Raw genomic sequence first — 144,179 nt, 5'->3', positions numbered from 1 at the left:
GGATGCCCATTACCTCGTTCTTGAAGGTAAAGCCTTTAATCCAGAATCTTTTCCTAATTCCTTGTTGGATATGCTTAGATTCCAAGGTTTGTTGGATGGGTTTCTCGCCATAAGGGTCGAGACTTACCCGAGCCTGGTCAAAGAGTTTTATCGTCACATGGTGGTGACAAGGGAAGGTGATAAGCTTGAGATCACTTCTAAGGTGAGAGGTGTAAAGTTGGTGCTTTCTGAGAAGAGGTTGGCTCAGCTTTTGAGTTTGTCTGCTACTGGAATGGCTCAGTACAGTGGTCATGCTTGGATTAGTACGGATACCATGGGTGTAACACCCCGTGTTACGACCCCTGAAACCAATTAATCATTTAATCATTTACCCAAAAGAAAGAATTAAATTCCAGTAATTAATTAGGAAAAGGCCCATGATAGGCATATTTTACACTCATATTTTAGGTACAGTTTTATAATAATTTTGCATTAATTATTTACTATTATATAATAATTATTTCATTTTAGAGTTTAATAATTAATTAGTTAAATAAACATTTTCTGATAATATTTAGCTAATAATATGTTTAAGCTAAGCCTAATCCCTTAATTCCATTTATTTCCTACCCAACCGTCCCATTTCTTAGAAAAAAGACAAAACAAATCAACATTAATTATGTTCTTTCTTTCCTAGCAGAAATCGGCACTCAAGCAGTAAGAGGAGAGATTTTGTCAAAGTTCATTGTTCCACTCACCATGCAGCATCATCCACGTACCACGTAGCAACGGCCGCAAGACACGTTCTTCTCCTTCACGCTGCATTAACCTCTCTATTCTGATTAGTATAAATAGCTTAATATGTTGCTTTGTAAGGACGGACTGATTTAGCATCAATTCATCTTCTCTTTGTCTTTTTCCTCACATATATATAGATATTCTTCTTGTATTAATGGCTCATTGTGGCTAATTTCATTAGCTTGGTTTAGTAAATTGAAGCCCCGGATTCATTACGCTGTAAGGTTATTTATTTATTTTTATTATATATATTTTTATGCATTTGAGTATTAAATATTCTTCTAAGTTATTTGAATAATTGTGTCATTTAATTGCTAGGGAGGCCTACTAGTTATTTATTTGATATAATTATTTGCTATATTAGATAATGTTGTGCTACAAATTATTCTAATATTCAGTAGCAACTGAGGTTAGTTATTGACGGCTTAGTGATAATTAGTCTCGGGTAGAATATTTTCCTAAGTTAAATGCAACCGCTTGTGCTTGTGTTATTTAGTTTGTCGGTTTTCCTAGTTCCTATTGCTACTATTAAATTAAATCTATAGCGCTTGTCTTAGGTTATTTAGTAGTTAGGGGTGATTAAACCGCGTGTGCTTTAGTTACCTACAACTAAGGGAAAACGGAAATGAAATAATTTCACGACAAATATTCAATTGCATATTAATTACTTTATTAATCAATGATCAGTGTTGAATTCCGGTGGTGGATCTTTACTAACCAAGGTTTCTTATTATAAGTGTTTTCGATATATTATTTTCATTGCTTTATTCGTTCAATTAAATTTCTTGTCTATTTAAATTCTCTTTTATTTTATCTTTACTCTCGATATATTCCAAACCCCCTACCTTTAATTTGAGCACAAAAGTTAAACTAGTTACTCCTCGTGGGATCGATCCTTACTCCCGCTACTACGTTTGTAAGGTTTTAATTTGGAAGCCTACGACAGCTCACCAAATTTTGGCGCCGTTGCCGGGGAGATTTTCTAGCTTATTTTGTGTTTGTTTATTTATTTAATTATTTATTTTGTTATTTGTTTATTTGTTTTTCAATTTGTCCCAAACGAAAATAAAAAAAAAAAAAATTTCTTTTCTTTCATTACTTTTACATAATTGCAAATCAAAATATATTTTCTTTTTGTTTATGCCTATAACTCGATCTGCTAATCAAGAACACTTGCCGTACTATCCGGAAATTGAAAGAACTATACGCAGGTGGAAGAAACAAGCTTTGAGAAAATTGGAGTTTAGTGATTTGGCTACCGATTCTACCGATTCTACCAATTCTGATTTAGAAGAGGAACCCATGGCTCAAAATCGGACATTAAAAGAGCTTGGAGCTCCAAATTTGGATCAGCAACCTTTATGCATTACTTTTCCCGCTCTGGATGCTAATATACAATTTGAACTAAAATCTGGGTTAATTCATCTTTTGCCTTCTTTTCATGGACTTGCAGGTGAAGATCCGCACAAACACTTAAAGGAATTTCATGTAGTGTGTTCGAGTATGAAACCCACAGGGGTTACTGAAGAACAAATCAAGTTAAGAGCCTTCCCATTTTCTTTGAAAGATTCAGCAAAGGATTGGCTATATTATTTACCTTCCGGAAGCATCACCACATGGAATAACTTAAAGACACTATTCCTTGAAAAATATTTCCCAGCTTCAAGGGCAGCCAACATTAGAAAGGAAATCTGTGGTATAAGGCAAAACAATGGAGAGTCATTGTATGACTATTGGGAGCGTTTCAAAAAGCTTTGTGCAAGCTGCCCACACCATCAAATTAGTGAGCAATTACTCATTCAGTACTTTTATGAAGGACTTTTTCCAATGGATAGAAGCATGATTGATGCTGCAAGCGGTGGTGCTTTAGTTGACAAAACACCAGACGCTGCAAGAAATTTAATTGCAAACATGGCTGCAAATTCTCAACAGTTCGGCAATAGACTTGCCCAACCGTCTAAGCAAGTGAATGAGGTAAATATTTCTGCTCTTGAACAACAAATTTCTGGTTTAACTACTCTTGTTCGTCAATTAGCAGTAGGCAATATGCAAACCGTAAAAGCATGTGGAATTTGCTCGGTAGTTGGGCACCAAACTGATGCCTGCCCAACTCTTCAAGAAGAACCTATTGAACAAGTCAACATGGCTGGAGGTTTTCCTGGACAACCTCAAGGTAAGTATGATCCATTTTCTAATAAATATAATCCTGGATGGAGGGATCACCCGAACCTTAACTATGGGAACTCACAAGGGAACCAGTTTGTTCCGAATCGTTCCAACTTTCAAACATATAGACAACAATTTCCTTCCAGCCACCAACCAGCCCAAAGCTCTAGCTCAGGTATGAATCTAGAAGATATTGTTAAATCTCTTGCTACTAACACTTTGCAGTTTCAACAAGAAACACAACTATTCCAACAAGAGACAAGAGCTAGTATTCAAGAAACAAAGGCTAGTATTCAAAACTTGGAAAGACAAATGGGTCAACTAGCAACTACGGTAAGTCGGTTGGAAGCACAGAGTTCTGGCAAATTACCCTCTCAAACGATCGTTAATCCTAAAGAGAATGTAAGTGCAATTAATGTTGAAAGTATGTCGCTGGAAAAGAATGTTGCTTCAAATAAGGAAATAAGTGCAGGAATCATTGCGAACAATAAAGAGAAGTCCCAAGGTAAGCTTTCTTCTTTTTCTGATTATGAACCAGTACCCCCATTTCCTCAAGCTCTTTTAGAACCAATAAGGGAAAACTCAAATAATGATCTGTATGAGACCTTTCGTGAATGTGATGCTAATAAACCACTTTTAGATTCTATGGAAAAAGTACCTCGCTATGCAAATTTTCTAAAAGATGTACGCACTATGAAAAAGAAACGAAATGATGAAAGAATTGAGGAAGTGAAAGTGCAAGAGAATGTCTCTATGGCTAGTCAAAGCAATCTTCCTGAAAAGTGCAAAGACCCAGGTATGTTTACTATTCCATGCATGATAAGTGGGGTGAAATTTGAAAATGCTATGTTAGATTTAGGAGCTTCTATTAATGTCATGCCATATTCTGTTTATGCTTCTTTAAATCTTGGACCCCTGAATAAATCTAGTATAATAATTCAATTGGCTGATGGATCTACTACATATCCTAGGGGTGTGATTGAGGATTTGATTGTTGAAGTTAATAACTTGGTTTTTCCTGCTGATTTTTATGTGCTTGATATGGAAAATAATAATCATATTTTGTTAGGAAGGCCATTCTTAAAAACTGCAAAAACAAAAATTGATATTCATAGTGGTATGCTTACTATGGAGTCTAATGGTAAACTTGTGACTTTTAATATTTATGATACCATGAAATCTCCTAGTGATGATAATTTTGCAATTTTTGTTGATTCTTTGAACTTTGTTACATTTGATGAAATTGCTTCGAATGAAAAAGAAAGAAATAATGAATCATCTTTGAGTACTAATCTGCATGAAGGGATCATTTCTTTGAATACTCATAATCATCGAAGGTACTCAAAAAGACGATGGAAATTTAAAGAAATATCATAAGTCGAGCCAACGACGATAAACAAAGGCGCTGCTTGGGAGGCAACCTAAGGTGTGTTTGTTCCATTTTTTTTTCTTTTATTCCATATTCTCATGCAATAACCCTTTTTCTGTGCTTTTTTATTCAACATTGAGGACACTGTTGATAATAAGTGTGGGGGGAGGGAATTTAGTTTTATTATTTGTTTGCATATGTCAAAATTTTCAAAAATTTTCACAAATATTTTACTAGTGTTTTATGCAAAATAAGTATTATTTTGAAAAAAAAAATATTTTATTTTTCCTTTCTTGGAATTCATAACATGATTGAATAAATAGTTTGGCAAGTTGTGATTAATTTGTTAGCATTTCCTGTTCGATGTGTAGTGGCTAGATTAAGTAAGCAATAAACCTGTGAGATTTTGAGCCATTGACTGACACTTCGGTCTTATTTTCTTTCTATTGTGTGATTTCTTCCATAATTTTGTTTCTCTAGAACTTGCCTTGATTCTCTTTTAAAGCTAATTAGACCATGCATGATTCAAGTGTGATTAAGGCCATTATTTGATTTTGAGCCTCACTAGCCAAATAACTGGTTTGTCCCATGATTTATTTTCCTTCGTTAACCCACTTTGAGCTTTACGACCATTCTTTTCTTTATCTTGAACCACATTACAAGCCTTTTATATCTAAAAATAATGCCTTCACCCAGCTGAATAACTAGTGGAGCAAATTATGGATTATTCTTGTAATCTACGTGAGTTTGTGAAGGATAAGTGTGGGGGAGATCACCTACTCTTATTAATTTGTTTTGAGACTGAGGCGGGTTGCACCTTTATTGCCAATTTGTCGTTGGTCTTCTAAGAGAAAATGAAGGCAGTTCATCATTTAAAAAAAAGTATGGAAAATTGAAAAAAAAATGAAATGGAAAAATGGAGAATATACGTTTGAAAAAGAAAAATATTGCTGAAAATTTATGAGAAAATGAAAAAGAATCAGCAATTGATTTTGAGTTGAAGTTACTTCTAAATAAATGAAGTAAGGGGAAATTCTGGTAATACTGAGGAAGCATTCTGTACCTCAATGGGATGTGTTTTTGATTGGAAATTGAGGGTGTTGGATTATTTGTATTTATTTGCTCCTCTAGTTTGAAGTTTTTGCTTAAGTTACCTTCCGAAAAAAATTCTCTACCTTAACCCTAGCCCCATTACAACTTGTGAAAAGTCCTTATGATTTGTGTCATGCATGACTCTTGTAGTGGTGGTTGAGAAGATATGCAAGCCTATGGTAGATCAATTTTATAGGAATGAACTTGAGTGAAATTTATACCCATCAAACACTTGAGTGATGAGTGATATTCCTGTGAGGGCTTACTTATTTAGTTTTCTTCATTTTCAAATAGGAATGCTAACTTATTAATTGCAGGGTGCTTCAGATTGTTGTTCATGATATGTTATGAGTTTTGGGGATTTTATTTATTTACTTCACAAATAATAATTTTGCTTGGGGACAAGCAAATGTTTTAGTGTGGGGGAATTTGATAGGCATATTTTACACTCATATTTTAGGTACAGTTTTATAATAATTTTGCATTAATTATTTACTATTATATAATAATTATTTCATTTTAGAGTTTAATAATTAATTAGTTAAATAAACATTTTCTGATAATATTTAGCTAATAATATGTTTAAGCTAAGCATAATCCCTTAATTCCATTTATTTCCTACCCAACCGTCCCATTTCTTAGAAAAAAGACAAAACAAATCAACATTAATTATGTTCTTTCTTTCCTAGCAGAAATCGGCACTCAAGCAGTAAGAGGAGAGATTTTGTCAAAGTTCATTGTTCCACTCACCATGCAGCATCATCCACGTACCACGTAGCAACGGCCGCAAGACACGTTCTTCTCTTTCACGCCGCATTAACCTCTCTATTCTGATTAGTATAAATAGCTTAATATGTTGCTTTGTAAGGACGGACTGATTTAGCATCAATTCATCTTCTCTTTGTCTTTTTCCTCACATATATATAGATATTCTTCTTGTATTAATGGCTCATTGTGGCTAATTTCATTAGCTTGGTTTAGTAAATTGAAGCCCCGGATTCATTACGCTGTAAGGTTATTTATTTATTTTTATTATATATATTTTTATGCATTTGAGTATTAAATATTCTTCTAAGTTATTTGAATAATTGTGTCATTTAATTGCTAGGGAGGCCTACTAGTTATTTATTTGATATAATTATTTGCTATATTAGATAATGTTGTGCTACAAATTATTCTAATATTCAGTAGCAACTGAGGTTAGTTATTGACGGCTTAGTGATAATTAGTCTCGGGTAGAATATTTTCCTAAGTTAAATGCAACCGCTTGTGCTTGTGTTATTTAGTTTGTCGGTTTTCCTAGTTCCTATTGCTACTATTAAATTAAATCTATAGCGCTTGTCTTAGGTTATTTAGTAGTTAGGGGTGATTAAACCGCGTGTGCTTTAGTTACCTACAACTAAGGGAAAACGGAAATGAAATAATTTCACGACAAATATTCAATTGCATATTAATTACTTTATTAATCAATGATCAGTGTTGAATTCCGGTGGTGGATCTTTACTAACCAAGGTTTCTTATTATAAGTGTTTTCGATATATTATTTTCATTGCTTTATTCGTTCAATTAAATTTCTTGTCTATTTAAATTCTCTTTTATTTTATCTTTACTCTCGATATATTCCAAACCCCCTACCTTTAATTTGAGCACAAAAGTTAAACTAGTTACTCCTCGTGGGATCGATCCTTACTCCCGCTACTACGTTTGTAAGGTTTTAATTTGGAAGCCTACGACAGCTCACCAGCCCACCATAGTCCATGGGCCCTTATCTCTAAAACCAATTCCCTAGTTCTATAAGGAATAGAATTAGCAAGCCCATAGTATTTGGACCCTAATTGGGACTCGTAGGTATATAAATAGGGGGCATAGTGGAGGGGGGGGGGGGGGGGGGCACCTAGAACCCACACCACAATAATCTCTCACCACACAAGAAGTTCCAAGAATTCCCCTAGGAGAAATCAAGAAAGGAGGAATCTTAAAGAAAGATCCTTCATAGCCAAGGAAATTAATTAAGGCTAAGAGGTAACCCATGTCTCAACAAAACCTATTTTCTTCGCTATAATCTCCTACCTTGACCTCCTTCTATATGCGTGTGTCTTGTTTAATTCCTCTATGGTTAATTGTGACATATTCTTGATGTTTGATAAGATGATTTGTGTGTATTCTTGATAATCTTGATGATCTTGATGATGAAAAGAGGTTCTTGATGTTGATATAATGATTCTTGACAAATCTGGATATTTCTTGATAAATTGTGATTTTGATGATTTGGGAGGGATTAGAGCCCTAAGATGAATTGGGAATTTGTGTTGTAATGTTCTTGATTTATATTTGGGTGGGAATTCACATGTTCGGGTGTTGTTTATATTTAGAAGTCGTGATAGGACGAGTTATATGTGATTCTTGCTTTTGATCCGTTAATTGACTGCGTGGTGTCGTTAATCGTGTTTAATAGTGTCTAAGCATGGTTTCGGGTTCCACAAAGGATCCCGAGGCGAAATATTGATGAATGAGTCAGTGGGGGGTAGGTGGGGGTAGGGGTACCCGCCACCTACCCGCTGCCCGAAGATCACAGCCGGGCAGCGCGTAGGCGCCAGGCAGGCGCCGGGCAGGCGTCCGCCCGCTGCCGGGCAGTGATCTCCGGCGGGCAGCAGGCGGGTGATCCCTCACCCACCGGCTACCCGCTGGTTCGTGACCCCTCCCGAGTCCCCGGCTTCCCCGTTTGATGTCCCCCATTCCCTGTGGCGTCCCAACGGACCCCGTTCGTCATACCTAAGTCTAGTTTGATGTTTCGGGTACCGTTCGTAGGATAGGTGAATCTTAGGAATTGTATGCTAGTTGAATTGGTAGCCCGTTGACCTAGGTGGAAGTCGTATAAACCCCTTAGGACGATTCTTAGTATGTGAATGATCACACGTAAGTTTAATTATATGCCTCCCCTTCCCGATGTGCTATTATGTGCTATAACGTGTTATGTGATGCATGATTCCCCAATTTGGTTGCGATCAAATTGGCTATACGAGCAGTTGGATGGGTTGAGAACCATACCAACTGTTAACCAGGACGGTTGCGATCGGTCAGGTATATAAATATTATATAGGGCTGCGGTCCACTGTTTGGCTACTTATGAGCTGCGGTTCATTCTCCTGGCTGTGGTCAGTGATTCACTTCTTGGGTTGCGGTCCACATGGGCCTCGGTGCTATGACCCACCGGACCTGAACGCGCCAGGACGGTGTGTAGGGCCAATAAGCCGAGGAAGGCTGTAGTCCACCGATCCGAGTAATCGGGGCGGTGTGTAGGGCTACGGCTGGCTGCGACCCACCGAGTGATGGGATGACGGTGTGTAGGGCCATAGTCTTCGAGGATCTTCGCCCACAGACTGAGTATAGCTCCGCGGTGTGTCGGGCTTGATCCGCTATGGTCCACCGGCGTACCCATCGGCGGTGTGTAGGGTCGTAAGTCCCCCCTTGAAAAGGGGATCGCGATCCACCGACTGGGTGCGTCAGCGGTGTGTAGGATAGTGGTCCGACGTTGAGTTCGTCAGCGGTTCCCAAAGGGTTGGTTGCGATCAACTCCCCTCATACCGCGGTACTGAGGTAGGGTGCTGCGGGGCCGTGTTAATGCTATAAGCATTAACCCTCATGTTCGGGGCATGCGATTGGTCCCGTGGCGCCATCAACGATTATGTGATATGTATGGTGATTGAATGATGATGTGATTTGGAAATTGGGAAAATGTTTTGTGACCTTAGATGCGTATACCTTATGACATTATTTCTACTTAACTGTTTATTGTTGATTGATGAGCTTGTCCCTATTTGCTGAGTCTATTTCTAGTTTTAAAACTAGTGTCTCTTAAGTACATATCTTCCTGCTTCGAAATGATTTTCGTATATCTATATATATCTATCTATAATGTATTTCAACGCGTTAGAGTGGGTTACCACTTACCAGCATCTCTCGCTGAACAGATATATTTGGCTTTCAGGCACAGACGAGTAGACACTGGAGCGCGCTATAGATTTGGAGCGTAGAATAGATTAGTTTCCCTTTCGGCCTGCGTGCCATGCTTATGTATTGACATTATTGACGATTTTAGTTAGTTAGCTTGTGCACCTGAGTTCTCTAGCTCAGGTGTGGCATAGCACCCCGTACTCTTATGTTATATTTTCGGGACTTAATGAGAAATTACCTTTATTATATAAGTCTTAAAAGTTGAAAAATTTCGGGGTGTTACAATGGGGTACCGTGACTACTTGAGCTATTTGTTGGGCCGTACGAGTGGTTTCACTCAAGCTTCAAGGCCGGAGAAAAAGTGGTTGTCTGCGGAACAGAGGATCTTGGTTATGTTGGTATCGGATTGTTTGTTGCCTAATAACAACAAAAGCAGTTTGTTGGGGAAGTTGGAGTGCACCTTTGCCTTTTGTCTCAAGAATATGGTTAAGTTCAACTTGCCAGCTTTGATGTTGCAACACATGGTGTTTTGCCGTGATCACAATCGGAAGAGCTTACCGTACGGGATGGTGTTGAGTTGGATCTTGGTTAGGAAGGGTGTGGGAAAGATGGTGTTGGATGTCTCCAACCTTCGGAGTTGTAATCTGTTTCAGATGGATGATGGTGAGTACATCACGCTGGAGGAAGTTGCAAGAAAAGCACCCGAAGAAAGGGCCGAGTTGGCAGCTGAGCTTGGAATCCATGACGGGAAGTTGAGCCTCGCCGTTCAGAGCTTGGGAAGTGATGAGGAAGCCGAGGATGAAGCCGATCGTGAGGATGTGGTGGGAGCACCAGAAGTTGTTGAAGCTGAAGAAAGTGATTCGGATAGTGAAGAGAACCGACGAAAAAGGGAAGCTCGCACGAAGATGGAGCATGATGCCATGGCACACGAGGAGCGTGTTATCGCGTTGCTTCGCCAGCAGAACCGCTTGATCGAGGAGGGTTTCGCCTTTATGAAGACGTAGTTCGTTGCCGTGCACCAGAGGCTAGACCAGGTTGAGGCCAGTTCGAGCCGCAGAGACGAAGATGAGGAGGAGTCTGAGGAGGTCGAGGAATCTGAAGAGGCCGAGGAGTCGGAGAGTGAGGAGTTCTAGTTTGTGTTGTGGTAATCCCGTTTGCCTTTTTCTTTGTTGTTTCCTTTTAGCCGTTGTTAGTTTGGTGGTAGTTGTTGCTTGCCTTGTGTGTTTACTTGCTTTGCTTGTTACCTTGTTGTTAGCTAGCTTAGTAGTTGGTGTTTGGAGTTATCGGTCTAGTTCTTGATTGTTGTCTAGAAGTCGGTGTTGGTGTTAAATCTAGAGTTCGTGATGCTCAATCCAACCCTTTGTTAAACTCTTGCCAATTCTTGATTTGATATAAGCCTTCCTTTTTGTTTGGAATTCTTGTGAAACCTTTTGAGTTTTGACCAAAAGAGCTTATTCTTGAACCTCTTGTCAAAATGTTGTTTCCTATCACCATTTGTTCTAATTCGTCGTACCCAAGCTTCGGGGACGAAGCTTCTTTGAAGGGGGAGAGGATGTGACACCCCAAAAATCCAAATTCAATTCACGGATTAATTGAGTAATTAATCCTATTTCAATTGAGGAATTAATTTCTAAAATCCTGAAATTTAATAGTTGGGGACTAGTATTTGACTAGTCAACTCCAAAGTCAAGTTGTACCTTGAGCTTTGAAGGGAGTTCCCTTGTTCCTTACACTTTCTAAAGTTAGTAAGGGTATTCTTGACCTTTCACCAAGTGTTAGTATTGTAACCTAACCTAGAATACATCTTCATTCTATCCCTTACAATTTCTAAAATTTAGCTCTACTTTCTCTCTAGAAAGGTGAGTAGTTTTTCCTCCATGCTAAGTTGAGACCTTGTCAAGACTTCAAGATTTGCTTCCAAGATTCAACCTTTCACCTATTTGGGCATCTAGGAGGGTAAGATCTAAGCCTATCTTGTGCTTTTGGTTCCATCTTAGGTTTCTTTTTCTTAAAAGTAGGATCTTTATGATCTTTTGGTTTGTTCTTGAAGTGGGTTTGGAAAGTGAGCCTTGTGGAGAGCTTGTTGAGGTGTAAAGTGAAGTCTTTAGTCTACAAGAGGTAACCCATGCTCTACAAAACCTATTTTGCTTACCTATATGTGATTTCTTGGATTCTACATGTGTTTTGCTATGAAATGTGAGTGTTTATGCATTGTCTTGTGAAAATGCATATCTAGAGCTTGTGTTTAGGGTTCATTTGTGCCATTGCTTGGAATTTCCTTTGATTCAAGTCATTTTGTTGTATTGGTGAGATTTGACATGTTTTGGACTTGAATTTGAGCTTGGAGTTGAAATCCCCGAAGGGATTATTTTGGTGCACAGGGATGTACCCGCGGGCGGAACAGCGGGCAAAGCCCTACCCGCCGCCCCACCCGCCGCTCCACCCGCGGGAACGTGGCTTGTGGGAGTTGGTACCCGCGGGCAGGACCACGGGTAGGGGCCTACCCGTGAGTCCACCCGCGGGGAACATGTTGGTTTTGTTGGGGGATTTGTTCCCCGTGATTCTTTTGACTCGGTATTTGATCTTTTGACTTTCCGATGTTCTTTTGTGGAACTATTTGAGTGTCTTCTTGATGTTTCGTATGTCTAGAACTATATGGTAGGTATCCATATAGGTCTTTTGTGTCTTGAATCGTGCTAATTGTTCAACATTGTGTTTCGTTGAACCGTGATGAGTCTTGTGTGTTCTTCGGAACTACCTTTGGTTTACCCGTTTGAGAAGCATGCTAGTTCGGTGTTTAAATGCTAGCGTGTTGGTTGTTTGTACCTTCCGTTTGGTTGATGATAACTTGTGTTATTCATCGTTGTTGTTGGGCTGTGACCCATTCCTTAATTGAGTATGGTTTCATATCTTCGTTGTGATCCGTTGATTGATTCCTGTTGTGGTGTGATGCGTGTGTGGCTTTACCTGGATTGCACGATTAGTGGTATGAGACACTAGTCACCAAGGTATTGCAGCGGTCCTCGTGGTGGCCGTGACGTGATTATGGAGTTGTGGCCTTTGTGTAAGGTTCACGTGTTTATGGGGGATAACATGTGTTATCCGGGGCATGTGTTGCCATGTGTGAACGGTACCTCGTGTACTATGAAATCGGTGGTTTTGTTGGAGGAACAGTTGGAGGGGGAACGACGGTTCCCGGGGGAATAAGGTTGGACTTGGTGTACAGGGGGTCCTGGAGGTAAAGGTTGGAACTAGATATAAGATTGGGGGTAGCTATAAGGTTGGAACAGGGCATAAGGAAGGCATATCAACTCGTGATGAGTGATGTCACGAGGGCTTGTGTAGCCGTGGTTGTGTGTTCTCTTCTTGTGACGTGTGTAGTCACAAAGGCATGTGTTGCCTAGACATGTGTTGCCTAGGCATGTGTTGCCAATGGTCTTGTCGTTACCTTTTGTGTTGTGGTTAACCTTTGTGGTTTGGGATGTGTTCCCGTATCCTTGTTGAGAGTGTTGAGTCTTGTGTTGACTATTGATCTTGGTTTTTGACTTATATATAAGTATTCCGTTTCGAAAATGGTTTTGCAACTTATATCTTACCTATGTATGTTATTTCACATGTATTGGTGGGTTACCAGCATTATTCGCTGACCGGGCGTCGTCCCATGTTTATCTTTGTGTTCTTTCAGGTGATGTCTAGACGAGCGCGATGTCTAGTGCCCGATAGTTTAGTACCTTTCCTTTGCTTTTGGCATGTGAGCCGATGTAGTGATAGATATATAGCTTTGGGATAGTTGTGTACACAATGCAGATTTGACCGCCGTAGCGTTTATCATTGTTGGTAAACGTGGCATAACACCCCTATTTGGATTTGCTTTTATCCAGTTACCTTTTTATCTTCCGCTGTGCTAGTGTTTTGTTGTGTTATCTGCATGTGTTATCTGCTAGTGGGTTGCATGTGCTTGCTATGTGTTATGTGTGCATGATACCCCAATTTGGTTGCGATCAGATTGGCTATACGAGCAGTTGGATGGGTTGAGAACCATACTGACTGTTAACTAGACCGGTTGCGATCGGTCAGCTATATAAATATTATATAGGGCTGCGGTCCACCGTTTGGTTGCGATCAAATGAATTATACGGGCAGTCGGATGGGTTGAGAACCATACTGGCTGTTAACCAGGCCGGTTGCGATCGGTCAGGTATATAGGGCCGGTTCGCAAGATATATCTTCATGTTCAAAATGACTTTTCGTATATCTATATATATATATATATATATATATATATATATATATATATATATATATATATATATATATATATATATATATATATATATATATATATATATATATATATATATATATGTATTATATTTCAACGCGTTGGAGTGGGTTACCAGCATCTCTCGCTGAACAGATATATTTGGCTTTCAGGCACAGAGGAGTAGACACTGGAGCGCGCTAGAGTCTTGAAGCGTAGAAATAGATAGCCTTCCCTTCGGCCTGCGTGCCATGCTTATATATTTACATTATTGAGGATATTAGTTAGTTAGCCTGTGCACCTGAGTTCTCTAGCTCAGGTGTGGCATAGCACCCCGTACTCTTTATATTACTTTTTGGGATTTAATAAGAATTTACCTTTATTATATTGTTTTCAAAAGTTTTTAAATTTCGGGGTGTTACAGTTGGTATCAGAGCCTATGTTTGACCCTAGGATAAGACTCTTAAGACCGGACTTTAGGACACTAGGCTTGAACTCTAGGTATTTAGGAACATAGGACCCAGGAATCTTAGGACGCGTGTTGAGATTGTGAAACCTACACATAACCCCATCACTTTATTCCGCTCTAACTTAAAGAAACTCCCCCCCCCTCCCCCGCGCTTATTGCATCAAGGTAAGAATGCAAAATAACATCGACCTATGAACACCAGGATGGCACCGAAAAGAAGACAGGTAGGAACACCGGAACTCCCCACGCAGGAATTCTTGACTCAGAATCTGCAACGCTTGGCCCGAATTGCCCAGACACTGAGTACTACCGTTCCCCAACCTTTATCAACAAACGAGAACTTGGAAATTCACCACCAGGTCTCAGCGCACCAACCACCCACCTTCTCGGGGAACGAAGACCCCACGACCCTCGAGGAATGGATCGGGACTTTCGACAAGATATTCAGGGCAACCAAATGTCCAGAAAACCACCAAGTGGGAATAGCCTCCTTCTACTTCAGGCACGAGGCCGATGCCTGGTGGGCCCACGAGGGACCCGCATGTGAACAAGACCACGAATTTAACTGGGAAACCCTAAAAACACGACTACGAGAACAATTCTACCCCAATCATCTAAGAGCCACCATATATGAAGAGTTCCTCCACATAAAACAAGGTGCAGCCCCAATTACGGAATACTACCAACAATTCCACCGGCTGGCTCGCCTCATCCCCGAGCTAGTACCCACTGAGAGGATCAAGATCAAGAAGTTCATAACAGGCCTTGATCCCGAACACCAAAAAGCCCTGGCCACACAAGAGCCAGGAACCCTCGGGGAAGCCTATGCCAAGGCACCCCAACTGCAACAAGTATCAAACCAACCCCGGGAGACACGCCTGGGGTACAAAAGGAAACCGGAAGGGGATCACACAAACCCCACCCGAGGGCCTAAGAACCCCAGGGCCGTCTCACCTCACAAGGTCACCACGCCAACCATTCAGGGAAGGATCCTTACTCTAAGCAAAGCCAGGATCGGAGACAGCAACATAGTCTCCGGAACCTTCCTGGTACACGCCACCCCCGCCACTATATTATTTGACTCGGGAGCTACCAACTCGTTTATAGCAACCGAGTTTGCCACTCGGCTAGGCCTCAACACCAGCACTAAGGTCCGACTTCAGGTCAAGGTGGCCTCCGGCGAAATTATAAAATGCGACCGCATGTACGAGAACGTAATGATTACCATCCAAGGGGTGGAATTTCCCAGCAACTTAATACAATTCAAACTGGATGGGGTACAAGTGATCTTGGGCATGGACTGGCTAGGGAAGTTCCAAGCACAAACCCTATGCGGAGAACAAAAAGTGGTCCTACGGGGACCAAACGGTAAAAGGTATCACACTGCGGGACCCACCAGGAATCAGGGATCAAATTGGTGAACATGATGAAAATGAAGAAATACCTAAACAAGGGAAGCGAAGCCTTCCTATGCTCGGTCGAGGACCTCAACACCAAAACCCCCGAACCACAAACCATTCCAGTGGTAAACGAATTCATCGACGTCTTTCCGGACGAAATCCCCGGGGCACCCCCAGCCAGAGAAGTCGAGTTCACCATAGACCTCATACCTGGCGCTGCCCCGATCTCTAAACCACCCTACAGGTTGGCACCAAAAGAAATGAAGGAACTGAAAACGCAACTACAGGAATTGCTGGATAAAGGGTACATCCGCCCCAGCACCTCCCCATGGGGGGCCCAATACTCTTTGTTAAAAAGAAGGATGGAAGCATGCGCCTGTGCATCGACTACCGGGAACTTAACCAAGTCACAATAAAGAATAGGTACCCCCTTCCCCGGATCGATGACTTGTTCGACCAACTAAAAGGGGCAGGGGTATTCTCAAAAATTGACCTAAGGTCCGGATATCACCAAATACAAGTGGCCAAACCGGACATTCAGAAAACGGCCTTCCGGACACGTTACGGCCACTATGAATTCACAGTAATGCCCTTCGGACTCACCAACGCACCCGCCATATTCATGAACCTCATGAACTGAGTATTCCGACCCCACTTGGATAACTTCGTCATTGTATTCATTGACGACATCCTAGTCTACTCCCGAAACAAGAAAGAACATGAAAGACACCTCCGCATAACCCTGCAAACTCTAAGAGAACACCAACTATATGCCAAGTTCTCTAAATGCGAATTCTGGAAAGACAATGTGGCCTTCCTAGGCCACGTGATAGCCAAGGAAGGAATTAAGGTGGACCCCGCCAAAATTCGTGCCGTTAAGGAACGGACCACACCGAGCTCACTCTCAGAAGTCCGAAGTTTCCTAGGCTTGGCTGGCTACTACAGGAGGTTTGTACCCGACTTCACCAGGATAGCCCAACCCCTCAACAAACTCATGAAAAAGGAAACCCCCTTCCGATGGGACAACGACTGCATCTCGGCCTTTCAAGAATTGAAGGATAAGCTTACCACGACACCCGTGTTCGCCATCCCCTCCGGGGAGGAAGGGTTCGAGGTCTTCAGTGACGCGTCCAAAAAGGGATTGGGGTGCGTGCTAATGCAAAAAGGCAGGGTAATATCATACGCATCCAGGCAACTCAAAACACACGAAGAGAATTACCCCACCCACGACCTCGAACTAGCCGCTATCGTGTTCGCACTAAAAATTTGGAGGCATTACTTATATGGGGTGCAATGCAAGATTTACACGGACCATAAGAGCCTAAAGTACATCTTCACCCAGAAAGACCTGAACATGAGACAACGAAGGTGGCTAGAACTCATAAAGGACTACGATCTAGACATCCAATACCACGAGGGGAAAGCTAACATTGTGGCAGACGCCCTAAGCAGAAAGACTAACCACTCCCTCAACACCACCTGGATCCTACCGGACCAGCTCTACAAGGACTTCCAGAGACTGAATTTGGAAATAATAGAGCAAGATCAAATCCACCCCGACGCCCACTTATTCAACACGCAAATCATACCTACACTCTTCGAGGAAATCAAAATAGCACAACGGCAGGATCCAGAACTAGATAAAATCCGTCTCGACCTAACCCAGGGGAAGGAAGGGCCCTTCGAAATACACGAAGACGGCAGTCTCCGTTACCAAGGTAGGTGGTGCGTGCCCTCAACACACCCCCACTTGAAACAACAGATCTTGGAGGAAGGGCACAACTCTCCATACTCAGTTCACCCAGGGGGTGACAAACTATACCAAGATGTGAAAAGGTCGTTTTGGTGGCCCAACATGAAAAAGGAAATCGCAGATTTCGTGGCCAAATGCCTGAATTGCCAAAGGGTGAAGGCCGAACGATGCAAACCCAAGGGACTCGTACAACCCCTTGAGATACCACAAGGAAAGTGGGATTCCATATCCATGGACTTCATCGGAGGGTTACCCCTAACAAAAACCGGCAAGGATAAAATTTGGGTCATAGTGGACCGACTAACCAAAACGGCGCGATTCATTGCCATGAAGGAAACATGGACAATGACACAACTGGCCCAAGCCTACTTGAGCCGAGTAGTGAAGTACCACGGAGTCCCCCGGAACATCGTGTCCGATAGAGACTCCCGGTTTCTCTCAAAATTCTGGAAATCGCTGCAATTAGCCTTGGGGACACAACTAAAACTGAGCACCGCCTTCCACCCCACCACTGACGGCCAAACCGAGAGAACCATTCAGACTCTCGAAGACATATTAAGAGCCTGTGTGTTAGACTTTCAAGGGACATGGGAGGAACACCTAGACCTTATTGAATTCTTATACAACAACAGCTACCACGCAAGCATTCGTATGGTGCACTACGAAGCGTTATACGGACAAAAGTGTAGAACCCCCTTATGTTGGGAAGACATGGTCGACCCAGTAGCACTCGGGCCCCAATACCTACAAGATACCATAACCAAGGTCAAACACATCCAGGAAAGGATGAAGGCTGCCCAGGACCGCCAGAAGTCCTACGCCGACCTAAGGAGGAAACAAGCCGAATTCAACACCGGGGACAAGGTCTGGTTGAGAATCTCGTCCACCCGGGGGGTGATGAGATTCGGAAGAAAAGGGAAACTCAGCCCACGATTTATCGGCCCCTATGAAATCATAGAAAGAGTTGGGAACCTAGCCTATCGCCTCACTCTACCCGTTGAACTAGAACGAGTACACAACGTATTCCACATATCCCAGCTAAAGAAATACGTGCACGACCCAAGCCACGTGCTTCAACCCGAGGTCGTGGACCTCGACGAGTCACTAGTATACGAAGAAAAACCCGTGAGAATCCTGGACACCAAGACAAGAACCACCCGACGTCGAGCCATAGAAATGGTGAAAGTTCTCTGGACCAACCATGGGACCGAGGAAGCGACATGGGAACTCAAGGACACAATGAGGGAACGCTACCCCAAACTTTTCACACCAGGTAACTAAGAAGAAGTCACTCGACAAGGACCAAGCTTCGGGGACGAAGCTTCTTGGTAAGGGGGGGGGGGGGGGGGGGAGAGTGTAACACCCTGTGTTACGATCCCAAAAACCAGTTAATCATTTAACCAATTACCCAAAAGAAAGAATTAAAACACAATAATTAATTAGGAGAGGCCCACCATAGTCCATGGGCCCTTATCCCTAAACCCAATCCTTAGTCCTAAAAGGAATAGAGTTAGCAAACCCATAGTAATTAGGCCCTAAGTAAGACTCTTAGATATATAAATAGGGAATATAAGGAGGCACCTAGAACTCCCACCACAATAATCTCTCACCACATCAAGAATTCCAAGAATTCCCCTAGGAGAAATCAAGAAAGAAGAAAGCTCAAAGAAAGACCCTTCATAGCCAAGGAATTAATTAAGGGTAAGAGGTAACCCATGTCTCAACAAAACCTATTTTCATAGCTATGATTCCCCTCCTAGGATTTCCCCCATATTCTTGTGTGTTGATGATTCGTTATAATGATCTTGATAATTGGTGCCATGATTCCATGGGTAATCTTGGTGATAAAGAGGTTCTTGATGATTATATGGTGTTCTTGATGTTCTTAATGATTATATGATGTTCTTGATATTTATATGATATTCCTACCGAATCTTGATTTTAGAAGATGAATTGTGTTCTTGTTGATTTAAAAATAATTAGAACCCTAGGTTATATCGTGGAATTCGTATGGTATTATTCTTGGTATATTGGGTGGGGATTCGCATGATTGGGTGTTGATTATGTTAGAAAAGCATGATATGTTATGTGCCGTATGTTTCTTGATTTTGATCCGTTAATTGTCTACGTGTGTTATCAATTGCGTTTGAAAGTGTCTAAGCATGGTTTCGGGTTCCACAAAGGTTCCCGGGGCGTTTTTGGTGAAAAAGAGTCAGTGGGGGGTAGGGGACCCGCCACCTACCCACGGCCAAAAGAGGTCTCGCCGGCAGCGGGTAGCTGCCCGCCGGGCACCCGCTACCCGGAACAGTGCCGCCGGCGGGCAGCCGGCGGGTGACCCCTCACCCACTGGCTACCCGCTGGTTTGTACCCCACCTTGGGGTTTTGTCTTCCCCGTTTGATGTTCCCCCGACCCCCGTGGTGTCCCAACGGACTCCGTCTATCGTGCCTATGTCTAAGTTTGATATTTCGGGTACCGTTCGTAGGTTATATGAGTCTTATATATTGCATGCTAGTTGAATTGGTATCCCGTTGACCTAGGTGAAAGAAGTATGAACCCCTTAGGATTATTCTTAGTATGTGAAGGATCACGCATAGGTTTTGTTATACGTTTTCTCCCCCTTCCCAATGTGTTAATGTGGGTTGCATGTGCTTGCTATGTGTTATGTGTGCATGATACCCCAATTTGGTTGCGATCAGATTGGCTATACGGGCAGTTGGATGGGTTGAGAACCATACTGACTGTTAACCAGGCCGGTTGCGATCGGTCAGGTATATAAATATTATATAGGGCTGCGGTCCACCGTTTGGTTGCGATCAAATGGATTATACGGGCAGTCGGATGGGTTGAGAACCATACTGACTGTTAACCAGGCCGGTTGCGATCAGTCAGGTATATAAATATTATATAGGGCTGCGGTCCACCATGAGCTGCGGTTCATCTTCCTGGCTGCGGTCAGATGACATACTCTTGGGCTGCGGTCCACTGTTTGGTTGCGATCAAACTATGATGAGCTGCGGTTCATCGGTCGGTTGCGATTGACCCCTCCGTATTGTGAGACGGGGCAAGGTGCTGCGGGGCCGTGTCAGAGCTATATGCGCTGACCCTCATGTATGGGCATGCGATTGGTCCTGTGGCGCCAACAAAGTGTGCTTATGTGATGAGATATGGATGAGTTGTGATTATGAGTATCTTGGGGTTGTGACTACGGGATTTACGTTGGGAATTGTCTATGTTGGGTTATGATTAGTGATTATGCTCAGTCTTATCTGCCTTGCCTGTTGCGAACTATATATGCTTGCTATAACTGCCGTTTGTGCTTAGCTCTATGTGTCGAGTCTATCCCTGTTTTAAAAGTTAGAGTTCGCAGGATATATCTTCATGTTCAAAATGACTTTTCGTATCTCTCTCTCTCTCTCTCTATATATATATATATATATATATATATATATATATATATATATATATATATATATATATATATATATATATATATATATATGTATTATATTTCAACGCGTTAGAGCGGGTTACCAGCATCTCTTGCTGAACAGATATATTTGGCTTTCAGGCACAGATGAGTAGACACTGGAGCGCGCTAGAGTCTTGAAGCGTAGAAGTAGATAGCCTTCCCTTCGGCCTGCGTGCCATGCTTATATATTTACATTATTGAGGATAATAGTTAGTTAGCCTGTGCACCTGAGTTCTCTAGCTCAGGTGTGGCATAGCACCCCGTACTCTTTATATTACGTTTTGGGATTTAATAAGAATTTACCTTTATTATATTGTTTTCAAAAGTTTTTAAATTTCGGGGTGTTACAATTGACTTCTTGGTTGTGCTCCAATCAATGATATACATATTCTTTATTCTTGCTCTTGCGAGTATCACTTTCTTTGTAGACTCATCTTTGAATTTACATTTATCTTTGAAAAACTCTACGAGGTGGCCTTTGACACAAAATTGGCTTGTACTTAATAAATTGAACTTCAATCATTCAATGTAGGAAACGTCTTCGATTCTCAACCCATTTTGATATTTGTTCCTACCCTTTGGTTATTCCATAATTTCCATTCCTACCAAAAGTGAATTTTTGTCATTCGACTTCTTTGAATTATACTAAGTTTGACTTATTTGCAGTCATGTGTCGTGAACATCCACTATCAAAGTACCAAGTATCCTACAAAAAAGAATTAGTTTCTTTTATGTACCCATACTTGTTTGGGTCCTTTACACTGTTAGTAATTTTTGGTAGCCAAATTCACCTAGATCTCATTAATCCAAGAGTAGGTGGCTTGTAACCATTAAATACTTTATAATTTGGCACCTGGAAGTAGATTGTTGTTTGAGCCTATGATAGACATTAAACCTAGAGTTGGTCCATGGTTTAACTTCGACCAACTAATGCTTGGGCAGAGACTTTCCTAATAAAATAGGCCCAGGTCCCATGTTGCCATCAATAATAATAATAATAAATTGCTCATCTACTTTCGTGTTCATACATAATTACTATATCGCGCATGATGAGAACTGTATAAACTGTATTAGATGAACAGTAATTACAACTCTACAGGCTAATGGAATATATACAAGAGAGAATCCTATGGAGGCTAGGATAGGGAGTCATAATTTGACTCAAATACATAGAGTCCTAATACTCCCCCTCGAGCACATGGTATACTAGTAACCTGTAGCTTGTCTCTAAGAAAAGAAAATCTAGGACTAGGTAAAGCTTTGGTAAATATGTCTGCAATAGTTGATTTTTTGTAGAAATGAAATTAACTTAAATGTCTCCAGAAGCAAATTTATCTCGAACGAAGTGATAATCAATATCCACGTACTTGGTACGAGCATGGAAGATGGGGTTTGCACACATATAAGTAGCACCAATATTATCACACCATAACTTTGGAACAGATATACCTGACACATTAATCTCACGTAGCAAAGAGACTATGCACGTTACTTCAGCACAGACATCTACTAGAAATTTGTATTCTGCCGTAGTAGAAAATCTAGCAACATTTCTTTGTTTCTTACAAACCCAAGAGACGAGATTAGATTCAAGAAACACAGCAAAACCACTAGTGGACTTGCGGTACTCAGGGCATCCAGCCCAGTCAGAATCAGAAAATGCATGGAGTTCTTTTGACACTGACTTTCTTATACGCAAGCCAAAGTTAATTGTTCCCTTAACATACCTCAAAACTCGTTTTAGGTGCTACCAATGTGATATTGTGGGAGCATGCATGTGTTGACATAACTGATTGACTACAAATGATAGATCTGGGCGTGTGATAGTTAGATACTGTAGTGATCCTGCCAGACTTTTGTACTGTGTAGGATCTTCATATAAATCTGCACTGAAGGGGATAGATTTTGAAACAGAGATAAGAGTAGACAATGCTTTACATTATGCCATTCTAGCACGTTTCAAAATGTCATTCATATGTCTCTGTTGCGAAAGTAAAATTTCATCATCACATTTAATTGTCTCAATCCCAAGAAAGAAATCAAGTTCACTAAGATCTCTAATTTTAAATGCAGTAGATAATTCTGTTATTAAACGAGTCACAAGATCCTGATTACTCCCCATCACAAGTATATCATCAACATAGACCAAGAGATACACATTAGCAGAGTCCTGTGAGTAGTAGAATAAAGACACATCCGTTTTTTATGCTTGAAATCCAATAGAAAGAAAAAACTATGTAGACGATTAAACCAAGCTTTAGGTGTCTGTTTTAAGCCATACAAGAACGTTTAAGTAAGCATACATGATTGGGATACTGAGCATCAATATAACTAGGTGGTTGTTTCATATACACAACATCAGACATATTTCCATTTAGAAAAGCATTGTTGAAATCAAGCTGCCTAATCACCCAACCAGAAGATAAAGCCAAGGAAAGAAGCAACCTGAGAGTAATGGGTTTTACCACTAGACTGAACGTGTCAAAGAAATCATGTCACAGTACCTTATTGAATCCCTTTGCTACTAATCTTGCCTTGTGTCTCTCAATAGAACCATCAGCCTTTCGTTTAGTGCGGAAGACCCACTTACACCCAATAAAATTCATACCTGTCTAAGAGGGTATGTAACACCCCCGATATCACAATTTTTAAAACTTAAATTCAAAGATAAAGACTAATCATCAAAGCAGTCAAAAGCGGAAGCTAATTAAAATCGGAAAGCGTTATGCCACACCCATAAACCATGGGTGCACATGCTAATTCTACAACTATCCATCAAAATAATATCAAGTCTAAGGCACACAGGCCGTGTCTAACAAAGGCTCACAGGCCCAACACAAAGAAACTAAAAGAGGGAACTACACTAGTTACCACAACGACTAGCGCCCTCGTCATCTACTCAAGACCTGTAAAACATAAGGATAAGACCCGGTCAACGAATAATGCTGGTAACCCATCACGACGCGTTAAATAACATAGTATAGATAGATATAATCAAAGCCATTTGGAACTGAGGAATACAATATATATATATATATATATATATATATATATATATATATATATATATATATATATATATATATATATATATATATATCATTTTAAAACCAAGGAAGGAAGTCAACATCAAAGACTCATCACACTCTCAATAAGAACGAGGATCATCAACCTCACAACAACAACAAGACCACAAACATCATAGACAACACAACTCAGGATGCAACCTACCATTCACAAGGTAGAGTACATCAAGACATGCATAAGCAAGGAAGTACAACAAGTCACAAAATGACACATTCATGTTTCACGTTTCATAGTTCCAACCTTATGCCCGGTTCCAACCTTATGGCTACCCCCGACTTTATACCAGTTCCAACCTTTATCTCCTAATGCCACCCTGTACTTCTGAGTCTAACCTTATTCCGCCTGGGACCGTCATCCCCCACCAATCTTTACCACCAATTAGAACCGTATTATCACCGATCTCAAGTACACGAGGGTACTGTAAAGTCACAATATTACCACCGATCCCGTGAAAAGCTCAATAATATTACCACCAATCTCAATCATAATCACACACAGTCATCATCATCATCAAGAAGATTGAGGCTCATCAATAGCCCAATCAAGTATCAACAAAGGGTACAACGACTTGTACAAGATCACATCATAAGGATCAATCAAGATATCACAACAAAGACATGAGACAATACTCAACAACAAAGGATACAATCCAACATCAAATGATTGACAACACAAGTTGCCAACCCTAATAAGACGGAACAAACCACACATACTAGCATATCAACATCAAACTAGCATGCTCAACAAGCGGGTAAACCAAAATGGCTCAAACGAACCTTCAAGACTCATATTAGCCCAACGAATCACAAGGTTGGACCCTTAGCACGATTTAAGACACCAAATCTTAACATGGATTCCTAACACATCGTTCTAGACATACGAAACATCAAGAAGACTCACAAATAGCCCAATAATCAAGCAACGGGAGGTCAAAACATCAACACCAAGAAGAAAAGAGTCACGGGGAACAAATCCCCGCAACCATCTCATGTGTTCCCCGCGGGAGGGGCCACGGGTAGGCCCCCACCCATGGGCCTGCCTGCGGGTGGGGCGGCGGGTAGGCCACTGCCCACCGTTCCGCCCGCGAGGTACACTTCGTGTACACCAATTTTCCCTTCGGGGAAATTCATCAACAAGGTCAAGCTAAAGTCCAAAACACCCAAAATCTCACCCACAACAAAGATATGACTTGAACCCAAGAAATAGCCAAGCAATGGCATACAAGAAATCTAAAAACAAGCTCTAAACATGCATTATCACAAGATCATGCATCAAATGCCACAAATCACAACAAGAACATCAAGTAGAAGCAAATAATCATCATTTAGATAAGAAAATAAGTTTTGTATAGCATGGGTTACCTTTTTAGCCTAACAACTTCTCCTTTTCACCCTCTTAAGCCTTTGCTTAGAGATCTTCTTCCACACCAACTTCTTACACAAACCAAAACACAAGAAAGATTCTAACTTTAGATAAAGACACCCAAAAGATAGCTAAAAACACCAAAAAGCTAAGAACCTTACCCTTTCCTATGCTCAAGAAGAAGAAAGTAGGAATCTTGGTGAAGGATCTTGCAAGGCTTGGAGGTTCACTTTCTTGCTTGAAGAATAAGCTAGGTTATTTTAGAGAGAGGCTAGAGTGTTTGAGACTTATGCTTGAATGATGAATGAATGAAATGAAATGTCTTGCTAGGGTAGCTTGAACAACAATTCATGGGTGAAAAGCCAATTTTACCTTTACTAAGGTTGGAAAGACAAGGGGACAAGGGCACAACTTATGAAGCACAAGGTACACTCAATTGACTAAAGTGACTAGTCAAAATCTAGTCCCTGGACTATTAAATTTCAGGATTTTTAAAAATGGATTAGCAAAGAAAGCTTGGATTAATTCTTCAATTAATCCTCAATTAGTATTTAGATTTATGGGGTGTCACAAGGTACGAGACCCCACGTTTGATTCTGTATAAGGGCATTGAATTCCTGGTCCATAGCCTCATGCCATTCTGGATGTTTTATTGTTTGAGTCTAACAAGTGGGATCTGGGGGGACAACCCTGAGCACTCAAAGTTGTGGGTGGTGCCTGAGACCTTCTGCGAGTCTCCATTATGTGGGTCCGAGTGGTAGATTTTACTGACTTTCCTCGCGGACGCCCCATAAGTCGAGTGGTAGCAGAAGCTGGCGCCGCATCCTGCTGGTCAGCGGGCTGCCCCTGCCCGTGAGTAGAACCTGTGGGATACAAAGATCCGTAAGGGTCTCCCCGTGGGTTGGTCCGGCGGGACCTCTCCTCCCGCCAGTTCTTCTTGCGGTGCCGACGTCACGTCAGTGTGCTGTAGAATTGATTATGCCCATGGAGTGATTTGAGAAGCCTGTGGTGTCTGTAAACCATTCTTAGTAGCAAAGGGAAAAATAACCTCATCAAACCGCACATGTCTGCACACATAAACCTTTTTAGTCTGCAAGTCCATGCACCTATAACCCTGGAATGACTCAGGATAACCTAGAAAAACACACAGAGAAGACATGTAGGACATTTTATGACGGTTATATGGAAGTAAATAAGAATAACATAGATACCCGAAGACACGAAGGAAAAGAGTAGGATGGAGGGGATTTATGCAGGACTAAGTGAGGACTGGAGTTATTTAACACAGTAGATGACATTCTATTGATTAAATACACAGCAGTTTCAAAAGCAAAACCCCAGAATTTATACGGAACGGAGGCGCGAGCCATGAAAGTTAAACCTGTTTCAACTATATGTCTATGTTTTATTTCGACACGACCATTTTGTTCATGAGTGTATGCACAAGACTGTCTATGATTAATTCCTAACTGAACAAAAGAATGATGTAGTTTCTTATATTCAGCCCCTAGATCAGATTGAATGGATTTAATTGTTCTCTTGAAGGAACGCTTGACCATAGTACGAAACTTATCAAAGGTGGCATAAAGATCAGATTTTAATTTCATGGGATAATACCAAGTATAGCATGAGTGATCATCCACGAAAATAACAAAGTAACGATAACCATTAGTAGATAACAAAGGAGTTGGACCCCAAATATCTGTGTATATTAAATCAAGAATATTGGAGCTAGATTACTCGACACGTGGCAGTGGGAATCGGGCAGATTTCTATAACTGACACGCATTACATAGACTCGAATTACAACGAATAGAATTACTCGACTTACTAACCGAACAAGATTGAAGAATACGATGTAAGACACGATGATGTGGATGCCCTAGACGATCATGCCACACCGACTCAGACGCACGAACAGAAAGAAAAGCTGAAGGAGACGAACTGGTGATAGGAAGCTTGTATAGACCCCTAGAGCTAGTGTCCTGTAGCATAATTTCCTTGGTATTGATATCCTTCACAACAAAAAAAAAAACACGGGTAAAACACAAAGAACACTTTATAAAGATGTAGATAATAAATTTTTGAACAGATAATAAAGATGTAGACAAACTGAGAACATGAAGAATATTTGAAAATTGAAAAAACCTAGATGTGGTATTAAAGGAAACATAACCAACACGACTAATAGATAAACCCTTATCATCACTAACACGCAATGTGTCATTACCAACATATTCCTCAGATGTAGATAAGACTGCAATGTCTGGGGTCACATGATTGGTTGCTCCCGTATCTAGAATCCAAACTTGAGCACCATTAGTGTCCGAACCATTATCTGGATATGTCAGGTTGGCTTGAGAAGGGGGATATTTTTTATTTTCGAAACGGTTGTAACATGCAAGAGCTGTGTGACCATTGCAACCATAGATCTGGCACTTGGATTGACCTCCATTGCCACCTCGGCCGCGACCACCGCCGCCTCTTTCGCCCTACTGCCACCTGCCTCCACCGCGCTGCCCGCCACTACATTGATTCTGCCCGTCGCGAACACCGTGATTTGAACGGCGAGACTGTACTCCTCGCTAGGCAGTAAAGGCAGTCGGCGACGCTCCATCGACACCGACACCACGAATAAACTCTTGGGCACCAAGAAAGTCCGCTAATTCCGTGAGTGAGACGGGTTTTTCGCGAACCGAAAGCGACGCGATTAGGTTTTGAAACTCTAGCCCTAAACCCCGAAATACATATAGGTTCATCTCATCCAAGCCAATCGGTCGACCGTCCAAGGCTAGGTCTTCCGTAATAACACGAGCACGACCAATGTAATCGGCCACGGACGAATCTCCTTGACGAAGAGATTGAAATTGGACGAGTAGATGCAGCAATCTGGCACGTGAAGAGGAGGCTAGTGATTGCTCTATCGACTCCCAAACCTCTCGTGACGTCCGACGTTTAATGCCGTGTGCTTTGTCATGGCGAAACCACACGGCATGGGCTGGGTTTGGTTGCGGCATGGCATCGGTGGCGACAGGAAGGAAGGCCACCGGACATGACTCGGTTCCATTAACAAATCCCATGAGCCCATGTCCTTGCAAAAAGTGCACCACTTGCGTCCTCCAATATAAAAAAATTTTATGAGTGAGTTTGATGCTGATAAAGTGATGTGCATTAGAAAGCGTATTAACACCCATAGAATAGGAGGAAGTAACGACAGCATCATAAACGGTCTTTTCCGAAGAATTAATGTATCCGTCAACCATGGGAACAAGAGAAAAAACCCTAGCTTAACTGATACCAGATGAGAACTGTATAAACTGTATTAGATGAACAATAATTACAACTGTACAGACTAAGGGAATATATATACAAGAGAGAATCATAGGGAGACTAGGATAGGGAGTCATAATAGGATTCAAATACATAGAGTTCTAATACTAGTCCTAATATGCATAAAATTTATAAATTTTATTACAATTTCACAGGCGTTAGTACAATCTAAACAAACACGTAATTGATTCCAAATGAACATGTAGTTAAATACATATGAACAACTTCTTATGTTTATTTTTCACCTTTCGCAAAGATTCTTTCTAAATCTTTCTACCTTTTCTTGTTGATTCATTCAATCAATAATATGTACTCATAACCAGCTTGGTTGACGTGAGTGATCGTGCACTCTTATCATTTAAGAGAGGTCGTGAGTTTGAACCCCCTCTTGTATTGAAAAATCAATATGGCCTGCACTTTAAACCCCTTAATTGGGCCGGATTTTATGCTGTGCAACAGAGCGTTATGCTGTGAGCACGTGCCCACCTTGCAAGGTGAGCACGGTTCCATATCCATAATTTCTATACTATATATCTATAATTTCTATAATGTAGATTCATAAAATTTATACTTTAGATTCATAATTTCTAAACCGTAGATTCATAATTTCTATACAGTAGATTCATAATTTCTATACTGCAGATTCATAATATATGTACTGTAGATTCATAATTTTTGTACTGTAAATTCATAATTTCTAAACTGTATGGTTATCAAATTATGAACATACAATTATCTAATTTGTGAAAATAGAATTCAACAATTGAAATCTAAAGTATAAATTTTATGAATCTACAGTATAGAAATTATGGATCTACACTATATAAATTATGAATCTACAGTATAAAAATTATAGATATGAAACCGTGCCCACCTTGTAAGGTGGGCACGTGCTCACCACATAATTTGCCCTGTGCAATAACCCAGGGCCTCAAATTTTAGAGGGCCCAATATTTAATTTTTACCTAGCTAGTTAAACATTAAAACAAAATAAAATTGCAATGAATCTTAAAAGACTCTATGGAGGAATGGTAGAAACACGCTTTTAATAGTGTTTCATTTGTGCACAGACAACTATATTATAGAGGAACCTGACGTTTTATGCTAGTGTGTCATTGTGTACAGTCCTCTATATATTGATGAACTCGTGTGAACGCAACCCTATATATATATATATATATATATATATATATATATATATATATATATATATATATATATATATATATATATATATATATATATATATATATATACACACACACACTTCTTCCCTTTTTCGCATTTTATGTTTTTAGTTCAGTAAAGAAAACTTAATCTAAATTATTTAGAATTCACATTTTTAAATATTTACTTTAGTAGTAGTAATAAATATTATATAGTTAAAAATTATGTTAAAGGTTTTAAATCACAGAAAAAAAATCTACATTTTTGATATCCCAATTGTTCCTAAGTTATAAATGTAGTTAACCTCTTTTAATTTTTACAAATTTAATTATTTAAATGTTAAACAAATTGTAAATTTAGTCATTCGAATAACTAAGACATAAGTTGCATTTGTATCTATGATTTATTAGAAAATTTACAATAGATTAGAAGTTACAAATTTGCCTTCATTAAACACTAAATATAAATAATGAAACTTAATTGACATATCAATCGGTCGATTTGATGGGCTAATAAATTTATAGCTTATTTAAGAATTAAAAGACTAAATTTGTAAAAACTAAAAAAAGAATGACGGACTAGATTTGTAAATGAGTATATTCAAAGGACTAAAGTGTAATTTTTTAAAAAAGAATTAATTAAAATAATAAATAATGAATATAATTAAATGAGTCCAGCGATAGTGACGTAGGGAAGAAGAAATTAAAGAGAGAATGCATGCATGTGCATGTGCATATAGGCAGAGATCATAATCACGTTAGAGCAGATGGAAATGAGGTTTGGTTGTAAGACAAAAATTAGGTGCGATATTGAGGGTAATGCCATCACATGTAGTTGTCAAACCCTTACGGCGGAACGCCTTTTCTTCTACCTAACCCTCAATAAAAGATTATTAAAATAAGCATTATTAAATTTATTTCATTATTAGAATTTTCGATTCTTTTTATATATACATCTATTGAGTAGCATGATATATAAGAGTTTAATTTATTATGAACTATACAATTTGAAATCATTATTTTATATACTTATTGATATTGATACAATTAAATAAAGTAGTCTTTAAATTGTCAAGCACCTTGTGCTTCAGTTAGCATGTAGTGACCTCTCTCATATGGGAGGTCATGAGATTGAATTTCAGTGGAGGTGTTGTTGACTCTTTATTTTTTAATAGGTTGAGCCAGTAGCATTCAAAATATATATATATATATATATATATATATATATATATATATATATATATATATATATATATATATATATATATATAGTCTTATGAGACAATTCCGTTTCATTTGATTTAGGGGAAAAAGGGTCCAAATAAATTTTAAAGTATTCAAGAAGTTTAATTACGTTTTCAATTTAAAAAATAAACAATTAGGCCTTTTTACTCAAAGATTACTAGTTGTATACTTGTATCAACTATCAAGTTATTGGTTTATTGCTCTTCCATGGGGAATATAATATTTCTTAACCGGCTTACTAGGATACCATATTTGCCAGCATTTTCACATTTTCTTCATTTGGCCAAACTTTTTAATTTAAAAAAAAAAAAAAGAAAAAAAAAAGACAAGTTTAGTTTGAAGAAGATAACCGTGACTGTTTTCATCATATAACCGTGTGTGTTCATTTGCCAAGGACAATCATAGTTATCTGACAAAGATATTTGTAGTTTTCATCTTCAATCTTATCGATTTCTTTTTTAAAGTTTGGTCAAAAGAAGAAGGAATAAGGTTCAAATTGGCCACTGAACGTAACCTGAAAATGTAATTAGGCCACTGGACGAAAAAAAAAAGTGCAATTAGGCCACTGAACACTCCAAAAATGTGCAATTTCACCTGATAGCAGATTACCCTCAATTTTAGCAGGTTATCTGCTTACGTGGCAGCTGAGTTGGCATTTTTAATAAATTTTAATTAATTTTTAATAAATTTTAATAATAACTTTTTATTAAAAAAATTTAAAAAAAAAAAAATAAAAACGACTTTATTTTATTTTTTATTTAATTTTTTCCAATTTTTTCTAAAATTTATTGTTAAAATTAATTATTAAAAATTATTAAAAATGCCAACTAAGCTGCCACGTAAGTAGGTAACCTGCTAAAATTGATGGTAACCTGCTATTCGGTAAAATTGTATACGTTTGGAGAGTTCAGTGGCCTAATTGCACGTTTTTGGAGTATTCAATTGCCTAATTACACTTTTTTTTCGTTCAGTGGCCTAATTGCATTTTCAGGTTACGTTCAGTAGCCAATTTGAACCTTATTCCAAAGAAGAAAAATGTAAAAATCATGTGTGCGTGGGACATCTATGTTGATTACGCTAGTCACGTCAATAATAATCTACTAACTACAATTAGTAATCTCTCTCTCTCTCTCTCCAAGTTTGAGAGTTTATATGAAACTTTTTTAGTTTGAAGAACTCTTTTTATGAAATATTTAGAGAGTTTATTTGACTTTTTTTCTCTTTGTTTTATTATACTTTTGTAATGATACGTGTGTGTAAAATAAAAGAATTCTATTTTAACAAAGACAATTTGATCCCTTGGCCAAAACCCGAGCCTAGGCCGGGACATGAACAACCCTCACCAACCCAGTAGTTATGGGCATGTCCTCGTTTTTATCCTTTAAAATATATATATATATATATATATATATATATATATATATATATATATATATATATATTATTGTTTAAAAGAAGTTTAAAATTAAGTTACATTAGTTTTTTATTTTTATTTTTATAGTGACATAGGTATAGGTAAAATAATTAGGCTTGCTCTTAATATTGTAAAACATTAAGATGCCTACGTATCATCAATAATTTAGAGGAATCAAAACCTACATAGTTCTTTATGTTTAGGGAAAAGGGTAATATAAGCCCTTTTTATCTGTTTTTTTTTTCAATTATTTACAAGTTAATGTCATGTAACCTGTTGATATATTATTTTGATTTTTTTGTTTGTTGGTTGTTATTCTTATTTTCCTTTTTTTTTTTTTTGAAAAGTTATTTTCCTTTTTCATTATAAAAATATTTTAACACCATAAATAACCTTTTGTCGATGTCGTCACCACCGTCTTCGTCGACCTGTCGCCATTTCGTTTGCTTGTACCCACCACTGCCTTCATCCAAATTAGGAAGAAGGCAGCGACGACCTTCTTCCAGACCTGGAAAAAGGTCACACTAGCTTTCTTCCAGACTTAGAAAAAAGTCGCGACGCATTCTTCCAAATTTGGAAGGTAGGAAGAAAGTAATGAAAAGTGGGAGGTGACAACGAACAACAAATGGTTGGTAGTGACAATTAGCGGGGGATAGTCAGTAGTGACGATGAGGCAGCGGATAGTCAACATCAAACGACCAACCAATTCTAGAAGAACATTTTTTCTTTTTAATTTATTATTATTACTACTAATTAAAAATAAATTTTAATATACTATATCATTTTAAATAAATATGTGGAAGTTATTAGGACTCTATGTATCTGAGTCTGTTTAGAACTTCTTATCCTTGTCACACTGTGACTCTCTACTTCTTATCTTTGTCACACTGTGACTCTCTATTGTATATATTCACATCATCTGATCTCATGGTAATAAAGTTTAGAAAATACAATACAATCAGTTCTCATCTGGTATCAATTAGCTAGGGTTCATGATAATTATTATTGCGATGAATAATTGTTATTGGCATGCATAATTATTATTGCCATTGTTGGTGAATGTTAAGAGCAGCACGTGGGCCAAAGTAAAGTGAAGCAAAGAAATCTTCGAAGTCCGCAAGCTTAGCAATTTCTTCGACGACAGTGAATTTCTTCGCCAACAAGGTTATTCCACGACAGCAAGCTTAGCAATTTCTGAAATCATACAACAACGCGGTGGCAGTTGGAATCGTGATAGTCCGCATCGAAGTCAGCAACGTGGCAATAGTGGCTTTAATGTTCAATGTCAAATTTGTAAAGGTTTCGGCCACACGAGAGCCAATTGTTTTTGGCGCTATGATGATCCGTGTCAAATTTGTAAACATTTTGGTCACACGGGAGCCAATTGTTTTTGGCGCTATGATGATCCATGTCAAATTTGTAAACGTTTCGGTCACACGGGAGTCAATTGTTTTCGGCGTTATTCAGGGGCTCCGGGTTCTCAGGCTAATTTGGTGTTTCAGAATGGTTTAGGTGCTAAAACCTCGTCAAATTCTCATACTTGGGTTCCGGACACTGGAGCCACAAATCATGCAACTCCAAACATAGCTGCCCTTTCTACCTCGGAGAAGTACACTGGTAATGACACTTTACGTGTCGGTGACGGTATGGGTTTATCTATTAGTCATGTTGGCCATGCCTCTTTTAATACCCCTTCTAGATCATTTACATTGTCTGATATACTTCACGTTCCACGTTTGTCTAATTCTTTATTATCTGTTCAGAAGTTTGCATCCGATAATAAAGTTTTTTTTGAGTTTCACCCCTCTTTTTTTGTTGTGAAGGATATCAATACAAAGGAAATACTTCTTTAGGGCAATAGTTCAGGGGGACTATACACACTTTCATTACCTAGTTTGTCTCCGTCAGCGTTTCTTTCCGCTCGTGCCTCGGCTTCCACTTGGCACAATTGTCTAGGTCATCCTCATAACTGTATTCTTAGCCATATACTTCGATCTTGTTTAGTTAGTGGGTCTCGTGATAATATTCGTTTCAATAACTCTTTATGCAATGCGTGTCAAGTAGGCAAATCTGCCCGTTTTCCCCTCCCTCGTGTTGCTTCCTCTAGTTCTCAAGTACTAGATCTTATTTACACAGACATTTGGGGTTCTGCGCCCACTTTATCTACTTCTGGCTTCCGTTACTTTGTGATCTTTGTGGATGACTATTCCCGTTATACATGGTTCTTCCCTATGAAATTAAAGTCTGATCTTTATGTCATCTTCGATAAATTTCGTACTCTTGTTGAACGGTCCTTTAATTGCAAAATAAAGGCCATTCAGTCTGATTTAGGTGCTGAGTCCAAAAAGTTGCGTTCTTCGTTTGTTCAATTAGGAATTCAACATAGACAATCCTGTGCCTATACACATGAACAGAATGGTCATGTTGAACGAAAACATCGTCACATTGTTGAAACTGGTCTGGCTCTTCTAGCTCATGCCTCTGTTCCTTTGAAAGTTTGGAATTTTGCCTTTGAGACTGTTGTCTATTTAATTAACAGAATGCCATCTTCTGTATTAAATAACTCCAGTCCTCATCTCCTGTTACATAAATCCCCTCCTTCCTATCTTTTTCTTCGTGTCTTTGGGTGTTTATGCTACCCTCATCTTCGACCATATAATCGTCATAAGATGTCATACAGGTCTTCTCCATGTGTCTTCCTAGGTTATCATGAGTCTTTTAGGGAGTACAAATGCATGGACTTACATACTAATAAGATTTACACATGCAGGCATGTCAAATTTGATGAAGAAGTTTTCCCCTTTGCTACAAAAACTTCTTTGCAGGATCTATCTACTCCGTTTTCTGGACCTTGGGCGGAATCTGTTCTCAGTCACAACACATCTATTCCTACCGTGTCCAATGATGAGCCGCCAGAACCGCCGCTACCAGCTTCATTCGAACCAGCCGTGGATCCCAGACAGGCTGCCTCGTCGAGTGATCCCGTGGAGCCCGTTGCTCGCCAGCGAGGCCGTCCACGTGGGCGGTCCACCAGGCCCAATGTCCGTACTCACTCTATGGCCACTCGCAGCAACGCAGATGCTCCTCTTTTTTCTCTAGCAGCTCAGGTGCATCCCACGGAACCCACATGTCACTCTCAAGCTGTCAAATATCCTAAGTGGCGTGAAGCCATGGACCAAGAATTTAATGCTCTCCTGCATAACCACACATGGTCTCTAGTTCCACCCACTGCAGGTATGAATATTATTGGTTGTAAATGGGTGTTTCGTACGAAGAGAAAGGCTGATGGTGCTATTAAAAGGCATAAAGCCAGGCTGGTTGCGAAAGGTTTTAATCAGGTTCCAGGCTAGGACTTCTTTGACACATTTAGTCCAGTGGTAAAGCCTACGACTGTAAGACTCCATCTATCTCTAGCTTTATCATCTAGGTGGTATATCAAACAGCTAGATGTTCATAATGCTTTTCTGAATGGTAATCTGGCTGAAACAGTTTATATGAAGCAACCACCTGGTTATATTGATGCTAACTTCCCGAATCATGTTTGTTTGTTAAAAAGATCTCTGTATGGGTTAAAACAGGCTCCCAGAGCCTGGTTTAATCGAATACATACGTTCTTGCTATCAGTTAGCTTTCAAGCATCCAAGACAGATGTCTCTCTGCTCTATTACTCTAAAGACTCTGCTTTGGTTTATCTATCGGTGTGCGTGGATGACATTCTTGTAATGGGAAGTGATCAAGGTATTATGTCTCAGCTCTTGTCCAAACTGTCTGCTACATTCAAAATAAGAGATCTTGGTGAACCAAATTTCTTTCTGGGTTTTGAAACAGTTAAGAGTGACAATGGGATTATTTATCTCAACAACGGTATATGAATGATATTTTAAATCGGGCTGAAATGTCTGAATGCAAACCCCTTTCTACACCTATCTCTGTCTCGAAAACTGTCCCCTTCAATTCAGATCTATATGATGATCCCACACAGTACAGGAGTCTAGCTGGAGCACTGTAATATCTCACTGTCACACGACCTGACCTATCCTTTGCAGTTAATCAGTTATGCCAACATATGCATGCTCCCACCATGTCACACTGGGAGCAGCTCAAACGGGTACTTAGGTATGTTAAGGGAACAGTTGATCATGGTTTACGCATACGACGGTGCTCATCTAGAGACATTCATGCCTTTTCTGATTCTGATTGGGCTGGTTGTCCTGAGGATCGAAAATCCACGAGTGGTTTTGCTGTTTTCTTGGGGAGTAATCTTATATCCTGGGCTTGAAAGAAATAGAGAATTGTTGCCAGGTCATCCATTGAGGCTGAATAGAAAGCTCTTGCAGATGTTTGTGCTGAAGTTCTATGGATTATGTCATTACTGCGTGAGATACAGATTCCGGGTATTTCCATTCCAAAATTATGGTGTGATAATCTAGGAGCTACATATATGAGTGCCAACCCAATCTTTCATGCGCGCACCAAGCATGTGGAGATTGATTATCATTTTGTTCGTGATCGAGTAGTTTCAGGCAATATCCAAGTCAACTTCATCTCCACAAAGGATCAACTTGCTGATATCTTCACCAAAGCTCTGCCTGGACCTAGATTTTCTTCCCTAAGGGACAAGCTACACGTTACTAGTATACACTGTGCTTGAGGGGGAGTATTAGGACTCTATGTATCTGAGTCTGTTTAGAACTTCTTATCCTTGTCACACTGTGACTCTCTACTTCTTATCCTTGTCACACTGTGACTCTCTATTGTATATATTCACATCATCTTATCTCATTGTAATAAAGTTCAGAAAATACAATACAATCAGTTCTCATCGAAGTCACATCTGTTTTTTAAATCAACTTGAAAATTTTAATTATCAAGTATTTTACCCATTACTTGAAGGTAACCTGCAAAATAGTGATAATTGCACCTTTTTTTTTCTTTTTGTAAGCTTGATGTTCCGATTGAAGCTTTTTGAAGTTGAATGGTTTAATTGCATAAATCAGTATAGTTAGAGGGTTTATTTGACCTTTATCCCTTTTTTTTTTAATGACATTGGAAAAATAATTGGACTTGCTCTTAATATTTTGAAATATTAATTAAGATGTCTACGTATCCTCAATAATTTAGACGAATCAACCTCCGCGTAGTTCTTGGTATGTAGCTCTTTAGATGATGAATCTCACTCTTGATCGGAAGTAGTGGTGGATATTGCACGGCAGTCACTAACTGGTGTCGCTTCAAATAATGTATCCATGATCAACCATTCATCTATGTCATCATTTTAATCTTGAGCATATCAATATTGAATGCGTTCTTCGGCATAGTCCCAATATTTCTTCATGATACAAATCTTAATGGATTATGAGGCCAAACTTGATCTCTTATCATCCAACACCCTCTTATATATTGACACTGAAAGCAGACTTAGAAGCAACTGTTGAAGCACGACAAACAAGTATATTCAAAAGAATACCACTAACACTACCAAAACTCTTTGAGTTTTTTAATATGGTTGAAACTATGGGATTATACCACTTACGCTTATGGACAACATACTTTGGCGCATAAATATAAGAGTATTCATCATCTAAAGATTTTAACAAATGAAAAGTGTTATGGAATGCATAAGTGTTATGGAATGTAAATATATATTAGGTAGCTTGGAGATTTATAGGGATTTGAGTAGGTGGTCATAAGGAAATAATGTGGTTTCATTCTTAGAAGTCTACTAGCATGCATATATAATTATATAGGGTTCTATATATATTATCCTTTCTATATGATGAATACATATACCTTTCCTTTTACCTTCGTACATGGTATTTGAGCCTTTACGATAATTTTTTTCGCACTGTTGTCGTCACCGCCCACCTAGGGAGGAGTGTCGATGTTCAGTAACTAGATCTGGAAATTTCCAACGCTATTCTGGCCAGTGCATGAGCCTCACGTGCCACCTTTGTGTCGTTGCCACCATCCCACGCATTGGTGCTTCAAGCATTTATGCGACCAGAAAAAATTGTTCATCGACTATTTCTAGTTCGCCTGAGTTCATTTGCCTTGGTTTGGACCATTGCGTCTTCAATGACTTCTGCTTTCTGGTTAGTATGACTTGTACTCGTTTAGACTCTAATTTTGTGTGTTTTGTGATATATTTTTTCTTTTAGGTATGACTTAATATAAATCTTATACACCTGCCAAGTCAGTCTTGATCTCTGCTGATGAGTTTGCTGAGTTTTCTCAGTACCAACACTCTCTAAAACATTTTCATCTTCGGTCATTGTTATTACTAACTCATGTAGCACAACCTTGTGCTTTCTCTCACCGTCTTCACATTTTCTTTCCATACACATAGTCCTCCTGTCACCTTAGCAAATAGATCCACATCCCATGTACTTGGATTTGGTACCATTACGCTTGTCCCCTTGCTCTCATTGACATATGTCTTGAGCTTGCCTAATTTTTTGTTCAATTTGATTTCGGTCAGCCAACTTACTCGTGCTTTAAATTTTTGTGTTACATTCTTTCCTGATCATTGTGTGTTTCATGATCTTACGACAAAGAGGGTTATTGGTAAAGGGCACAAATCTGGGGTCTCTAGATTCTTGACACCACAAGGCTGGAGTCTGTTACTTGTTCTAGTGTCATCACCCCTTTTGATGCTCATTTTCGTTTGGAGCATCCCTCCCTTCCATTGTTAAAGAATGAGTCCTCAATTTCAGAGTTTGTCATCTTTACGTTGTGAGTCATGTGAGTTTTCTAAGCACCATCGCGTGTATTTAAGTCCTATAGTTCACAAATGTGCAACTACTCCTTTTGAGTTAGTACATTATGATGTACAGGGTTCTTCTTACATGACATTTAAACCTGAGTTTAAGTATTTTGTTACGTTCATCAGTGATTTTTCTTGTATGATAGGGTTATATCTAATGAAGTGTTGTTTTAAATTGCTTGGTGTGTTTCGTAAGTTTTGTGCTAAAATTGAAACCCAATTTAGGGTGCCTGTTAAAATCATACATAGTGATAATGTTAAGGAATATTTTCCGTTCCCATTTGCCTCTTATATGCTTTATAGAAGGGTATGATACATCTCTTGTGTCGACACACCTTCCTGGAATGGGGTAGTTGAGAGCAAAAATAGGCATTTGCTTGAGACTGCGAGTGCCTTGATATTTTAAAGGAGGGGGGAGGGGGGGGGAGGGTGGTCCCAAGTAGGTTTAGGTTGATGCTATTTCCACAACTTGTTTCTTAATTAATCGCATGCCCTCCACAGTCTTGAATGGGAAAACTCCATACCATAGTCTCTATCCCTCAAAGCTTTTATTTCATATTGACCCTCGTGTATTTGGTTGTATATGTTTTGTTTGAGATATACATCCCAATGTCACCAAGTTAGATCCAAAGTCTTTAAAATGTGTCTGTCTGGGTTATTCTCATGTGCAAAAGGGGTCCAGATATTATTCTCGGTAGGTATTTGTATACATGAAAATTTGGACGGAATTAAATTTACTAATAATATTGGACCACATATTATTTGAGCTTGTACATCAATTAATTGAATTAATTTGGTATGTTATATGCCTAATTAATTTAATTATTTGATAAGGATTTAGTCAAATTATATATTTAAATTTAAAATATTATATTTTTGATTGGATTATGAACATGGACACAATTGTGGCATATATGGTTCGTTTTTGGATAATTCTTAGTATTTATCCTAAATATTTATTTATTTTTTGAAAGGAAATATTTATTTATTTATTTGGATAAATATGAAAGAATTTGAGATATAGTGGGAGTCTCACATTCTCACCACTATAAAGAGGCATTAGAGGGTTCATTTTTGTTGGTCTCCGTGAGGGTTAGGGTAAATTCTAGAGAGGGGGGGTGAATAGACTTGTAGAGATTTTAAAAACTTTTACAAATAGTTAAAGCAATCGAGAGGTAACTTTAACTTCTCGGGAGAATGCACAACGGAAATTTTATTAACCATTTTTAAAGTTACTTTGCACGTTATTTTGGTCTTGTAAAATTTTATTTTTGGTTCTGAATTAATGCAATAAAAGCATTAAACAATTAAAATTTTATAGTGGTTCGACTATAATCAGCCTACTTCACTCTTCTTCACAAACACTGGAGGATTTCACTATACTCCTAGTACAATAACTTGACGTTCACGCTTTGAACACAAAGCCAGCCATGAACTCCACTATGTTTTTCAACTCCAAAGTGAGTTTAATTTACTCCACCCCTTTCTACTTCTAACGAGTAGAGAATACAATTGGAAGAAAATTAATTTCTTCACGGAGAAATCTTGGCTTGTAGATCTTGATTATCTATTGTATAAGCAGCTCAAGTTTCTTGTAATCTGGTTATTGCGTTGTAGCTTGTCTTTCTTTATCAATCACTGATCGCTAAGTAAGAACTCTTGAAAGCTTTATGCACTTGATAATTTAAAATGACCGGCATATTCTTCAGTTGTAGAAGAGGGTATTTATAGGCGAATGAAAAAGGTCTGTTGGAGGGATAACTAATTTCAAATGGCTATGGACCAGCGTGTAGAGACCGCGAGTAATCCGGAAGGTAGGTGAGTGTGTTAGATCTTCCAGCCATTAAAGACTTAAATTGCGTTGAACATATCTTTTTGTTCTGCACAAAATGTCAATGCATTTAAGGAAATATCTTTCTTGGGATGTATTCCTAGGAATCACTTTGCCTTGGACACATTCGCTTAGTATTTTAAGGTTTTGGACTGTATAGCTTAGAGAATGTCTCGAGCAGTCCTTTCAAATAGTTAACTAGGTTAACACTTCGAACCTTAAGACCTCTCGGATACAAATGGTTGACTTTACCACTCGTTCTGTAACACTTCGAACCTTAAGACCTCTCGGATACGAATGGTTGACTTTACCACTCGTCATGTATACTCCTCGAAAGGTAGGTCCTTCCTTCTCTTCGACCTTTTGCAACCCCCCGGTTATGAATGGTTGACCTTACCATTCATTCTTGTAATACTTCGAAAGGTAGGCCCTTCCACCTCTCGACTTTTGCAACCTTTCGGTATTGATGTCTTCTACTCTTCGAACCTTCAGTCTTATGTTATTCATCATTCGAGAGTTAACCACTCGGGTTACTCTTTGAATCTTGTGTGAGATTAACCTCTCGAGTTATCGTTAGGATGAAAAGAGTTGTTACTACTCGATGTACCATTCGGTTAGTTAGATTTTTTTAGCAGAAATATACCTAATTCTAGAAAATAAAATAATTGGGGTCTAAAATTCCTATCAGTTGGTATCATCAAAATCTAAGAAATATGTTCTTAATAATTTCATCTCACAAAACACACTTGATGACACATTGTTGCTTTACAAAGTTCTCTCTTAACATTCAACTTGAAGTTAACATTCTGTACTGAAGATCAAGTCTTATGAGCCCGAAGGCCCTTCAACGAAGAACAAGCACTTCTCTAAGGATCACGCCACTTAAATTCCGGAGGCACTTCAGTAGAATGCTAATGAAGAATCAGGGGACCATACAAAGATTTTTTACCCACATTTTAAATTATACACGCTGTAACCGGATTTTGTTATATATATACAAAATTTCATTTTTTGTGTTTACGGTACCTTGTATCCATTGATGTTGTTTTTCATGAAGACATTCATTTCTTCCCTTCCTCTTTATATGTTATCCTCAGGGGGTGGGAGATGACATTTTGATGTATATGGTCACGTCCTCTGTTCCCACGCCTCCCATTTTACAAGTTTATTCTTCTTGACCTCGTCACAATGCACCTATTCCGGCTTCGCCTCTTTCTATTCTTCCTGATTCGGTACTAGCACAACGCCCTGAAGCCACCTCTTTGTCGTTTGATCTAGTTTTGAACGATGAGCATCCAATTGCCCTCTAAAAAAGTAAACACAATTGTACTTATCCCATATCTTCTTCTTTTTTTTTTTTGTCTTATGATCGTGTGTCACCAACCTCTTACTCTTTCATGGCTTCTCATGATTCTATTTTTGTTCCTAAAACTGTTAAAGAAGCATTGTCCCATCCTGGGTGGCTAGATGCCATGATTGAGGAGATGAATGCTTTGGATCATAATCGCACTTGGAAATTGGTTAATATTCCTAGAGATAAGATGCCTATTGGTTGTAACTTGTAAATGGGTGTTTATTAAACCAAGGTTAATTATGATGGGTTTGTATGGAGTTGATTATCCTGACGTTTTTTCTGGGTATTAAAGCTATAAGGAGTAAAACATGTAGATTACTCAGCTCTCTCAACGAAGATATGTACTTGACTTACTATCTAAAACAGAAAAACTGGATACTAAACCATGCAATACTCCTATGATACCGAATATGCAACTGTCAAAGGAGGGGGAATTTTTTTAAGATCCTGAGGGGTGCAAAAGGTTAGTTAGGAAGCTAAACGGCTTGATAATAACTCGTCCAGATATTGCATACTCTATTAGTGTTATGAGTTAGTACATGACATCCCCAATTGTTAATCACTAGGCAGCTATAGAGCACATCTTGAGTTACTTGAAGTATGTATAAAAATCATGGTCTCACTAAGATTGTCTGTTTCACTAATGCTGATTGGGCAGGACTAAATATGATCGAAAATCAACAACTAGTTATTCTATTTTCTTTGGAGGTAATCTGGTTTAATGGAAGAGCAAAAAAAAACATAATGTGGTTTCTCGATTGAGTGTAGAGTTTGAATTTAGATCAATGGCACAATCAGCATGTGAAGTGATGTGGATAAACAATATCCTGAATGAATCTGGTACCAAAGATACAATCCTTGCAAAACTATGGTGTGATAATCAAGTTGCTCTTCCTATTGCATCCAACCCGGTATTCCATGAATGAACAAAGCACATAGAGATTGACTACCACTTCATTTGTGAAAAGATACAACAAGGTTTAATATCAACTGGATTTTGTAAAGAGTGGAGAACTGTTAGGGGACCTATTTAAAAAAAATCCGTAAATGAGACTCAAGTTAGTTATTTGTGTAACAAGTTGGATATGATTAACATCTATGCTCCAACTTGAGGGGGAGTGTTATGGAACACACACACATACACACATCACTATATATATATGTATATATATATATATATATATATATATATATATATATATATATATATATATATATATATATATATATATATATATATATATATATATATTATATATATATATAGTGATGTCCACATGAGAACCACTCTCCCCATGAGTACATGAGAACTAATCTAAGCCGTAAAAAATAAAAGATCAATGGTCATCATTAATCCCATGTATAATTAGCATTAAAAAAAAAAAAGAAAAAGATTAGCATTTAGGGGCAAATTAGTCATTTGTGTTTATGGAAAGCTCATCTACCTATGGAAAATTAGTCATTTGTGGTTATGGAATGTTCATCTACATGAGAACTAGATTCCCTCCTTTCATTTATTATGCTTGTATTGGTCAATCTTTTTTATGGATTGGTGGTGTGTATATATATTAATTTATTTATTGTGAAGGTTTTTCTTCCTTAGAAATGTAATATAGGTTTATTTGTTTATATAGTATACTAAAAATGAATTTGCAGTATAATTAAAATAAATTTTCAAAAGATGAATATTTAGTACACTAGAAATGAACTTTCAATATAAATGTGTATATCAGTAGTCCACCTTACAATATGGATCCTGGTCTATGGTATAATGATTACACGTGTTTGAGCCATTTATTGTTTTTTCTTTTATGGGCTCCAAGCACAACACGCTGACACTCAACATTCCTCTCATTTGTACCAAACGTTAATTATTTGAAGGGTTCTAAGTAACATGTGAACCATAATCTATTTTTATCGAATAATAATCAGACTGTACATTTTTATTTATAAATCATATACCCAACATTAATATATGCAAATTAATGAAATAGTGCTTATGATTTTAATATATTTATATTTTAGAGTAATTTAATGCATATTAATTGCAAGATGATGCATATTTTCTACAGCTTACTTCATGACCAAAGAAACATGGTAGTGAGCTCAGTCACGGTTCCCTTTTTTTATTTGTCAGATAAGATTATCTTCTTGATGACTTGGAATCTATTTACTCTATTTTGTTTTTCTGTCAGCATTTTCAAAGATGCTTGTAAATCCGACGTTTTACACTATATTTTGATCTTTTTCTTGTCCATTTAGAACAAAAGTTGCACTACACTGTTTCAATTCCTATTCCTCGTGGAAATTGGAATACAATGTAGAAGCTGAAAGCTAGACATTTATGATTTATTCAAAGCAAGGAAATAAAATATATTAGAGTATACAATCAGAAAGAAAAGGTAACCAATTACAACAACTTATACAAAAATTAAGCAAAGTCAAAAGAATAAATTAGTGTTTTTTTTTCCATTGTTTAAAGCTTTCTACTCAAAGTAGTTTTCGATTTGAATAATAGGTTAGAAAATACGGGTGGACAGTGACATTGTTTACTTGTGTTTTTCTATTGTGCATATTGATTTTTTTAAAGAAGTATTTAACATTGGTTCGAGCCCCAGTGTAGGGCATTGACTCTTTGTGTTTTAGTATGTTGAGAAAGTATGTATGAACAGATACTACATTGTAATAGAGTCAATAGTATTTTTTTTTTTTAAAAAAAGTATTATTTTCACTTGAAGAATAAATTAGAACAGGTAAAAACTATTTAATTTACTTGTGTTTTTTTATTATTATTGTGCGTTGATTTTTGTTTTTTTATGAGAAGTTTCTTTTATTTAATTTGAAGAATGGAAAAGTGAAAAAAAAAAAAAAAAAAATCTAGCAAAATTGATAAGATGCATGGTGAATAGATGCAGTACGTTCCACACTTCCACCCATAAATTAATAGAAGGCATTATCACATGTTATTTCTCCGTCATTAGCAATTTTTAATTTTTAATCTATATTATGGTGTTTGTCAAAGATACTATCATAATTATTATCTTTACTTTGAGCAATGAGTTTTGTAATTAATTAGCTTGCTTTTGTTGTATTCCTCCAGTAGGCTTCAAATGTTTTCCTCTAGTTTTTTTTTTTTCTTTTTTCTTTTTTTTTTAGTACTATATATTGACAATATTTGTGAACATAATTTTATATATATATATATATATATATATATATATATATATATATATATATATATCTACAATTCTAATAAGATCTACAATTCTAAAATGGCCAATAATGTCAGACCCTTAACTGAAACAAAAAAAATGTCGGTAGTATTGTTTCTTAAAATGAATAGTTCATATTATTTTTATTTTAGTATTTTTTTAATGATTTTCCTTATTTATCCTCTATTGTATTATTTTCTTCCCTTAAATAACTAAAATTCCGTTAGTATAATCTTTAGTAACGGAATATTCCGTTAACTATTTATTATTTCTAATTTACTCATTAATTTCTATAACAAATATCTTAGATTCAAACTTCATCCCAATTAGAGTTGGCATAATTGTTAAACATATATTACGAATATATTAAAATATATTTTAAAAAATATATAATATAAAATTTAACATAAATTTTGTTCAAATAATTAGTTCGGTTAAATACATAACATTCAAAGTTAAGTATCAAAGATTATAAATCAAGAACTTTAAAAATCAATTGATTTTTATGCGTGCATTTAAACAAATAAAAAAATTAAAAAATTAAAAAAATTAAAACAAAAAACAAAAAACAAACAAATTTAGGTTAAGTTTTTTTTTTTTTCGTTTAATTAATCTTCTTTTGATTATTTAGATCAGAACAAAACTTAATATTTCAATTATATTTTTGCATTATTGGTATGATTTAGGTCGTTATGGTATTAATATTTTTTGTATGTATTTTTATAATGGTATAATTGCACATTACTTTACAAATATTATACTATTATTTTTTTTATCGGACAAAATTGTTCTTACATTATTGTCAGGCCTGCGCGACCTAACTACAAAGTTGTTGATCATAAATACAGTTACACCTGGACTCTAAAACGGTAGGACCATTTTCTAACGAACTGACAATGTTGACATCACACTGGCTCCAATTGGACAAGTTTATACATTAGAATTTTATCAATGCATAAAAATTGCTAAAGAAATTTGTAAGTTAATTTTTACTATATCATTATAACAATATCTATTGTAACTATATATTTTGAATTATTTATTGTCATCCTCTATTGACAGAAATCATAACAATTGTCATTGACAAACTCTCAAAACAATTTGTCTCAACAACGAATATAAATTAAAAAAAAAAAAAATCAATGATTTCATTATGTTGATGAAAGGTATGTACGCCACTTTATCACTCTTGTTAAATTAAATAAAGTAGTAGCTACAACAAAAAATAATACATATGCATTTAATTAATTTAGAATTAGATGTCTATAATGCCTTTATTTAAAAAACAAATTATTCATTATAAAAAATTTTAATAAGAGATATTCTTTTTTTAAACTAATAATGCCTCAATTGAGGCTTGAACTCACAACCTTCCAAATAAAAGTCCACCCCAGGTACCATTAAACCACATAGTCTTGGTTATATTATCTTTATTTTCTACAATTCAAAGATTCATTACCTTCAACTTTATTAATTTATTATATTTACTACATTGTTCATTGTCTTCTTTTTAGATTATCTTGTAATTAAATATCAAAGTTATAATACAAAATATGTTTTATATATATTTATTTACCAAGTATTTTATACAAATATAATAAATATTAATATTTTGTTCAATACTTTCACATAATAACCTACGACACACATCTCATAACGCATGAAACATGTAGGGGAAAAACTACCACTACCAAATATCAATAGGTGCTTGTAAGACAAAGAGTTAATAGTACAACTAAGATCTCATCATATACACAACATGGCAAATCTAAAGCTTCCTACATCATAATCTCATTGCACGATGAATCCATCTATGCTACCACCAGTAACCCAATTGCACATGACACACTACCAATAAATTAAAAAAAAATAAAAAAAAATAAAAAAAAAAAAGACATGTACTGAAGATGAAGACAATGACAATGCTACCCAAAAGAGAATTAAGAAGAATTATAGAAATTTAAACCAAAAGTAGTATTTATTTAGACTATCGCTTTTAGACTAAGTATTTAGACTAGCGTTATTACAAAGTTGCAAACATTTATTTTAGTGACAATAAAATCAATCTCTCGTATATTATCTTGCATTTATATACTTTAAATTATCGATTTAAATAAACAAATTCAATATTTATTGCACGATGCATGAACATCTCCGATATAATATTGCATTGATATACTTTGAAATACTTATTTTAAAATAATCATTAGGCATTATTTCATTCGCACAAAGCGCGTAAAAGAACTAGTACATATATATACGCACATACAAAAACACACACACACCATTAGGTACACAAAAACACACAAAAGTATGTGTTCGGAAATGCACCATTAGGTGTAGAAAGCTGTGGTGTATTTTTTTTTTTTTTTTTTTGATTTGTGGTGCGTTTTGTGGTGCATTTATAATACCTGATGGTGAATCTGCACCGACCACACGAGAAGCACTATCTGCATTTGAATATATATATATATATATATATATATATATATATATATATATATATATATATATATATATATATATATATATATAATAGAGATCACACGCGGATACTATGCCAGGTGAAAGATGCGGTTGAATGATAGACGTTGATCTCGCTAAAAAGTACTGTCCAGATTAACACAGATTAAAAAATGCGGTGGCAATTTGTCTTTTTGCGTTTAGGTCAAACTTTGTGCGTGGTTTTTCTTTTTAAGGTGTGTGATTTTCCTTCTTAAGGTGCGTGGTTTTTGTGCTTAAGGTGCGTTAGTTCTTCAGTTGAGAACTTAAGTTGTGTTTTTTGTTGAAACTTAAGGTGCATCGCTCTAAAGCTTTGAGTGAGTGGTTTTCATTCTTAAGATGCGTGGTTTCTATGCTAAAGGTGCATCAGTTCTTTAGTTGAGAACTTAAGGTGCATTTTTTTTTATTGATACTTAAGGTGCGTAGGTGGCTGATTTTTTTCTTATTTTGCTACTAAAAATTTCATAGACGTAATGTTTAAAAAAAATATGATTAGCCCAAACTATTAAGCTCGATATTTCGATAGGACTAGCCTGGAATTGAATTGTCTGGCCTGACTAACATCTCTATCAGTTGGTATGTCGTACACTATATTTTTGGATGACAAGGGAAACGGGGCTGTGCATTAGATGAATCCCGCCTTAAAGGAGTTTTAGAAACTAGTTAACCTATATTGAAAAATGTCTTTGACACGTTCTATATGGATGAGTATTATTTACTTATCACACTAATGGTTTCCAGTCTCTTGAAGTAAAGAAGGAGCCATTTTTGAACTCAGAGGTTAATGAGGATATTTTGAGACGGTAAGTCCATTACTTATTTGTTATTGAGCACTACTTTATGATCAGGAGTTCCATAAACACATCAGGCCAGATATTTATTTGCGATGAACATGCTAGCAAGATTAGTGTTTTTCCTACAATGAAACAACATAAAAATGTTGAACATATCCTCCGATATCTTTGACGTGCAAAAGATTGTGACATTTTTGTGTAAAAAACTTAGGTATGTTTTTGGTGGGTTACTTGGATACTAGTTATTTGTTTGATCCCCATAATGATATGTTCCAAAGTAGTTATGCTATGAATTACCCCTAATGTCCTATATGAGAATAAAACTTATGCTACAAAAATGAGAAATTGATTCTCATAGTGAACCATTCAAGATTGGAAAACAGGGAAATTAAATGATGTTATGGTTAGCACCTTACGGTGGTGCTTGAGGTTTAGCACCTTTTTGGTGTCATTAAAGCAATTCAATTTTTGGTGCTTTAAATCATTTTCTGGTGCTCAGTATAGTACCATTCGATGTTTTGTTCGTCAAGCACTTGCTCGTGCTTTTTTGCACTATTCGGTGTTTTCTTGCACCGTTCATCCGTTCGGTGCTTCACCGAAAAGTATAGATTTCTCGGTCACAAACTTTTAATGTGTACTATTTTAGAATTTCATTAATTCTGTTCAGTTTTTTGAATAATTTCTATTAATCATTTAATTTTATTTTATTATATAGGATTTTCGCTATAGTGATAATTTGGCATATTCGTTTACTAAAGTCTCTGCCTACATCCGCTTTTGAAAAATATATTCATAAAATTTCAATGTGTGAACTTGGAAGATTGTTGTCTTCATGAAGGAATTATGTCGTGATGATTTATGCTTGTACTCTTTTTCCCTTAGCTAGGTTTTTTCCTCTGGATTTTTCTTAAGCTAAGGTTTTTAATGAGGTAACCGGTGTAACACATGATTTCACATACTTTGTGTACTCTTTTCCTCAACTAGATTTTTCCCACTAGATTTTTCTAGCGAGGTTTTTAACAAGGCATGAGTATGGTAAGATAATGATCAAGGGGTATTTAAATATATCTATTTGTGACCATTATCCTAATTTTTCTCTTTCCTAATTGGATACAATTTTCTCATGATTATTATGTGTATATATATCTATGGTTATCTAATGAAAGTGATTCTGAAATTCTTGAGTTCAACTTGGCTCCTCTCTCTTCTTCTCTGTATTGTTTTGTGCATACAAACAAACAATTACACAACATTCACATGAGATAATTTACAACACGTTATCAGCACAAAGATACAATGTAACTTACAACGCTAACAATTTTTTTTATGGTGCGACTAAATTGAATAAAATCAAGCGAAATTATTAAAATCATCATAGAGAAAATATAAGACAAAATCGACTAAAAATTCATAGTAACAAAATTACTTTTTTCAAATTATTAATAAATATATAGGTTTTATATCTTATATTTAGAGGTTAAGGACGCAATGACATAAGATGAGTTTAAAGTGTTTAAAATTGTCCATACATTAGTTTTACACTGCTTTCAAGTAGGTTTTCCAAATTGCAATCCGCAGGAAATAAAAATAAAAATTAGGGTTTCGATTACAAGGCTGCTAGATTCAGTTGAATTTGCAACCAAACGCTAGAGATGTAACAATAAATGAAAATTACCATCATTACAAATGGGAAAAAAATTAGAGCTAAAAATTACTTTTATTAGGACTGATGAAACCCTAATAATCATGCAAAAAATTTCATTTCTTTACAATTCACAGTTCCTTTGCTGTTGATTAAGTGATACATTTATCACTTTAATCCATTAAATAATAATACCCTGAAAATTAATTTATGTACAGGTGAGTAGAGAAATGTTAACACTAGTCCACAAAACTAAATTCCAAGATCAAATGAAGGAACATCACTTATAAGATCGAATGAAGGAACATCACTTATAAGATCAAATGAAGGAACATCACTTATAAGATCAATCTTTCGAGGAATTGGTATTGAAGCGGCTTGGTTGTGACCTAAGCTTTGTGATTTATGCCTAAGTATTCTGGCAGCTTCTTCTTCCACTGCATCAAGATCGATACCTCGAAAAAATTCATCATCATCATCGTCAAATAAAACCGCACCTTCATTCCTACGCTCTTGAACTGGAAGGGGTGAGCTTCTGCCTCCTCCGGTTTCTGGCTGAAGCAAGAACTCGTTCTCCAAATTCCGTGCAGGTAGAGGGCTAGTCTCACTAGCTTTTCGTTTTCTGTTTTCGATCTTGCTCTCTTTCTCTTCTAAAGAACGTATGGTTGCACATGGCGTCGCTTCTGAACATCTAGTTGTAGACTCTAAGCCAACCTGGGGTGTTGGGTGATATGTTGTTCCTGAAGAGCTCATAGTTACATTTGTTATGCTTCTTGGAGCCATAGAATCTGGAGTTTGATGACTTAAAGCTTTTGGCAATTGCGCCATTGGTGATTGAGTAAGTAAAGATCGTCTGTCATGGAAGATAAAGATAAAATTAAATTGTGGAACGATAATAATGTAAATGTAGTTATAGGAAAACACAGTAAAAATTGACTTAATGATGATAAGAAAAGTTTAGGAGAATAAGCAAATTGACCATTAGAAGGGTTGAACACAAACAAAATTATAAAGATAATAAAAAGAAACCTGTAAATTGCCATCATGTCCATTCTACTAGAGTCAGCTTGAGTGTTTGCTGCAGTAAAATTTATCCTGTCATCAATGAAACTATCATCATATGAATTACAGTCCTCTTCTTCCTCATCATCAGATTCCAAGCCTTCTGAAGACACCCTGAATAAGAATAATCATTAATAATTAATAATCAGGTTAAAAGGGAAAATTATTCATAATAATTGAATGAAATGTCTGTATGCTCTCTTTCTTTGACTCCATATGTCCCATTTTATGTGTCTGGAGTTATTTTTAATTCAATTTTTCATAATATTAAATTTAGTATTAGTATATAAAATTTACTCCTGTCTCATTTTACATGTCATGTATATTATTCATTGGTCAAATCAAAATTTTCTTCTTTGCTTATTTTCTTTATTATTTTTAAATTTAAAATTTTGTGTTTTATAGTACTTTTAATATAGTTTCTAAATATATACATTTTGTATACTAATACTAAACTTAATGTTATGAAAAGTTAATTTCAAAATAACTTCAGTCAATCATCGTTAACCAAACCAGACACATAAAATGGGACGGATGGAGTATATATTTATAAACTACATTAAAAGTACTTCTAAGCACACAAAAAAAAAGTCAAATTTAAAATTAATTAAAAATTACTAAAAAGAATAAGAAAAGAAGAAAGAGTTGGTTTGACCAATTAATAGTAAACAGTAAACAGAACAGGTAAAATGGGACAGAGGGAGTATTATTTTGGTGTTTAATTATTCTCTTCTTCTGGGATTGGAGGGAGAAGACAATAAATGGAACCCCTCTCAACTAAAAACTGGTTTCAAAGTTATCCAAGGGGATATTGGACATGAAGACCTTTTATAGGAACAATATTAGTACCTACTGTGATCTAGCACTGTTACTACTGTTCATTACTAAATTCAACATTTCTCTCCGTAAAATAATTGTAAATTTGTTTTTCATTAAGAATCGTAGATAAACAGAAGCAACCAATTAGTATCAGCATTTGTGAACAAGTTCAGGCACTTACTCGGCTTCCACTTCAATGAATGCCCTAGCATCATTTACTTGCTTCATCTCACCTGAAAACAGTACAAGACAAATAGATTCAAGAAGAATGATTTACAAAAAGTAATCACAGTTCAAACTTCATGGCGATGCAGAATTACTAGAATTGATCATACCAGCAAGTCTAGATAAATATAGGATGCCTAAGACGGGATAGAAAAATAAAAGAGAAGCAATACTATAGGAAACAATCAGACAACTGTTACTGGAGAACAAAAAATAGCTGAAATTATTTATACCTCTGCGTTTCTTATTTACAGTTTGGTTGGCGGTAAAACAAGAGCCTGCCAGTCTTTTTGGAGGAACATTGGTTTGCTTGTTGCATTCTAGAGAGGTTTTTCTACAAGGATCACCTAGCTTGCGCAATCTTCTAAATTTGGGCTTTTGTTCAACTCTTTCTGACTTGTGGTGAGATTCCAGATACCAGTCTTTGCTACAGCTTGGGCTCGACAGTTTTTCAAAAGGAGTTTGATTACCATAAAAATTTGGATGGGAAGACCTTGAATCTCTTGATGCCTCCCTTTCTCCATTTTTATCCCTTCTTTGTAAAGGAGTGAATGTTTCATTGATTTGTGAAGGCAGAACATTTTCCCCAATGGTAGTACTGTAATGGACAGCCTGATTACTCTTTTGCAAGGATCCCATTAAGCCGTCTGAATTCAGCTTCTGTCCTTCATCGTTTTCTCTATCTGTTAAAGAACTCATAGACTTAGTATCATCATTTAGACAGCATCAACAAAGATAATTAACAAGAGCAATACAAACCTGGACTGTTTAAGGGAGATTCCGGAACAACGCCACTCATGATCAAGTTAGTTAGTCGTGGACTATGTGCTGCCACATCTTTGGAGTCATTGCTCAATTTTTTAATATCTGTATTATCTAGTATTGCTTCAGGATCCTCCCCAGTTCTACTATCTTTTGATTTTACCTTGCAAACTGGAGTTTGAAGAAATCTGTCCGAATGAAACACTTCTTCTTGCCATTCATCCATATTGCATAATCTGGATGCCAGAACATTCGCTTCCATTCTCTCCCCAAGATCATCAAACACTCCTTTAAATTTCATAGTCTTTTCATGGATAAGGTCATTTGAATCCATACGGTCACAAACATCTTCCTTTGGAAGCTTCATCATAGCCATCAAGTCAGCACCCACACATTTAGGCTCCAGAGCTTCTTTGGCAGAAAGTCGTGGAACTGGTGAGACTAGGACATTTCCTAGATCATCAACAGTCACAAGCTCTGAGTCAAATAGAGAGAGATGGGTGTGGGAATTCTTCCCTGTAAATTCCTTCACAGAATTTATCACTCCAACTATTGTTTTCACTGGATCTTTATCATTCTCTGATAATTCTCCCTCACAATCCTCTTCTGGTGAGCAGCCAAATGTCTCCAAATCTGAAACCAGAAACTGAAAGTATGAATACCTGAAACAGTATTCAAGTAATCCCATTTTTCCTTTTCTTAGCATGCATATGTCAGGAGGATGGAAAACATAAGACAGATTAGATATATTAGTTGCATGCCATATCAGTCACTAACAAGAAACTACTTATGGTGCAGAGCAGAACAGACCATATTTGCACCTTGAGATACATTATAATCACTTGAATATTTAATGACCTTTCTCTATCTTTCTGCTTTACTTTTCATGTGGTGATAAAAAATAACGAGAGAAAAAAGGGTAAAAATAAGGAAATGCCAAAGAGGGAGTGAACAAAGCTGTGTTGAAGAGATTTACATTGAATTTTTCACGAGTCTAAAAATCCACAAGTAATAAACACAAGACAAAACTACAAGTATTTGTTTGAATAATGAGAGGAACCTAGCTAACCTGTGCTTCAATTAGTTTAGTAAAAAATTGAAGTATAATTTCTGTATTTCTGACCATTTCCTCCAGTAAACAAGGAGAAAAAATTTAATGACAAGATACATACACTAAAAGGTAGGCACATAGGGTTGCAAATGTGATTCTCCCTCTGGATTCTGACCAACTTATTAGGGCTTATTCTTTCTGAAATATTGAGATTGTATCATTGAGTCAAGTGGTACTGTTTTCTATAGTTTAATTACTTTCATATTATCTAGTCCTAATTTTTGAAACTTAAGCTTAAGAGCACCAAAACTTAGGTTATTATATTGTCATATTGACCCATAAAAAAGTGCCCAAGACTCTTTTTGGGACAGAAGCAGATCAAAGCAATGAATTAATAAATTTAAAAACATGAATGATTTACATGCTCTCCATGAAAATATGGCTACACGGAACCTTCTTAATAGTGTACAGTGATCCAAAAGCTGTCAACTTTGATATTGGTTTACCTTCTTCGCCATTTTCATATGTTTCCGCAACTTCAACTCTCATGCACAGATTTCCAGACGGTTCAACCTGAGGCATCAAAAAAGTCAAAAATAATAATAACATTCTTCTACAGATAAGTAAATTTATTAAGCTTCCAGAACAAACCTCACTTGAAGCTTTGGCATAACTGGAAAATGCTAACCCTTCCAAATGCTGCATTGCATCTATTAGCATCTCTGTTCTAAATGAATGTGATACTCTGTGCACCCTAGATGGTAAGGCCTGGAAATGACGGTATGCAATTAATGATGGCTTCGACAAACTCTCTCCACTTGAGTTGAAATATTTTGCGAGCAAGTCTATTTCAGTGTCACTGAGTTTGTTTTCCAGCGTAGGAATTTGAACAGGGTGAGCGCCTTTTGCTTTCTTGCCACGAGGAACAAATGTTTCAATCAAAAGCTTAACATGCTGAACTTCTGGTCTGATAACATGTGGAATCTGCAAAAGATGCATTTACATATCCAATGCAGAAATTATAAAGGTAAAAGCTGTTGTGAAACTGAAACTAACTAAATGAAAAGGGGCATACCATCCTTGGACTGGGATGAAAATTAAAGCTATTCATTCCTCCATTCCTCATGAGCTTTTTCAAATTCTTGCTGTTTGCTTGCTTTCGCATATAACCTTTTAATTCTGATCCTTCAAAAGCTAAAATTAGTAGGATCAAGTCAAGGTAATCTATGCCAAAAAAGGTATACACCTATATTTCCAAAAAACAAAAAAACAAAAAAACAAAAGAAATTGTATGTAGCTTAAAATATTTCAGAGGCAAGAAAATCATAAATATAGATGGCAAAAGGATATCAACTCGTCCTTCACGTTTCCTTCCTGTCCTCCCCATGCGCTGAGTCATTCTCAAAGGGGAGACATTAGAATCAAAACATATGACCAGATCAACCTCCATTATATCCAGACCTTCTTCTCCAATCGAGGTTGTAACAATGACATTGTACACACCAGCTCGAAATTTCTGCTTGCAACAGTCAAATGAGTAGCTGTAAGATGTGAAGAGATAATGTAGAAGAATACAAAAGAATTACCTCAAGAACAGCCTGTTGTACTTTTTGTGACTGTCCCTTTAATTGTACATTTTGTGACTGTCCCTTTAATGCTTTGCCTGTAAAACAATTGACTAAAGTTAATTAGGCTGACCCTAGATCCTTAATAATGAGAATGCATTTTGCAATTTTTGCACTACTTCAATATTCTCAGCATTGTGGTAAAAATGTTTTCTAAATAAAATATAAGGAATGGATGCAATAGAAAGCAAGCAGATGGTATTTTTAAATTACCAACTATAACATGGCCAACTAACCACTTCCTGAAATGGCAAATCTGGCATGAGTTCAATGATCAACCAATGAAGCTAAGTGCATGAAATGTAAAGCATGTGCAATGTAATTCCTTCTGTAGTTCTAGGTCTATTCCTACTATTAACCAAACAATGAAATATAATTCCTATTATATTCCTCCTCTATTCCATTCTTTATGGAATAGCATTTCCTATTCTTCCAACTTTCATCCCGTGAGCCAAACATGCTGTTAGTTCTAATTTATTATACTTTCAATCATTCTGTTATTTCATGTAGTTGTATTCATTCCTCAAAACTTGAATCTTCATCTTTTGTTAAATGTTGTTTTGGAGTATTTCTATCATTTATATACAACCATCTCATGGAAACGCCTTTTGTCTACTAAAAAAAGCTGATCCAAGGATATGACATTACCCTGTGCAACAAAATTCACCAAGTTTACATTAGAGCATGCTTTGACACGGTAGCCTATGTACCAAGTCAGAGAGATCAACGTTGGTTACAGATGAAGGAAATGGTGTAGTGAAACAGTTGCTGCTATACTATTCATTTACCATAACATCCTCATCTTGAACATTATTGAGAAAAATTATAAGATAATGCATTGTACCCTCATTAATAGCTTAAACTTTTAATTGATTTAGAGCACATACTTCAATATGGTACTCATGCATGCAAAAAGTCCTAGGTCTAAAGTTAATAATAGAATAATAAATGCGAAAGTTAACTACTAACTTAAACTTTTAGTTGAGACAGAACACATACTTCAAAAAGCATAAGCACTTTTCACAAATCATCAAAAACAAACTAAAACTTAGTCAAAATTGAGTGTAAGTGTGTAACCATGGCATCTATACGCATATTTGACACAGATGATTTAGCCGATAACATATGATCCATACTAGACTAAAGTATTATTAAAAGCTAGTGAAGAGTTTAAGCTTGCACCAAAAAAAAAAAAAAAAAAAAAAAAAAAAAAGGTAAAGAGTTTAAGTTAGACCCAATGCATAAGGTGCACACATCATGCAAGATATACACAACCTGACCTCTGTTTTAGAGTGTTTGTTTCCACAACTCAAACCTTGATTTAACAGTCAATTTGGTTGCACTTGGCTATTACACCAAAACCAAACTTCCTAGAGAAGAATCATCTTTCTTTATGCTTCAATTATGCGAAACTACATTCTAGCTGGCTTGCTCTAAGAAGATTTTTTACAGGAGTTTGCCACATCTCAAGGAAAATATTCCACAAAACACTAAGTATTAAGTATGTCAGTGGTGAGATATTGATACATCAAAGTGTGCAAAATATGTATACTGAAATACCTGAGCTTTGGCCAATGAACTCAGTTGCTTTAACAGATGGTCCTATGTTTGCTAATGCATCCATTATGTCCCTGAAGCAGAATAAGAGCTTTCAGGCAACAAGAGTTAAATGTTTTTACTATAAGATGGCATTATAAAGAAAAAAAGTGAAAGGAATGAATCGCTTTTACCTTACGCTTACTCTAAAATTTGAGAAAATGATAACCCTTGAGTTGTTAGGATCATTCATTTCTGCATAAGCCATAAGCATATATATAGGTCAGCTACTCCCTATTTGCTATATATCTTCATTCAAAGCAATATAAGAACAAGCAAAAGAAACCCCCAACCTCTTAACCAATATCAATTAGAACTGCCTGGGTCAAAAAAAGAAAAGGAAAGTTGGTACAAGACTCGTCTATTATTTGCAGTGCTGCAACAAAAAAGTAGTGTTTTGTTTCTCTTTTTGTTTATTCATTTAACTTTGTTATTATGATTATTACTATTGTTGGTGTTGGAGTGTTATGTTTTGACAGAGGAGGTAACCGAAGGTCTAGATTTTTGCCTACATTACACAGCACTGAAGTGATAAACCTATATGGCACCAAGTGTGAGTCAGATCAACATGATAGGCATTCACCTATTCTCTGTGCATTTTAGACAGTGCCAAGAAAAAATAGTTTACATAATAGTATAAACAATTGCATAAAATATATTCCAACCAATAAAATGAATTTTAAATTAACTATAATCCATGTAGGTGATCATAGAAAAGAGGAGAGGCATGGCCCACTAGTTTTCATCCATCAAGCAAACAGAAATTAACGTGATAATGTCAAAGAAACATACTAAAGTGATCGCTTAGTATTTCCAGCATTTTTGATAGTTTGGGATTAGGAGCCCCATGATCTACAGTTTTCTGCATTAGAAGTTTTGCTTTCAAAAGAGTTTCATTTCTACTCAACAGTCTACCAGATGCCCTGCAAAGAAAAGTTATATGTTCAGCAAGCTGAAAAGAATGTTTAGGAAATGCATCTACTAAGGGAGAATAAGATTATAAAAATAAAAAATAAAGAACAGAAATTAGCTAGGCAATACAAATTTATAATTTACATGGTAGATTGGTAGGTGCTTCAGAATTTTTTTAAAGAATTTATAAGTGAATAAACCTCACACGCAATATGACAAGCCACAGAAGATTGAAACTGATATAAGCTTGACTAAAATAATGCTAACTCAAAAATAAAGGAAAAAAGCAAGATTTAAAAGTTCTATATATCAAAAGGAGAAGGAGAATGAGGACAAACCCCTGTTGCAGCTTGTCATTAACCATCCCACATGCAAGTTTTATTCCATGGCTCGAGAGATGCTTTCGTATATGATAAAGTGTCAACAGAACTGCAAAGTATCCTTCAATTTCACCATACTTCATATGTGGCAGGTCTCTGGGGGGTCTCTATGAAAATTTTCCCGTGATTTAAGTATATCACATGGGCTGAACTGTTAATCATAAAAGAAGAATGACCGTATAGTCATGAAATAGTCTGTTTCAAAATAAGAGAGAGAGAGAGGGGGGGGGGGGGAGGGGGGGGGGGGTGCAGAACAGGCCAACTAAGGAAGTGAAGAAAGCAAAAAAAAAAAAAAAAAAAGGAAAACTGATTTTTCCCCCCATTAGGAAATTGTAAGATCAAATTAAGAACAAGTTCCAGCTATTGCATAACACCGCTAGGACATTGTTGAATATTAGGAAACCTTTATTGAATATTAGGAAACTACTAGTAGGGTGGACTTAGTTTCCTATTCCTATTAGGATTAATTTAGTATATAGTTTAGTATATATAGAGGCACATAGGGAGATACAATCTATTGTAATCTTTCATTATAATATATTCTCTCTATTCTTCTTCTTCTTTGGTTTCTCACATATTTTGCTTCTGCCTAACTGGCGGGTGGTTGTTATTCTCCACCTACCAGCCCTTTCAATCCCTCAATTTCAACAGACATATAACAAAGCTTTTTACCATATTAAAGTTGCAAGAGAAAGAAAACATGTTATAATTTTAAAATTTGTCAAATAAATAGCAACCTTTAAAGTTCCATACCTAACTGTTAGGGCTATAATTCAACCCATCATGGCCCAAGTACTTTTCTGTCTGAAGAAGATTGATCCAAGAAAATGCACTTGAACCAAGGAGTTAAATTCAAGTCTCATTTAAGGTCCAAGGGATGATTTTCCTCTTTTGCCCCTAATTTGGATTTTAGCTATAAAAGGGAAAAGAGACAAGGGAAGGGGGCTCTCTCTCTCTTCAACCACCTACTACTCACCCAAAAGATTATTCATCTCCCCCATTGAAAAAACTACCCAAGCTACCACTTTCATATTCATCTTCTTCACAATACCATCCTCCAAGCAAGTTCTCTCAACAATATAGTGAAACCTTTGGCTAGACTTAGCCCAAAAAGCCCAGTAGATTTTCCATTTCGAGTTTCCATATAAAAATCATGTCAATTTATTTTCTTTATGTTATTTTATTTATGATTTATTCTTTGTGGGTTGTCTTGGGCCCCTTAGATCCCAAAAAAACTACACTAACAAATGAATTTTCTTCCTACTATGACGCATTTGTGATATGATAAGCATGTTTTCTTTTTCTTTTTTTAATTAGGAATCATAAAACAGGAGAGTAAGTTATATTAACATAGAATCTAATAAGTATATCTCAGTATATGAGCTAAAATCCTTTTAAACAATTATTTATATAAAAGGTAGATTATTCAATTTCAACTGCTAAGGTATAATTTAAGTGTTTGCTTTGTTTTCTTTTATATAGTGAGCTGGGGGATGGGAAGGAAAGGATGTTGCAAAGTATACTTTTCTAAAGCCTTTTTCATTCAAAGAATAAGGATAATAGGATTCTTACTGCCTGATAATCTCTATTCTGAAGTACTCCTAATGCAGAAAGCCGAGCAGCAAATGGGCGTATTACATCCAAAAGCAGATTATTAATTTCAACAGTATCTTTTTCCATGGGAACCTATAACCATTGACAAAACTGTCTTTATGTGCTGAATAATGGACTTCAGCAGGTAGCAGAAGACACTTACAAACACACACAAACAATTTAAAAAAACATGTGTACCTTTATCTGTTCCATCTTTCGGTGATGCACATAAGGGAGCACATCAGGATCACCTTCATTTCGGTATTCTAGTGTGGATATTTGTAAATTATCAATAACATTCTGAACTGCCTGCTGTTTAGCTGAATTGGAAATTATCAGAGAAGACAAAACAAAAAATATATATATTAAAAAAAGCATATTACAACTATGAGAACCTATAAATGATTAGGTACTTACATCCAGGTGTTGCACTTAATGCCAGTATTCTGAGTTGTACGGGAACAGCCATCAACTAAAATAAGAGAAACTATCAGAAGAATCATTTGGCTTACTCACAAAGTCAAAGAGCAAGAGCAACAAATTCCAAGCTAAATATCTTAAAGCACAAGATTAGCATTTTCCACATTTATCCCCATAAATAAAAGAAAAAATACAAAAAGTTCACTTCAATCAGAACCAAACAGCTAAAATATACTAAGCCTCATGAAGATGCTATAATTGCTATCTATGACACAGTACAAAGCACCAAGTCAAGACAAACCTCGCGAACCACTACACAATAAGAGTAATTTCCAGTAGCACGATGAGCTTCATCAATCACCAAGCAAACAAGATGTTTCACCATACATGTACCTGAAAAGTATTAATCAGTATTCAGAAAAATCTAATGTGAAGATAAAGATATGAGGTTAATCACAATAAATTCCTTGAAGGAGAAAAGTTTACACCATCACCAACAATTCATTAAAAAGAGCAAGTAAAATTTAGAATCAAGGTGTAAATTTCATGTTCTAATCAAACAGTAGAAAGAACAAAATCCAAAATATAAAGTCAAATACAAGAAAGGATGAATATCGAAGGTCCACTTTAACATTCATCTTCATCCTTGGCCACCCTATCAAAATATGCCTATTGACGTGTCTACCATTCAAAACACAGATAAAAGATGAAATAGGTCTATGATTGTATTGTGTATTGAACAATCACAGATAACTCCTTCACCCTTAACTATTCATTTGGATTAATAGCATGGTACCCTCACATATGCTCATAGTCATACCCATCAGAAAATAAGATCTCTTGCATCAAGCATTATCCACGTTCAATTCCTTTCCTTTCATTGCTTTATCATTAACATCCCTTGACTCTAGTATCAACCCATCCCTCCTCTATTAGAATAATCTAGCCTTTTCTAGAAAAACTAGGCATTCCTCATTAGTTCCATGAAAGAGATGTTCATTTACATCCTTGCAAGTTGCAATTCCCACAAACTCAAGCTACTCTCTTTCACAGACCATAAATTTACACCTCTGCCAAAAGCAACATTTTATGCCTTTCGGCTTTCACCACTCTTGCTAATTATACCAACATGGTCTAGATGCTAGATGGTGATTTCATTAGCTCCACTCTCAGAACTATTAGGGTTTAAACTGAAGCCCAGGAAGTATCATGATTCACATTCACATATATACTAGTATACTACTTGAAATTTTGTAAATTGTCCCTTAATTTTACCAATCTTAATGAGGACGATATAAACAAAATACCATATTAATTCTAGAACAAAGTATCATACAAACTTCAAGTTCAAATATAGTTTAAAACTCAGACATCTCTGTGTAAAACAGTTTTTGTTTTTATTAATTGCTAGTGTTTAATATCATGAATCCATTTTCGAAACAAAATCAGAACTAAAGTAAAATTAACCAGAAAGGATGTCCTTCTCCAGCACTTGTGGAGTAACAAAGAAAACTCGTTTTTCTTTCCAAAAGCTTGCTCTTCTAGTAGGATTTGTTTGACCGGTCAGATCAATTGTATATTCCTGCATTTAGTTTAATAACAATCATCTCAAATTTTGTAAACATATGAAAACTTTGCTCTATATGAACACTAAATTAGCAATACAAGTATACAATTATATCAGAGATTGCTAGAATACCTCACCTGTGGTATGTCTACAATGTTATGGCATGCCTCAATCTGTTGCATAACAAGGGGCCGAGAAGGAGCTGCAAAAACAATTTTTCCTGCCATGACATATGTACAAAAGTAAATATCTTACTATCAAGTTTCAACATTTTCCTTAATAGACACAGTTAAGAGTTGAAAGAGGACCATTATCTACGATGCTACAGTTATTCCTTTTGGATACAGATTACAAGATGAATGAACAGTTTTCTGATGAATTATGAATATTATTAAATTTTTTAACAATTCATAGAAGCTTATAAAGTCAAAGCACAAATTACATAAAAGTTAAACTCCAAAGCATTGCAATTGTTTGAAACACTGAATTCATGGGTGCTACTTTGACCTTCCCTGCATAAATAATTCTCTTCTCTGTTGATAAGAACTTCTGCAACAATATGGTTAAATTCATATCATTCTAAATTCTCAAACTAGTAATTTAGTTTATGTTGAACTTTATCTAATTAGTATCACTTGAGTAATTACATAAACAAGTAATTAAGGCCTCTTTAGGATGAGTTCAATTTCAGCCCAGTTAGATTTATCTCTAGTTTAATAAGCACTTATGCTGAATTTTTGCAGTTTTTGGATGGGATTATGGAAAGAGTTTATAGCTTCTAAACAGCTGATTTGAACTTACATTTAAAAGCCACTTCAAAGAAATATTAAAATTGTACCATCTTATAGTGGGCTAGAGAAGGACAATCATATACACACTAAAGAAATTTGCTAAATAGTATTGCAGTACCTTCTGGAAACCACCTGAAATAATTATACATTACAACAGCAGCAATGAAGGTTTTTCCAAGCCCGGTAGGTAATGCCACTAAAGTATTGGAAAACAGTGCAGTCCTTGTGATTGAGAATTGATAATCCCGACAAGGAAGATTCGCTGCAATAAAATTGAACTATGTATGGAATGTTCTTCTGAAAGAATAAGCAATAAAATGTAATTCAAGGAAAGACTTCTTTTTCATTCAAGAAAAAATTGGAATCAAATTCATATGTGATATAATATTCCAACCAAATTAATTAAATACGGACACTTCAGTTGGACATTACTCTGGTCCTCTGAAAGATGTAATCCAACACCACCTAATATAGGTTGAACTTACTGTTAAGGCTCACACATCAAGCCAGGCCTAGGAAGGAAGATGTATGAAATGAGCTCATGACCAAGCAGTCAAAAAAATGAGCAATTGGCCACCATACCAAACCCAAAATTCAAATTTGAGCAGAAACTTAAATTTTAAAAACTCAGAATGGTATCACCTAACTTTAATTCCTCTGATATAGAACAATAATACTAGGGCATTGGCATTGCCAGCATTTTCCCGAAGAAAAACAAATGCTGTATAAAAGAAAGTAAATTCAAAAAATCCAACATTTTCGTAAAGATTATTTAAAGAAATTAACAAGTCATGGTGCAAACTCCTAAGAAGAATTAGAGCAGGTCAGCTAATAGAGCTCAAACTTTAGCAACACCAGATTTCATAAACAATGATCTGGCAAAAAGGTCAATTCGCACAAATGCAATGAAACATTTGGCACTACAAAATCAAAAAAATTTAGTCGATTATACCATATGAGAAAATTTAAATTTAAAAAAAAAAGGCGGAAAAGAGGGAAAAGAACCTGGATAAATCCAAGTTTTTGCAGCCTCAATATCAATTGGAACGCAGCCACCATTGTCATCACTCTTATCATTATCAAAATCATTCTCATTTATATCTCCAAAGCCGTTCGAATTGTGGGGTGCGGGTTCCGCATTCTTCACTTTTGACGAAAAGCCCATAAATTTATCCAGCGTAGACTGCTTAGCAGGAGCACCATTGAGCTTTTTATGCGTTTGCTTGATTGGGGCATAGTTCGAAGTTGAAGCACCGGCAGAAGAAGAAGATAAAGGCACATTCACGGCAGCGGTTGTGGCCTCACAAGCCATGTCGATCTCCCTCACAGCTGCTTCCCAGTCAAATTCCTGAAAATGAAAAAAGAGTGCCTTGGAGTCAAAGAAGTTGAACTAGAGAAAATAGGGTTTAAGGGTTAGGGTTTACATCATCGTCGTCAATTGTCTGGAAAGGAGCTGATGATGAAGCCATGGTGAAAATTGCAATGCGGAAAATTCCTTGAGAAGGAAACCGATGGGTTTTGCCCAGGCGAGGCAGGGGCCAGTGAGAGCGGGAGGCAACTTTAAACGCTACTGCACAAAATTATATTCCGCTTGGATGTCAATTACGGACCGAAGACCCGACATATCGCCCGCCCCGACTTTTATATATACTAGTTTTTACCGCGGAGAAAAATATCATTTTTAATCCATCGATTATAATATATGTATAAATTTTAGTCATTGATTATTAAAATTTTTAAATTAAGTGTATGATTTTTCAATTTGTATCACATTTGGTCCTTGACCATTAACATTTTTAAATTAGGTGTATGACTATCCAATTTGCATCACATTTAATCCTGCTGTTAATTTTTTCGGCCAAGTCACCGGTGACCGACTAATTTATTTAATTTTTTTAAAAAAATATTTTACTAATTTTTAAATTAAAAAAAAAAGCCTTATAAAAAAAAAAACAAACGCTGGCCACCGCCACCATCCTCCTTCGTCTCCGGCGGAGACGAAGGAAGAGAGGGTGGTCGCCGTTCTCTTCCCCCCTTCCTCCTTGACCTCACATTTATTACATTTATTTCGTATATATATATATATATATATATATATATATATATATATATATATATATATATATATATATATATATATATATATATATCAATTTGAAAATAAAGACTTCATGACCCAATGGATAAGGCGCTAGTTTACGAAACTAAAATTTTGGGTTCAATCCCCCGTGAATTGTCCTTATCTAACACATCATCTAACTTTCTTCTTCTTCTTTTTTTTTTTTTTTTTTTTTTTTTTTTTTTTTTTTTTTTGAGAGGACATCATCTAACTTTCTAGTTGTTCACAAATTAAAGTAACCAGAGATTCATGGCCCAATGGATAAGGTGTTGGTTTACGAAACCAGAGATTCTGGGTTCAATCCCAATCAGTTAAGTATTAACTGATTAATGATTCAGCAATAACTCTAGTTTATACTTTCCTTAACTAAGATAGTGAACCTAACCACTTTGCGCCGACTTCTTTTTCAACGAGTTAATACAAATCATTTCCAATGTTATAATTAATTGCAATTAAAACTACATAATGGCTAAGGACTTCATGGCCCAATGGATAAGGTGCTGGTCTACGAAACTAGAGATTCTGGGTTCGATCCCCAGTGAAGTTGGTTTACTATTTAACTAATTAATGGCTCAGTATTGACTCTAGCTTATACTTTCCTTAACTAAGATAGTGAACCCAACCACTTCGGTTGAGGTCGAAAATCATACGCCGATCGCTTCTCCCATGTCTTGCGCCGACCTCTTTTTCAACGAGTTAATACAAATCATTTCCAATGTTATAATTGTTAATACAAATCATTTCCAATGTTATAATTGTTAATACAAATCATTTCCAATGTTATAATTAATTGCAATTAAAAGTACATAATGGCTAAGGACTTCATGGCCTAATGGATAAGGCGTTGGTGTACGAAATCAGAGATTTTGGGTTCGATCCCCTCTCCCATGGATTGAAAGAGTGTCTTGCGCCCAACTCTTTTTCAACGAGTTAATACAAATCATTTCCAATTTTATAATTAATTGCAATTAAAAATACATAATGGCTAAGGACTTTATGGCCCAATGGATAAGGCGCTGGTCTACGAAACCAAAGATTTTGGGTCCGATCCCCATTGAAATTGATTTACTATTTAACTAATTAATGGTTCAGCATTAACTCTAGTTTATAGTTTCCAGATAATGAACCTAACCACTTGGGTTGAGGTTGAAAACCATTCTCTCGTGGATTGTAAGAGTGTCTTATGCCGACCTCTTTTTCAACGAGTTAATACAAATCATTTCCAATGTTATAATTTATTGTAATTAAAAATACATAATGGCTAAGGACTTCATGGCCCAATGGATAAGGCGCTGGTTTACGAAACCAGAGATTCCGGGTTTGATCCCTAGTTAAGTTGATGACTTTTTTTTCAACAAGTTAATACAAATCATTTCCAATGTTATGCCGACTTCTTTTTCAACGAGTTAATACAAATCATTTCCAATGTTATAATTAATTGCAATTAAAACTACATAATGGCTAAGGACTTCATGGCTCAATGGATAAGGTGCTGGTCTACGAAACCAGAGATTTTGGGTTCAATCCCCTATTTAACTAATTAATGGTTCAGTATTGACTCTAGCTTATACTTTCCTTAACTAAGATAGTGAACCAGGTCAACCACTTCGGTTGAGGTCGAAAACCATACGCTGATCGCTTCTCCCATGGATTGTAAGAGTGTCTTGCGCCGACCTCTTTTTCAACGAGTTAATACAAATTATTTCCAATGTTATAATTAATTGCAATTAAAAGTATATAATGGCTAAGGACTTCATGGCCCAATGGATAAGGCATTGGTGTACGAAACCAGAGATTTTGGGTTCGATCCCCTCTCCCATGGATTGTAAGAGTGTCTTGCGCCCAACTCTTTTTCAATGAGTTAATACAAATCATTTCCAATTTTATAAATAATTGCAATTAAAAATACATAATGGCTAAGGACTTTATGGCCCAATGGATAAGGCGCTGGTCTACGATACCAGAGATTTTGGGTCTGATCCCCATTGAAATTGATTTACTATTTAACTAATTAATGGTTCAACATTAACTCTAGTTTATAGTTTCCAGATAATGAATCTAACCACTTGGGTTGAGGTTGAAAACCATTCTCTAATGGATTGTAAGAGTGTCTTGTGCCGACCTCTTTTTCAACGAGCTAAGTTAATACAAATCATTTCTAATGTTATAATTTATTGCAATTAAAAGTACATAATGGTTAAGGACTTCATGGCCCAATGGATAAGGCGTTGGTTTACGAAACCAGGGATTCTGGGTTCAATCCCCAGTTAAGTTGATTTACTATTTAATTAATTAATGATTCAGCATTAACTCTAGTCAATACTTTCCTTAACTAAGATAGTGAACCTAACCACTTTGCGTGGACTTCTTTTTCAACAAGTTAATACAAATCATTTCCAATGTTATGCCGACTTCTTTTTCAACGAGTTAATACAAATCATTAGCAATGTTATAATTAATTGCAATTAAAACTACATAACGGTTAAGGACTTCATGGCCCAATGGATAAGGTGCTGGTCTACGAAACCAGAGATTCTGGGTTCGATCCCCAGTGAAGTCGACTAATTAATGGTTCTTGCAAGTGGTTGAGGTCGAACACCATTCGCTGATCACTTCTCCCTTGGATTATAAGAGTGTCTTGCGCCGACCTCTTTTTCAACGAGTTAATACAAATCATTTCCAACGTTATAATTAATTGCAATTAAAAGTACATAATGGCTAAGGATTTCATGGCCCAATGGATAAGGCGTTGGTGTACGAAACCAGAGATTTTGGGTTCGATCCCCTCTCCCATGGATTGTAAGAGTGTCTTGCGCCTTACTCTTTTTCAACGAGTTAATACAAATCATTTCCAATTTTATAATTAATTGCAATTAAAAATACATAATGGCTAAGGACTTTATGGCCCAATGGATAAGGCGCTGGTCTACGATACCAGAGATTTTGGGTCCGATCACCATTGAAATTGATTTACTATTTAACTAATTAATGGTTCAGCATTAACTCTAGTTTATAGTTTCCAGATAATGAATCTAACCACTTGGGTTGAGGTTGAAAACCATTCTCTCATGGATTGTAAGAGTGTCTTGTGCCGACCTCTTTTTTAACGAGCTGAGTTAATACAAATCATTTCCAATGTTATAATTTATTGCAATTAAAAGTTCATAATGGTTAAGGACTTCATGGCCTAATGGATAAGGCGTTGGTTTACGAAACCAGGGATTCTGGGTTCAATCCCCAGTTAAGTTGATTTACTATTTAATTAATTAATGATTTAGCATTAACTCTAGTCAATACTTTCCTTAACTAAGATAGTGAACCTAACCACTTTGCGTGGACTTCTTTTTCAACAAGTTAATACAAATCATTTCCAATGTTATGCCGACTTCTTTTTCAACGAGTTAATACAAATCATTAGCAATGTTATAATTAATTGCAATTAAAACTACATAACGGTTAAGGACTTCATGGCCCAATGGATAAGGTGCTGGTCTACGAAACCAGAGATTCTGGGTTCGATCCCCAGTGAAGTCGACTAATTAATGGTTCGCTGATCACTTCTCCCTTGGATTATAAGAGTGTCTTGCGCCGACCTCTTTTTCAACGAGTTAATACAAATCATTTCCAACGTTATAATTAATTGCAATTAAAAGTACATAATGGCTAAGGATTTCATGGCCCAATGGATAAGGCGTTGGTGTACGAAACCAGAGATTTTGGGTTCGATCCCCTCTCCCATGGATTGTAAGAGTGTCTTGCGCCTTACTCTTTTTCAACGAGTTAATACAAATCATTTCCAATTTTATAATTAATTGCAATTAAAAATACATAATGGCTAAGGACTTTATGGCCCAATGGATAAGGCGCTGGTCTACGATACCAGAGATTTTGGGTCCGATCCACATTGAAATTGATTTACTATTTAACTAATTAATGGTTCAGCATTAACTCTAGTTTATAGTTTCCAGATAATGAATCTAACCACTTGGGTTGAGGTTGAAAACCATTCTCTCATGGATTGTAAGAGTGTCTTGTGCCGACCTCTTTTTTAACGAGCTGAGTTAATACAAATCATTTCCAATGTTATAATTTATTGCAATTAAAAGTTCATAATGGTTAAGGACTTCATGGCCTAATGGATAAGGCGTTGGTTTACGAAACTAGAGATTCTGGGTTCAATCCCCAGTTAAGTTGATTTACTATTTAATTAATTAATGATTCAGCATTAACTCTAGTTTATACTTTCCATAACTAAGATAGTGAACCTGACCATTTAATTAATTAATGATTCAGCATTAACTCTAGTTTATACTTTCCTTAACTAAGATAGTGAACCTAACCACTTTGCGTGGACTTCTTTTTCAACAAGTTAATACAAATCATTTCCAATGTTACGCCGACTTCTTTTTCTACGAGTTAATACAAATCATTAGCAATGTTATAATTAATTGCAATTAAAACTAAATAATGGTTAAGGACTTCATGGCCCAATGGATAAGGCGCTGGTTTACAAAACTAGAGATTCTGGGTTCAATTCCCAGTATAGTAAGTTTTATTTACTATTTAATTAATTAATGATTCAGCATTAACTCTAGTTTATACTTTCCTTAACTAAAATAGTGAACCTAACCACTTTGCGTGGACTTCTTTTTCAACAAGTTAATACAAATCATTTCCAATGTTATAATTTATTACAATTAAAAGTATATAATGGTTAAGGACTTCATGGCCCAATTGATAAGGCGTTGGTTTACGAAACCAGAGATTTTGGGTTCAATCCCTAGTTAAGTTGATTTACTATTTAATTAATTAATGATTCAGCATTAACTCTAGTCTATACTTTCCTTAACTAAGATAGTGAACCTAACCACTTTGCGTGGACTTCTTTTTCAACAAGTTAATACAAATCATTTCCAATGTTACGCCGACTTCTTTTTCAACGAGTTAATACAAATCATTAGCAATGTTATAATTAATTGCAATTAAAACTACATAACAGTTAAGGACTTCATGGCCCAATGGATAAAGCGCTGGTCTACGAAACCAAAGATTTTGGGTTCGATCCCCAGTTAAGTTGATTTACTATTTAATTAATTAATGATTCAGCATTAACTCTAGTTTATACTTTCCTTAACTAAGATAGTGAACCTAACCACTTTGCGTGGACTTCTTTTTCAACAAGTTATTACAAATCATTTCCAATGTTACGCCGACTTCTTTTTCAACGAGTTAATACAAATCATTAGCAATGTTATAATTAATTGCAATTAAAACTACATAACGGTTAAGGACTTCATGGCCCAATGGATAAGGCGCTGGTCTACGAAACCAGTGATTCTGGGTTCGATCCTCAGTGAAGTCAACTAATCAAGTATTGATATTGCTTCCCCCATGGATTATAACAGTGTCTTGCAAGTGGTTGAGGTCGAAAATCACATCTCCCATGGATTATAAGGGTGTCTTGCGCCTACCTCTTTTTCAACGAGTTAATACAAATCATTTCCAATGTTATAATTAATTGCAATTAAAAGTACACAATGGCTAAGGACTTCATGGCCCAATGGATAAGGCGTTGGTGTACGAAACCAGAGATTTTGGGTTCGATCCCCTCTCCCATGGATTGTAAGAGTGTCTTGCGCCTAACTCTTTTTCAACGAGTTAATACAAATCATTTCCAATTTTATAATTAATTGAAATTAAAAATACATAATGGTTAAGGACTTTATGGCCCAATGGATAAGGCGCTGGTCTACGAAACCAGAGATTTTGGGTCCGATCCCCATTAAAATTGATTTACTATTTAACTAATTAATGGTTCAGCATTAACTCTAGTTTATAGTTTCCAGATAATGAATCTAACCACTTGGGTTGAGATTGAAAACCATTCTCTCATGGATTGTAAGTGTGTCTTGTGCCGACCTCTTTTTCAACGAGCTGAGTTAATACAAATCATTTCCAATGTTATAATTTATTGCAATTAAAAGTACATAATGGTTAAGGATTTCATGGCCCAATGGATAAGACGTTGGTTTACGAAACCAGAGATTTTGAGTTTAATCCCTAGTTAAGTTGATTTACTATTTAATTAATTAATGATTCAGCATTAACTCTAGTCCACACTTTCCTTAACTAAGATAGTGAACCTAACCACTTTGCGTGGACTTCTTTTTCAACAAGTTAATACAAATCATTTCCAATGTTACGCCGACTTCTTTTTCAACGAGTTAATACAAATCATTAGCAATGTTATAATTAATTGCAATTAAAACTACATAGCGGTTAAGGATTTCATGGCCTAATGGATAAGGCGCTGGTTTACGAAACCAGAGATTGTGGGTTCGATCCCTAGTTAAGTTGATTTATTATGCGTGGACTTCTTTTTCAACAAGTTAATACAAATCATTTCCAATGTTACGCCGACTTCTTTTTCAACGAGTTAATACAAATCATTAGCAATGTTATAATTAATTGCAATTAAAACTACATAACGGTTAAGGACTTCGTGGCCTAATGAATAAGGCGCTGGTCTACGAAACCAGAGATTCTGGGTTCGATCCCTAGTGAAGTCAACTAATTAATGGTTCAACCACTGGTTCAGTACTGATATTGCTTCCCCCATGGATTATAAGAGTGTCTTGCGCCGACCTCTTTTTCAACGAGTTAATACAAATCATTTCCAATGTTATAATTAATTGCAATTAAAAGTACATAATAGCTAAGGACTTCATGGCCTAATGGATAAGGTGTTGGTGTACGAAATCAGAGATTTTGGGTTCGATCCCCTCTCCCATAAATTGTAAGAGTGTCTTGCGCCTAACTCTTTTTCAACGAGTTAATACAAATCATTTCCAATTTTATAATTAATTGAAATTAAAAATACATAATGGCTAAGGACTTTATGGCCCAATGGATAAGGCGCTGGTCTACGAAACCAGAGATTTTGGGTCCGATCCCCATTGAAATTGATTTACTATTTAACTAATTAATTGTTCAGCATTAACTCTAGTTTATAGTTTCCAGATAATGAACCTAACCACTTGGGTTGAGGTTGAAAACCATTCTCTCATGGATTGTAAGAGTGTCTTATGCCGACCTCTTTTTCAACGAGTTAATACAAATCATTTCCAATGTTATAATTTATTGCAATTAAAAGTACATAATGGCTAAGGACTTCATGGCCCAATGGATAAGGCGTTGGTGTACGAAACCAGAGATTTTGGGTTCGATCCCCTCTCCCATGGATTGTAAGAGTGTCTTGCGCCTAACTCTTTTTCAACGAGTTAATACAAATCATTTCCAATTTTATAATTAATTGAAATTAAAAATACATAATGGTTAAGGACTTTATGGCCCAATGGATAAGGCGCTGCTCTACGAAACCAGAGATTTTGGGTCCGATCCCCATTAAAATTGATTTACTATTTAACTAATTAATGGTTCAGCATTAACTCTAGTTTATAGTTTCCAGATAATGAATCTAACCACTTGGGTTGAGATTGAAAACCATTCTCTCATGGATTGTAAGTGTGTCTTGTGCCGACCTCTTTTTCAACGAGCTGAGTTAATACAAATCATTTCCAATGTTATAATTTATTGCAATTAAAAGTACATAAAGGTTAAGGACTTCATGGCCCAATGGATAAGGCGTTGGTTTACGAAACTAGAGATTCTGGGTTTAATCCCCAGTTAAGTTGATTTATTATTTAATTAATTAATGATTCAGCATTAACTCTAGTCCACACTTTCCTTAACTAAGATAGTGAACCTAACCACTTTGCGTGGACTTCTTTTTCAACAAGTTAATACAAATCATTTCCAATGTTATAATTTATTGCAATTAAAAGTACATAATGGTTAAGGATTTCATGGCCCAATGGATAAGACGTTGGTTTACGAAACCAGAGATTTTGGGTTTAATCCCTAGTTAAGTTGATTTACTATTTAATTAATTAATGATTCAGCATTAACTCTAGTCTATACTTTCCTTAACTAAGATAGTGAACCTAACCACTTTGCGTGGACTTCTTTTTCAACAAGTTAATACAAATCATTTCCAATGTTACGCCGACTTCTTTTTCAACGAGTTAATACAAATCATTAGCAATGTTATAATTAATTGCAATTAAAACTACATAACGGTTAAGGATTTCATGGCCTAATGGATAAGGCGCTGGTTTACGAAACCAGAGATTCTGGGTTCGATCCCTAGTTAAGTTGATTTATTATGCGTGGACTTCTTTTTCAACAAGTTAATACAAATCATTTCCAATGTTACGCCGACTTCTTTTTCAACGAGTTAATACAAATCATTAGCAATGTTATAATTAATTGCAATTAAAACTATATAACGGTTAAGGACTTCGTGGCCTAATGAATAAGGCGCTGGTCTACGAAACCAGAGATTCTGGGTTCGATCCCTAGTGAAGTCAACTAATTAATGGTTCAACCACTGGTTCAGTACTGATATTGCTTCCCCCATGGATTATAAGAGTGTCTTGCGCCGACCTCTTTTTCAACGAGTTAATACAAATCATTTCCAATGTTATAATTAATTGCAATTAAAAGTACATAATAGCTAAGGACTTCATGGCCTAATGGATAAGGCGTTGGTGTACGAAATCAGAGATTTTGGGTTCGATCCCCTCTCCCATAGATTGTAAGAGTGTCTTGCGCCTAACTCTTTTTCAACGAGTTAATACAAATCATTTCCAATTTTATAATTAATTGAAATTAAAAATACATAATGGCTAAGGACTTTATGGCCCAATGGATAAGGCGCTGGTCTACGAAACCAGAGATTTTGGGTCCGATCCCCATTGAAATTGATTTACTATTTAACTAATTAATTGTTCAGCATTAACTCTAGTTTATAGTTTCCAGATAATGAACCTAACCACTTGGGTTGAGGTTGAAAACCATTCTCTCATGGATTGTAAGAGTGTCTTATGCCGACCTCTTTTTCAACGAGTTAATACAAATCATTTCCAATGTTATAATTTATTGCAATTAAAAGTACATAATGGCTAAGGACTTCATGGCCCAATGGATAAGGCGCTGGTTTACGAAAACAGAGATTTCGGGTTTGATCCCCAGTTAAGTTGATGACTTTTTTTTCAACAAGTTAATGCAAATCATTTCCAATGTTACGCCGACTTCTTTTTCAACGAGTTAATACAAATCATTTCCAATTTTATAATTAATTGCAATTAAAACTACATAATGGCTAAGGACTTCATGGCCCAATGGATAAGGCGCTGGTCTACGAAACCAGAGATTCCGGGTTCAATCACCAGAGAAGTCGATTTACTAATTAATGGTTCAGTATTGACTCTAGCTTATACTTTCCTTAACTAAGATAGTGGACCCGGCCAACCACTTCGGTTGAGGTCGAAAACCATACGCCGATCGCTTCTCCCATGGATGAGGTCGAAAACCATACGCCGATCGCTTCTCCCATGGATTGTAAGAGTGTCTTGCGCCATCCTCTTTTTCAACGAGTTAATACAAATTATTTTCAATGTTATAATTAATTGCAATTAAAAGTACATAATGGCTAAGGACTTCATGGCTCAATGGATAAGGCATTGGTGTACGAAACTAGAGATTTTGGGTTCGATCCTCTCTCCCATGGATTGTAAGAGTGTCTTGCGCCCAACTCTTTTTCAATGAGTTAATACAAATCATTTCCAATTTTATAAATAATTGCAATTAAAAATACATAATGGCTAAGGACTTTATGGCCCAATGGATAAGGCGCTGGTCTATGATACCAGAGATTTTGGGTCCGATCCCCATTGAAATTGATTTATTATTTAACTAATTAATGGTTCAGCATTAACCCTAGTTTATAGTTTCCTGATAATGAACCTAACCACTTGGGTTGAGGTTGAAAACCATTCTCTCATGGATTGTAAGAGTGTCTTATGCCGACCTCTTTTTCAACGAGTTAATACAAATCATTTCCAATGTTATAATTTATTGAAATTAAAAGTACATAATCGCTAAGGACTTCATAGCCCAATGGATAAGGTGCCGGTTTACGAAACCAGAGATTTTGGGTTCGATCCCCAGTTAAGTTGATGAATTCTTTTTCAACAAGTTAATGCAAATCATTTCCAATGTTACGCCGACTTCTTTTTCAACGAGTTAATACAAATCATTTCCAATGTTATAATTAATTGCAATTAAAACTACATAATGGCTAAGGACTTCATGGCCCAATAGATAAGGCGCTGGTCTACGAAACCCGAGATTCTGGGTTCAATCCCCAGTGAAGTTGATTTACTAATTAATGGTTCAGTATTGACTCTAGCAAGTTATACTTTCCATAACTAAGATAGTGAACCCGGCCAACCACTTCAGTTGAGGTCGAAAACCACGCCGATCGCTTCTCCCATGGATTGTAAGAGTGTCTTGCGCCGACCTCTTTTTCAACGAGTTAATACAAATTATTTCCAATGTTATAATTAATTGCAATTAAAAGTACATAATGGCTAAGGACTTCATGGCCCAATGGATAAGGCATTGGTATACAAAACTAGAGATTTTGGGTTCGATCCCCTCTCCCATGGATTGTAAGAGTGTCTTGCGCCCATCTCTTTTTCAATGAGTTAATACAAATCATTTCCAATTTTATAATTAATTGCAATTAAAAATACATAATGGCTAAGGACTTTATGGTCCAATGGATAAGGCGCTGGTCTACGATACCAGAGATCTTGGGTCCGATCCCCATTGAAATTGATTTACTATTTAACTAATTAATGGTTCAGCATTAACTCTAGTTTATAGTTTCCAGATAATGAACCTAACCACTTGGGTTGAGGTTGAAAACCATTCTCTCATGGATTGAAAGAGTGTCTTGTGCCGACCTCTTTTTCAACGAGCTGAGTTAATACAAATCATTTCCAATGTTATAATTTATTGAAATTAAAAGTACATAATGGTTAAGGACTTCATGGCCCAACGGATAAGGCGTTGGTTTACGAAACCAGAGATTCTAGGTTCAATCCCTAGTTAAGTTGATTTACTATTTAATTAATTAATGATTCAGCATTAACTCTAGTCTATACTTTCCTTAACTAAGATAGTGAACCTAACCACTTTGCGTGGACTTCTTTTTCAACAAGTTAATACAAATCATTTCCAATGTTACGTCGACATCTTTTTCAACGAGTTAATACAAATCATTAGCAATGTTATAATTAATTGCAATTAAAACTACATAACGGTTAAGGACTTCATGGCCCAATGGATAAGGTGTTGGTCTACGAAACTGGAGATTCTGGGTTCGATCCCCAGTGAAGTTGACTAATTAATGGTTCAGTACTGATTTTAGCCTATACTTTCCTTAACTAAGATAGTGAACCCAACCACTGGTTCAGTATTGATATTGCTTCTCCCATGGATTGTAAGAGTGTCTTGCAAGTGGTTGAGGTCGAAAACCATTCGCTTGATCACTTCTCCCATGGATTATAAGAGTGTCTTGCGCCGACCTCTTTTTCAACGAGTTAATACAAATCATTTCCAATGTTATAATTAATTGCAATTAAAAGTACATAATGGCTAAGGACTTCATGGCCCAATGGATAAGGTGTTGGTGTACGAAACCAGAGATTTTGGGTTCGATACCCTTTCCCATGGATTGTAAGAGTGTCTTGCGCCTAACTCTTTTTCAACGAGTTAATACAAATCATTTCCAATTTTATAATTAATTGCAATTAAAAATACATAATGGCTAAGGACTTTATGGCCCAATGGATAAGGCGCTGGTCTACGAAACCAGAGATTTTGGGTCCGATCCCCATTGAAATTGATTTACTATTTAACTAATTAATGGTTCAGCATTAACTATAGTTTATAGTTTCCAGATAATGAACCTAACCACTTGGGTTGAGGTTGAAAACCATTATCTCATGGATTGTAAGAGTGTCTTATGCCGACCTCTTTATCAACGAGTTAATACAAATCATTTCCAATGTTATAATTTATTGCAATTAAAAGTACATAATGGCTAAGGACTTCATGGCCCAATGGATAAGGCGCTGGTTTACGAAACCAGAGATTTCGGGTTTGATCCCCAGTTAAGTTGATGACTTCTTTTTCAACAAGTTAATGCAAATCATTTCCAATGTTACGCCGACATCTTTTTCAACGAGTTAATACAAATCATTTCCAATTTTATAATTAATTGCAATTAAAACTACATAATGGCAATGGACTTCATGGCCCAATGGATAAGGCGCTGGTCTACGAAACCAGAAGTTCTGGGTTTAACCCCCAGTGAAGTCAATTTACTAATTAATGGTTCAGTATTGACTCTAGCTTATACTTTCCTTAACTAAGATAGTGAACCCGGCCAACCACTTCGGTTGAGGTCGAAAACCATACGCCGATCGCTTCTCCCATGGATTGTAAGAGTGTCTTGCGCCGACCTCTTTTTCAACGAGTTAATACAAATTATTTCCAATGTTATAATTAATTGCAATTAAAAGTACATAATGGCTAAGGACTTCATGGCCCAATGGATAAGGCATTGGTGTACGAAACCAGAGATTTTAGGTTCGATCCCCTCTCCCATGGATTGTAAGAGTGTCTTGCGCCCAACTCTTTTTCAATGAGTTAATACAAATCATTTCCAATTTTATAAATAATTGCAATTAAAAATACATAACGGTTAAGGACTTCATGGCCCAATGGATAAGGCGCTGGTCTACGAAACCAGAGATTCTAAGTTCAATCCCCAGTGAAGTCGACTAATTAATGGTTCAATAAAGATAGTGAACCTATGGATTGTAAGAGTGTCTTGCAAGTGGTTGAGGTCGAAAACCATTCGCTGATCACTTCTCCCATGGATTATAAGAGTGTCTTGCGCCGACCTCTTTTTCAACGAGTTTATACAAATCATTTCCAATGTTATTATTAATTGCAATTAAAAGTACATAATAGCTAAGGACTTCATGGCCTAATGGATAAGGCGTTGGTGTACGAAACTAGAGATTTTGGTTTCGATCCCTTCTCCCATGGATTTGTAAGAGTGTCTTGCGCCTAACTCTTTTTCAACGAGTTAATACAAATCATTTCCAATTTTATAATTAATTGCAATTAAAAATACATAATGGCTAAGGACTTTATGGCCCAATGGATAAGGTGCTGGTCTACGAAACCAGAGATTTTGGGTCCGATCCCCATTGAAATTGATTTACTATTTAACTAATTAATGGTTCAGCATTAACTCTAGTTTATAGTTTCCAGATAATGAACCTAACCATTTGGGTTGAGGTTGAAAACCATTCTCTCATGGATTGTAAGAGTGTCTTGTGCCGACCTCTTTTTCAACGAGCTGAGTTAATACAAATCATTTCCAATGTTATAATTTATTGCAATTAAAAGTACATAATGGCTAAGGACTTCATGGCCCAATGGATAAGGCGTTGGTTTACGAAACTAGAGATTCTGGGTTCAATCCCCAGGTAAGTTGATTTAATTAATTAATGATTCAGCATTAACTTTAGTCTATACTTTCCTTAACTAAGATAGTGAAGCGAATCTGCCCAAGCGTAATGGGCGTTGTGAGCATCCGTCGACTTTGTTTATTCAGGTCAGTGAGGAATGGAAAAACAAAACACTCGATTAAATTATTCGTACGGCTGTTTGTTTGTTTGATCGATTTTATTAAAGGACAAAATTTGTAAGGTTAGTTATTATAGGCTTATAGCTTAGGAACGAGAAATGAGCATGACTAACAAATAGGGATGGATTCTAAAACTATTCTATAACTTAGGGATGAGAAATGCATTTTTTCCTTATTATTATTATATGGTGAGCTAAGGTATTTATATAAAAAAAAAATAAAAATGGTTGAGGGATGGCATTGTCACCATTGGTTGATATTTTTCTCCTCCTAAGAAAAGTATTTATCCCATTAACGCAATTCATATATTCTCTGACGTGTCGTTGGCTAAGTCGTCATGGCGGAAGGGTCACGGTGGCCGCCTTGAATTACAATTCCGATCGAGCGGCGAGCTGAATCCTTTGCAGACGACTTAAATACGCGACGGGGTATTGTAAGGGGTAGAGCGGCAGCGGGGGCGGTACGACCGGCAGTACAGGGGGGCGACTCGCCTGCGGCCGCGGCCCTCCCGGTGGGGGCGCACCAGGCTCAGAAGGGGGGGCGCCAGACTGCGCGGTAACCTTCTGTCTCTTCGCAATAGGGCCACGCGCCACGACGCGCTCAAGGCGCTCACAGAACGAGCGATTTGTCTGGTTAATTCCGTTAATGAACGAGACCTCAGCCTGCTAACTAGCTATGCGGAGGTATCCCTCCGCGGCCTGCTTGATAAATTGTCTAAGAGGAATACATTATGGTATGTCCTACATTATTCTATACAAAAGTAGAAACTACCAATTAGCATATGATTATTAGTTTGGAGTCTATTGGTTTCCAATGTTAATACAAATCATTTCCAATGTTACGCCGACTTCTTTTTCAACAAGTTAATACAAATCATTTCCAATGTTACGCTGACTTCTTTTTCAACGAGTTAATACTGTTAGGAATATAGCGGAATAATGCGGAAGCGAAGAATCGAAAATTGAGAATTATAGAAGTTAAATAATAGGGGAGAATATAATAAATGACAAAATAAATTAATAAAGTGGGAAAATATAAATATATATATATTAATCTCTTATAAAGAGAAAACAAAGGAATATATATATACTCTACGTATGATAAAGAAGAAAGAATGAATGAATTGATGTTGCATGAATTACAAAAGATAAACAACTATTTATACAATTAAAAGTGAGAGAGCTATGCGGCATTTGCGTGAAGCTCCGCAACAATCGGTGATGGCATGCAATATGACGTGCAAGAAGTGAAGACATGCATAGCGACGTGGATGGAAGTGGTCTCCACAGGTTTGAGCCACAAAATTTATTATTTTCTAACAATCTCCACCTTGGATCAAATCCATTGTGGAAATTAACAACTGGAACAGCCGACTAAGCTCAAGCATTGCTTGAACTTAATAATAGGTAGAGGCTTGGTGAGCATATCTGCTGGATTCTCCAATGTATGAATCTTCTGAACGACTATATCTCCCGCAGCTACAACATCTCGAATAAAATGATATCTGACATCAATGTGTTTGGTTTTGGCATGATAGGTATCATTCTTGGTGAGATGAATAGCACTTTGACTATCAGAGAACACAATAGTGTGACCTTGTGAAACACCAAGTTCCATAACCAAACCTCGTAGCCAAGTAGCTTCTTTGACACTCTCTGTGGCTGCAATATATTCCGCCTCAGTCGTAGATAACGCAGCAATAGACTGAAGCGTAGCTTTCCAACTGATAGCACAATTACAAAGAGTGAAAATATAACTGGAAAGCGATCGACGTCTGTCAAGATCACCACCATAATCAGAATCTACAAAGCCCACAATGTCAGTAGATGCAGAAGAATTTCGATCAAAAACCAAGCCCAAAGACGAAGTACCCTTTAGGTACCGTAGAATCCATTTAACGGCGTTCCAATGTTCCTTACCAGGGTTATGCATGTAACGACTCACAACACTTACAGCATGAGCCAAATCAGGTCTAGTGCATACCATAGCATACATAAGACTTCCAACAGCACTAGAGTAAGGAACTTTTGACATATAAGCCACATCAACATCAGACTTAGGGCATGAACCAGAGGATACCTTAAAATGTGCACCAAGTGGAGTAGACACAGGTTTACAAGTGGACATATTGAATCGATCAAGCACCTTCTCAACATACTTTTTCTGGGATAGATAAAGTTTACCCGCTTGACGATCCCTGTGTATCTCCATGCCAAGAATCTTCTTTGCTGCACCGAGGTCTTTCATCTCAAACTCATTGCTTAGTTGAGACTTCAACTCATCAACCAGAGACATATCAGGGGAAGCAATGAGCATATCATCAACATAAAGAAGCAAATAGACAAAAGACCCTTTAGAAAATTCTTTAAAATAGACACAACTATCATACTGGCTTCTTGAGAATCCTTGCCCCAACATACACGCATCAAACCGCTTATACCATTGCCTTGGAGCTTGCTTTAGCCCATAAAGAGATTTTTGTAGATGACAGACACAATGTTCCTTCCCAGGAACTTCAAATCCTTCAGGTTGGTACATGTAAAGTTCTTCATCAAGCTCTCCATGTAGGAAAGCAGTCTTTACATCAAGTTGCTCCAACTCCAAATCAAAAAGAGCAACAAAAGCAAGTAGAACACGTATAGAAGTATGACGAACAACTGGAGAAAAAATCTCGTTAAAGTCAATACCTTCACGTTGATCAAAACCTCGAACAACTAACCGTGCCTTCCACCGTGCTTTCTCAACCCCAGGAATGCCTTCTTTCTTTTTGTAAATCCACTTACAGCTCAATGGGCGTTTACCTTTCGGCAACTCTACCAGCTCCCAAGTCTCATTCTTATGGAGACTTTCCATCTCTTCTTGCATAGCAACCAACCACTTGGACGAGTTGGCACAGGAAATAGCTTCAGAATAGCAGGATGGATCACCATCAACCTCCTGTGCAACTGAAAGAGCATAAGCAACCAAGTGGGTTTCATCGTCACTAGCGTACCTAGCAGGTTTTTTAATTGTCCTCCTAGGCCGATCTTGGGCAATAGAGTACTCTCGCTGTGGCTCGACGAGAGGTGCGGTACTTGTAGATGCATCATCTTTAGTATTACCATTAGTGGTAGTAATACTATCATTAGGCCTGAAATCAAACTCCACCTTATCACCAGTACTCTGCGTCTCATCTGTACTGGAATCTTTTTTAGAAGAAAGTAGTGCATTTTCGTCAAAAGTGATATCTCGACTCAGAATGATTTTATGAGAATCAGGAGACCATAGACGATACCCTTTTGACTCAGAAGCATAACCAAGGAAAATGCATTTGACAGCTCTCGGGTTTAATTTACCCGTACTGGAATGAGCATAAGCAGGACATCCAAAAACTCTTAAGATAGAGTAGTCAACAGGATTACCTGACCAAACTTCTTCTGGAATTTTGAAATCAAGGGATGAGTGTGGAGATCTATTTATCAAATAGCAAGCAGTAGAAACGGCCTCGGCCCAAAAATCACGCCGTTTCCATAACCCAGCATTAGAGAGCATACAACGAGCTCTTTCCAATAGAGTCCTGTTCAAACGTTCGGCAACACCATTCTGCTGGGGTTTACCAGGCAAGGTCTTGTGCCTGGCGATTCCATTTGCTGCACAAAAGTCATTGAAATCTAACTCACAGAACTCCAAGCCATTATCTGTCCTGAGCTTCTTGACCTTTTTACCTGTCTGAGTCTCAACGAGTATTTTCCACGTCTTGAAAATAGAAAATGCCTGATTTTTATGTTTCAGGAAATAGACCCAGACTTTACGAGAAAAGTCATCAATAATAGACATAAAATATCTACAGCCTCCCATAGACTGGAATTTAGTCGGTCCCCATAAATCGGAATGTATATATTCCAATACATCTTTGGTACGATGTGTAGCAGTAGAGAAACTAACCCTCTTTTGTTTCCCAAAAACACAATGCTCACAAAATTGTAATTTACCCGTACCTGAACCACCAAGGAAGCCTTTCTTGCTCAGGAGATGCATGCCTTTCTCACTCATATGTCCCAGACGCATATGCCATAATTGAGTGAGATCCGCATCAGACATCGATGAGGATACCGCTACTGAACCTGTCACAGTACTGCCATGCAACACGTACAGGCTTCCAGAACGAGAAGCTTTCATGAGAACAAGAGAGCCTTTTATGATTTTCAGAACTCCACCTTCAGCTATGTACTTGCACCCCAGAGATTCCAAGGTGCCCAAGGATATCAGATTGCGTTTCAAATCAGGAATATACCGAACATTGGTAAGAGTCCTGACAACATTATCATGAGTTTTAATCTGAACACTTCCAATTCCACTAACCTTGCATTGGGTATCATTACCCATCAAGACAACTCCACCATCAACCGGTTCTAGAGAGACGAACCAGTCTTTGTGAGGACACATGTGGAATGTACAACCAGAGTCCAGAATCCACTCAGTTTTACTCCGTTTGTCACCGGAGCTAACAGATAACATAACATCACCTTCTGAATCACTTTCAACAACACTAGCTTCAGCAGACTTCTTTTCTCTCTCTTGTTTGTTTTTCAACTTGAAGCATTCAGTCACATCATGACCCTGCTTCTTGCAGTACTTACAGGATTTGTTGGACTTACGTCCTTTGGACTTGGATCTAGATTTTTTATTGCTACTCTCTGTTTCAAGTGAACGACCCCTTACAATTAAGCCTTCTCCTTTGTCCTCAGACTTAATTTCAAAATCAAACTTTTCTTTGGACAATAGGTTTGACTTAACAGTGTCGAAAGTAAGGGTGTTACTACTATTACCATACAGCATAATTTCTTTGAAATGCATGTATGATTTAGGGAGAGAGACAAGCAATAAAACAGCACGATCCTCATCTTCAATTACGACATCTACATTCTCCAAGTCCAATAAAATAGAATTAAATTCATCCAAATGAGATTTAATCGAAGTACCTTCCGTCATGCGGATTGTGTATAGACGCTCCTTCAGGCGTAGCTTGTTTGCCATAGTTTTGGCCATGTAAAGCGTATCCAGCTTGGACCATAATTCTGACGCAGTCGTCTCACTTAATACCTCACGTATAACCTCTTTAGACAGGCACAAAAGGATGGTTGAACGAGCCTTGTCATCCAAATCTTCCCAAGTTTCATCTGTCATTGCAGCCGGTTTCTTCTTCTTCCCAGTTAGCGCTTTCTTCAAACCGTTCTGGGTTAGAACGGCTTCCATCTGAACCTTCCAGATAGAGAAGCTAATTTTCCCGTCAAACTTCTCGATATCGAACTTAGTAACAGTCGACATCTTTGAAAATAACTCTCAATTAAACAGCTCTGATACCACTTGTTAGGAATATAGCGGAATAATGCGGAAGCGAAGAATCGAAAATTGAGAATTATAGAAGTTAAATAATAGGGGAGAATATAATAAATGACAAAATAAATTAATAAAGTGGGAAAATATAAATATATATATATTAATCTCTTATAAAGAGAAAACAAAGGAATATATATATACTCTACGTATGATAAAGAAGAAAGAATGAATGAATTGATGTTGCATGAATTACAAAAGATAAACAACTATTTATACAATTAAAAGTGAGAGAGCTATGCGGCATTTGCGTGAAGCTCCGCAACAATCGGTGATGGCATGCAATATGACGTGCAAGAAGTGAAGACATGCATAGCGACGTGGATGGAAGTGGTCTCCACAGGTTTGAGCCACAAAATTTATTATTTTCTAACAAATACAAATCATTAGCAATGTTATAATTAATTGCAATTAAAACTACATAACGATTAAGGACTTCATGGCTCAATGGATAAGGCGCTGGTCTACGAAACCAAAGATTCTGGGTTCAATCCCCAGTGAAGTCGACTAATTAATGGTTTAGTATTGATTCTAGCCTATACTTTCCTTAACCAAGATAGTGAACCCAACCACTGGTTCAGTATTGATATCGCTTCTCTCATGGATTGTAAGCCTATGCTTCCCTTAACTAAGAAAGTGATCCCAACCATTGGTTCAGTATTGATATTGCTTCTCCCATGGATTGTAAGCCGCTTCCCTTAACCCCTTAACTAAGATAGTGAACCCAACCACTGGTTCAGTATTGATATCGCTTCTCCCATGGATTGTAAGCCTATGCTTCCCTTAACTAAGATAGTGAACCCAACCACTGGTTCAGTATTGATATCGCTTCTCCCATGGATTGTAAGCCGCTTCCCTTAACTAAGATAGTGAACCCAACCACTGGCTTCTCCCATGGATTGTAAGTCGCTTCCCTTAACTAAGATAGTGAACCCAACCACTGGTTCAGTATTGATATCGCTTCTCCCATGGATTGTAAGAGTGTCTTGCAAGTGGCGCTGATCGCTTCTCCCATGGATTATAAGAGTGTCTTGCGCCGACCTCTTTTTCAACGAGTTAATACAAATCATTTCCAATGTTATAATTAATTGCAATTAAAAGTACATAATGGCTAAGGACTTCATGGCCCAATGGATAAGGCGTTGGTGTACGAAACCAGAGATTTTGGGTTCGATCCCCTCTCCCATGGATTGTAAGAGTGTCTTGCGCCTAACTTTTTTTCAACGAGTTAATACAAATCATTTCCAATTTTATAATTAATTGCAATTAAAAATACATAATGGCTAAGGACTTTATGGCCCAATGGATAAGGCGCTGGTCTACGAAACCAGAGATTTTGGGTCCGATCCCCATTGAAATTGATTTACTATTTAACTAATTAATGGTTCAGCATTAACTCTAGTTTATAGTTTCCAGATAATGAACCTAACCACTTGGGTTGAGGTTGAAAACCATTCTCTCATGGATTGTAAGAGTGTCTTGTGCCGACCTCTTTTTCAACGAGCTGAGTTAATACAAATCATTTCCAATGTTATAATTTATTGCAATTAAAAGTACATAATGGCTAAGGACTTCATGACCCAATGGATAAGGCGCTGGTCTACGAAATCCCCAGTGAAGTTGATTTACTATTTAACTAATTAATGGTTCAGTATTGAGTCTAGCCTATACTTTCCTTAACTTAGATAGTGAACCCAACCACTTCGGTTGAGGTCGAAAACCATTCGCCGATTCCCATAGATTGTAAGAGTGTCTTGCGCCGACCTCTTTTTCAACAAGTTAATACATATCAATTCCAATGTTATAATTAATTACAATTAAAAGTACATAATGGCTAAGGACTTCATGGCCCAATGGATAAGGTGCTGGTTTACGAAACTAGAGATTTTGGGTTCGATCCTTAGTGAAATCGATTTACTATTTAACTAATTAATTGAAATTGATTTACTATTTAACTAATTAATTAATGGTTCAGCATTAACTATTAAAACTACATAACTATTAAAGACCTCATGGCCCAATGGATAAGGCGTTGGTTTCCGAAACAAGAGATTCTGGTTTGATCCCCAGTGAAGTTGATTTACCATTTAACTAATTAATGGTTCACTTGGGTTGAGGTCAGAGCCGTCAAAACGGGCTTGGCCCGCCCTTACTTAGGTAGGGGGTGAGCTGCCCGCCATTATTTTATTTTATTTTATATAAAATATGCACTTTAAAATTATTGTTATGTGTAATATTTTTGGACTTTGGAGTTGCGACTAGTTTGATGTTTGATAAATTATGAACTTTGAACTTTATGTAATATTTAATGTTTGATTATTATGTTTTATGTGAGTTATGATTTATGTATCAATTTATTTTAATTAGTTTGATGTTTGATGAATAATTTTTTTTTTTTAAAAATGGGGTTTAGGCGGGGGCCCGCCTAGCCCGCGGGCCACTGGCGGGGCGGTCAAGGCCTGTCAAACCCAGGACCGTTTAGGAGCGGGCTTTTTTAGCCTGCCCCATTTAGGCCCGCGGCCCACCGGGCTTTGGCCCGCCCCGCCCCGCCAACCCGTATTGACAACACTAGTTGAGGTCGAAAACCATTCGGTGGGAGATAGTGAACCCAACCACTTGGATTGAGGTCGCCAATTGCTTTCCCATGGATTGTGAGAGTATGTTGCAACTGGTCTACGAAACCAGAGACTCTCGCATGGATTATCTTGTGTTGACCTCTTATTCAATTCTGTTGAAATTTATTTCCTATTTGTATATATTAACTTCATAAGTTTTTTCATAGTGTTGGTATATATAAACATTTTAACTCAAATTTTGCGATAATTAAAAGCAAATTTAATATTTTCTTTTCTTTTATTTTATGAATTCAACAAAACGAAGTAATTTATTTTCAATTATATATAATTACTAGTTTTACACGCGCATTGCGCGAATGAGTTAATGTCTAATGTTTATATAATTAAATAAATATTTAAAAGTATATCAATGCAAGATTATATATGAGAAATTCATACATAAATAATTTAATGTCGAATTTGTTTATTTAAATATGTAACTCATAGTATATGAATACAATGTAATATAGGAGATTCATTATAATTGTTACTAAAAAAATTTAAAATAGTGACCAAGTATTTTTTGTTGCAAAGGGTTCTAATATATTTAATAAATGCACAAATATACAAGATCAATGAATGAATCAACGGTACCAGTCCTTTATGTGTTTTGCTCAGTGTTCATTTAGTTCAACCATTATTGTTGAATAAATTATTATGAATAAAGAAATTCATAATTTAAGGAATTTAGATGTAGTAAAATTTTAAATTTTTTAATTATAATGTAACCCAAAGATATTGAACGTACGATTGGTAAATATGATGTAACCCAAAGATCAAAATACTAAAGAAAGTGTTTGGTTATTCAACAATTTGAAACAACAATTTGTTCCAAACTACTGAAAATACAAACATTGCAATTTATAATATTTTCACTTAGCATTTTTGAAAATGATTTCTCCAAAACACCTCTATATTTAAAAAAAAAAAAAAAAATTACTGTGAAACCATTTCGACTCATTGAATAACAAGATTCAGTTTCGCTGGCTCACTGCTTGCCCATCAACGGATGGACAATCTTAATTTTTAAATTGGAGCCTTAAGGCTCCTTTTATAGGAGCCTCAAGGCTCCCATGCCACCTTTCCCACCAATGTGGAAAAAATAGCAAAACTAAGGGGAGTCGAACGTTTGGCTCCCATATATTTTTTTTTTTTAATTTTATTTCTTTTATTAATTTTTTTTAAAACAATTATTATTATTATTATTATTATTATTATTATTATTATTATTATTATTATTATTATTATTATTATTATTATTATTATTATTATTATTATATACCCTTAGGTCATTTACATGTTAAACTAAACAGCTAATTGTTTTAAATATATTTTTATCCACCGTTGATATAATTCGCTGGTCAAATCCGCCAATATAATTTGCTAACGCTAACCGCTAGCTGCTGATTGTCAAACAAGGACATTGCGAGGTAGTTTCCTGCTTCAATTTGAATTGTTGTGTGATTTGAATACTCTCTTTGCCAACAAATCCTCAAGTAGTTAATATGATTGACTTTATTAATTATATATATTTTTAATTTTTTCATGGTATTAATAAAATACTTGGTAAATAAATATATAACATTATTTTGTATTATAACTTTGATATTTAATTAAAAAATAGTGCACAAAAAAGATAATAGACAATGTAGTGAATATAATAAATTGATGAATTTGAATGTAAAGAATTTTTACATTGGAGAAAAAAGAAAGACAATATAACTAATAAAATTATTTCTCTTAATTAATTTATTGATAATGAATATTTTTTTTTAAAAATAAAGACATTGTAGGGACAATGTAGCAAATATAATCAATTGATGAATTTGAATGTAAAGAATTGTTATATTGGAGAAAAATAAAGACAATATAACTAATGAAATTATTTCTCTTATTTAATTTATTGATAATGAATATTTTTTTTAATAAAAGCATTGTAGACACATAATTCTAAATTAAAGAAATGTATATATGTATTATTTTTTGTTGTAGCTACTAAAATAATAATTGCCAGCTTCTTCCCCATCCCCAGTAGCCATTGCCCCCTCCCTGATGATGATGATGCGGAGGCGGGCTATGGTGGTTAAGAATTATGGGAATAATACAACAGAAATCCACACTTAGCAGCTGTGCAAATTTTACTGTGCGTGCGTCATCTATATAAACATTCAACTGCACTGAAGGTAGCTGATAATCCAGAATCCATGGCCAAATTGAAGGAAGAAGTAACAAGAAGCTTGGGCGTTAATGTGCGTGAGTTTCTGTTCTGCTTCCTTCTGAGCTCGTAATTCTGAAATACTCACGCACATTAAGCACAAATCTCACGTACATTAAACACAATACTCAGGCACATTAAGTACAAAACTCACGCATATTAACATGACGCACATTAAGTACAAATCTCAGGCACATTGAGTATAAATCTCACACACATTAAGTATAAACCTCACGCACATTAATCCTCCGCACAACCGCACGGGAAGCCACAAATTCACCTGATCCCTTCTCTCTCTCTCTCTCTCTCTCTCTCTCTCTCTCTATATATATATATATATATATATATATATATATATATATATATATATATATATATATATATATATATATATATATATATATATATATATATATATATATATATATATTGGGAAGGGTTCAGGTGCAGGTATAGCTTCTCGTGCGTTTGTGCGGTTAGATCTGAGCCGTTGATCAAATCTAGATCAACGACTCAAATCAATGAAAATTAAAAAAAAACGCGTGTCTGGAAGTAAAAAGTATAAGCTAAAAAGGGCGCACCTTAAGTGTTAGATCTTAAGCACAAACTCACGCACATTAAGTACAAAACCCACGCACATTAAGCACAACCTCACGCACATTAAGCACAAAACTCACACACTTTAAGTATTAACTCACAGACCTTAAGTTTCAACAACTACTGACATTAAGCACAAACTCACGCACATTAATTACAAAACCCACGCACATTAAGCACAACCTCACACACATTAAGCACAAAACTCACGCACTTTAAGTATTAACTCACAGACCATAAGTTTCAACAACTACTGACATTAATCACTAACCTCACACACATTAAGCACAAACCCTACGCACATTAAGCACAAACTCCACTCACATTAAGAACAAATCTCACGCACCTTAAGCACAAAAGCCCACACTTTAAGTTTTAACAACTACTCACATTAAGCACAACCCCACGCACATTAAGCACACAAAACGCACGCACCTTACGCACAAGACTCACGCATCTTATATACAAAACTCACGCACATTAATCACAGAACCGCTCACCTTAATTTTGACCTAGATGCAAAAATTACAAAATTGCCACCGCGTTTTTTTTTTTTTTTTTTTTTTTTTTTTTTTTAAATTTTGGTAATCCTGGACGTTGATTTAAGCGAGATGAATGACCCAAATTAAACCACACCACCGTACCTGGGCACCCTAACCGCACCAGAACCTAATTCTATATTTATTATTTATTTATTTATTTTGAATCCAGTGAGACCACCCCAATCAGGTGAGATCATGAGATCCCATCTCATCCATTGATAAAGTTTCAATTGATGGATAGGATTGAAAGTCAAACAATAATTAAATAAGGATAGATTTGAAATACAAGGATGAAGCAGTAATTGTATTTTGATTTTTAATTTTGGTTATATTTAAAATAGAATCTTACCAGAATATTAGGGAACCTAACAATAGTAATATTTAATTATATTTTGTACATTTATAATTTTAAATTATGGAGAATTTTACGTTGGTGTGTGCGTGGGTGTGGACTGGTGTGTGCATTTTACTGTAACATGGCTCGTACACCATGGCGTGCTGGTTTTTTTCATAAAAAATTATGCATTTTGTGATACAGGCATGTACATTTTGGTTTGTGTGTTACTAGTTTCGTGCGTGTGCGAAACGTATCCAAAAGAAAACAAAAATATACAAATATAATATTATTATATAATTATATATATATATATATATATATATATATATATATATATATATATATATATATATATATATATATATAAATTATGTGTGTGTATATTTATTTATTTATATGTATGAATGTATATCAATGTTTAAATATTAAAAAGAAACTAAATATATAAATATACACACATTTATATTTGATTATATAAACATATTTAATAATAATAATATTATTGTTGTTGTTGTTGTTGTTGTTGTTGTTGTTGTTATTATTATTATTATTATTATTATTATTATTATTATTATTATTATTATTATTATTATTATTATTATTATATAATGATTAGTTAAGAAGGACAAAGTTGGAATAATTCAATGTAATCTAAGATTACATTAAAAAAATGGGGGTAATCACATTACCTTGAAATATTACCGCTACATCAGCTTTCAGGTAATATAACATTATTAGACTCAGATTACCTAGGTAATCTAAGATTACATGAACCAAACGCCCCTTAGGTCATTTTACATGGTAATCTAAATAGCTAATTTTTTCAAATATCTTTTTACTGACCGCTGATATAATTCAATGGTCAAACCCGCTAATATAATCCGCTATTTTCTAACTGCTAACACAATCCGTTAACGCTAACCGCTAACCGCTAACTGTTGATTGTCAAACAAGGACAATGCGATGTAGTTTCTCACTTCAATTTGTTGTGTGATTTGAATACTCTCTTTGTCAACAAATCCCCCAAGTAGTTGATATGATTGGCTTAATTATATATATATATATATATTTAAATTTTTTTGTGGTACTAATAAAATACTTGGTAAATAAATATATAGCATTATTTGTATTATAGTAGATTATAGATGTAGATAATAATTTAGTAGCTACAACAAAAAATAATACATATGCATTTCTTTAATTTAGAATTATGTGTGTACAATGTCTTTATTCAAAAAAAATTATTCATTATCAATAAATTAAATAAAATAAATAAATTCATTAGTTATATTTTCTTTATTTTTCTCTAATATAAAAATTCTTTACATTCAAATTCATCAATTGATTATATTCGCTACATTGTCCCTACAATGTATTTATTAATAATAAAAAATTATTCATTATCAATAAATTAATTAAGAGAAATAATTTTATTAGTTATATTGTATTTATTTTTCTCCAATGTAAAAATTCTTTACATTCAAATTTATCAATTGATTATATTCACTACATTGTCTATTATCTTTTGTGTGCACTATTTTTTAATTAAATATAAAAATTATAATACAAAATAATGCTTTATATTTATTTACCAAGTATTTTATTAATACCATGAAAAAATTAAAAAAATATAAATAATAAAATCAATCATATAAACTACTTGAGAGATTTGTTGACAAAGAGAGTATTCAAATCACACAACAAATTGAAGTGAGAACTATTTCGCAATGTCCTTGTTTGACAATCAGCAGTTAGCAGTTAGCGGATTTGACCAGCGAATTATATCAACGGTTGATAAAAAGATATTTGAAAAAATTAGTTGTTTAGATTAACATGTAAAATGACCTAAGGTTATACATATATTTAATAATAATAATAATAATAATAATAATAATAATAATAATAATAATAATAATAATTGTTTTTAAAAAATATAATTAAGCTAATCATAGTAACTACTTGGGGAATTTATTGACAAAAAGAGTAATCAAATCACACAACAAATTAAAGTGGGAAACTACCTCGCAATGTCCTTGTTTGACAATCAGTAGTTAGCTATTAAATATTAGTATATACTTAATATTTTATGCCCTAATTTTTATTTGCTCTCCCTTATGTCCCGTATTTGGTTCCAACCATACCTATACAATTATTTTATTGACAATTATAATCAATCTTGACTATATTATCTTGCATTTGTAAATTTAGAATTACCTATTTAAATACAAAAATTCAACATTCAATTATCTATGCATGAACAATTCCAATATAATATTGTCTTGATATACTTTAAAGTACTTATTTAAAAAAAACACTGGGCATTATCCCAATCGCGCAATGCGCGTAAAAAAACTAGTATATATAATTCTAATAAGAGCCAATAATGTTAGGCCCTTAACTGGAACAAAAAAATATCGGTAGTATTGTTTCTTAAAATGAATGGTTCATATTATTTTGATTTTAGTATTGTTTTAATGATTTTCCTTATTTACCCTCTATTATATTATTTTCTTCCGTTAAATAACCTAAATTCCGTTAGTATAAACTTTAGTAACGGAATATTCCACTCTATTACCCTCTATTATATTAATTTACCGATGACACGGTAAACACCATGCAATACGTTATAGTCAGTCATCGTTCAATGACATGTGTTCTCTAACAATCATCCACATGTCCACTCTCCATATCTCATACATAATGACAAGAAACTCACCATAAGATGGACAATGTGCTAGTCTTATCGGAATTCTAATGCCCAATTAGAATTTCTATGACTTAGGAACATTTTTACAATACTTCATTTATTAATTCTTCGTCACTCATATTCTTAACTTTTAAGAATGAAAAATTAAGAAGATTGTATGAAATAATATCAAATATTAACTGCTTACAAAAAAAAAATCAAATATTAACTAAGTCAAATATAAATAAATAAAATACTTATTTATTATATTTATTTAATAAGAAATCAATGCCCAAAATAATAATGCTGGCTCCTAGGGCATACATGTCTAACAATAGAAACATTTTCACCTGCGTCAAGGATCACAACAATCAAAACATTTCTTGCAATGGCAATAATCAAAGGTTGATTTATTCAACAACTTGACATTAATAATATTTTTCTTCATGGGGATTTAGATGAAGAAGTTTATATGGTTCTTCCTCATGGGTTTCATAGTGACAAACCTAACCAAGTGTGCAAACTTCTTAGGTCATTATATGGGCTTAAACAAGCAAGTAGGCAGTGGAACGCTAAACTCACTACAGCTCTATTACGCACTGGTTTTGTTCAAGCGAAATCAGATCCATCTTTGTCCAATTCTGATTATTTCGTGGGAATCCTAGTTTATGTTGATGATGTTATCATCACTAGCGATTCTCTCAGTCCAATTGATTATTTGAAGAAGTTTTTGGACTCAACATTTATAATTAAAGACTTTGGTGACCTTGGTTATTTTTTAGGCATGAAAGTGGCCAGGAGTTCTGCAGGGCTCAACCTATGCCAACGAAAATACACTTTAGATATTTTGGAAGAGTGTGGTTTTTTGGGACTGTAAGCTAGTAACAAGTCTAATAGTTCTGGAACAAAAGTTGTTGCACAATGTTGCTAGCTGATGCAGGTGGGGTAGGCTTTGTAACTCATAACCACTCATCAAGATATAGCATATAGTGTTCAACAGCTAAGTCAATTCATTGATCATCCCACAAAAAAGTACTTAGCAACAACTCATCATGTTTTACGGTACTTGAAGTCTGCACCTAAAAAAAGAATCTTTTTCTCAACCAAGTCAAACATACATTTGAAGGCTTTTACAGAGTCTAACTAGGCAGCTTGTGACAGGGTTCTGCATTTTCCTAGGTGATTCGCTTATTTTTGGAAATCAAAGAAACACACACAGTTTCAAGGTCATCATCTGAAGCATAATTTCTATGTGTTTAGTTCTTTCATGGAAAATATAATTCTCACCAATAGCAAGGGCGGACTTGTTGAATTCCTCCATCTAAACCAACATTTTTCTTTTGTGATAACAAGTCCACCCTTGCTATTGGTGAGAATTATATTTTCCATGAAAGAACTAAACACATAGAAATTACTATGATGTTGTTTCGGAAAAGGCACAACAAAGTCTCATCAAGCTGCTCTACATTACATCTGCAAATCAAATAGCAGATGGCTTTACCAAAGCTCTAAAGAGAAAGAAAAAAGGAAAAAGCTCTAGAAGGCTCCAAGTTATTTGAGTCAGCTAGTCAACTTATGTCCAGCTCATCCAAAAAGTATTTGTTAGGAGCAGTGGTATACTACGCGTCAAGGGTCTGTGGTTAACAGAAGAAGATGATGGATTACCTATGGTGGCTGATAATAGTGAGAGAGAGAAGAAGAAGAAGAAGAAGTTGCGGAAGAGACTTTCTTTTGATTTTATTCAATACCAACTTAACAAGACAAATTAATATTCTCCCATATATATAGGAGGTACAACCAAAGATGTTAGGAAATAATATTCTAAAAACTGTTAAACTAAATATGGAGGCGATTTACAGAACTATGTGGTCTAATGGTACCCGGGTTGGACTTCCATTTAGAAGGTTGAAAGTTCGAGCCTTAGTGGAGGCGTTATTAGCTCTTTGTGTTTCAGTAGGTTGAGAAAGTATATGAACAGATACTACAATGTCCAAAAATAAATAAATAAATATGGAGGCGATCTTTAATTAACCCAAGCCGTAATCCATTAAGTTGTAGGTGTAGTACATGTACATAGGTGGCCATGACGAGCCTTTTTGGGCTAAGCCAAGCCGTAATCCACTAAGTTTTAGGTGTAGTACATGTACATAGGTGGCCATGGCCATGAAATATAAGGTAGAAGAAAGAATATATATGTAGAAGAGAAGGTGTTATATTTGAGACTAGCCTGCCCCCCATTGTCTGTAGCCTGGAGCCTTTATATAATATTATTTGTGTAGTTGCAACCTCTCCTAATATTAACGCCACGTAATATTCCTATTTTCTTGTGTTAGATATATTAAATATAATATATTTAATATAATATATATTAAATATAATATAATATATCTATAATATATATTAAATATAATATGTATATATATTATATTTATATATATTGAGGAGAGAGAGAGAGAGGAATAGATAACTTGATTGATAATAAAAGCTCGAATACAAAGACTATTTATACTAGATAAGATAACTCAAATGCTAAAATTAAGGAATTAATGCTCCATGTAAAGCTAACATCATGGCCATGTACTGCACCTATAATTACTCCCATTATTTTTAACCAATTAACTAACTACTTGGTTTAATATTACTAATAATAATAATAATAATAATAATAATAATAATAATAATAATAATAATAATAATAATAATAATAATAATAATAATAATAATAATAATAATAATAATAATAATATTATTATTATTATTATTATTATTATTATTATTATTATTATTATTATAACGTTGCCTCCTTTAAACCAAGTTGGATATACTGGTCATCCCAATATCTCTTTCTTCAATTTAAGAAATGTCTCCGTCTTCAAGTTGGATATACTGACTTGTATTTCGTTCTATAAACTCACTTTACTCCAATTGGCTTCTTCCTAGGAGGTAAATCTGTTAACTCACAGGTACCACTCTTTTCAATGGCACGAATCTCCTCATTCATCGCCTTAAGCCAATGAATTTCTGTAGCAGCCTCCTCAACGGATAAAGGGTCACAATCTGCAAAAAGAGAAAATTGAATAATCTCTTCATCCGACAAGTCATTATCATGACCCAAAACATAATCTTGCAAGCGAGCTGGTAAGTGGCGCTCGCGCTGAGATCGTCGAACTGACGATTCTGGCTGTGAAGGAGACTGGACATTATCTGGAATCGGTTGCTCTTCAACAATATTTTCAACAGCAGGAATAACAACTGAACTTTCATCTTTAGCTAACCAATCCCAAGCACCATATTCATCAAAAGTGACATCACGACTTATAACAGCCTTTTTAGTTTCAGGATTGTATAGTTTATAAGCCTTTGAAGCGTCACTATAACCAATGAATATGCATTTCTCACCTTTATCATCCAACTTCTTTCTCAATGGATCTGGCACATGTGCATATGCCAAACATCCAAAAACCTTGAGATATTTGATAGAGGGTTTTCTCCCACTCCAAGCTTCTTCGGGTGTCTTATCCCGGACACTCTTAGTTGGACACCTATTCAACACAAGCAACAGCTTCTGCCCAAAAAGGTTTAGGCAGATCCTTGGATTTCAACATGCACCTTACCATATCCATGATAGACCTATTCTTCCTCTCAGCCACTCCATTTTGTTGTGGAGTGTATCTAGCTGTCATCTGATGTTGAATACCCTTCTTCTTCAGAAAATCATCACAGGCAATATATTCTGTACCTCTATCAGTTCTCAAGATTTTAATTTCATAATCACTCTGCTTTTCAACAAAAGCCTTAAATTGTTTGAAAACATCACATGCTTTAGACTTTTGCTTCAGAAAGTAAACCCATGTTTTTCTACTGAAATCATCAATGAAAGTAATAAAGTACTTACAACCTCCATGTGAGGGAACCTCCAACGAACATAGGTCTGAGTGAATAATCTCCAACTGTTTTGTAGCTCTCCTTGACTTGCCCACAGGGAAGGGATCTCTATGCTTCGTCCCAATCACACAAATCTCACATATACGATCAGGGACATTCACAACAGATAAATCAGAAACAAGTTCCTTTCTCGCAAGATAGTTTAATCCAGAGAAATGAAAATGCCCAAACCGCATATGCCATAACCAATTATCATCACAAACTTCAGAATTAAAGCAATCAAGGAGAGTATGCTTAATTTTCAAAGGAAATAGTCGATTTTGGGACATATTTACCTTTGCAATCAAAACTCCTTTAGCATTTTCAATGGTACAACACCCCTGAGCAATATGTATCTTATATCCTTTTTCTGACAGCTGACCCATACTCAACAAATTTTGGTCTAGTTCAGGAACATAGAACACATCGGATATAAAATTTTGAGTACCATCCTTCAACTGAATAGAGATTTTACCTTTTCTCAAAATTGGCACCTTTGACTTATTGCCAAATGTCACTTCAGACCGGATTGATTCATCCAGTTCAGAAAACAATTCTTTCTTACCACACATATGGTTACTACACCCAGTATCCAAGAACCATATGTTTTTATCTGCAGAAAAACTATCACTGGCCAAAAGTAAGGTTTCAGAATTCTCACTAGACTTTTCAGCAGTATTTTCAGCAATGTTTGCTTGATTTCCACGATTGTTGTCCTCATTATACCAACAATCTGCAATCTTGTGCCCATACTTGCCACAATTGTAGCAATGAAATGGAAATTTACCTTGTTTGGTATTACCTCCACCTCTTCCTTGGCTGGAGTTACCACGACCTCTTCCACTAGAACCTCCTCTTCCTCTTCCACGACCTCTACCAGATCCACCACCTCTTTGATTAGTGCCAATCACATTAAGGGTGACTTGACTCTTCAAAGCTTCTTCTGCTAGTGGTTCCGATTTTGACGCAATCCTGTCAATATGACTTTCTACCATACCTTTCAGCTCTGCAATTGATAAGAGCTCGATTTTGTGTGACTCTGTTATTGAAGCCACCACATGATCATACTTCATCGGCATAGTTCGAAGAACTTTTTCAACCACTGCACCATCTTCAATCGTATCTCCATATAGCCTCATCTTATTCACCATATCAATAAGACGAGTGAAATACGCATCTACTGTTTCTGTAGAGGTCATCTCACAATTATCGTACAACCTTCTCAACGACTGCAACTTAGACTTCTGTGCCCGATCGACTCCTTTGTGTGACACCTTTAAGATGTCTCAAGCTTGTTTTGCTGTTTGAGCACGAGCTAATTGCCCAAAAATGGAATAATGAACACCTTGGTGAATCTGACCCAAGGCCAATTTATCTCGCCGTATAGCGGCTGCATCAGCTCCTTCGGGTAGACCGGGATCAACAAAGCTCCAAAGATTTTGAGCTTGCAAATGTGTGGACATCATAATTTGCCAATAATTGTAATCGAGTTTCCCGTCCAATTTGGGACCCGTCCATACAATATTGAAATTTGCAGCCATATTTCACTACGGGAAATATCTCGGGGTTGAAAGGTTGACTGGCTCTGATACCAAATGTTAGATATATTAAATATAATATATTTAATATAATATATATTAAATATAATATAATATATCTATAATATATATTAAATATAATATGTATATATATTATATTTATATATATTGAGGAGAGAGAGAGAGAGAGGAATAGATAACTTGATTGATAATAAAAGCTTGAATACAAAGACTATTTATACTAGATAAGATAACTCAAATGCTAAAATTAAGGAATTAATGCTCCATGTAAAGCTAGCATCATGGCCATGTACTGCACCTATAATTACTCCCATTATTTTTAACCAATTAACTAACTACTTGGTTTAATATTATTAATAATAATAATAATAATAATAATAATAATAATAATATTATTATTATTATTATTATAACATCTTGGCCTCTATTTTCTTGGCCTGACTCTGTCTTCTCTGACTGCATCTTCCCTCATAAATAATAATAACAATAATATAGCAATATTACATTATTCCATCAGGAAACAATATACTAAATTGATTTTTAAGGGGCAGCAGGATATGTGTATCAAGCAGTTACATATTTTAGTATATAATACTTGTCTTCCTTTCTCTTCATGAAAAACTGTCATCTTCCTCTCTGTAATAAGCTTCTACCATGTTCATCAATAAAGCATTTTCCTTCTTTCTCTCAATGATTGTTATACTCTACTAAGGTCGTAATAATACAAATTAAATGTGTTTGTTTTGATTGTGCCTTTTTTTTTTTTTTTTTTTTTTTTTTTTAATTTCTAATTGCCATACTTCACTCATTTTCGGCAAATTATGCCGTGAATGGTGCACATGGTTGTAAAAATGACGTCGTTTTGATTAAAAACACGCATCCGACTTTAAAAAAATAAAATTCAATTTCGATTCCCGTCAACAGCATTATGTTGTGCATAATTTGAACTATATATCCAGAATGAATGAACTAAATATCCAGAATGAATGAACTAAATATCCAGCATGAATGAAAAAATAAATCAGTTTCGATTTCCTTCAACGGCGTTATGTTGTGCATAATTTGAACTATATATCCAGAATCAATGAACTAAATATCCAGAATGAATGAAAAAAAATAAATCAATTTCGATTTCCGTCAATGACGTTATGTTGTGCATAATTTAAACTATATATCCAGAATGAATGAACTAAATATTCAAAAACAAAATTTAAGTTAGACGTCAAAACGACGTCGTTTTTGCAACCGTGTGCACCATGCACAGCATAACGACTCCTCATTTTCTTACCTTTATGCAAGAGCATTTTATCTCAATTTATAGAAGAACAAATGAGTAGGTATGAATATTTTCGAAGATTGAGTAGGTATGAATCTTTTCGAAGATCTAGATTTCAGAAGTCTATCATGAAGCGGGTAATCACTATTCCATTTCTTGCTTGTTCATTTTTGTATATTGTATACCGGTTATGAAAAGTAAAAAACAACATAAAATTAAAATATAATGAATATATATGTCGTAAGATTTTCCCTAATAATATATATTGTATATTATATATTGGGCCTTAATTAAGTGGTGCAAGTTGACTAGGCTTATTAAGTGTTCTGGTTGGACTTAATAACTAGTAGTTGTTAGTCAACCAAACTCTGTGCCTAATATAAACCTGGATTGATGGGATACAGGTTCATGGATTAGATAGCACATTCAGTTACGGTACTCAGACTACTCAGTAGACACCAATACACCATCTAGGGTTCTGAGTCAGGTCTGAGGCAAAACATGGCTAACGGTCTACCGTTAAGAGGCAACACAACAGGAACATCAACTATGGCTGGAGATCAACACGGCTACGCTTCCGCTATCATACGAGGTCAGGTTTCTCGTATACTATGGTTTATTATAGTTAGACTATTGTATATCTAACATTTGGTATTGACAGGATAATAGGGCTAGCACCCGACCCGGATCATAAGTGTGCATCTGACCCGGCACCATAGTTAACCCGACACCGCATGGATGCTCCAACGGTTAGAATTCCAACAGGTGTCACATCTAATGTCATTGAAGCCACCATTGATGCCACCATTGATGAGAGAGAGTAAAAGCCTCAACGCCTCATTCATGACTCTTCATATTCTTGCCGTTAGCTCAGTTCCCCAAGGATGTCTTTTCATGTTGTTATCGTTAGGACCTAGCATAAATAGAACTTCCCTCAGCTGAGCAGGAGACACTGTACTTTCTATACTGAGACAAAGGCAATACAACTATTGTTACTCTCTTATTCGTTACTCTTATATTATATTTCCGGTAACATTATTACCGTCATTGGTGCTTTCATTGAGAGCCTGAGTCCAATACTCAAGCAGGCTACAACACAACTTTTTTTCTCTTTCAACAGCAAGCTTGAAAGAATGGCGTCCCGCAGCTCCCACGGTTCTCACAACGTGAACAATGGCAACGCCTCAGGTGACCTCCGTGACCTACTCACCAACAATCGCGGAGGGGACCTCCGAGAACATCTCAACAACGGGAGGCCCGGGGACCTTCGAGATCAACTCAACAATGGAGGAGACCTTCGAGACCAACTCAACAATGGAGGAGACCTCCGAAACCAACCCTACAATGGAGGGGCGAACCAAGTCATGAACCTCCAAGCGACTGCTGATGTCATTCAGCAAGCAGTGACGGCGGCGCTAAATCAGGTGGCGGTGGGACTGCAAGGTCAAGTGCCCCCGCCGCAACCCCAGGAAATAAGGGTGGAGACCCAAAGAAGTGCACCGGCCAGACGACAACCAGGCCCTTCCCAATCTGCACCAGAACGACTGGGACAAAGGGCGCCCGTGCGGCAAAGATTAGGATCACGGGCCGAGGGATCTTCTACTAGAGGTCCTCGCCAACACGAAAACAGAGAAGCCGAGAGATCACCCACAGAGGAGGTGGGCGAGTCTCGGGAGCCAACCCCACGCCAACACGTTGATGAGTCGGCCTTACGTCGACACTTGGAGGAGCGACGCGTCGAAGAGCCGGCTCCGCGACGGCACTCGGCGGGAAAGCGACGCGTTGATGAAATAGCTCCACGACAACACATGGAGGAGTGGCAGCTGGCCCCGCGCCGGCACCCTGACGAGTCGGCCCTGGTCGAGAGGCTGCAGAGAAGAATCGAGGAGTTAGCAAGAAGGGTAGAGGCACGGGAGCAGTCACCGGAACCCGAGGTACGGATGACAGCACCATTCTCCCCAAGCATCATGGACGTACCTTTGCCGAGGGACTTTAGGTTGCCCGCTATCAAGGAGTACACGGGGGCCACTGACCCACGTGTCCACATGACGAGGTACAAGGCTGCTATGGTAATGATCGGGGCAGGGGACGCCATCATGTGCCGAGCGTTCTTGTCCACCCTGGATGGAGCGGCCCAAGACTGGTTCAACACCATCCCAGATGGGTCGATCCAAAACTTTGGGGAGTTGTCCAAGAGCTTCCTAACATACTTCTCCGGTAGCATACAGCGTAAGAAACCCTTCTCTCACCTCTGTGTAGTGAAGCAAGATAGAGGCGAGAGCCTAAAAAACTTCCTGATCAAATGGAAAAAGGAAGTCAATAATGTCTACGACTTCGACTCCAAGGCGGCGATCCCAATATTTATCCATGCCTTAAGATCAGGGTATTTCCACAAGCAGCTGAACGCCCACTACCCCCGTTCTTACGAAGATTTGATGAGGACGGCTAGCCGCTATGCCGAGGCAGAGGACGTCGACAGGAAAAAGAAAGATGAGGAGGACGACAGGAAAAACGGGAAACCTGGGAAAGCTGGTTCGCCCAGCCAGGCACCACTCTCGAACCACCCGACCGCAGGGAAGGGCTGAGACTACGAACGACCTCGCCTGGTCCCCTTGCGTAATTTAACTCCTCTTACCCATCCTGTCAGTGTCATTCTAAAGCAAGCTGAGGAGATGGGAATGGTAGAATTCCCCGAGGACTGCATGAAGGTCTCCCCAAAGGCAGACCAAACAAAGTACTGCAGGTTTCATAGGCATGCCGGACACGATACGGATGAGTGTCACGTTTTGAAGAGACAAATAGAAGACCTCATCCAGCAGGGCTACTTCTGACATTTCGTCAAGCGATCCAAGCAGCAGCAACAGCCGCAACACAATCCACCAAAAAATGTCTGGATGAATGAGGATGGCACCGAGCCGTCCACCTCAAATGCCAAAAAAGAGACCACGACCAAATATCTGAGCAGAGTGATAACGAGAAAGAAACTGAGGTGGCGCCCAGACGACAACAGAAGCACACCATACACTTTACCTATGGTGGACCCGCAGGGGGCGACACGCCCGCAAAAAGAAAGAAGTGGAGCCGACAAATATACGTGGGAGAAGTGGCGAGTCTTCCTAGAGAAAAGAAACAGAGACAGGAGGCCATCACCTTCTCTAATGATGACCTCCCAGAGGGCCCGCTACCCCATCGTGACGCCCTGGTGATTGAGATGGACGTCAACGATGTCATTATCCGCCGCATCTTAGTCGACACGGGAAGCTCAGTCAATGTGATGTATTACGATGCCTTCACCAAGTTAGGGATACCTAGGAACCAGCTCAAAGAAGTACGTACCCCACTCTCTGGATTTACGGGTGATTCAGTGGAGACGGAGGAGTCAGTGGCCTTACCAGTAGAGATAGGCACGAGCCCTAATATTCGCAAACTTGACATGGAATTCATCGTGGTAAGACTCACTTGTGCGCACAACATCATTTTGGGGAGGCCGGCACTGGAGGACCTCAAGGCCATAGTGTCGGTGGAACACTTGTGTATGAAGTTCCCAACTCCGAATGGGATAGGGGTCGTCAGAGGAAACCAGCGAGCAGCCCGCAGTTGTTACGTAAAAGCATGCAAAAAGATTGGCGGAAAGAATCCACAAGTCCACACCATTTTTAAGGATGATCGATCGGGTACGGAACTCAGAAAATTTAATTAGATATTATCAGTAATACGATGTAGTCGTGGCCCGCCCAGACCTGTAAACAATATTTAGTAATCATGGTCCGCCCAGGTTACTTCGCTCTCAAATAAAAAGGTTTTCAAAACCACATTCAATCAACCACGGCCGTCACTACACTCTAAAAAAAAAAAAAAAAAAAAAAAAAAAAAAAAAAAAAAGGCCGAGGCGCGGTGCCTCGGCTATCAGCTGAGGCCGAGGCGCGGCACCTCGATAAAAAATAAAAAAAAACAAATAAATAAATAAAAAAGGGGGCCGGGCAACGTCTCAGCCACTCCTGATCGAGGCGACGCCTCGGCCACTCGAAAAAAAAAAAAAAAAAAAGGGTCGAGGAGCACGCCTCGGCCAAGTGGTTGAGGCGACTCCTCGGCCACTTGAAAAAAAAAAAAAAAAAGGGGTCGAGGCGCACGCCGCGGCCAAGTGGCCGGGGCGCACGCCTCAGCCAAGTGGGCGAGGCGACGCCTCAGCCACATGGCCGGGGCTCACGCCACGGCTAGATGGCTGAGGCCGCGCCTCAGCCCAAGGCCGAGGTGCACGCCTCGGCCTCCTGGTCGAGGCGACGTCTCGGCCACTTGAAAAAAAAAAAAAAGGTTCGAGTCGCACGCCTCGGCCAAGTGGCCGGGGCGCACACCTCGGTCAAGTGGTCGGGGCGCACGCCTCGGTCAAGTAGCCGGGGCGCACGCCTCGGCCAAGTAGCCGAGGCGACGCCTCAGCCACATGGCCGGGGCACACACCTCGGCTAGATGGCTAAGGCCGCGCCTCAGCCCAAGGCCAAGGCGCACGCCTCGGCCTCCTGGTCGAGGCGACGCCTCGGCCACTCAAAAAAAAAAAAAAAGGGGGTCGAGGTGCACGGCTCGGCCAAGTGGCCGAGGCGACGCCTCATCCACATGGCCGGGGCGCACGGCTCGGCGAAGTGACTGAGGCGACGCCTCAGCCACCCCGCCGAAGCGCACGCCTCGGCCAAGTGCGCCTCTCGGCCGTGGCCGAAGCGCAGTGCCTCGGCCACAAGGCGAGGCACCCGCCTCAACAAGGCTGAGGCGGCGCCCCAACCCGAAGCCGGCCCACGCCGCAAAAAAAAAAAAAAAAAGTAATGTTAAACCGCAGAAATCGACGGATGGTGACAAGAGCTGATAGAAAGGTGCTCAAATTGCTTAGGCAGGAAGGGATCTGGAAAACAAAATCGCATATCCTAACTCAATCAGGATGGCACAGTATCACGATTGATTCAGCCTTACTCCCAAGTCAACTCAAACACATTCGTAGACTCAGGAGTAGGGGGGACTGGTGACAGGATAATAGGGCTAGCACCCGACCCGGATCATAAGTGTGCATCTGACCCGGCACCATAGTTAACCCGACACCGCATGGATGCTCCAACGGTTAGAATTCCAACAGGTGTCACATCTAATGTCATTGAAGCCACCATTGATGAGAGAGAGTAAAAGCCTCAACGCCTCATTCATGACTCTTCATATTCTTGCCGTTAGCTCAGCTCCCCAAGGATGTCTCTTCATGTTGTTATCGTTAGGACCTAGCATAAATAGAACTTCCCTCAGCTGAGCAGGAGACACTGTACTTTCTATACTGAGACAAAGGCAATACAACTATTGTTACTCTCTTATTCGTTACTCTTATATTATATTTCCGGTAACATTATTACCGTCAGGTATCATAACCTTTCATAATCTCTGCCTGGTTGATTTTTATGCCTAAAATCAACAATTAATTTGTATATACATTGAGTTCTTGGTATATATTCAATATATATTAATTCTTCGAAATATGCATATATCTATTTGGTTTTTGATATAATAATTTGTGTATACTTCGGAATAATTATGTATGGACGTTGAAATTGTTTTTCAACCTTAAGCATTAATTTTTATTTTTTTTTTCAAAATTATTGAATCCAAAATTGCCTACTGCTTGCCTGAATTTTTCGGATTTATTATCCGTTTTAAGTCACCGATTTATTGTTTCTCCGGCGACTGCTACTGTGAAGTAATCGGCAGCTACAGATAAAAACAAAAAAATTTCAGTTCTGGATATTTTTTTTTTCTCCCGTCGGTTTTCCCTTCGCCGGCATTAAGGAGGTCGCCGGTATGCTCTCCGACCGCCGTTGAGTCAACACCATTGAGATGGTCTCCTGGACGACGGTGGGCAGTGGAGTGATGGTGTTCGCAGTTTTTTGCAGTAGCAAGTGTGGGCGGCGTCGCGGTGAGAAAACGGCGGGGTGAAGCCGGGTTCCCGGCGATGTACCTGCTGCCTTCTCTCCTTCAGTAGACGCCGAGGACATTTGCTGCTGGCTGAATCTACTCCTCTTCGTCGGACGGCACTGTCGATTTACCATGGTTGCTAGAGCTGGGCTTGCATCAGCTGATTAAAGATGAAGGAGATGATGGATTAAACTGTGTCGGCCGGGTCTGGCCCATTCGGCCAGACTTGGATCTATTAAAAAACATTGGGCCTATTTAGTATTTTGGGCTTGCTTCAGCTTTCATCCATCATATTTAGACTTCTTCTAGCTTAATTGTTCAATTTAATTCCTCATTAATTTATTATTAAATTATCATTCAATTTTGGGCAAATATTAAGTTTTTAATTTGCTGCTTGAATTTTAATTTAATGTTGAGGTTTATGTTAAATTGCTTTAAGTATTGTAATTTATTTAGTATATATGGGTTAATAATGTATTAATTTGCATATCCAAGCATGCTACGTATATTTATAAATTATTGTTATAATTATATATTCATAATAGCATGCATTAAGGTTGGATTTAGCATATTATTAACTCATAAATTCATTATTAAAATATCATTCAATTTTGGATCCTTAGGTCAATTTTAGGTATTATGACCTACTAAATCAGCTTGTTTGGTTTTCCCTTAATTTTGAGCACATTTTTGTTTTATGTGTCTCAGGGACTTTAGAACCTATTTTGAACAAGCGATTTGAGACCTATCTTGGGTCATTAAAGTATGGATCCCATTATTTTGATTGATATTTAAATAATAATTGTAGCTCTTTCATTAAAGATTATAACATGTTTATTAATTTTTATTTATTACTAACTACCATTTTTGGTATTCATCATTGGTAATAATATTAAGTTTTTGGTCTACTTCAGTACGACCATTTTTCATCCATGTTATAATTCACTTAGGCCATTGAGGTTTATGAGCCTAATTTGAGTAATTAAGTGCTATAATTATTGTCTTGATCTATTTTGAGACATTAAGGATTTAATTGTTATTTTGGCCATTAAGAACTATAACTATTGTTTAAGTTGATTAAATTTTTAATCTATCAATAGCTTTTAGGGCCTTAATAATAATAAGTGTTTAATTTATTGCAAAAGCAATACAGTTGGTTAGGGGTTAATCTCATTTTATTACTTTTCATAATAATTATCATTTAATGGTAATTTGCTATATTTGGTACATTGGCATGATTACCACTTCATTTTACATGACTATTAATGTTGATAATTAAGTCCTACCAATAAATTTTTTTTTAACGTACCATTGGACGCTGCATCGAGGCTACTGACACCGACAGTGAAGATGGGAGGATTCTGGAGTTTTTTCTTCTCTTGTGGATCATCATCGTTGTTAGCGCAATGGGGAGATGCGGTTTGCATCATTAAGGTTAGCCATTAATTATCATTTATGGTTATTATTGATAATTTGTGCTACAGATACAGTTAATCGCTAATTTGGACTAGTCACATATTTTATCTTTAGAAAAATGAAAACATTAAAAGTGCATTACCATACTTTAGTTTGTCATTACTAATGTTAATAGTGATTATAATGTTACTTATTGCTATTAATAATTAGTTAATTAATGATGACATTAATATTGTTATGGTATTCAGTTATGCACCTTGAACTGTTTCCAAATAAATTTATGTGACAGTACTCCAGTTCAGAAAATAATTTTCTGGACATTAATATTTTTCGGACTTCAAATTTTATTAAGTTTTCAAAATTTTATCCGAAAACATTTATAAGTGTTAGCGATTTTAACCATTGTTTTTTCCATATTTAGTCTCCTACTTAATGTGATAATATTATTATGGCTATTTATTGCTATTTTGATTGTTTGCAATTTTGCCATTAATAATAATAATATTATTATTAACTGAGTTATGGAGAGTGATTTTGAATCAATTTAGTAATTTTGGGAAAACATATTTTCTAGGCAATTGACTTTTGCCATTAATTCCATAATTCATTTAGTTCTTTGAATTATGACTATCCATATTTGGTTAAGTATGAATAAATGAATATTTGGTATAATTTCATATTCTTTAGTTGGTTCATACTTTCTAGATTGTTTTATGCATTCGATCACATTAAGTGCATAATATTAAGTTTAATTATGCAATTAGGATATCTGAGATTTTGATTTACAAATGCTAGCATATCCTTTTGGTTTGATATTGTTTGAATTTGTAAATATAGTTATTTCTCATAAATTTGATCTTTATGCATTAAAACATTTTACAATGGGCTTACATTTTAAAAATTCAAAGTATATATCCAGTATATTATTATTCAAAATGTTGGGTCTCTTTTGGTTTGGACTCATTGGTGTTTGAATATTAAGTTTATACTTTGAAATCTCATATTGTAAATTTGCCTTAAGTTATGCAATTTATTTGGAATATATGAGTTTAATGTTTAATTTTATGCATATTTGTCCTAAGCATAATATTATGTTTTAAATTATGCAATTTTATTATGCCTTTAGCAATGCATACTTTGAGATGGAATTATATTAGTTCCTATTTAAGTTGGACTTACGCATAAACTTTAGTCGCGGTAGTGCCTGAATTTAAACACGTTTAGTCCGCGAACCCTACAGTTTTTTGGTGTATACCCTACAGTTTTAGGTTCATACCCCCCAAACAGTTATACATTAAGTATATATGAATCGGGGAGACATGCTAGTTTTAATGGCCATGACTTAAGAACATCTTGTGCCACTAGTCTCCTTAAATTGATACTCTATCTAAGGAATTGGTTTTAGTGAGACTTAGTCTCTAACCACCTTTCCTTGGAGTATATTTAGATTTTCCCATCACAATCTGGTATAATCTGTTTGTCAAAATTTTAAGTATTCCTTGCCAATGTGATTTGATTTCGGTTCATTAAAGAATAGCCAAAGCATCTTTAATTTACTGAAGTCTCTTAAGTTTTCAATCTTGGTTAATTAAGGAATAGCTACAACATATTCAACTACCTAAGATTATTAAGTTTTAATCACATAAAGTTTAGGCAAGAATTTGATAATTGTCTAGTGATCTTATAATTTTAATTTGGTTTGGGAGTAGCCACAGCATCCTTAATCTGTTAAAATTATATTTTAAGCGGTTTGTTTTGATCACATAAAGTTTTGGACATATCATTTGTGATTTATTGTATGTAATATGATGAAATTTAGCCCACAGACAATTTCGTTATATTTGTATAATTAATCAGGATGAAATACTCGACTACGGTCATAATTTAGCCCACAGGCAATTATGTATCAGAATGTAGTTTAGTAGTTTTATCAGTGACGATAGAAATAAATCAATTTATTTACTTTATGATTATTTGTAAATAATTTTCAATTCTATCATGAAGTTTAGTTTTATGATGTAAACTTTAGATCATATTTCTTAATTTGCCCACAGGGATTAAGAAAAGGAACATGATCTCTTAAGTTTTTTTTTTTTTTTTATCATAATGATAGAAATGAATCTTATTGACTAAAACTTTAGCCTACAGGCAAGTTTTAGGTCATTTGATTCTTCAACTCATTTGATAATGGTTTCATCATAAATAAATTTTTCAGTTGGATCTAATTGAGTAAAACTTTAGCCCAGAGGCAAGTTTTATGTCACTAGATTCTTCTGGCTCTTTAGTAATTGTGAAAAATATTATCATAAGGGTTTCTTAATTGGATTTAATAGAATTAAAACTTTAACCCACAGGCAAGTTTTATGTCAATAAATCCCTTAACCCATTAGATAATAATTTTATCACAATTCTTAGAATTTATAAATTTAGTTCAATTATAATTCTAAGTTTCATGATTTGCATTGGCAAAACATGTTTTTCAGTCACTTCCCAAAATTTAGTCACTTCTATTAATTAATCCACGAATCTTGCTCGGTTTTTCGGACTAACTGTAGTAAGTTATGTGATTTGACATACCTCTTGGATTCCAATAATGTTAAAATGTATCTTTTGAGCCAAATTCTAACTTGGTTTTGGAAGATGTATTTTGCTTTTATTTTAGTATGTTCAACTATGGTGGGGAAACACATCTTCACTATTTAGTTGGACTTTAATTGGAACCAAAAATTGATTATTTAGTATGTCCAACTAATGGTGGTGAATTATGTCTTCATTTGTTAGTTGGTCAATAAATCAATTATGAGTATGTATATTATTAAGTTCACTTTATTAATTTCGCTGAAGAATGTTTTAATCAGTGGGAGTGATCATTTAGAAAAAGATCATTAAATTCATCCACTAAAGATTTTGGATTTAATTATTGTATTCATACATGACAAATTGGATTGTATGATAAACAATAAGTCCAAAATATTCCACAAGTATTAATCTTGTATTCGTTCATATAAATTCATAAGTTCAAATTATTGAACATTTGGTTGTGCAACATATTTATGAAAATGTTGTAACAATATTAAGGAATTTATTAGAACAAAAGCATTTAACTTGTGGTGCACTGTCATTTAATAAATTCTTCAGTGATTAATAGAGTCTTTAGTTTCTTCAAAATTGATCCTGGACCATTTCGGTTGTAAGGCTCAAAACAATTTTGTGGGACGTATAAGTAAGACTCATTATGTTTAGTTCATTTAAAATGAACATTGAAGTTATTTGGGAAGTTATGGTGTATGATTAAGATTCCAAATTTATGGACTTAGACGTTTGGTTTATTGTCTAAGTTATTGGAATGCTTCTGTGACTTGACTATCTTTTGGCTATTTTTGATGAGTGGGAGTGACAGACGTGTCAACTTCAAGCTCTTAGCTGTTAGAGATAGTACTTAAAGTTAACTTATAAAGAAGTCATGGAATATAGTTAGCATTATGCTAACATTAAGAGATCTCTACATAAGGCATGCTTATAAAGTTTTAGAGATCATACAGTGTATTCTTTTGTACAATTTGGATGTGTTTTCTCCTTCAGTTGTGCACATAATGTATTTTGAGAAACATCCCTTAAGGTACCGAGAATAAACATAGGGTTTGTTCATAAAGGACCTAAGTTGGAGAATTAAAATGCATGTGACCATAATGGATACTACTCTGATTAAATAGAGGACATATCACTATGATTCGTGTGTTTTGTTCTTTGATGAAGGTTGTGCTAGTACTTGCACCAAGTGGGAGAATGTAAGATTTTTCCTAATAATATATATTGTATATTATATATTGGGCCTTAATTAAGTAGTGCAAGTTGACTATGCTTATTAAGTGTTCTGGTTGGACTTAATAACTAGTAGAGTAATAGTTGTTAGTCAACCAAACTCTGTGCCTAATATAAACCTGGATTGATGGGATACATGTTCATGGATTAGATAGCACATTCAGTTACGGTACTCAGACTACTCAGTAGACACCAATACACCATCTAAGGTTCTGAGTCAGGTCTGAGGCAAAACATGGCTAACGGTCTACCGTTAAGAGGCAACACAACAGGAACATCAACTATGGCTGGAGATCAACACGGCTACGCTTCCGCTATCATACGAGGTCAGGTTTCTCGTATACTATGGTTTATTATAGTTAGACTATTGTATATCTAACATATGTTGGACATACAGACCTGTCCTGGTATAGATTTTGTCGAGTAATTATAATTGAGTTAATACCCAAAATCGTCCTCGACTATAGTGGTTTTTCTCAATTTCGTCCTAAACGACTTTGGTGACCTAATATAGTCCCACACTTTTGTGTTTCGCTCAATTTAGTCCCAGACTTTTGTGTTTTTGCTCAATTTAGTCCCTCATTTGTTATTATGTCCATTTGGTGTTAAATAAATAGACAATTCAATAATTTTAATATTGGCATCTCTTTACTCATAGACATGTGAACTGCGAAATTCCTTTTTTTTTTTTTTTACGAATTACTCCTAAAACTGCGAATATAAAATTTGATTCACAGGTCCGGGAGTAATTCTGGGTATAATTCGTACAAGAAAGAGGAATTCCGCACTTCACAAGTTGAAAGTAAAGAGAGATCAATATTGACATTACTGAATTGTCCATTTATTTAACACCAATTTGACGGAATAACAAATGGAGGACTAAATTGAACGAAACACAAAAGTTTGGGACGATATTAGGTCACCAAAGTCGTTTAGGACGAAATTGAGAAAAACCACTATAGTCGAGGACGATTTTGGGTATTAACTCAATTATAATTTTACTTGTCGCATCATAAGTCATGCGCTATTTGATAATTTATACCCTTTTTGTCGCCTATGTTATTTATGCAACTACTAGTAAGTATCACAGGAAGCCAGAAAATCTCTGTACCTATGACAATTGTGATGTCTGGCATTGCAAAAATGTTTGTTGGTGAGCTCATAGAAATATGTATGAAGTTGTGTGTGTTTCTTAGCTCCATGATATTCATTACCTGCTAATAGCACCCATGTATATCTGATAAAGGATTAACACAATGGTTATTGCTCATAACCCCTTTATGCAGCTAGAATAGTGATGCCCGAGAGAAATGATACTGGACCAATTAGACGATGTCACGTTAGAGAAGTATATAGAAGACTAAAACTCAAGGGAAAGATTCCAAAGAGATCTGTGTCACGAATTTTTCGTTAGACAAACATTCATGGATCTTTTGCAGGTTTTTGTATAGAAAAATGGTGTTCTTAGTTGAATTGAGAAGCATGTTTATCCTTTTGTATGTGAAACATTGTTGGGATACAATGCTTTTGTATTGCAATTTTATATGTAAGAGCTTTCATGTGAGCTTATTACCATCAAAAGGAGCAGCCAGCTTAATGTCTTTAGAAACAAATAAATGCTCTCAAACCAGTTTGTAAATAGAGTGCATCATGCAATTAGAGTTTGGAGGGATTGCTAGTTGGTAAACACAAAATCAACCTTAATTGCTTTTTCCCCCCTCCATTTTTAATTACATAAATTATAGGGTTTAATTACTTTAATATCTATATCTCCACCTTAATTAAAAGACTTAATAGAAATAAATGAGTAAAAATTCATCTGGTTAACAATTAAGGGGAATTGTAAATGGAGAATGCTTCTTACTCCTAATTTTTTCTCACCTAGGGGGTGTTTGGTTGGATGGAAGTCAAATTCCATGGAAAATGTTTTCCTAAAAGTGTAGGAAAATGTTGTTTTATGTTGTTTGGTTGGATGGAAAATCTTTTCCATAGGAAGTTGAGTTCCTAAAGTTGAAGGAAAACAAAATCCTAGCAAGACATTGGTATTTTGTTTTTCAAAGGATTTGAGAAGAAAGTATTACAATATTGGACTATTTTACCCTCCTCAAAGTTTATTAATTACACATGTATATATTATTGTTAAGGGCATATTGGTCTTTATATTCATAATTCCTTATCCTTCCAAACCCAACCAAACAATAGAATTCATATTCCCAGTAATTTCTTTTCCACCAACCAAACAATGGAATCTATTTTCCTGGTAATTTGTTTTCCATGGAATTTGAATTCCATTTCCCATCAAATATTTTCCAGCGAACCAAACGGGCTAGACTGAAATTATCCCTGTAATTTTCACCCCTTTCAAATCTATATGGCTTTTTCTTTTGTTTTTTAATTTTTTTTTTAATGACACATAGCTTGCGAACTTTCAAAATATGAAAGATTGCAAGTTTTTGTCTTTGATTTTATTTTTATTTTTATTTTTATTTTTATTTTTATTTTATTATTAATTTATTGTTATAGTATTATTATTAAATGTGATGTGAAAGTGAGTACACATTTAAAAGTAAGAAATTATTGCAGTGATGTAAAAAAATTGTGAATAAATTACAAATTTAATGATATGGATGTATGACCCACTTTTGAAAGTGAGAGAATTTCAGGAATAAAGATAGTATAAATTCTCTCCATAACATGTTTTGGAGTTGGGAATTCAACATTTTGAGAACAAATATTAAATGTCATGAATTGGTTGACCTTACTAATTTGTAATGAAAAAGTAAATTAACCAATTAAACGAGTGCATGTCATGAGGAAAATTATGAGGGAATTATTTTATTTTTATTTTTGTGGTGAATAGGATTACTCATTGTAAATTTGTTATTGTAATCAATGAAGAACTCTATTTTTTGTCCCGGACGGATTTTATGGAATGACTTGATTATGAGACATGTTAATTTAAATGTATTTTAATTTTTAAAATAATTAAAACTTGGAAAATGAAAGAGAAAGTGAGTAGCGAAATGTCCCACGGGGCCCGCGGCATTACACGTATATCAACAATTTCAAGGACAGATATAGCAATTAACGTTGTGTTGAGGATTAATTTATGGTTGTTAATGAGTCAAACATGAATGAATAGCAGGTGTTTGCGTTTGTTTATTAAGATTTTTAGAGTGTTTGTGTTTGTTTATTAAGATTTTTAAAAATTTTATTCGTTAAGTGTTTATTAGTGTTTATTAATGTTCGTAAACGTGTTTGTTAACATTCATGAATGCATTTATGAATAAGATAATATAAACAAAGTTAACAAACACATGTACATATTCATTATCACCGTTCGTTAAATGAGTTTGGTCATGAACAATCTTAAACGAACACTAAAGAGCATGTCTTTGAACGTTATTAAACAAACACTAAACGAGTTTGTTCATGAATATTATTAAACTTACACTAACGAGCTTGTTCATGAGCTCTTAGCAAATGAACCTACAAATATTCAGACTATGTTTGTTTATTAAACAAACTCTAAAATTTGTTCAATTATATTTGCTTATCTTAATACTGAACACAAACACGAGTAATTTACTGAAATCTCCTCACTAACCCTCCTAATTAGGTTGCCAAGTCAAGTGAAGTGAAGTCGCAGAAGATTAAATATTCGCCACAAAGTTTGAATAAAACTAAGGTTGATGAAGAAAATAAGAGAAATTAGTGATTGGGATTGGGGAGGGGCCGGTCATTTACAAATTACAACCACTCAATGGAATTTAAAATATTATTCCAAAAAATTATATATATGGAATTTAAAATATATATACAATCATGCATATCTGCCTACTGTCATCATCACATCTTTGGTGTTTTGTGTATAATAATACACTGTTAGAGATTTCTAACGGATCACAGTGATTTGGATAACGACTGGTCGGTCATACACATTTTCATTAATCAATTTCTCTCTCCCAATTGAAATACAGATATATTTCATTTTAATTTTGATTTCTCATTTTTCACTTTTAATTATCGAATTCAAAATTAATAGCATATGGTGTTCTACTGATTAATTAAAATGTAAAAATAACACATTTATAATAGTCAGATTATTAAATTTGGTTGATAGAAAAATACAATAATAAAGGAATCGAAAGTTGGAATTTAACTTTTTCAAAAAAAAAAAAAAAAAATCATTTGACCATATTGACTAGGCTCTTTTTTTTTTTTTTTTTTTTTTTTTTTTTTTTTTTTTTTTTTTTAAATGCATATACAATATATTATAATTACAAATTACAATGTCAACTTATCAATGAACATATATACATACCGAAAGTCTAAAATCACTCTCTATTTTTTATCCCGCTAATATAGCATACTTTAGTTTGTTTATTAAAAAAAAAAAAAGAGTCACAATTTTTATTTCTTTTCTTATTTTTCAATAAAATCAAATGCATGATCAAAATTTTATTTAGAATTATTTTTCTTTCTTGTAAATAAATATTAATATTGGGTAATGATTGAGGTAGAAAATAGTGTTTGAAAATTGAAAGTGGACATAAACAAAAATAGTATACTCTCATTCTCTACTTCTACCCATTTATTCATGCACTCAAAATGTTGGTAATGTGGCCCACATTAAAGAAAAAAAATATTATCAATATTCACTACATTAAAGAAAAATTAAACATTAAAAATTGAAAATACATGTAGTAAAACTTAAAAAAAGAAAGAAAACCGTAATAAGTAAAATAGTAAATAATGGTATAGCATCAATCCCTCCATTATATTCAATTGATTTGAACACAGAGTGACGTACACTCTCAAATTATCAGACATAGGATATCTAGATCTAGGATTCTTTCTTTATGTTAGCCTCCATGAAGAATCCAAAAATCCCATCAATTACCAATTCAAACCGAAAAACACTACATATTCTCTTAAAAGTTTACTCCCAACTTTTATTTTAACTTATGTTTAAATTTAATTGTAAGAAGAAAAGAAAAAATAAATAAACATCATGACCCCCTATAAATTAAAATTGAACAATCAAAGCATATTAAATTATAGAGAGTAAAAAATGAGAGTATGAAATAGAAATACATATAGAAGTACTCATTCAAATCCGGAAATCAACAATTCTCCATGTTTAGCTTGCTCCCCAAACATGCCAAAAAACATACCCCAACCAACCTTAACTAAATGCTCCGGCCATCTATCTCAAACCTTATCTCTAAGTACCAAACACTCAACTTCAAAATATATAACAATAATAAAGACAATCAATTGTTCTTGTGCACATTAAATAAAGGTCTAGCCTCAGTATTCAGTCGAATTATCATGATTTACATCCTTTCATATGTTCTGTTGGGTCGAAATGTGGGAGTCAACTACCATGTAGTTGTGTGAAGACGTCCTGACTATCATTTTAAACGAGTGGTTAAATCATTTGATAGAGTTTAGATTCTTTGAACTAAAAATGTTTGAGAAAGTAATTTGACAACATTTACAATGAGCCATTTTTTTTGAACTCCAAATTAGAGTGGCTAAATTTGGAAATGGATTATTCAATTGAAGCAAATAAAGAAATGAAATGGAATATATCCTAGGGCAAGGGCATCGACATTATCATTCAGAATCTTTGGGGTTTTCACCTCCACTGTCACTGCCTTGAGGCTGCTGGTTCTGATTATTATCATGGCGGCCATGATGTTGATGTTGTTCCAAAGTCATGCCCAAATCAACCATCTTAATGTTAGAGCTAGTGGTGTACGCGGCGGCGTTAATGGCGGCGGCGGAGGGCAGCATTCCCATGTTGCTCTCTGAGACGCCCAGTCCTAGCTGCTGAACCGGCTGCGCGGCGCCTAAATGTACCGGACTGAACCGGCCGCCGGGGAACTCGAATCCGCCTGATCCCTTGTACTGCCACAAGTGGGGTTGCTCCGGCTGAGCTACGGTGGGGGTCCCGCTTGTAGCACCCCCGCTCAGGGGAAGCATCCAGAAGGAATTGCCGGCGTTTCCGGCCGCCGGTGCTGCCACCGCCCACATGGCCGGAGCAGGAATGAAGGTGGAGGGGTGAGACGAGGCGGGTTTGGGATCTGAGCCCGGTTCGTTATCTTGGACTCCTCCTCCGGTGAGTGAGAAGTGGCGGTGGAAGGCGGCGCCGCCGCCGTGGATGAAGAGCGGCGCGGGTTTGGAGGGCGGAGCGGAAATCGTAGTCCCACCGCCGCGCAAAGACACGTTGAGAGTGGAGAAATTAGCCGGAATCGTACCCGTCCCTGTGGCGGCGATAACAGCCGGCTCCGCCTGATGCAAGAGCCACTCTATGGTCTCCCCATCGGACTTATGACCCAATTCTCTGGTGAGCTGGAACACCCTGGCGGCGCACAACGCCGGCATCCTAATCCGCCGCCCTCGCCCGTCCACCTTCGTGTGCCGGTCCTTGGACGGTTTCTTCACCAACTTGTTCCCGGAATTGCTATTATTAGCGGCGTTAGAAGGCGGCGGAGAGAGAAGAGGGTGGGTGGGGGTTCTTGCAGATTTCCCAGAAATGGAGCCAATGAAGGGACCATGGGTGGGTGGGTCAGGTTGACTTTGGTGTGAAACCAGCTGGAGAGAAGAGGGCGGCGGCGGCGGCTCTTGAGCTTGTGGCGGCGGTGGACGGTGGTGGTCGGAGCTACTAGCACCATTATTATTTCTACTACTACTAGAATGTGTATGTGGCTCCATAAATTCCATTATTTTGTAGAAAAAGGAAAAGAAATTAAAGTTGAGGGTTTAGGTTGGGCAGCTAAGAAATTTTGGTTTGAGTGTGATCCAACAAACATTTGTCCAATTGGCAAACACACAAAATCCTAGCTAGCTAGCTAGAGAGGAGAAAAACGGAGATGAAGCTGTTGCAGAAAACAAATGTATTTTGAGCCAAAAACAAATGAACAAGTGGAACTAGTGGGGTTGCCTTTCCTTTCCTTTCCTTAGCTTTGTGGTTGACTGCTGTCTTTCCACACAAGTAGAGAAAGAGAGAGAAAGAGAGAGAAAGAGGAATTAGGTTAGGATGCTTACCAAAAGGGTGTCAGTAAATGCACATGTGGGTAGGAAGGAGTAGATGGGAAACTCATACTCCCAAATTTTATTATTCTTACTTTGAGAAAAAATTGATTTTGACATTTTTATTGAAATCACATGATAAAAATAATTAATTGTCATATAAAAGAATAAAAATTGAGAGTACATATAATAGAACTCAAGTTCCAGTAATGGTCCTCCAAGTATAATGATTTTTCACAATTGATCATCAACTTTTAATTGAACAATTTAATCACTCGACTATCAAATTCTTTCCAATTGAGGTCCTTCCGTCAATGTCTAGTTAAATGGGCGTCTATTTGAGGGCTAAAATCGTCATTTCCCTTACTTAACGTATAATCCTCTTAATTCCCCAATGTATACGCGAAATAAAATCAAAATTGTTTGGAATACGCCAATTAAATCAAAATCTCCAAACCTCTCAAATGTAAACCCTAAGATCAAAATTGTTAGGAAGACACCCATCGACGTTTGAGGTTTCAACCAACGGAAATGACGACAACCCAAAGATTGTAGAGATAGACTCGGCGTTTAGGCCCACCGGCGCCGGCAGAAGGCCGAGGAAGGCCAACACTTGGGTGTCGGAGCCTGGGGACGAAGCATACGGCGCTGCCGTCGACGACCCATCATTTTCTTCTCCGCTCTCGTGTCGAATTCTGGCGCGCTCGTCGATAATCGACTGCTGGCACCCCTACGATTATTTCGACTGGGGGACGATCGCCGCATGCGACGAGTGCCGGTTCTCAATGGCGCAAAGCACCCCAAGAATATTCCCCTATTCTTGCGGCTCCAACACCCCGGTCACGCCGGCGAACAGTGTCGGCGTGGAGAGCTCCTACTTCAGAAGCTTCGGCAACTTCCCTAACTACATGGCCGAGTGTGAGTGTGGGGAGAATGAGAATCTCATGCTCACAAGCTCAAGAAATGATGAACTTCAGGAATGCACTGCTGGGTAGGAGAAGAATTGAAGAAGATGTTGTTATGAGAATCTCAAGACAAAATAGAGCATAGGGAATGAAGATGATTATACGCCGTATTCATTCACGTATACAGGGGAACTAAGATGATTATACGCCGTATTCATTCACGTATACAGGGGGAACTAAGATGATTATACGCTGAGTAAGGGAAATGACGGTTTTAGCCCTCAAATAGACGGTCACTTAACCAGACATTGACGGAATGACCTCAATTGGAAAGAATTTGATAGTCGGGTGGTTAAATTGTTCAAATTAAAAGTCGATGACCAATTGTGAAAAATCATCATACTCGGAGGACCATTGCTGGAATTAACTCTTAATAAGCTAACTACTATAATTTTACTTCAATTTTAAATGAGTAATAATTCATACACTCCTATAGTAAAAATTTACACAAGAGCTAGAAAGAGTAGTCAAGTGGATACAATATTATTTTTATACTTGAAAGATCATGAATTCTCAACTTGTGATTGTAAGTGTAAAATGTTACACATTAGACCCTCTTATAGTTGGCTAAAAATAGTTGTCAAAATTAGTTAAGTTTTTAGTCACTGGATCAGCGCCAGGAGGTGAGACATCTAGGGAGAAACCCGGTCAAAGATCTCTTAGTCAAGACTCGATTTTCAGGGAGATCTTTAATCAAAAGGTGCAGCTTAAAATGAGAAGTTTTAAGATCCACTTTCTTGGATCAAGGAAGCACTTCAATACCTCTATAAAATGCTACTTTGTTTAGCATTTCAATTCACGACTTTTAAAGAGGAAATTCACTCATACTATTATGAAATACTCTACTCTCATATCTGTTCGGTGATGTACTGTTGAAGAAGATTTCACGAAGAGTTCGTGATGCAAAGAAGATAGCCTGCATGTCAAGTTCACATAGTCGCTGGAGTAGGTTCTAGAGTAGATATTGTTTATACTTCAAAGTGTAATGTTATCTTTTCTATTTGTACTCCGTTTATTCTTCTAGTGGATTTGGGTTGAAGTGAGCGGCCCCGCACACGTAGTAGTGAGGCTCCGAACTGCGTGAACATCTCCTGGTGCACGATTCCTTTTTGCTTTCCTAAGTTAATTGTTTATTCTGTATGGAGTAGACCCTGGTGCTAGTTCAACTTAGTAATTGCTTTAAAAATTTAGTAGGAACCTTTAGGTTATTTCTTGCATTCAAGATCCACGTGTTTTTTCAGTGATTGTGAATTTCTCGCATCACTCAAAAAATAATTTACATAAAGTTAAGTTATATATTTTTGAAAACCAACCAAATAACAGTATATTAATGAACCAAAACAGAAATAGAGTCATAAAGTTAAGTTATATATATTATATAGGAATCAAAATTTCTTACCATAGTTTTTCAACGACGGACATGAAAATATAGGGAAAATGGCACTTTTCTCCCTTGAATCACATTGTGGTTATAATTTGTTGGAGAAAAAAATAAATGAAATATTTATTTTAAGGGTAAATATGTCTAACGTATTAGAGGAGGGGGGAAGAGGGGGGGAACTGCCACTTAAATAATTCAGGAGAAAAAAATGTTATAAATATATAACACAAGGAATAAAAATACCATTTTTCTAAAAATATATGATTCCTAATTAATTAATAAGTAATTTCATTTTCTTAACCAAGGGTAAGCTCAATTCAAAATATCCAATAAATAAAAATAATTATCTAATGATCCTATCTAATGTGATGTGTGACTTAGCTTTCTTGTAAATAGGATTTTAAATTAATTTTCACTATTTACAAAATGTCAAATTATATTTTCTATCCATTTATTTATTATAGTTAACATTATATATACTTGACATTATTATATAACTAGTTTCGAAATTCTTAAGGTGCTCATGGGCACTAAGTACAACCATGTATGATTAGAGCTGTCAATGCGGGTTGGCGGGGCGGGCGAAAAAGCCCGCCAAGAATACAGACTTAGGTAGGGGCAGCCCGCCCCGCCCCGCCTTAGGCCCGCGGGCCCCCACCAAACCCCGCTTTTTTTTTTTTTTTTTTTTTTTTTTTTTTAATCATGTGTGAATGTGTGATGTGTCCCTAAAATCTAAACTCTAATGTGACTATGTTAATAACTCAATTGCTATCTACTTAAAACACTTATTCATAAGAAAATAACATAAATTCGTTCATCACAACATGACAACAATAGGGGTAAATATAATTACCAAAAACTGATAACCGAACCGACCGATAACGGTTATTATATTATACATATTATATATATTAATTTTATTTTATATATATATATATATATATATATATATATATATATATATATATATATATATATATATATATATATATATATTAGTAACTAAAAAAAAAAAAGGCGGGCTGGCGGGCTAGCCCGTCAGCCCGCGGGCTAGGCGGGGCGAGCAAAAAAGCCCATTTTTAAAACAGGCTTAAAAAACATGAGCCCACCCCATCCTTTTGGCGGGCGGGACAGGAAAGCCCGGCGGGCTAAGCCCATTTTGACGGCTCTATGTATGATATATTGATATATCTAATTACACTGATTTTGTTGCGTTAAGTTGTGATAATAAACATTGACAGTATTCATTATAATTCAAATAAGAGTAAATACCCAAAATGGTCCCTCGACTATAGCTAAATTCACAAATTGGTCCTCGACTTTTAATTTCAACCAATTAAGTCCTTAACTTTGTAATTTTAACACAATTTGGTCCTCTATCTATTTGACCGTTTGTTGACTGTGATTTTTGAGGATATATATGTAATTTCATGGTCCATCGTCGGTTTTTTAAGGTTCTGGTTGCATTTCCAGACCGCACTATTACATTTGAATCCACTGCCGAAAGCAGTCTACCAAATCTGGTCGCCTTTCTTCATCCTCCTTTTGGATTCAATGTAGTTGAGTTCGTACTAGAGCGAACACGACGACGTGTTTCTGAACCAGTGCAACGTCATCCTGGAGGCTCCACGTGCTCCGACAAGAGCTGAAGGTTCTTCTGGAGATCGTCGATCACGGTCAACAAACGGTCAAATAGATGGATGACCAAATCGTGTCAAAATTACAAAGTTAAGGACTTAATTGGTTGAAATTAAAAGTCGATGACCAATTTATAAATTTAGCTATAGTCGATGGACCATTTTGAATATTTACTCTTCAAATAAATTATATGATTTTATGGATAAGAATTAAAAATGAAAAAGAAAAAAAAAATAGAACTCCAATGGTGTAGGAGTGTAGGGCAGGTGGGGACCCTCGGCTGGCGTGCAAAAGTTGATAGTAAATGCATGCAGAAGGTGAGAAGCATGGTGCAGTGTATGGGACTATGGGCATTCGTGGGGTCTTGTATTTGTAAGGAATGTTACCAAATGGTTAAATTTCCAATCTCAAGAGTTTTTTAAATTTCGACCTAATAGAATATTTGAGAGGATATAAATTATAGTTATTTATAATTCAGCGGATAGAGTAAAATGTTGATGCGTATAAGGAACGATGTGCTCATTTTAAACATAATTCTTACATTGTCGTTGTCGAAGTTTGAACATTGATCTCTTCTCATAAATACTACCTACTGAAATATTAAGCTAAACTCGTGTGAGCAAAGAAGGTTATAGCTAGCTTCAATATTTACCATGGTTGGCGCTAGGCACTAGTTGGGCGGTAGAGTAGCGCCTAGCGCCTAGATGGCCTAGGCGGGGCCTAAGCACCGCCTAGGCGGCTAACTGAAAAAAAGAAAAACAGTGCATGTGTGTAGGTGCATATATGTCATATATATATATATATATATATATATATATATATATATATATATATATATATATATGAAAAAAATTAGCAAGGTCGAGTCGGCCGGGTTAACTCGGCTAACTCGACAGAAATTGACGAGTTAACTCGGTGTAATCGGCCGAGTTAGGCGCTAGGCGGGCACCTAGGCGGCCGGTTTCCTAAGCGGGAGCCTAGGGGGAAAATCGCAACGGCCTAGGGGCGCCTAGCGTCTAGGCGCCGATTGCTCGGTGTTTAGGCGGCGGGATTTTTACAACCCTGATATTTACTGCTCATCACTATTTTTTTTAAATTTTTTTTTACTCTTCTTTCAGGTGTGAAATCCGACTGCAACTAGCAAATATACTGTATATGGTAAATGGTTAATTGAGCACTAGCAAAACGTACCAACCTGCACCCATCACAATTTTTGTATTTTTTTCTTTACTTTTATGTTTGATTATTATCATCATGTTTTTAAATTTAATACTTGAGTGCAGGAGGTCCGGTGATTTGGTGACTCAATAGTCCTTCAGATGAGAGGATTAGTGTCTGATACGTACCTATAACTCTATAAGGTGCAATGTCACCTTCACATAAGGATGAAACTTTTATACTACAACTATTAGGATGTGATAGTGCATCCTTGGGTGCAATCTTTCATTCAAGAACTAACTAAGCTACCCATGAGGGTTTTAAAATTCCATAATTAATTACACCTGTTAGTACAAAAATATATTAAAGTAGTATAACTATGAATATAATTATATTAGTTTAATTTATTTTTATGCTTGGTTATTTTATTGGCATATGTTGATTCAATTACAGAGCGTTTGGTTGAAAGGAATGAATTAAGCGGGAAAGGAATTTTTAATTCGGTGGGAAAAAAATAAGGTGGGAATAAAGTAGGAATTACAATTACATTGTTTGGTAGAGAGGAATAATGAAAATGGGAGAAGTGATATAAATACTAAAATACCCTTTGTGTAATAATATTAATAATAACATTTAAGGACAAATATGTCATTTCCTTCCCTTTCCCTTTGGATGAATTCATTAAATTGCAATTCATTGGGGGACCTATGAATTGCAATTCAATGAATTGAGGGAATTGCAATTCCCTCCAACCAAACAATGTAGTTTATCATTTCATTGAATTACAATTCAATTTCAATGTAATCATGCCAACCAAACACCCCCTTATGGAATGCCTGGTGATATTAAAGGGACCTAGCTAAAATTACTCAACAAAATGAGGGCAATTTATACCATACACCCCGGCGTATAGCTCTATGTGCGCCCAGCTTCAAAACGACGCCGTATGGAGTTGATATGTAACGACCTTTTTTTATTGTTCAGTTAATGCCGTCAAGTGGTAAGAAGAGGGAAGTGAGAGAGGAGTTCTAAAGAGATGGTGTCGTCGTGCCGATCATGTCTGTTGGATTAGAGAACAGGGTAGCGATCTGATTGTTCGATTTGCTCCGTATTTTGCAATTGTTGGATGTAAGCCATGTATGATTCGATTGCGCAGCAGCATGTGGCGGAAACAGAGCATATAACTGATCCTGTTGGAGTGGTAGATACAGAGGATGCTAATCCAGGTATTAATATTTGATTTTTAAGATTTTCTTTTGTATTTTGTTTGATGTATGATGAATATATTGAATTCGCATGCGTTATTGATGCGTTGAATTATATAAGAATTGATATAGGATTGCTGTTTGATTGTGGTTGTATTGGATGTTAGTATGGTCTGATTTGAAGATGTTGATCTAGGGAGGTTTTATGTGCATTGTATGGTTTGATTTGTTCGTTTCTTTTTATGCAATTGTGTAGATTTTTAGGATTGAATGTCATAGTAAGATGGACTGAAAAGATAGTTTTATGTATTTATGATTATGTGTATTGTGCCATATGTTTATGTGTATTATAGTTATGGATTATGTACATTAACAGTATGGGTAGTTAAACTGTATGTGGTTTGCAGCTAATCAGGATTTGGTAGGGATGTTAGTGTGTTCGGTTGATGAAGCATATGACATGTATAATGATTATGCTTTTAGAGTAGGTTTTAGTGTGAGGAGGGGTAAGCAAAGATATACTTCTGCTACAAAAACAATAAAGACGAAGATGCTTCATTGTTCGAAGGATGGATTTAAAAGGAGTACAGGAAAAGGGTGTTATTCTAAAATTGATGGTCGTACAGGTTGTGGTGCATATGTCCAATTCGATTTACATGAGAATGGGATGTGGATTGTTTCGAAGCACGAGAAGTTGCATAATCACGAATTGGTTCCACCAAGCAAGAGTTGCCTTCTAAGGTCACATAGGATGGTGTCTAGGAATCATATATCCTATCTTACTGATTTGAAGAGCAGTGGTGTGTCTGTTGCAGATGGTGTAAGATTCCTTAAAACACAATCAGGGGGATCACCACTTGTTGGTTTTATAAGTACGGATGCATATAACTCTCTATGTACCGATGCATTGAACAGATTGGATGGTACTGATTCAAACACATTGATTGAAATATTCAAACGGAGGCAATCAAGTGAAAGAGATTTTTACTTTGATTTTGAGGTGGATTTGGAGTCAAGGTTGTGTAGTTTTTTTTGGAGGGATGGACGAATGAGGAGAGATTATGATTTGTTTGGGGACTTGTTAGTTCACGATACAACATATCGTACTAACAAATATGACATGATTTGTGGACCTTTTGTTGGCATGAATCACCATTGCATGAATGTTATGTTTGGATGCGGTTTTTTGATGAATGAGAAGACTGAGTCATTTGTATGGTTGTTTAAGACATTTTTGAGATCTATGGATTACAAAAGTCCACAAAGCATAATGACTGATCAATGTGCTGTTATGGCTGCTGCAATTGTTCAAGTTTTTCCAAGTTCACGACATCGGCTATGTATATGGCATATTGGTGAGAACTCAAAGAAGCACATTAAAGGGTTAAGAAATCAAAAATATTTCTTAGATATATTCAATTGTTTGTTGAAGTATACGGATACAGAGGCAGAGTTTGAATTTTACTGGACAAGGTACGTGTCTGATGTATGCTTCGTTATTTTTTTTTTTGTTTTTGTTTTTATTATTAGTTTATATTGGATTATCATTGAATGACTATTTTTAGATTATATTATACAGAATACAGAATTAATTTTTTGTATCAAGTTTATGTGTATTTATTTGATAGTTTATGTGTATTCATGTATAAGATTATGTACATTAGTCTGTTCTGTATGTGATATCTTGACATGCTTGTAGGTTTACTTTAATATATTTATGGCATGTTATTTCAGGATGGTTACAACATATAAATGTCACAATAATCATTGGATTGAAAAGTTGTATGGGTGTAGAGAAAAATGGTGTCCTGCATTTAATAAAGATTATTTTTCGGGTGGGATTTTATCTTCTCAAAGGAGTGAGACCACAAATCACTCTATTTCTAGAAGGTTGTCCAAGACATCTGGTTTGTGTGATTTTTATAACTCATTTGTTGGGGTCATATCAGAGTGGAGAAGTAGAGATAATGGGGAAGATGTTCTGTGTTCACAAGGTGTACCCACAATGGTGATGGATAATGTTAAGATTCTGTTGCATGCTAGGGAAATTTATACAATTGAGATATACTATTTGTTTGAAGAACAATTTTTGAACGGTGGATCATGCTATCAAGAGTGTGTGATGTTGGAAGATGGTGTGTATAAGTATCATGTTTGGAGGCCTGATGTTGATATTATTAGGCATGAAGTGATCTTTAACAGTAGACAAATGGACATTGGATGTAGTTGCAAGTTGTTTACTGAATTGCGGATTTTGTGTTGTCATTGTTTACGCATTCTAAATGTGCATTGTGTTTCTGAAGTCCCTGAGAAGTATATTTTGAAGAGGTGGACTAAAAAAGTTGTTGAAGTTGATAATTTTGATATAATGTCTAGAGTTGATAGTGGTAATGGTGCATCTTCTATTTGGTTATTAGAAATCATTAGGAAATTTCAGAGGCTTGCTGTTTACAGTCAGGAAAATATCGAAGGACGGAAGATTTGTGAAGAAGCAATTGCAGATGCAAAGAGAAGACTTGAAGCTGAATGTGGTGGTAGTTTATTTGAAGAATGTGACATAGGATCGCTAAGTGGTGTTATAAAGGATCCATCTACTAGGCGGACGAAAGGGTTGCGGAATAGAAGGGTGAGCAGTGTTATTTCAAAGAAATATAACAAAGCAAGGGGACGGAAGCATCTTGCAAATATGGTTGCTTCCAAAATAAAATCTGCTGTTCAGTCTCAAGTTGAGGATGTTATTTTAAATATTGCGGGTGATGGATATCTTGTCCACCCAAGTTTCGGAGGTTCTATTTTTTGTCACGTTAGCACAATGTCAAGCATGGAGGATAATTAAAGCATATGTTAGTGTTAATCATCGTAGTTATATGTATCACGTACAGAAGGATGTTGAATCATATAACTCAGCAGTAATAAAATAGACATTTATTATGATATGTGCTGTTTTAAAAGTTTATGTGTATTCATTATATACTTTATGTGTATTACTTCATATGGTTATGTATATTTTTATTTGTGTTAATTACTTTTATATATTTATGTACATTTCTTTTTTAGATTTGCAGTTATCAGTATAGGGAAATGATATGCTTGGTCCTATGTGTATTCTGTACATGGATTATATTCAGTAGGATGTTTGATTGTATATATTAGCAGAAACAAAATATTTTTTAGACTTTTTTTAGTAGTATGTGCACTGTTTTGAAAGTTTATTTGTATTCATTATATGGGTTATGTGTATTACTTCATATGATTATGTACATTTTTTGATAGTTCATAGTTTGTGTAGTATTTGCATTGATTATACACAAAACTATATTGGGGAATATGAAAAATATAGAATACAAGTAAACATTAGATTGGACTACCAAAAGGAGCATATACAAATTTCTGATAATTGTTTATCAACCGAAACTTCCAAAAATTGAACCAAAAATACAAGTAAGTCTGAGCTTGGATTTGTTAGTAATGTTGTCTGAGCTTGGATTTGTTAGTAATGTTATATTTCCTATTTATTAATTATGTAACATTAGAGTTGAAGTAGTCCAAGAATTTAATGCACTGCCTCAACTGATCCAACTTGCTACACTCAGGCCGTAGCACACCCACAGTGGAGGGATGCTATGGACCAAGAATTTAATGCACTGCTGCATAACAATACGTTGTGTCTCACTCCTACCAAGCCCGGTATGAATGTGGTGGGCTGCAAGTGGGTCTACCGCACCAAACGGAAGGCCGATGGTACCATCGAGCGTTACAAAGCCCGGTTGGTCGCCAAGGGGTTCAATCAAGTCGCTGGAGAGGACTTTTTTGAAACCTACAGTCCAGTGGTTAAACCGACCACGGTTCGCATATTGCTCGCCCTAGCTATATCACAGGGCTGGACTATGCGGCAACTGGATGTCCATAATGCTTTCTTAAATGGGCATCTCGCCGAGACTGTCTATATGCAACAGCCACCGGGTTATGAAGACCCCACTCATCCGGATTATGTTTGCCATTTGTAGCTGTCCCTTTATGGTCTTAAACATGCCCCACGTGACTGGTTTAAGCGGTTACATGATTACTTGCTGACTACAGGTTTTGTGGCGTCCAAGACTGACGTGTCCCTTTTTTACTACACACGAGGCACGTCACGCGTCTATCTACTTGTCTATGTAGATGATATCATCATGCTTGGAAATGACTCCGACTTGTTATCTTCCCTCCTCAGTCAGCTATCTACCACCTTTAAAATCCGTGATTTGGGCACTCCGACTTTCTTCCTCGGCATTGAAACAATTCCAGTGAAAGATGGTGTTCTACTTTCACAACGTCGCTACATGGCCGATATCTTAACACGAGCTGGAATGACTGATTGCAAGCCACTATCCACTCCAACCGCAATCACGCAAGCCATATCTCCGGTAACGAGCCCATACGAGAACCCTACTCAATACCGTCGGTTAGCCGGGGCGCTCCAGTATTTGACCATCACATGTCCAGACTTGTCTTATGCTGTGAATAGGCTCTGTCAGTTCATGCAGACTCCTACTGATGAGCACTAGGGTTTACTTAAATGGGTTCTACGATATGTAAAGGGTACGCAGGAATTCGGACTTAAACTGTCAGCGTCACCTTCAGCTGACATCCATGCTTACTCGGACTCCGACTGGGCTGGGTGTCCGATAGATCGCAAATCCACAAGTGGTTATGCTATGTTTCTTGGAACGAATCTGGTCTCTTGGGTCTCTCGCAAGCAACGCACGGTAGCTAGGTCCTCCACCGAGGCTGAGTATAAAGGGCTAGCCGATGTCGCAGCTGAAGTTACTTGGGTTGTGTCTCTACTGCTGGAACTTGGCCTACATTCAGGGGCTCCGACGACTCTGTGGTGTGACAATTTGGGCGCCACTTATATGTGCGCTAATCCAGTTTTTTCATGCTCGGACTAAGCATGTTGAGATTGACTACCATTTTGTCAGGGATAAGGTAGCTTCTGGGGATTTTTTGGTCAATTTTATCTCCACCAAAGATCAGTTAGCCGACGTCTTCACCAAGCCTCTTCCATCAGCTCGTTTTGCCACTCTACGAGACATGCTTTGTGTTGTGTCTACATCACCTACAGCTTGAGGGGGAGTGTTAGTAATGTTATATTTCCTATTTATTAATTATGTAACATTAGAGTTGAAGTAGTCCTGTAACTAATAGCTATTGACTATGTGTAGTTAGGTAGGACTCTAATCTGCTTTTGTATTCCTGTATCTTCTCAGAGTTCTGATGAACGATAATCTGTTTCACTCATCGGATTAGCATAATTGCTTTTTTACAGATTCTTGTTAGTAGTTTCACTTCTATTTCTTGTAGTTGTCCCTCGCTGAGTGCATGACTGTTTCCATGTATTCGTTGTTCTTCCACATGAGGATGTTTGCTGCATATTTGGCTCTAAGCGATGTAATGAAAGCAGCCTACAATAAACAAAAGATAGATGTTAAAATTAGAAGAAACAAGAGATAACATGTATAATGTAGAACAAAGTTGATTATTACTTACATCACTATCACCCCCATATGAAACCAGTTTCCCACTTGTCTACCTCAGTCCCTTTGTAAGTTTCCATGTGGCGCATGCAATACACGCCATAATCTGTTGTGTTCTCTTCATCCTGCCATGGCATGTGAATGCACTCCACTTCGATATTCTTCACTTTCCTTGCAAGGGAGTTTCTCTTCGATTGGAGGTATTTGTAGAAAGCTGTTTTCTGCACATTATAGTAATTGTAGTGTTTAATTAATTTAAGTAATGTAAATATTAAACTATAGGGTATAGATGTTAAATAGGAGTATTAGTATATCTTACCAATTTAACCGGGCAGTTCTCATATCTGTTCTTACTTGGTATTCCCCCGATCTGAAGTTTTGACTTGGGGATGTTAAAGCACATTAAGTAGTAGTGATTGTGCCTCAAGATTGTAAAGAAAACCTGAAATGAATAATCAAAAGGTATTTAACAAACTGTGTCAAATACAGACATAAATTCAATAATCTTAGAATTCATATATATATATATATATATATATATATATATATATATATATATATATATATATATATATATATATATATATATATATATATATATTTTACTTACAAGACTTGCATTTGTTATATCAATAGCAGTCCCCCTCAACTGGTAGTCAATATTTGTACAGAAGTCACCAATATCCATATTCCTAGCTTTTATTTCAACATTTTCAAGCATCATCTGTAAAGAAGAGGTTGTGTGTCATATAGTACATTGTTTAAAAAAATGCTTAGTTCTAGATGTGTACTTACGTAAGCAGCTTCTGAGAAGAAGATCCTCTTTGGTTGATCAATTGCTCTTTTCATATCAAGCACTGTCAATCTGTGTGCCCAGATTTGCAGGATATTTGTAGCTAGTTGCCCACTTGCCAGTGTTGCAATGTCCTCTCTCGTTGCAAACAGATCATGGGCAGAAAACAACATTTCACTGGAAATAAACAAAACAAGTTGATATTACAAAATAAACACTTCACAATTTAAAGTAATCTACTGCTGCCCATAATGTAAATGTATAATGTACATAATGTTATGAAGTAATACACATAACATATAACCAGGATACACATAATTTTGTGTTTAAGAATAACTGTTATTTATGACGAGGTATAGCAACTGAAAGCATTTGTTATAACAAGTTATAAATGAAATACATACTAAGAAGGGTAGTCAGTCTCATCTGGTGGCAGGAACGCATAGTTCGAGATCAGTTTTTCCCTGGCGAAAACATTCTTGAGTTTTGAAATGTTGCTTGTCCAGTACGGGGATCGACAAGCTAGAGGGAGGTTCTTGAACTTTCGCTGTGGCCTTTTCCGGACATTGACATCTTCAACATCATCTTCAGATTCAGCCATGATGCTTTGTAGAGACAGAAAAGTAATTAGAAACATGTTTTAACTTTTTAAGCAGTAGGCATAACAACATGATTAAATAATTAACAAGGATAATAATGTACATAATATTATAGTAGAATACACATAAAGCTATGAAGTAATACACATAATCACATTTGGGTTAGGATTTATGAGATATTAAATTGGAACATAAATGTTCATAATCAATAGATTAAACACACATAAGGATACTGTTAAGTGATAAGTGAGTTTTACCTATCAAACTCAATTTGTTCTGGAGTTTTCTGTTCCGTGGCTGGTAGTGATTGGGGTGAACCATCAGCCATGTTATCAACCAACTGCTCCAAGAGTGTTGCAATTGGGGTAACTGCTGCTGCTGTTGTATTTCCTTCCGTTGTTTGTGGTGGTGGTGTGGTGGGTGATGCTGATAGTGTTGCTGCTTGTGGTTCAGATGTGGGTTCGGGCGGAGGTGGTGTTGTTTCAGGTGGAGTTGCATTTCTCGGGGCTTCTTCAGGAGTAGCATCACGGCCAGTTGGCGTCAGGAGATTAAAAGTTGGTGCAGGTATGTCAGCAGTTGTCATGTTCTTCAATGTTGCCAGGAATGTCGCTTCAAGTTCAGCAACCGCATCCAAGAAACTGGGTTGGTTGTATATATCATCATCTCGCAGCAGGCTCTCCGGTGGGGTTGGATTCGGGCTTGGGGTGAGGTTGGCATTGGTGGATAAGTTGCTGAACACATTCTTTATAATGTCAACGACAGAGGTATTCGCCCCAACATCTGCCATGACCTCACCGAACTCCATAATGCTCGTGGTCATCTTTTTCAATGCTGTGGTGACCTTTTCAACTTCTTGACCTTGTGGCAGTTCACGGGGCGGTGGCAGTTCATGAGGTGGTGGCTGATGTGCAACTGGGATATATTCAACAACTTTCCCCTTTCCAAAGCCGCCTATGTCTCTTTCAACCTTGACCCTTGCTCTCAAATCACTTGAAGTCCACAAAGTGATGGTGGCAATTCTCTTTCTGACTATCTCTCCTCTAACCTGCACTTTGTCTAGGTATGCCAGCTTCAAATAGAGAAACAAAACAAAAAGAAAAAAAAAAAGAAGATAAACCATTCAAAATCAGTATCAGTTAATGTTCAGGATGACACAGTATAATACACATAAATTTATTAAAAGATGTACATAATTATAGTCTACAATATACATAATGTATATCATGAATACACATAAGGTTGTAGGACAATATACAGAGTGCATACCATCAGGAAAGTTGCAGGCCCAGTGAAGGCTGCATCACGCTTGCCTCTCCATGTTATGGTGGTGTCAACGAGAGATTGTATCGTGTAAGCACACTAGTTGAAGTCTTGGATCTTGCTGACATCTTGCAGTGAATACAGGAGTCTGTAGTTACAGAACATGTTCTTGAAACCTCTTATCAATGTGGAAACAACATAGATTATGAAGTCACATTTGAACATGTCGCCATGATCACGCCTCTCAATGATGCCATTCAGCATCTGGCTTGTAGTTGGAGTGCCTGTCTTCACTCCCCACCGCTGTCTCCAAAGTGCAACCAAGCGAGTGAACTGTGGGTCCTTGCTTGTTACTTCAGCCTCCACAACAGTCTGTTGGCCTCTGGGGATGCCAAGTGTTGATTGTACATCATCATCCCCTAGAAGGAGCTCTTCCTCTTCCATATGTATCGAGCATCTACCAACATCAAAGCGCTCTAGAAGGTACCTCAGAAGTTCACAATCACACGAGGATAGTGTTGCATTTAAAAGGGATCCAAAACCCATATCTCTAACAGCTTGGTGCTGTTCCAAGCTCAGACTACTGACAAGTGCATAGAGCTGCTTTGGGGAGGTCCGTATAGATAAATAATCACTGTTTCTTGGTTTTTTCTTCTTCTGTTTTTCATCCTTTCTTATCCTCTTTGGGGCTTTGTCAGGTTTAGCAGCTGTACTGGCATGGGTTTTCTTTTGTTTCTTGGCAGCAGGCTGTTTGGGGGCATCACCGGCATCTGTTCTGGTTTCAACATTTGATGGTTCAGAACATGATTCAGCACCTTTTGATGCAGCAGCGGTATTTTTCTTTCGTTTACCCGCTCTGGCAATTTCTCGTAGTGTAGGATCAGACGTGGTTGGAGGTGTTGATGTAGGTGCAACATTCTTATTTCTGGGAGATCTCCGGGGATTAGTGGTTGTAGTGGTTGACATATTTGTAACAACACAATACACATAAATACAAATCTAAGGAATACGTAACACTAATATTAACACCAAACAGGCAGTAGATTGGGATTGAGAATTTTACAGGGGTGCAAATGTACAATGTACATAATCTTATGAATGAATACACATAATATATAACTAGGATACACATAATGTTGAATATAAGAAAAATGGTTATCTATGATAAGTTATAGCAACTGAGAACATTAATGTACTTAATATTATATCAGAATAAACACAAGTATAAGTAATATGTAACCCTAGTTGACATAATAACATAATACACATAATCACAGTTCTAAGTAATAGGTAACACTAATATTAACACCAGACAGACAATATATTGGGATTGAGAAGTTTACAGGGATGCAAATGTGTAATGTACATAATACTATTAAGTAATACACATAATATATAACCAGGATATACATAATATTGGAATACAAGAATAATGATTATCTATGATGAGGTATAGCAACTGAGAACACCAATGTACATAATATTATGAATGAATACACATAACATATATCAGGAATACACATAACATATATCAGGAATACACATAATGTTGAGTATAAAAATAGCGGTTATCAATGATAAGGTATAGGACCTGAAAACAGTAATGTACATAATCTTATACCAGAATATAAACAAGTCTAAGTAATATGTAATCCTAGGTATCGTTGCTGTATTAACACAATGAAGTAATATCATGAATGTTTGGACTGAGAAGTAATAGTAGTTATGCTTACCTGTATCTTCGCGATGTTGTATGTTCTTTTGCAGAAGAATGTGATGAAGTATTTGCGGTTTTTGCCGTATTTCGCGGAAAAACAGTGATCGTTTTTGAATGCCCGAGAGTGGTAATGGAAAGACTTCATGAAGAAGAAAGGTTTGATATATATATATATATATATATATATATATATATATATATATATATATATATATAGATTTTGAATCTGGTGCACACCCCCTATTTAGCCGAGTCCGTGAGCACATTCCCTGATCGTTGATGTGGTTTTTTTAACGTCTCAGATGATGTTTTATTTTAAACACACGTGCACTGATTATTTAGGTAGGCAGGGTTTTTTTTGTAATTAGCCTTTGTCTTTTATTATGGCATGACTTTTTTTTTCGCTGGTTTAATTGTGTGTGAAGAGTTAAAATAGGAATTGTTTTATTTCCCTTCCCAAAACACTCCGTTCGTAGAACTCTCTAGAGCAGCCTCCTCGATTCCGCAGCCCGATTGTCTTCTGTTCGCCTCATCGTTCCAGTACACGACGTCAAGTATTCTTCATGGATGGTTCCAGACAATCTAAGTGGCTTAGGGGCATCTCTTCTGCTGACAATTCAGGTACTGTTTTTCTCCGATTCTTTGAATTTTTTTTCATTGTTTTGTTTGTTTTGGCGTTTTTTTCATCAGGGTTTCTGGGTTTTCTGCTGTTCCGGAGGATTTTGGGTGTGGGATTTAGGATTTTGTATTTTTCATTAGTTGTAGTTCATCTATGTTAGTTTTTTTTTTTTTTTTTTTTTGGGGGGGGGGGGTGGGTGGGGGGTTTATTCGGGGGTTTGGGTGGTGGGTTTGACATTCGTCCGTGTGTTTTGGGTGTGGGGGGTTGGGGAGCGGCGGGTGTGATGTTGGGTGTTGTACGATTTCTGGGTTAGGGTTTTTTTTTTTTTTTTTTTTTTTTTTTCAGAACGTATCAAACTTTTTATTAATGGTGCTGAAGATTGGTGGTCATTGTTAATGGCGGTGACACCTGACCGATCATTGAGTGTGGCTGGGTCGCCTAAATTCGATTACTATGAACTTGATTTCAGATGGGGAAGGCCTAAAAAGTTTGAATTTGCTTCCATTGATTTGACTGGTGCCTTATCTTTTAGTAAAGCCAGGGACATTGAAGGTGGTATGGAGATTGGTTTATCACTGCCAGTCACACAAATTGACATTTTTTCCAGAATTTTCACCAATGGTTTGAAGGCTTTATAGGTTTATGCATTTTCAATTTACTAAGTCTGCTTCTGGGATAGGACGGAATGAAAGAAAGCAGAGAGGGAATAGTAGCAGAACGCAGAGTATGTGCATGTGGGTTTTTTGGGTTCAGACAATCTCAACCAAACCCATAAATCATAATCTCAACCAATTTTTGCCTTAATGTATTTTTTTTTTTTAATGAAAGTCATTTCCACAGTAGGTGAATGACGTATGGGGTTTGATTTTTTTGCTTGGGTAAATGCATATGGGTCCAATAATTTGTGTGTTCAGGTTTGGAGTTTGTAATCTGCATTGTGTTTTTGTTTTTCCTGTTTTTTCGTTTTAGGTTGGTGCGATACTGGGTTTGTGTGGGGTGGTTGTTGCGTTCTAGTTTGTTACCTTGTGCAAGTTAGGGTAAAGTGTTGTTGGTATTTGCTACTGCTGGTTTTGTTGTCGATTTTGCATTTATGTTGGTGCGCCACTGGTATTTGGTCGGTGCGTGTTTATTATTTTTTTTTTTAGGATTTTTTTGGTTTGCGTAGTTAGGTGTGGTGGTTTGTGCATAGTAGTATGTTACCTTGTGCAAGTTAGGGTGAAATGTAGTTGCTAATTGACACTATTTTTTTTTTCATTTAGGTTGGCGCGACACTGGTATTGTGTTGGTGCGTGTTTATTGTTTTTCTAGGGGTTTTTCGGGGGTTGCGTAGTTAGGTGTGGTGGTTTGTGTCTAGTAGTATATTACCGTGTGCAAGTTAGGGTTTAGTTTAGTTGCTAATTGGCACTACTGTTTTTTTTTTTGTTTTTTGTTTTTTACATTTAGGTTCGTGCGCAACTGTTGTTGGGTCGGTGCTTGTTTATTTATTTATTTATTCTTTCTTAGGAGTTTGGGGGGTACCGTGGCTACGGGTGTTGTTTTGTGCGTATTAGTTTGTTGCCGTGTGCGAGATAGCGGTAAAGTTTTGGTGCTAAATGGCACTACCGATTTTTGGATTGCTTTCTTTATCTTTTTTTTTTTTAAGATAGACATATCGACAGTAGGGGGATGCGGTTGCGGGTTTGAGTATGCGTTTTTTTTTCGTTTTTTTTTTTGTTACTTTGATTAATTCTTGGCATTTCCAGGTGTTGTTGCGACTGAGCCTGTAGTTGTTGTTGCGTGTGAGCCTGTAGTTGCTGTAGCGGTTGAGCCGGTAGGTGCTGGTAATGTAGTCGCACCTTTGCCACAGGCTGACGATGCAGAAGTTCTGGATCAGCAAGCACAACCAGCGCCAGATTCGGATGGCTCAGATGTTCGGCCTGATGAGGTTGATGAAAATATCGCGGTGTCAAACTAAATTCCTTATCTTCAGATTTGTTATTTCAAGGAATAACTCTATTGATATTGGCTATCTATTTTAGATTCTCTAATTGTTGTGTGCCAGATTTATGTTTAGTTGCAACGCACAGATTTGTTATTTCATGGCATAACTCTGTTGATATTGGATATCAATTTTAGGTTCTCTAATTACAGTATAGTTGCAGAAAGTTACCTTTCCATAGTTTAATCTCAAAATTCTTTGGTATCATTTTTTGCTGCCCAGTAGATAAATGAAGCATTCTGTAACTATTTTGATTGTAAGGCCTCCTTTGTTTTATATTAGGTGGTGCCTATTATGCACACACTTCTGGTCTATGCGTGTGCCTATTATGCACAGACTTCATGGTCTGTGCGTTGCCATATTCACACACTATGCATGCACTCGCCGTGTCTACGCACCATCCACCTAATCTAACACCCTTGTATGGTGTGTTTGAAATTCACGTGTGTTTTTCTATGTCAGACATTCGTAGCATTCGTTCATACATCTCATTACATTAGGTTGTTGAAGAAAACTAACACATAAAACAATTACCAAAAAAAAAAAAAAAAATACTCAATAATCCAATAACCAAAAAAAAAAAAAAAAAAAAAAAAAAAAAAAAAAAACTAACACTACTATGCACATACTAATGTTGGCTTACGCACCCTACTATTAATCTAAAATCATTAGAATTTGGAATCAAAATCCATGTCGTTCCACATATTTAGATATCAGTCCCGCATGCACAGACTTACCCCTACATTTAGCTCGTCTCACCAAACAAACATCAAATTTAATACAGGAAAACGATTCCCTCCTCATATGCAGCTATAATGCACAGACTAATCTAAGTCGACGCACCCGACCCCTAAACTTACGGTTTATATTCACGATGTAATAAACTCGGGAGGGTTGCACAAGCTAATATGCAACCACGCTACCACCTCTACGCTGTTTACTAAGGCACACAAACAGCCCTAACTTATGGTTCGTTCGACCCAACAACAAAAATCTAAGAAACGAAAAACCTGGCAATACGCACAGGCCTATAAACGCTTATGCACCTACCTGTGCTAGTACCAGCAATTATTGAAGTGTGATTCTTGGTTGCCTCTATACTATCTCCCGTTCGTCTGCGCTTTCAGTATCTTTCGCGCGTTTTTTTTTTAAATACGTCTATGCAGAACATTTAACAATCCATGTCCTCAATTACCATTCATAATATCCCTAATTTAATGCTTAAGATTCATTACTATTATATCCATAAATAAATAAATAACTACAATTACAATTTAATCCTTTTGATTATTATATATCCTTAATTAGTTTAACAATCTCTAATAATCTTAACCATTGATGGAAAATTAATCAATGGATATCATGAGTTCTCATGAACTCATTTATCATAAGGGGTGCACCGGATTCGAAGCCTATATATATATATATATATATATATATATATATATATATATATATATATATATATATATATATATTTTAAATGCGATTGGACAGACGGAAAGGCGTCCGTCTCGTCAAATGCCACTAACGGACTAAACTTAAAACGTCACCGTTTAACATATAGGCACATAGACCTACGTGCAACGTGGTGTATGATATAACGATTGCAAAATAAGTGGCGGAGAAAATTCTTCATCAATTAGCAAGGTGGCTAACGTGAAGATCATGGGGTTAATTTCTCTATCTTTGGGGTGAGATTATGGAATGAGTTTGAGTGGTTGAGAATTAATTTCTCACTAATCCTACATAAAGCTACGTGAAAACATGGGTTAGGAACATGGGGTTAAATCCCTATTTACAAGGTGAAGACATAGGATTAATTCCCTATTTACATAGGATTGGTTTCCCTATTTTTAGGTGTCCAAGACCCTATAAATAGGGAACTATGTAAGGAAGGAAATTAATGGAAAAAATAGTAAACTTTCAAACAAGGAAAGATTGGTGTATTATCTGGAGAAGTCAGCTCCACTTTATATTAGTACAAATTGTGTTGAAATCCAGGTTGGCTACAGTTTGTTTAATTGGAAGAATTAGTTGAAATTGTACTTGTAAACTTTTTCATAGAGTTATTTTATGAGGTTAATGTTTAAATAGGTGGTAGACCTAGTTTTGTAATTCATTGAACCTTGTAATTATAAAAATCGCGGGTTGATCTTGAAATTGAAGTATGTGTTCCATCTCAACTAAAAGCCTAAGCTGATAGTTGGATACACATTAATGGATATATGCTCACACGCCCCCTCACGTGTACGGTGGATTCCAACCAACACGTGGATCGGTAAACCGTAGTCGCTTACGAGTGGCGTTGAGATTCGAACCCATGACCTGTGGTCTGGCTCTGATACCAAATTGAAGCATGTGCTCCATCTCAACTAAAAGCCTAAGCTGATAGTTGGATACACATTAATGGATATATGCTCACAGAGTGAAAATGTTTTTGGACTTGACCGCGCAGATTAGGAGGTGTTCTCCAACTGCGTTATCAAATTCGGCTGTGTACTTATTTTGGTGCTTCATTTATTTTTTACATGTTGTGTTACATATCTGCATTAGATATTTTCAACACTTATTTCATGTTCCAACAAAACACAAGAATATGAGCCTTCATATAATCTCATGTTTATTCCCCTTATGAACCAAACAGTTGAATAGTATTCCTATTATATAAACCAAACAATAGAATAGTATTCATATTAAATTAATTTTTTATTCATTTATGTTGGAATTCTATTTTATTCTCTTTATTTTTATTCTTTGAACCAAACGCCATGTTAATGTAAGAGTTTAGCTGAAACAGATACTACTCGCGAGAGTATGCACTGAGTAAGCCCTGCCTTGTGACCTTAGCCGGCAAAACCCGTACTAAGCAGACTAATAGGATATTAGGATTGGTCAGGTCTGCTCTCGCTAAGAGTCAAACTTGTAACCTTGCAGTTACCAAATCAATAGTCTGACCAACTTCATTGAAGTTGCCTCCAACATATTATTTATTAGTTATAATTGGATGTACTAAAATTTACACACACAAAAAAAAAAAACACCATATACAACATTATTTATGGATAAAATGCTATTTATTTCAAACTTCACACTAAAGAATTTGACTTTTAATTAGTGTTACAACCCTCTATACTTATAAATTTCTTATAACTAACCGCACAACATACTAATTTTTTTTTTTGAGAATAAAAATATGTTACAAGTTGTACAAGTTAAAAGTGAATAATTAAAAATTAATCTATAGTTATGAAGTGATCTTCCCATAAAGCTACTAAAATTGGCAGCTATGCTATAAGGAGTAAGATGACAGAGAGCATCAGATACCGCAAGTTAAAGAGGGAACACCTTATTCCAAGCAATCCCAATACAGACCCCACTTCTCATTTACAAAGTAACATTCACTCATTGAATCCCAAGGGGACCCCACGCCCCAACGTGACAGAATATTTAAAAAGATGTAAATTATAGTGACTTATTAATTTAGCAGACAGGACCAAATGCTAGTATGTGCACAAAATCTGCTCACTTTAAACATAATCTACATTGCCGTTACCAAACATTTACAACGTAACCTAACATTGTATTCGAGCAAGCACTTTTTTTTTTTTTTTTTTTTTTTGTTTGCTGCAATATTTTACTTATTTCATATGATGAAATTAATTTAAGTGAATTTTGACCGGGTCTCATTTAGAAAAGTTAGTATACCTTTCACTTATGAGATAAATATGATAGTCTCTCGACTATCTCATAATTCTCAATTTGGTATTCAACTATCAATTAATTTGAAATGCTCTCAATCATGTAAAAATTTACTCATTTTAGTCCTTAGTATTATTATAATAAGACTAAAGTGAGTAAAATTTTGTATAATTAAGAGATTATTTCATGTAGATTAATAATAAAAATTAATTTGATAATTATCACATAATTGGGTATCATTTGGGTATAAACTCTTCACTTATTTATAAAGAGTATATTATTTTATTATATATGTTGATGGTTAGCTAGTACACCTTATGACTTTTTGTGACTTTTACTTTTGTTTGTACCCGACATTTTCAAACTAGTAGTTACTTGTTAGTACATATAATTAATTATTAGTCCATCATGGTCTCCTTTGATTATATTGCTTATCAGTTATCATTTAAATATCATCTTATGGCCCACACTTACAAAAAAAATAATATTCTAGTTCAATTATTTGAGTATAAATTAAAGAGAAATTTTTAAGGTGTGGATCAACACTAATATTTTTTTTATATTTAATATAATTATATATGCTATTGACTCGATCGTTATTTGTGAAGTCTGAACTATTGTTCATGATCTAAGGTGGCCACTAACATATAAATTCATTTTTAGTATATTGGATGTTCATTTTTAATACACTACTTAAAAATGAATCGTTAGTATATTAAAAATAAACATTCAGTATACTAAAAATAAACATTTATTTGTAGTTCATCTTATAATATGAACTATTGTATATAGTATAATTTGTCCTATTGAGTTGTATGGGTATTATAAATAATTTTTCTCAAAGATTGCAAGCAAACATATCGAATTGGTCATGTGTAATTGTACTTAATTCACAAAGTATTGATACAAATTAAATTGAAACTTTAATTTACATTTTTTCCATAAATTTATGTGTGTAATCCATCTACCATCATGTTAAATCTTTAACACTTTACTATAAAAGAAAGCATATTAACGGTGTTTGTTTGTTTTTTTTTTTTTTTAAAGAAAGCATATTAACGGTAATAAGTTACTGGAATATATTTAAAAAGTAATAGTTAAGTAGAGTTGTTTGTATTGGTAGGAGTTTGAGTACAAAGTTCAAAGTGTGTCCCCGCCAATCATAGGTGTTTAGCACTTTTACTAGTGGATAGCTACAAAACATAACGGTTACAATAATAATAGCAATGGTCTCCTAATAAGTACAACAATTCCTCTCAATAAGTGGTCGGGCTTCTCAATAATTGCCATGCGCTCCTATGAATGCATATGCTCTTGCAACTGTTCCACCTCCTCTTTACTCCTAATTGTTACTAATTGATTGCATGCCTGGACTCTTTCAAGTTAGACTAATAGCACCGGGTCAGGTCTAGTACCTTATCTAATTATCTTGTCACCAGCCCCCTATTCTCGAGCTGTGAGTGCAGTGAAGTCAACTAGGGAGTAATAAAGCCAGTTATTAAATATCATTGTCACCAACCCCCTAACTCGCGAGCGTAGATAAGTGGCTAGGAATAATTTTTTATTTTATTTTATATCCTTTTAAAAATAAAATAATAATTTTTTACTTTATATATATATATATATATATATATATATATATATATATATATATATATATATATATATATATATATATATTCAAGGTTGCCTAGGCGCTAGGCGGTAGGAGGCCGCTGCGAGGAATGGCCTCAGCGGCCTCCTCCGAGGCCGGCCGGTTCGGCGGTTCGGCGAATTTTTTTTTTTTTTTTTTGAAAATGTCAGAAAATTTTCGGAAGGCATAACTTTTGACTCGGTTGTCTGATTTGGACAATTTTTTTTTTTCAAATCGCGTATTTTTTCGAGATCTATACACCGCAAATAGCCAAAGGCAGTTTGGTCCACTAATTTCTCAAAAAAATGCTTCTTTAGCTCTTAATTTTAGTTTTTTATGTATTTAGATGGTTTAAACAATCTTTTGAACAATTTTACAACCACTTTTGTAAATAGTTTCTAAGAAATAACTATGGAAACCTTATATTTTAGTACTAATTTTGAAAATTTTTAATTTTAAAATTTTTTTTAATTAAAAAAAATAAATAATAAATAAAAATTTAGCGCCTAGACGCCTAGCGTTTTTTGCAACATTATATATATATATATATATATATATATATATATATATATATATATATATATATATATATATATATATATATATATATATATATATAACCGAGATGCGGCCTAGGCGGATGGTCAAAGCTCGGCCTCGGCTGGCAGTTGAGACGCGTCCTCAGCCATTTGGCAGTCGAGGCGCGTCCTCGGCCATGCCTCTCGAGCCGTCCCCTTGAATTGAGAATAATATTGCAGTGGAAAAAAAATTTGCTCCAAGGCCTTTATATTAAGTATTTGTTGTAAAGTGGGATGCCCGTTGGCCCGTTAGCTCCTAACCGGTGATTTGAGTATAGTATTCAAAGTATAAGCTAAAACAAGAAATAGCAAAATAGTACAAAGAGTAGAGAGATAGGGAGAAGAGTCAAGTATACATTCCACTAGCAACCTCTTTACATCTTACAAGAGGTTATATACGGAGTATATAATAATAAACTATAACGGAAAATATAAATGGGGATATAAATGTCCGTTTCATAATAATGTCTACTAATGATATTATTTATAACACTCCCCCCTTAGCTTGGACATTATTTGACTATGATCTTGCCTTGTTAAAAACTTGTTAGGAAAATCTAGTGGGAAAAATCTAAATAAGAAAAGAGTACAAGGTATATGGATAGTATATTTGAATACATTTATGCCTCGTCAAAAACTTCACTAGGAAAACCACGTGGGAAAAACCTAGTTGAAGAAAAGAGTACATGATATTTGTAAAGTCATATATTTTGCTGGTTGCCTCATTCAAAATCTTAACTTAAGAAAACCATATGGGAAAAACTTAGTTAAGGGAAAAATAGTACAATCATAAGTCTTCAAGGCATAATCTTTAGGATTTCGGGTTTTGTCTATTTAAGTATTTATTTGCAACTTTCCCTCATTGACATTACTATATCATACTCATGTTTCGTTAAAAAATCACACTAGAAAAATTCAATGGAAAAAAAGTTAGTGAGGAAAAGAGTACATGGTATGTATATGTTGCAAAGTACAACTGTTAGTCCTTTTAAAAACACTACAAAAAAAACACGAAAATAGCGACGAAAAATTCCGTAGCTAGAAAGGAAAAAATCCGTCGCTAAAGTGTTTAGCGACGGAATCTGTCCGTCACAAAAACGCTCGTCGCTAGAATCTATCGACGCAA

General features: G+C 36.3%; 3 protein-coding genes and 12 non-coding genes across 16 annotated transcripts; 13 read left to right on the top strand and 2 right to left on the bottom strand.

Moving 5' to 3' along the window:
* Nucleotides 1–50,465: 50,465 nt before the first annotated feature.
* Nucleotides 50,466–64,813, bottom strand: LOC109154574 (ATP-dependent DNA helicase mph1-like). Its single transcript, XM_019302352.1, is given in 24 exon segments — nt 50,466–51,266; nt 51,443–51,589; nt 52,476–52,527; nt 52,753–53,202; nt 53,279–53,914; nt 54,839–54,905; nt 54,984–55,316; nt 55,408–55,535; nt 55,683–55,848; nt 55,919–55,995; nt 57,518–57,588; nt 57,688–57,748; nt 58,346–58,476; nt 58,804–58,945; nt 58,948–58,996; nt 60,418–60,531; nt 60,637–60,758; nt 60,856–60,910; nt 61,160–61,251; nt 62,326–62,440; nt 62,563–62,645; nt 63,335–63,478; nt 64,222–64,564; nt 64,641–64,813. Coding segments are annotated over 24 exon segments (4,224 nt in total). The 5' UTR covers nt 64,686–64,813; the 3' UTR covers nt 50,466–50,665.
* A 996-nt stretch (nt 64,814–65,809) lies between these two features.
* Nucleotides 65,810–65,882, top strand: TRNAR-ACG. The gene has a single exon. It is a non-coding gene; the product is annotated as a tRNA-Arg (tRNA).
* Nucleotides 65,883–67,537: 1,655 nt separating this feature from the next.
* Nucleotides 67,538–67,610, top strand: TRNAR-ACG. Its single transcript has one exon. It is a non-coding gene; the product is annotated as a tRNA-Arg (tRNA).
* Nucleotides 67,611–67,822: 212 nt separating this feature from the next.
* TRNAR-ACG lies at nt 67,823–67,895 on the top strand. The gene has a single exon. It is a non-coding gene; the product is annotated as a tRNA-Arg (tRNA).
* A 616-nt stretch (nt 67,896–68,511) lies between these two features.
* TRNAR-ACG lies at nt 68,512–68,584 on the top strand. The gene has a single exon. It is a non-coding gene; the product is annotated as a tRNA-Arg (tRNA).
* A 212-nt stretch (nt 68,585–68,796) lies between these two features.
* Nucleotides 68,797–68,869, top strand: TRNAR-ACG. The gene has a single exon. It is a non-coding gene; the product is annotated as a tRNA-Arg (tRNA).
* A 1,755-nt stretch (nt 68,870–70,624) lies between these two features.
* On the top strand, nt 70,625–70,697 carry TRNAR-ACG. The gene has a single exon. It is a non-coding gene; the product is annotated as a tRNA-Arg (tRNA).
* Nucleotides 70,698–71,831: 1,134 nt separating this feature from the next.
* Nucleotides 71,832–71,904, top strand: TRNAR-ACG. Its single transcript has one exon. It is a non-coding gene; the product is annotated as a tRNA-Arg (tRNA).
* A 1,787-nt stretch (nt 71,905–73,691) lies between these two features.
* Nucleotides 73,692–73,764, top strand: TRNAR-ACG. The gene has a single exon. It is a non-coding gene; the product is annotated as a tRNA-Arg (tRNA).
* A 2,807-nt stretch (nt 73,765–76,571) lies between these two features.
* TRNAR-ACG lies at nt 76,572–76,644 on the top strand. Its single transcript has one exon. It is a non-coding gene; the product is annotated as a tRNA-Arg (tRNA).
* A 909-nt stretch (nt 76,645–77,553) lies between these two features.
* On the top strand, nt 77,554–77,626 carry TRNAR-ACG. The gene has a single exon. It is a non-coding gene; the product is annotated as a tRNA-Arg (tRNA).
* Nucleotides 77,627–78,016: 390 nt separating this feature from the next.
* TRNAR-ACG lies at nt 78,017–78,089 on the top strand. Its single transcript has one exon. It is a non-coding gene; the product is annotated as a tRNA-Arg (tRNA).
* Nucleotides 78,090–84,777: 6,688 nt separating this feature from the next.
* On the top strand, nt 84,778–84,850 carry TRNAR-ACG. The gene has a single exon. It is a non-coding gene; the product is annotated as a tRNA-Arg (tRNA).
* An 11,015-nt stretch (nt 84,851–95,865) lies between these two features.
* Nucleotides 95,866–118,298, bottom strand: LOC109154335 (transcription factor TCP23-like). 2 transcript variants are annotated; one of them, XM_019302148.1, is made up of 3 exons: nt 116,889–118,298; nt 102,768–102,775; nt 95,866–95,883 (listed from the first exon to the last, which is right to left on the bottom strand). In XM_019302148.1, exon 1 carries the CDS (start codon nt 118,000–118,002, stop codon nt 116,893–116,895), a length of 1,110 nt encoding a protein of 369 aa, XP_019157693.1. In that variant the 5' UTR covers nt 118,003–118,298; the 3' UTR covers nt 95,866–95,883; nt 102,768–102,775; nt 116,889–116,892. The 2 variants fall into 2 exon arrangements, with proteins under 2 accessions (XP_019157693.1, XP_019157694.1); XM_019302149.1 differs by lacking the exons at nt 95,866–95,883; nt 102,768–102,775 and having other exon boundaries at nt 116,729–117,726; nt 117,757–118,298.
* Nucleotides 118,299–124,588: 6,290 nt separating this feature from the next.
* On the top strand, nt 124,589–127,494 carry LOC109154457 (protein FAR1-RELATED SEQUENCE 7-like). The gene is made up of 3 exons (XM_019302238.1): nt 124,589–124,679; nt 125,066–126,131; nt 126,393–127,494. The coding sequence occupies exons 1-3, from the start codon at nt 124,589–124,591 to the stop codon at nt 127,492–127,494; spliced, it is 2,259 nt and encodes a 752-aa protein (XP_019157783.1).
* The last annotated feature ends 16,685 nt before the right edge of the window (nt 127,495–144,179 follow it).

The sequence above is a fragment of the Ipomoea nil genome, unplaced genomic scaffold (assembly GCF_001879475.1).
Source record: "Ipomoea nil cultivar Tokyo-kokei standard unplaced genomic scaffold, Asagao_1.1 scaffold2647, whole genome shotgun sequence".
NCBI lineage: Eukaryota > Viridiplantae > Streptophyta > Magnoliopsida > Solanales > Convolvulaceae > Ipomoea > Ipomoea nil.
Note: the sequence above shows the minus strand (reverse complement) of the source record. Positions and strands in the feature narration are given on the sequence as shown.

Bases quoted from the DNA above. Each gene is read 5' to 3' on its own strand.
- LOC109154457 (XM_019302238.1), top strand. From the start codon at position 124,589: ATGTATGATTCGATTGCGCAGCAGCATGTGGCGGAAACAGAGCATATA. The intron at 124,680-125,065 runs GTATTAATATTT...TGTGGTTTGCAG, and splicing joins TACAGAGGATGCTAATCCAG to CTAATCAGGATTTGGTAGGG. The intron at 126,132-126,392 runs GTACGTGTCTGA...ATGTTATTTCAG, and splicing joins TTTGAATTTTACTGGACAAG to GATGGTTACAACATATAAAT.
- LOC109154335 (XM_019302148.1), bottom strand. From the start codon at position 118,002: ATGGAATTTATGGAGCCACATACACATTCTAGTAGTAGTAGAAATAAT.